General features: G+C 44.9%; 1 protein-coding gene across 1 annotated transcript; it reads left to right on the plus strand.

Annotated features, from left to right (window-relative positions):
• The first annotated feature begins 34,929 nt into the window (after positions 1 to 34,929).
• Positions 34,930 to 98,053, plus strand: KDR (kinase insert domain receptor). Its single transcript, XM_085642089.1, has 30 exons — positions 34,930 to 35,173; positions 47,957 to 48,032; positions 48,873 to 49,069; positions 53,602 to 53,723; positions 58,308 to 58,476; positions 60,380 to 60,519; positions 63,723 to 63,894; positions 65,102 to 65,216; positions 65,308 to 65,462; positions 66,870 to 67,026; positions 71,135 to 71,258; positions 72,550 to 72,658; positions 74,525 to 74,872; positions 75,592 to 75,738; positions 76,196 to 76,327; positions 78,390 to 78,496; positions 78,912 to 79,047; positions 81,198 to 81,302; positions 82,154 to 82,267; positions 82,855 to 82,943; positions 85,124 to 85,274; positions 86,470 to 86,558; positions 87,525 to 87,647; positions 87,783 to 87,894; positions 88,007 to 88,106; positions 89,980 to 90,085; positions 90,621 to 90,766; positions 92,196 to 92,292; positions 92,389 to 92,477; positions 95,785 to 98,053. The coding sequence occupies exons 1-30, from the start codon at positions 35,101 to 35,103 to the stop codon at positions 95,960 to 95,962; spliced, it is 3,978 nt and encodes a 1,325-aa protein (XP_085498215.1). The 5' UTR covers positions 34,930 to 35,100; the 3' UTR covers positions 95,963 to 98,053.
• The last annotated feature ends 46,126 nt before the right edge of the window (positions 98,054 to 144,179 follow it).

Consider the following 144,179-nt stretch of genomic DNA (forward strand, 5'->3'; position numbering starts at 1 on the left):
GGCGAGGTAGCAGCAGGAAATTAACACCTGCTCTGACCTGGTGTAGAGTCGGACGACAGCCTGCACCACAAAAGGGAGCCCAGCCCAGAGGCACACCTGAAGAACAACAGCTGCCATGGAGCCAACGATCATGCAGCTCGTGGCCCCAACAGGGCCACAACACCCTCCGCCACCAACCTCAGGACCCCTCCCCCGCTACCCCCCACCAACCCTCCCGGACCAACACTGAGGCAGCGCAGGCAAAGACAGTGACCTCCTGAAAATGCACCAACCTCACAGACCCAACTTCAGGGAATCTCATTGCCCACCACAGGCTCAAAAGGACAACCATCCTATGCATCCTGACCACCATTGCCCACAGGCTGACATGACCAACACAGTGGACAACCAACATCCCTCCGCAGACAAAGCTGCTGGCTGTGCTGCACGTGTTGGCCCTGGGACCTTCCAACAAACAAATGCCAGAGTTGGAGGAGTCTCACAGCCAGCACAATCCAAGTCCATGACAACTGTCCCGAATGCCACCATCAGCCTGGTACCCCAGTACCCATACTCCCCCCACCCTGCGCATGAACAGCTGGAGACCAAGCAAGGCATCTACACCATGGCTGCCTTCCCACACATATCAGGGGGCAATAGACTGCACACATGTCCCACTTGTGCCCCCTGGCAACACTGCACACAAGATCCGCTACCGAAAGCACACGCATTCCATCACACTTGCAGGCAATAGTGGACCACCGGGGAATCTCCACCAACGTCAACGCCAACCACGCATGCAGAGTGCACGAGTCCTACATCTTCCGACAGTCCATCATCAACCAGCACTTCCAGGCTGGCACCTACGGAAATGCGCTGCTCGTTGGAAATTGCCAAATGAACACACCACACACCTCAACTCCACAATCATGCAACTCACAACACTGGGAATGTGCACGTCTTAAACTCACATACGACATGCTAAACAACATGCCCACCCACCAGACACGACAGCATGACTTACTGTGGCAACCTGGGCCAGCCATGCCCATAAGCCATCAACGGCATGGCACCTCAGCCACTCGATAGCATGTTGTGGGAAGCGGTGGGGACCAGGCATGTGCGAAGGAGGCAAGTGACCGATGAATGAGAATGTACACAATGCCAAGTGTGGCATGGATGCGATGGACAGACTACAGTATGCAGACTACACACATATCCATGTCGACATACACCACTGGTGAATGGAGTGTAGTGTACAGTGGACGCAACCATGCCACCTCAGCCAGTGGGGAAGATCCCGGAAATGTAGCTTGTTACGTCCCTCCCCTGTAAGCGTGAGCGGAGTGGGCTGGCCCGGTGTACGCCAGGCCAGCGTAGGGGTGTGAATATAAAGCACATAGCCCTGGGCGTGGTTCTCTTCTGGAATGCCTAACATGTCTGCCAGGGTGGTGCCCCTTACCCCGCCATGAGGTCAACGCCGTCTCCGTGAGCGGTGTTGCCTGCGATCCTGTGTGCCTGCTGCACCCGGGCCACTGGTCCCCGTACCAGTCCTGCCAGGCCCTGCGCACCCAGGCCGCAATACACAGCGGCCTACACTGGCGTGTGTCGAAGAGGGCCCACCACGTGCCGGTGCAAGCTGCAAGCCCAAGTGCCGTGACCCTGGTAGCCTCCTCAGACCATCACGGCCTCCCCGACACGGGCCCGCAGTACTCCTTTCCCGTTGACGTACTCCACTGGCATACACAGCGGACTAGTAGGTCACACATTTGGAACTGAGTCTTGATTACACCATGGCAGAGAACATTAATTATGGCTGATTTTATGTCACTATACTCCCTTCGATGTGGTGACACCAAGTCTGTGTATAGCATTCCAACCACACGTGTCTGTGTGCCCACGTGGACTACTGCCCTCGGGCCACACTGTGCTGGAGTAGGTCACACATTTGGAACTGAGTCTTGATTTTTCAATGGCCGAGTACATATCATTGCACGCAAGGAAAGGTGTGAGGCGATGATGCGTTTCAGTCAGGAGGAAAAAAGGATCATCGTTATGGAGGTGAACGAACACTACCAACAACTGCATTGGTGTCACTAACTCTGTGCATCGCAAGCCAACTACACGTGGTTGTGGGCCCCTGCTTACCGCTGCTTCCAGCCAACACATTTGGGACTGAGTCTTGATCATATAATGTCCGAGTACACAAATGTATGCAGCGTTTACATCACTGTACTCCCTTCGATGTGGTGACACCGAGTCTGTGCATAGCATCCCAACCGCAAGTGTCTGTGGGCCCTTGATGACTACACCGTCGGCCTACGCTGCGGTCCAGCAGGCCTCACGCCAATCCAATCCAGTCCGTACCAGGCAGGACACGTCATCGTCGCTAACTGAACACCCGCTTCGCTCTGGTGCATTTACCTCCGTCATCCACGAGTCATCCCCAAATGCCATGTCAACATCGTGTGTTAGTGTTCCAGGAGGAGCATGCTGCACCGCGTCTGGCCCACACTGACCACTGCTTTAGGCCTACACTGCAGTCGAGTAGGTCACACATTTCAGACTCAGTCTTGATTTATTTATGGCTGACTTGATGTCATTGTACAGGCCTCATCGCAGACTGCATCCCCTTTCAGCTCCGGTGCCACTAAGTCTGTTCCCCGAGGTCCATGGACACTTTCTCGTTGAACCTTGGTGGAGACTGAGTCCATGGACTGGGGGTTGTCATCACCGTCATGCCGATGATACCGACTTTGTGGCAAAAACCAGGCAGTAGCATTCCACTCCTCCATTTACTGCTTCCGGACGGTTTACACCCTCTGCATCATGCCCTGGAGGACACCTTCCACTGTCCCCCGCAATCCTCTGCCACATTCACCTCAGACATCGATGAGGACCCGCTCAGCTCGCGTGGCCCATGTCACTGCACCAAAAGTCACCGTCCTGTGGCGGTGTGCCTGTGCCGGACGCAGTGCATCCGGGGCCACTAACTCTGTGCAGCTCCAGTCAGGGACCCTGGCTCCTGAGGTACTGGATGGCCTCTGAGACGATGGCCTTGGGGTCATCGACGCCATGTGTATGTGGCCCTGTGCTATCCACTGCCTCCGGACTCAACTGCGTTACACCAGGGCTCACACATTAAATCGAGTCCTGACCAGCCCGGACGCCGCATCACCGCAGGAGGCACACGCCACCACTGCCAGGCCCACCTCCAAACACCAACTGCAAGAGTCAAAACTGTCGTACGGGCAGACTGACTGAGTTGCTCACACCTGTGGTGGATGTCATCATCTGCCTGATACCCTGCTTGGCACTCCAGGTGCCCCAACCCGAGTGCACTGCAACTCATGGACACTTCTGCTTGCATTTTGGGTGATCTCTGTACTGGCTCCGGCTACCTCCATGATGCTCCGCAGTTGTCTCTGTTATGCTGGTGTTATCTGTTTCCGATTTACTGCTGTTCACTGTTCAAGATTTTGCCAGCACAAACTACTCCTTGCGGGCTGGCTTACACTCACGCCACACACATCCAGCACAGGCGTCACTGTACATGTGGCACTGCCAATAAAGGGGCCGGGTGCACGTGCCCGTGGCCAGTTCCACTAACTCTCTGCGTGTGTCCTTGTGGTCATTATGTATGCATGAGGGCCCCGGGCCCGACAACATTACATTGTTTTGTGTGCAGCGGACGCCAACATGTGACTGCAGGCAGCGTGTTAGACCTTGGACATGTAGCTTTATTGTCACCCACTCAATACATTAGAGGAGTGTACTGAGCCATCGTACGCAGGTCCAGTGTGGGTGTGTGAATGATAATTGCATGCCTCTAGGCGTGGTTCAGTACTGGAAATGTGCAAATGCATGTGTCTCTGTCACAGTGTGGTTCTCCTTTGTGTGGTGTAGGTGGTTCCTGAGGGGAATTAGACACCCACGCATGTGATACAGCTTGTATTCCATGGGTTTGGAGCCCACCCGCACCTGTTCTGCCACCTCTATTTGGCATCCTGACACCTGGCATTGGAATGCCATGTGTAGCTCGGTGAGGTGTTGGGGGCCAACCGTGCTTGCGGTTGCTTCCTGCTGTGTGGTCTGTGCAGGGGCTGGGTTCTCCTCTATGTAGCTTGGCTGCCCTGGTCCTGGTGGTGGGTTGCCTGGGATTTCCATGAGCTGTTGAGGGGCGGCGTGTCGAAGGTGTGGTGATCCTCTCCAGCATCACTGGTGTGTTGTCTGGTCTGCTCTGCTGGAGGTGTTGCTTGTCCCTCTGAAATGTGAAGGAGAGATGCATGTTGACATTGTGTTGACATGTATGTTGGCGCATTGTTCTTCTTTACAGGCAGACTGTATGACTATGTACATTGTGACTGATTGGGAGGTGCTGGATTTTGATGCGGGACAGTGGACATTTGGACTACATGACGGAAGTGAGGTTGTACGCATACATTTCCTTCTCACAGTTTCCTGCTCTGTTAGATGTGGCTGGCCTGTGTCAGCGCATGAGTGCAGCCAGTTGTGTCCTCTGTTCTGCAGCTTGGGTGTTGCACTTTGTGCCACATTGTCGTCAATGTGGAGGTGCTGTTATTGCTATGTGTGTGTGCTGCAGTGTGCCACGGGGATGAGGGACATGATCCAGGGTCATTGTGGGTGTGCAGTATGCTACACATCTTTGTGCATGTGTGCCATTGTGCCCATCTCCCCCGTCCCCCCAGTCCCTGGTTGTTAATCACCCTGTTGATGTTGTGTCAGGTCCTCTTGAGCTGTGTCCTGACTCCCATCTCCTTGCAGCGTCTCCACACTGATGACTGTGGCCCCAGTTTCCTCCTGCTCCTCCTGTGGCGCAGGACTCCCACCTCCTGTCGACGTTGCTTCCTTCCTGTTCGTAGCGGGTTTGTGCTTGGTTTGGCTTTTCACATCATGACAGTGCCTCGTGGCCTCCTCCATTGCCCTCCTCAACACTCCAACTGCATTTACGTTGGTCTAACTGTGTGTCAGTTGATGGTGGTGTTCTGTCATCTCCGTGATGTTGATCTGCTTTTCCTGCGGACTGCACCCCGTCTTCCTCTCACTCTTCTCCTTGACCTTCACCGACCCCGTTGTTCCTTACTGGTGGTCTGTGGGGCATGTAGGGTTCGCGTTGGCCTCTGCACTGGGTCCGGATGCATCCATGGCGCTCAGCAGTTGCCTTTTTTCTCCCTTTTTTTCCCGTTGCTTTTATAGTGCATTTTCCCGCATGACGCATGGGATTTGCAGGCCTGTGGCTGTTTTTTACTGGTTTTTGTATCGCGATTGGCCTCATCGCAACCTTTTTTGCGTTCGTGTTTTGCATTTTTGCTGCATCGAATTGACTGTATCGCGGACATTTGACGCGTTATCGTGGGCCTATTGCATGGTACCACTGGCTTGGGCATACCACGTGACCACAGTGTTATTTTCCCGTGATAGACTGGGATGTTAAGAGTTGCGTTAAGCAACTTTTGCGGTAGTTTTCACACGTTTTTGAGAATATCCCCCACAGTGTATTGGGGCAGGGTGGGTGCACTCTGAGAGTGCCTGAAAGTCTGCACTTGGGCCACATTTGGTGTCCCCATGGATAGTTCAGCTCAAACCAGTTCTGGGAGTCATTGGCTCCTGCTCTGGCGCGAAACTGGACCAAGGACATGGGTGTAGCCACCCCTCTGTCCTGCCCCTCCCCTAGGAGGGTCCCCTGAATCTGTCCAACCCTCTCCCGTGGGTATAAAATGGGTTACCTGGCTACAGGACATTAGATTTTACATGGACAAGATTCTACCAAAAGAAACCACTGACCTTCGACCGTCTGGACACCTTGGACTTCGCTGGACCTCGACTGGGCTCGACTTTGTCCCCCCTTCCATCCGAACCTTAGTTTGTGCCTTTACTCCATACAGGTTCCATGCAGGACATGTGGTGCACTTAAGAAGAATCTCCCTTGGAGTGAAGAAGTCACTCCCCTGCTTCACAAGCACCAAACTGCAACTGACCGGTCTGCTGCTCCTGAGCTCCTGTGGACTCCTAAGATTTCAGCAACACAGGAGGTGGGTTTCTGAAGGTCCCTGAGGTTGATCTGCCCTCTCACCGAGTTTGAGGCCAGTATTTCTCATGGGGGCTGCATAACCCGAACCCCTTTGCACCGCATCCATTTGCAAGTGCATATGCTTGTTGACGATTCCCGATCTTGTGCATTGGACTCTGTGTAGTCCTGACCCTGAGCAACAAAGAACTCTGGCCTCCTCGCACCGAGTGCTCAGTGGGCTGGTGCTTTGCAATCTTGCTCGAGGTCTCCTCGCGACTCCTGGTCCTGTGGCCTGTGGGTCCCCCTGAGGGCCATCTTCATTTCTTGTGGGCTTCCCTGGTTGCTCTAGATGTGCCCTGACTCCCCATTGCTTGGTGAGTCTCCTGGACTTTGCTGGTCCACACCGTAACCTGCTTGACCTTCCTCTATGGGTTGCTTTTGCAAAGGCTTGTTGGGGCTCCCGCATGGTCATCCTCGACATCTCCTGGTCCTCGTGGCTGCAGAGTCAAGCATCCCTTCTTTGCACCTGAAGCACCCAACATCGGTGGGCATTCGTCTCTCGAGCCCCTAGTCACTCTGAAGTGACCCAGACTCTGTCCCGTCTGCTTTCAGATTCCTTCCTTCCAGAATCCAGGCTTGGATTCCATCGGACCCTTTTCACCTTCAAGGCAGCAGTACTTCTTCACAGCCTTCCATTGAGAACAACAAGAGTTTCCGATGCTTCTTTAGACCTATGCACCCGGATTCCCTGGGATAGGTAATTCTGATACTATGGTATCCATAGGTGGGGTGGCTCTTCAAACTCTTAAGTTCCAAAGGGTTCGCTCGAAGTCGTCCTAGAAGGGTCCTTAAACTTTAAAACTGCAACCGCAACTTTCCCATAGAATTATATGGAGCAGGCGGTCATGTTCTCACACTGCACCCATCCTCCGTGGGATCTCTATCTACTCGCCTTGGGTGATTCCTTGGATTCCCAGCGATTCTATGTGTTCTAGACTATGTCTTAATCCACGTCGTGATTGTTATACCACTATTTTAGCACATGGTTTGGTCTCCCCCTGGAGCCCACTGTGGATTGTGCTACTTACGACTGTTCTATTGATTACATATTGTGTTCTGTCCTCGTGTAGAGGATAGTAGAGGGTGTTATATTAATAAATACATATTTTTATATAACTACTGTGTGGTTCTCCTTCATTTAGTCATTCAGGAGGTGATATTCTGGTAAAACAAGCTGCTTTACATTCCTTCAAGATTAAGCCTGAAGGCTGATCTCCACAGCTGCCACTAGGATAACTTTCTAAAGGTTATCTTTGACCTCATACATCATAAGGGTCGTATGGACTGGTACAGGGTGCCCACTTTAATTAGTGGACAGCATACACCAAGCCACCTTCTCACAAGGACCTCAGGGGGCTTGAATGTCATGTGGACATAGCCATCCATTTAAATGCATCCACCTACAAATCAGCTTAAAAAGAGAACACACACTTTCGATGCCCGCTGTTAAAGCTGGTAAATGAATCACTTGTCATTGGGCGTAGTCCATTCTTAATGTAAATTTTTGCGTTCATTATTTGGTTTTTGTAGCAGGTTTAGTTTCAGTGGTCTGGTTTAGTGTGTACATTTTAGGCTGCACACCTATAAGACGCAAGGAGGTATTCAAAATGTCCTTATATTTTTAATGCACGGTAAATGCTTCTGTCTTCACGTTTCTCTGTTCCATGTGTTTAGAATCAGGATAACGCTACTGATGCCGCTGTGAAATATCGTTTAAATGCCTGATAGTATACATTTATAGTAATGGGTATTAGATGCCAGGGAATGGAGTAGGTGATTGTGAGACCAATCTTCAGGTAAACAAGGACAGCATGCGTGGCTTTGTACAGAGAGTGATTTATCTCTCATAGCTTATTCAGCTCTGATATGGAGTCCCTTAGCTGACTTCATTAGGTCTCACCTAAGCCAGCGCGCATGTGCTGCTCTGTGAGGCATTAAGTAAGGGCTTTTGAGCTCTGAACACACTCTTGTTCCTGTGCTTTTTTTTCTGAGCCCACAATTGGCTTGTGCATGTGTTTTTTAAAAACACAGCACGCAATTGGTGCAAGGTGGGTGATTGTCCCGCCTTGTTTTTTGGATGGCCTAGGGTCCTCGGGCACGAGCTTCAACCTTATCTGTTTCCAATTATTACGTTGGCGGTAATTGGAAACAGATGGTGCTCGCTTTTGTTGTTGTTGTTGTTGTTTCCCATAAGAATGAACCCCGTGGTAGCTATAACCCCGCAATTGGCTATAAACACTGCCTCGGGCTAAGTTTTAGTGTTTGAGAATGGAGACTACACCAGGCGTCACAGATTTGGCTGGATTTAGTTATTTTACTTTGGTGTTTTGTGTTTTTACTCTGCCCATTATGTTTTGTTTCGGAATTAGTGAATTCGCAATGAGTATTCATCCCGTCCCGTCTTTAAGGAGCCCATCCCTCTCTTGGTAGGCAGGGTTGCTGTGTGCACACTTATGCCCCCCTCTTAGTGGCTTAACTGTTAGAGCTGCTTCTCTATACCGAAGTATGTACAGTCCTGAGCAGTGTTCTCCCTACCTAATTATGCACAAACCTGAGCAGGCTTCTTTCTCCCTAACAAATTGTGCAAAATTCTGAATAGTTTTCACCCATCTAATTGTGCGCAATCCAAAGCAATGTTCTCCTTACCTGTGTAGAATCCTGAGTAGTTGGCCCACTATGTTAGGTGCATAATCCTGAGCAGTGAGCCCTCTATGTTAGGTACACAATCCTGAGCAGTCAGTCTGCTATGTTAGGTGCACAATCCTGATACGTAAGTTTGCTGTTTCGTGCACACTCCTGACGAGTTCGCCCCTAGTGTTCCATGGCGAATTTTGAGCAGTTAGCTCTTGTGGGCAATCCAAGGGTTCCACCTATGTTCAATGCACCGTCCTGACCAGTGAAACCCCTTCCCTCCTCTGCCCGGCCCCTATGCACAGTCCCGAGCAACTGTTCAGTTTATTGCTGATTCCTTAAAATCCAATCCTCTCTCTCTATCTCTCTCTCTCTCTAAATCTCTCTCTCTCTCTAGATTTCTTTCTCTCTAAATCTCTCTCTCTCTCTAAATCTCTCTCTCTCTCTCTCTCTCTCTCTATCTCTCAAAATTTCTCTCTCTCTCTCTCTAAATCTCTCTCTCTCTAAATTTCTCTCTCTCAAAATCTCTCTCTCTCTCTAAATCTCTCTCTCTCTCTCTAACTCTCTATCTCTCAAAATCTCTCTCTCTCTCTCTCTCTCTCTCTCTCTCTCTCTCTCTCTCTATCGCTCTCTCTAAATCTCTTTCCCTCTAAATCTGTCTATCTCTCTCTTTAACTCTCTCTCTCTAAATCTCTCTCTCTCTCTAAATCTGTCTCTCTAAATCTCTCTCTCTCTAAATCTCTCTTTCTAAATCTCTCTCTCTCTCTCTCTCTCCTCTCTCTCTCTCTCTAAATCTCTCTCTCTCTCTCTCTCTCTAAATCTCTCTCTGAATCTATTTCTCTCTCTCTAAATCTCTCTCTCTCTCTGAATCTCTCTCTAAATCTCTCTCTCTCTAAATCTCTCTCTCTCTAAATCCCTCTCTCTAAATCTCTCTCTCTCTAAATCTCTCTTCTCTAACTCTCTCTCTCTCTCTAAATCTCTCTCTCTCTAAATCTCTCTCTCTAAATCTCTCTCTCTCTGAACCCCTTTCTCTAAATCTCTCTCTCTCTAAATCTCTCTTCTCTCTCTTTCTCTAAATCTCTCTCTCTCTAAATCTCTCTCCCTCTCTCACTAAATCTCTCTCGCTAAATCTCTTTCTCTCTCTCTTTTTCTCTCTCTCTCTCTTTTTCTCTCTCTCTCTCTCTCTCTCTCTAAATCCCTCTCTCTCTCTAAATCTCTCTCACAAAATCTGTTATGTTAAATACATTTATTACGCGCACAGTTACTCGGGAGTATCCCGGCGCAAGTCTAATGGGGTGCCATATTCGACTTCAGATAAAAAGATGAGTTTTCAGGATTTTTTTAAAAGCCACTGGGTCCTGAATAGTACGCAAGGTCAGCGGAAGAGCGATCCAAGCAGTAGTTGCCTTCACTGAGAAGGAGCCACCCCCAATCCTCTGCCGCTTAAAGTGTGGAACTTGGGCAAGGTACAGAGATGCGGAACGTAGGGCCCGCACAGGGGCATAGAAGGACACCCGCCTTTGTAGATAAAGAGGCCTGCTTCCATGAAGAGCCCGATGGGCCAGAATCAGTAACTTAAATCTCACTCTGGCGGCTACCGGTAACCAGTGGTATAAACGAAGCTGGTTCTGTACACTGTCCCTGTCAGACTGCCCCGACAGCAGTCTGGCAGCGGTGTTCTGGACCACCTGTAGTTTCTCCAATAGATAGCCCGGAATGCCAGAAAAGAGGGCATTAGCATAGTCTAGCCGAGACATAATTAGTGCACATGTGATTGTTTGTTTTGCTGCTGCTGGCAGAATGGGAAAGAAGCTTCTAAAAGATTTGAGCAGGCCGAAGCAGCCACCACCCAGCTTCTTAATGTGTACCTCAAAAGAAAGGCGTTCATCGAACCAGACCCCAAGGTCTTTGCCGATTTCCCGGAAGAGGTCGGACATGGGTAGTCAGGAGGCCAGAGCTGCTCTCGGAAGTTCGGAGGAAACATGCCAAATAGCAGAATCTCCGATTTCCCTTCGTTGCATTTGAGCTGTGCATCCGCCATCCAGTTAAAGACTGAGGCTAGGCAATGTCGGGCCTGAGATACAGAGTCCACCCCTTTCTTCCAGGTGAACAGCAACTGAGTGTCATCTGCATACACCATCACCTTAGCCCCCAGCTCCTCCGCTAAATAAATCAGCGGAGTCATATAGATGTTAAATAGAAGGGGGCTAAGGGCAGACCCCTGCGGGACACCCGTTGAGACCCCCTGAGGGAAGAGGAAAAGGGTGGCATCCAGATCTGCTCTGTCCGGGCTTCCAAAAAGGAACAGAGCCATTCCCACACAGCACCTGACATCCCAATCCTGGCCAGACGAGACAGAAGCAATGGATGGGGAGCCGTATCAAATGCGGCCGAGAGGTCAAGCAAAATGAGCGCCGCCCTCCCGCCCGCATCCAAACAGTCCCGTATGGCCCCTGCCTCCTCGACCAGCACTGTTTCAGTGCTATGTGCAGGCCGGAACCCAGACTGTGTCTCTCTAAATCTCTCTCTCTAAATCTCTCTCTCTCTCTCTAAATCTCTCTCTCTCTCTCTCTCTCCCTCTCTAAATCTCTTTCTCTCTAAATCAGTCTCTCTCTCTCTAAATCTGTCTCTCTCTCTCTAAATCTCTCTCTCGCTCTCTTTAAATATCTCTCTCTTTCTCTCTCTCGCTCTCTAAATCTCCCGCTCTCTAAATCTCTCTCTCTAAATCTCTCTCTCTCTGAATCTCTATCTCTCTCTAAATCTCTCTCTCTAAATCTCTCTCTCTCTAAATCGCTCTCTAAATCTCTAAATCTCTCTAAATATCTAAATCTCTCTCTCTAAATCTCCGTCTAAATGTCTAAATCTCTCGAAATATCTAAATCTCTCTCTCTCAATCTCTCTTTAAATATCTAAATCTCTCTCTTACCCCCTCCCCTCTTCTCAATTTTTCCTCCCCCTTTCGGCAGTGTCTCACTTTCAAACTCATCCAGAATCTTTTATTATTTTCCAACTAGCGCTTTGAAACCCGCCGGGTGGAGTTCACGCTCACCCACAAGTCCTCTGCCCCTACCCCATTTCCCTCATTCGTTCTCTGTGGTAAACGTTCGGAATAACCCGCAGAGCTACAAGGCGCTATATAAATGCAATTAAGATCCAGTCAATGAAAGATGGTTCACTCGGGGTGAGCATTACTCAGCAGCAAAGCAGGCTGTAGCTCTCTTTCTCTGGCTGTCTCTTCAAATTCTCAGAGTCGCAGGAACTACAATCTCAGAAGTGCAGAGTAAGACCCCATAGACACAGACAAGTAAGCACTGGAGAACGCATCATCGCCTTAAGGTGACGACAGCCTGACAGGAGCCGGACGTAAGGGTCGTTCCTTCGCAGCCACTTTGGGACTCTACTGATGCATTGGTACGTAGGTCTGCGCACCAGTAATGGAAGAAGGAACAATCACCTGCAATGCAATAGGACTAAATACACTCCACATAATACCAGACAGTGCCACATAATTATATGCTACATAATTACATTGCACTCAATGCAACATACACTCCTACTACCACTCAGTGCCACATAATTACACTCCACATAATTACACTCTACTGAATGCAGCATACACCCCACACAAAACCACCCAGTGCCACATAATTATTTGCTACATAATTACACTGCACTCAATGCAACATACACTCCAAATAATACAACTCAGTGCCACATAATTACACGCCACATAATTACACTCTACTGAATACAACATACACTCCCCATAATACCACTCAGTGCCACATAATTACAGGCCACATAATTACACTCTACTCAATGCAACATAAATACACTCCACATAATACCACTCAGTGCCATATAATGACATGCCACATATTTACACTCTACTCAATGTAACATAAATACACTCCACATAATACCACACAGTACCACATAATTATAAGCTACATAATTATATTGGACTCAATGCAACATACACTCCAAATACCACTCAGTGTCACATAATTACACTCCACATAATTACACTCTACTGAATGCAACATACACTCCACACAATACCACTCAGTGCAGGAAAAAGTTGCCAGCAGTGCAAGTACAAAAAAAGTAGACGACATTTTTTATGTTAAAAAAATTTTTAATCAGGTTTTTGAGTTGTATAATGTTGTCTTCGTTTGTATAAAGGTAACAAAAATGCTTCACACTTTTTAATATAACTTTTCAACATAATGCACAGCAGCCACAATGCTCTACAACATAGCCAAAAGTTCTGGCTAAACATATAAGATCCCAAAGGCGAGAACTATTGGCTATGCCAATGCTTGTTTTTTGTTGTTGCAGTTTTTATAGTGCGCCAACTCGACCACAGGTATTGGAGTGCTTTTTGGTAGGCACGGGGAGCTAAAGTGATATGCCCAGAATCACAGGATGGTGAGCCGGTGCCGAGACTCGCACCCTGCTCCCCAAGCCCTTAGCGCTCGCTGTTACGCCACATCCACTTGATGCATTCACTCGCTTCTTCCTGCAGCCGGCTGAGGCTGGATGTAGGGAACGACCAACGGGAAGCGGGTATAAAAGAAATAAGAACATTAATTTCAGAATGCATAGTGCCCAGGGAAGACCCACAAACTCAGCTTTATTGAAACTGGCTTTTGTTACTCTCATCGATCTTTGTGCACACACATAACACGTCTTCAAAGTGTGTGTGTGCGTGGGGGGGTGGGGGGTTGGAAGGAGCCATGTGCTGTCCCCACTGCAGACACAGACAGTCCCTGGCACCCGTCCGATGTGACTACCAATGGTGCAGCGGCCTAACGAAACTTGCGCCCCCCCTTGCAAGCTGCATGAAGAGCCCCGGAGCACTTGTTGACAGCGCAGCCCCCCTTATCTCCGAACATGGTCTGCGGTGGGTGAGGGCGAGGGGGGCTTCTCTTTAATCATATCGGTGCCGTCTGAAGCCCTGCGATGTGAGGACCTTCGGCGATAAATGCATCTTAATGGCAGGGCGTGCTTGTATGTTACAGACGCTGATGTCTAGACTTCACTGGGGCTCGTGCACGTTTATGGCACACGTGACCTGTGTTCCCTCTCAGTTACAGTACGGGTCCCTGCCAGCAATAGCGCTTTGAGAGGAAATGCAGTGAAGTGATTGGCGCCACTCTTGCGGTTTGAATGTTATTATCATCCATTGCAGAAGTGTCGCTAAAGACTTCCTGCGTCACTTCTGTAGCGTGCCAGTGATTTTTGTTGCACCAGCATTTGCGGCATTATTGGTTAGCATTTCCAGTGCAGCTCGGCATGAACAATGTGTGCGAAGGTGTTTTATGTGAACCTGTGCTAGAGATGGCAGGTGAAGATGGGGAACTTGTGTATGCGGAATCTCGCTCTCATGCATACCCAGACAGATGTCAGCGGAGAGCTCTGTAGGGTCAAAGGCAACAATATCTATGTGCTTTCTAGAGGGGGTAGAGGGCATAAAGTCTCCTCAAAAAGTGTATTTCTTTAACATGTGGCAGCTGTGACATTAATGCGTCGCATTATAGCACCGTACTGACCAGTACTTATTAAAGATGATAGTTGAAATCATGATCGATTAGTGAAATAAAAGGCAAGACAGTTGTCCATCACCAATTTCATTGTCCCACTAGCCATTGAGTCCAAGCACTACTTCTTTCTTGGCGACCTCAACTTCGCCCTTGGTGACCCCACAGACACCGCAACATCGGCCTTACCCAGCTGGTCACCGACCCTGCCTACAGCGCGGGACACACGGTTAACCTGATCTTCACACCAGTGACAGAATCGAATACAGTCATACCACAGAACTCACCTGGACAGACCACACCATCATTCATTTCACCATCGCAGGATCACCACCACCAGGACTCCTAACTCTTTCTTCCGTAGCTGGAGCTACAGACCCAATGGACGTACACCCTCAACACCACTAAGCCCAACCCCACAACCAATTTTCAACAGGTCATCCAGAACTTCACCACCTGGATCACCAACTGTGCTGACAGAATCGTCCTCCTCAAACTAGCCAAGATGTGCAGATCCACCAAACAAGCCAGATGGTGCACACCAGAGCTCAGGACAATGAAACACAGCTGAAAACCACTAGAGAGAAAATGGCGCACCAGCAGAGCTACCACAGACCTAGCCACTTTCAGGTCCGTCCGCAACAAATACTACCAATGCTTCAAAAAAAAGTGCCCTAGCAAACCGCATCAAGCAAGTGCCAACCACACCAAGGAACTCTTCAGCATCGTCAGAGTTTTCCTGACCGACAGCCACTGAGAACACAATTCCCCTGTCACAGGATCTCTGCGACCCTCTAGCAAGCCATTTCACCATAAACAGGAATTGCAAACCCCAACCCACTGACCTCTGCAGCCTTACCACCCTGACCATCCGCTCATCGAATGAGAACAGTTCACCACACACAACACCACTGCCACAATGAATTCCATCCACTGAGGAGCCCCCACAGACCCCTGCCCCCAATGCCTCTTCAACCTTGGATGCAAGGTGCTCAGCCGCCAACTTACCACCATCCTCAACACATCCATCTCCCCAGTCAGCTTCCCCGATGCATGGAAACACGCAGAAGTCAGACCTCTCCTCAAGAAACTTTCCGCCGACCCCAGCAAACTCCAGAACTAGAGCCCCATCTCATTGCTCCCATTTCCCGCAAGGGTCTTTGAGAGGACCATCAACCGTCAACTCACCGAATACCTGGAGAGAAACAACCTGTTCAACACCTCTCGATCTGTTTTCCATGACAACCACAGCACTGAAATCACCTTGATCACCACCATGGATGACATCCGCACCCTCTCGACAGTGGAGAATCAGCGGCCCTGATCCTCCTCGACCTCTCCACAGCATTCAACACCGTATCCCATCACACTCATCAAGAGATTGCACCACATTAGGATCCAGGGTGACGCCTTCAGATGTGTAGCATTTTCTTCACGCGACAAATGCAGAAAATCCCCACACCCCCTTCACCTCAGTACCAAATAGCACCTTCTGCAGAGTTCCCCCAAAGTTATCCCTCAGCCCCATCCTCTTCAACACCTACATGACACCTCTAACCGACATCATTAAAGCAATGATCCCAACATCATCTCCTACGCCTGACAACACCCAGCTCATCCTTTCACTCTCAGCAGACCCCTCCAACACATAGACCATCTTCCACAACTGTATGAAGAATGTCACCGAACGGTTAAAGACCAACTGTCTGAAGCTCAAAACTGGCAAGACCGAAGTGCTTATCTTTGGGAACAACACCTTTCCATGGAAGGACGCCTGGTGGCCTGCTGAACTTGGACCTACTCCCACAATGATAGACAAAGCTCAGAACCTCTGCATCATCCTGGACAGCAAACTCACCATGAAATGACAGATCAACACAGTCTCCTCCACTTGCTTTCACACTCTCCGCTTGCTCCAAAGAATTTTCAAATGGCCCCAATTGACACAAGGTGAACGGTGACTCAAGTCCTAGTCACCAGCCTACTGGACTATAACAACGTACTATACGCAGGAACCACCCCACAACTCATGACGAGACTGCAAACATAAAGAACTCAGAAGCCAGACTCGCCCTCAAACTACCCAAAATGGACCCACATCACCCCCCTGTTGGAAAACGAGGCAGCATCTGTGAGGCCTGCACAAATAACATGACCACATTTGACCTTCACTGGGAACCAAACACCCAATTGTAGCGCCAGACTCTCAGAGGGTAGCGTTGCAGAGCAGTCAGAGGCTTACTCCAGGGAGGTGGTGTGGGCTAGTAATCGCCATTTGCAGGTGCGCAAAAATAACACTCAATAATTGATTGTCCAGTCTGTACTTTGCTTTATAAAAGTAAGAGTATATTTATTAAACACACACACTACTCAATACTATGCACCAATTTACAAATATACATAAGCTGTTAGAATTACCTTGTGACATTGCATAACATCTCCACCCCTCCCGCAGGGGGGGTGGGGTCTAGTACCACCACTCCCATGTATGTACATCAACTTGCCCCCAATGCAGTTAGTTGAACATAACCTGGAGCTAGGGCCCTGTGCACTGGCACCATCCCAGTGGCGACCCACCCCATTACCTCAACAAGCATTAAAAAGGGGTAAACCTGCCTTGGTGACACATGAGCCTGACTGAGCATCTCCTACTGACCATAAAGTATGCACCTCTATATCTTAACCTCTTCAGTGCCCATGACGAGATAGTCTCGTCATGGAGCACGGTTGCGCTGTGCCCATGACGAGACTATCTCGTCATGAACCCCACCCACTAGTGCAGCGCCCGGCACAGGAGGGGGAAAGGGCGTGGCACTGAAGGGGTTAAGGGCTAGCAGTCTGGGGTCTTCACCTAAGCGCAGCAGCAAGAATCCATGTTTACGCACACTTTAGAATGACAGTACTCATCACCTTGGTTGATCATTTGAATGCATTGCAATTACAGCCCCTAAGGGCATCACAGATGAAATCACAGGATTGCGCATATACAGCCAGACACCCTAGCAGGACTGTCTGGCAACATAGCCCCACTTGGCTTATGACATCTCCTTACACATGTGACTTACAGTCCCTTCAAAAGAAGTACTCCTGGTAACTACACTTCTCCTGCAGTGAGCCTCTTCACTTTAAAATGAATCACAGGTAAAAGCATGGGATTACGTAAATACAGCCAGACCCCTAGCAGGAAGTTCCAGCAACATAAGTCCATTTAGCTTAACATCACCTTACACAGGTACTTCACTTTACACATGTGACTTTCAGTCCACCTAAAAAGAAATAACCACTATTAAATGCATTTTGGTGCAATTACACCACTTCACCTCCAGGGGATGCACTTCTCCACACATCCCCAACTCAGCCCTTCACTCCATGATGCACTTCTCCACACACCCTCAGCTGTAGACCAAAAGCTCCAGCCTAGAAGGTGTTTAAATGCTAGCTGAGCCATTGAGGGGTAGTTTCCTTTAGGTCCCCATGACACTGAGGGTGGGACTTTTCTTCGTGCTGGGTGGGGAGACTACGCTTCTCCAGCAGCTCCCCCAGCACATTTTCACAAGTGAGGGTGACCCCCCTCCTCTGGGGGCCACAAAGCACCAAAACGGCAGATTTCCAAATGCCTGGCAAGGCATTATGGGGCGCTTCATGCTCCTCTTTACCAGCCCCAGCCACTGGGAACACTTTCCTCCGCCCTCGGGGTCTCTAAGAGGGTGGATTCAGCAGGGAGCTGTCTTCACTGGCTCCCTGCGCCAGCCTTTCACATGGCTCTCCTCCTTGGCCTCTCCTCTCCCTGCACAGAGGCCATTGCTCCTGCGCACCAGTCCTGGGCTCTTCTTCTGGTGCTGTTAGGGTACTGGGGGCAGTCAGGGGGTCTCTCCTCCTCCGCCCTCGGGGTCTCTGAAAGGATGGATTCAGCAGGGAGCTGTCTTCACTGGCTCCCTGCGCCAGCCTTTCACCTGGCTCTCCTCCTTGGCCTCTCTTCTCCCTGCGCAGAGGCCACTGCTCCTGCGCACCGGTCCTGGGCTCTTCTTCTGGTGCTGTTAGGGTTCTGGGGGCAGTCAGGGGGTCTCTCCTTCCAAATGCCCATTGCGTCAGGCTCCAGCACCTTCAGCCTCAGCAGACCACACCCCAGAGAGAGCTTCTCTTCCTGTGCAAGCACTTTTTAAAAGTTGAGTAGGGGGCTGGCAGGAAGTCTCTGTTGGTCCTATCAAACAGCGACACATCACGTCCCTGCCCCTGCTCCCTCCTTCTTGTCCAGCCGCTGGGCTTGTTCAAAATGGTGTCGTCCAGGGTCTCTGGCCACATGTCTCTGATGCCTCTTCCCCCACGCTGCCTTCCCTCCTTGGTGCAGCCTGGTGCCTGGCACCCAGTGACAGCTGTTAATGGATGAGCCTGTAGCCCCACCTATCTTCTCTCCATGGAGAGGAGGCCCTCGCTTGTGGAAGAAAGGTTATCAATCCATCCAGCTGAGGTCAGCCCTTAGCCTGGGTCTGATCATGGCTGGCTCAAAGAAATAGGACAGTTCTGGATGACCCAAAAGCAGTACAAATATGACTTTGGACTCTGCAGAATACTTATTTTCACACCCTCTACCGTGGACTTAAGCGCATGTCTGGAATCTGTAGGCCTAATGGAAGTTAATCTAGCCCATGGCTCCACATTACCATAGGGGAATAATGAAGTAAAAAATAGTAAGACACACTGACTTTCCCTGGCATGTTTCTTTCCAGTGTATAAAGCCTATTCCATGTCACCACCCAATACTGCATAAGTCCTGCCACACCATTCACTTTGTAGCTGTTCCTGGACTGCGAACGCTAAGAATCTCCCCTGCACAGCCCGTACACATGTGCACACACATGTACACATGTGTCTGCATGTAACCAGCCCGGTGTCCCTTACTCCAGCTGCTGCGCAGTGGCCTGGTCAAGCCAGGGGAACACCAGTAAAACCCCATGCAGTCTCTTACATCCTGAGTTCACTGTGGGTGAGTCCCAACTTATGAGGCTCCCCCACAGTAAAAGCTCAACAATTAGGTGCTCAAAAAGCGAAAAATCCGGGCGGCACATAGTGTCAGAACCACCTTCTAACACATGCCACGCCCAGCTGATTCCTACAGGGAAGAAGTAGCCACTCTACATGGGTACACTTCCCGTAGTCAGCGATAACTAGTTATAAGGGGTTCTGACGAGACCCCCCTTACTGATCAGTTATCCGCTCAGACCACCTACTCCTCCCATCCATGAAATCTCCACCCATGACAGGGATCCCAGACTACCCTAAGAACCCTCCGGGCTCTAGGTTAGATACCTCTAGGTCACTCATGGTCTACATGGCCTCAGCCTAACTAGGCTCACCTTTGCCCTTGGGCATGCAGCACTATGCCTACCACTTCTCTGGACAAGGGTCAAGTGCCTCAGCACCGATGCGGTCTTCTGGGATCGGTCTAAATCCCATCCCCTGGGTCACTAGCTGGTCTCCCTTCCAGAGTTTGTTCCAACCAGTACCCTCTCTCCGTTTGGTCCTTGCACCCCAAAGATGCAACCTCTCTGGACCCTCACCCTCAGCCTGCCGCTGAGGTCATTTTGCTGCCACCACCCTTTCGGGATGACTGTCTTCCCTGAAGAAAGCACAGCCACTCATGCATTTCCTTCACAGAAAAGCACCCTTTGGCCACTGGCCTGGCTCCCTGATAGGAGCTCAGACCGGCCTCACCACCACACTGGCAGTTCCAGGGAGGAACACTGAGGGTGCCTCATCAGACATCCTACAGCTCATTCACCCCGTCAGTAGCTCCACATGGAAACTACCCCGGGAACCTAGACCCCTTCCTTGTTCCCCCCTGCGAGAACAGGGCCTATGTACCCTTCCCTCCGAGAGGCGCGCTCTCCTCCTGGAGTACCCTTAGAGAGCCTGTGGGTCCCGAGTTAGCTAGACCCAGGCCCACCTCTCATGGCTCTCCCCGGTCTCCCTGCAGCGCCTTGGGAGACCGCCCAGGGACCTACATCGTCCCTGGATGGCCTGCACCACCCCTTCTGAAGAGCAGGGTCCCTTCAGTTAAGATAGGCCCCACCTGTCTTCAGGGTAGTACTACCACTCTCAGCCAGGGACCCTAAAGATCCCGGCTAGGCCTGCACCACCCCTTCACGAAACACAGGGTACCTTCACTTAAGATAGGCCCCACCTGTGTTCAGGGTGGTACTACCTGGCAGAAGTCCACCTCCTGCCTCGAGCTAGGGAAACACCCCTATGCTCCTGGTCCTTGGGTCCAAGTCCCACAGGACCTACTTGACTGGTCAACGGCTAGGCATCGCCCCAGCCACCACTTCAGGTTCCCTCCACCAGCTCCTGGTCTTGGGGTTCAAGTCCCACCGGACCTACCGGACTGGTCACCGGCCACCCGACCCCGACACCTCAGGGTCCACCACTAACCCTTCCCCTGGAAACTAGGGAGCACATCGCCCCCACTCAGATCTCCACTGGGTCAGTTACCTAGCCCACCTAGGGTACCTAGGGGCTACCACTACACACCATCACTCAAGAACTACCCTCCTTGGGGGCCACCCACTACCAGGGGCCACCCCTGGGTGGCTCACCTCCCCACCAGTTAACCTGGGGGACATGCCGGACACTTAACTCTACCACACCCTCCTCCCACCGTGGGAAAAGTTTCTTGGGGTCCCCCACCATGGGAACCCCTGGCGCGCTACTACCCGGGGTAAAGAAACCTCCTGCCCCACCCTTCCAGTGGTTTTGGCCTGCGCCATTAGCAAGAAACTTCCAGTTGGGGAAAGATATCTGGGGCCCCTCCTGTGGAAACTCTCCCTGCCCTTAAAAAGCACAGGAACCTCCCAGGACCCCTACTTCTCCTGTCCCCCTTGAAGGTCAATCCACCCCTACACCCCCACCTGTGATGTAGGTATCAGTTGCTGTCCCTATCTCTTGAGACACCCTCCTCATGCAGGTGTAGTGTATGTAGTGTTAGGGTTCAAAGGTGTACAATATGGCTTAGAACATTTGTATGCAATCATTTCCTGGAAAGAACCATCCCGCTAGCACATTATAATCAACATAGCGCGGTTATATCAATACAGCTTACATTTAAACCATAATAACTTCACATGACACATATGGGCGCGGGGCTTTCCTTTCCCATACCTTTAGTTCACATAACCAAAACTTTGAACCTTTCTCAGAGCCTTGCGCTCTTCCATTTGCTCATTACTGCATAGGTAATGTGTGGCAAAACTGGACTTATCAAATGCTATAAATGCGCACCAGAATGGGATACTACGTATCCCACCGCTGCCACCAATGTTGGAAAACGAGGCAGCATCTGTGAGGCCTGCACAAATAACATGACCACATTTGTCCGTCACTGGGAACCAAACACCCAATTGTAGCGCCTGACTCTCAGAGGGTAGCGTTGCAGAGCAGTCTGAGGCTCACTCCAGGGAGGTGGTGTGGGCTAGTAATCGCCATTTGCAGGTGCACAAAAATAACACTCAATAATTGATTGTCCAGTCTGTACTTTGCTTTATAAAAGTAAGAGTACATTTATTAAACACACACACTACTCAACACTATGCACCAATTTACAAATATACATATGTTGGAATTACTTTGAAACATTGCATAACAACTCCACCCCTCCCGCAGGGGGGGTGGGGTCTAGTACCACCACTCCCATGTATGCACATCAACTTGCCCCCAATGTAGTTAGTTGAACATAACCTGGAGCAAGGGCCCTGCACACTGGCCCCATCCCAGTGGTGACCCACCCCATTACCTCGACAAGCATTAAAAAGGGGTAAACCTGCCTTGGTGACACATGACCCTGACTGAGCATCTCCTACTGACCATAAAGTATGCACCTCTATATCTTAAGGGCTAGCAGTCTGGGGTCTTCACCTAAGCGCAGCAGCAAGAATCCATGTTTACGCACACTTTAGAATGACAGTACTCATCACATTGGTTGATCATTTCAATGCATTGCAATTACAGCTCCTAAAGGCATCACAGCTGAAATCACAGGATTGCGCATATACAGCCAGACACCCTAGCAGGACTGTCTGGCAATATTACCCCACTTGGCTTATGACATCTCCTTACACATGTGACTTACAGTCCCTTCAAAAGAAGTACTCCTGGCAACTGCACTTCTCCTGCAGTGCGCCTCTTCACTTTAAAAGGAATCACAGGTAAAAGCATGGGATTACATAAATACAGCCAGACCCCCTAGCAGGAAGGTCCAGCAACATAAGTCCATTTAGCTTAACATAACCTTACACAGGTACTTCACTTTATACATGTGATTTTCAGTCCACCTAAAAAGAAATAACCACTAGTAAATGCATTTTGGTGCAATTACACCACTTTAACTCCAGGGGATGCACTTCTCCACACATCCCCAACTCAGCCCTTCACTCCATGATGCACTTCTCCACACACCCTCAGCTGTAGAACAAAAGCTCCAGCCTAGAAGGTGTTTAAATGCTAGCTGAGCCCTTGAGGGGTAGTTTCCTTTAGGTCCCCATGACACTGAGGGTGGGACTTTTCTTCGTGCGGGGGGGGGGGAAGACTACGCTTCTCCAGCAGCTCCCCCCAGCACCTTTTCACAAGTGAGGGTGACCCCCCTCCTCTGGGGGCCACAAAGCACCAAAACGGCAGATTTCCAAATGCCTGGCAAGGCATTATGGGGCGCATCATGCTCCTCTTTACCAGCCCCAGCCACTGGGAACACTTTCCTCCGCCCTCGGGGTCTCTGAGAGGGTGGATTCAGCAGGGAGCTGTCTTCACTGGCTCCCTGCGCCAGCCTTTCGCCTGGCTCTCCTCCTTGGCCTCTCTTCTCCCTGCGCAGAGGCCACTGCTCCTGCGCACCAGTCCTGGGCTCTTCTTCTGGTGCTGTTAGGGTCCTGGGGGCAGTCAGGGGGTCTCTCCTTCCAACTGCCCATTCCGCCAGGCTCCAGCACCTTCAGCCTCAGCAGACCACACCCCAGAGAGAGCTTCTCTTCCTGTGCAAGCACTTTTTAAAAGTTGAGTAGGGGGCTGTCAGGAAGTCTCTGTTGGTCCTATCAAACAGCGACACATCACGTCCCTGCCCCTGATCCCTTCTTCTTGTCCAGCCTCTGTGCTTGTTCAAAATGGCGTCGTCCAGGCTCTCTGGCCACATGTCTCTGAAGCCTCTTCCCCCACGCTGCCTTCCCTCCTTGGTGCAGCCTGGTGCCTGGCACCCAGTGACAGCTGCTAATGGATGAGCCTGTAGCCCCACCCATCTTCTCTCCATGGAGAGGAGGCCCTCGCTTGTGGAAGAAAGGTTATCAATCCATCCAGCTGAGGTCAGCCCTCAGCCTGGGTCTGATCATGGCTGGCTCAGAGAAATATGACAGTTCTGGATGACCCAAAAGCAGTACAGATATGACTTTGGACTCTGCAGAATACTTATTTTCACATCCTCTACCGTGGACTTAAGCGCCTGTCTGGAATCTGTAGGCCTAATGGAAGTCAATCAAGCCCATGGCTCCACATTACCATAGGGGAATAATGAAGTATTTCACAGTAAGACACACTGACTTTCCCTGGCATGTTTCTTTCCAGTGTATAAAGCCTATTCCAAGTCACCACCCAATACTGCATAAGTCCTGCCACACCATTCACTTTGTAGCTGCTCCTGGACTGCGCACGCTAGGAATCTCCCCTGCGCAGCCCGTACACGTGTGCACACGCATGTACACATGTGTCTGCATGTAACCAGCCCGGTGTCCCTTACTCCAGCTGCTACGCAGTGGCCTGGTCAAGCCAGGGGAACACCAGTTAAATCCCCATGCAGTCTCTGACATCCTGAGTTCACTGTGGGTGAGTCCTAACTTATGAGGCTCCTCCACAGTAAAAGCTCAACAATTAGGAGCTCAAAAAGTGAAAAATCCGGGCGGCCCATAGTGTCAGAACCACCTTCTAACACCCCCCACCTGAGGAACCTCCACTGGCTCATCATCCACAAAAGATGCCAATTGAAGATGTTGACTCATGCCTGCAGAGCCCTCCACAACCAAGAACCAGAATACATCAAACATCGCCTGAACTTCCGCCAACCCTGTGGACACTTTTGCTCCTCCTCCCTCGCCTTCACATGGACATCACGCATCTGCCGAAGCCACAGTGTAGGCCATTCCTTCTCCTGCCTCACCACCAAGTCCTGGAACGGCCTTCACTTCCACCTTCAGACATATCTCTCCCTGGCAGATTTCAGCAAGTGTCATACACACTCTCACCAGGGCAATACCCGATACCATAACCACAGATAGAATGGCGTTTCCCACCCCCCAGACAATACTCACCAACTACAAAGAGGTGTTTCGGCAGCTAGAGGGGTTGTGGAAGAGGAAAGGTAGCCGCACAAAAGAATCGAACATTCCTTCTTCCGATGCAGTCGGTGTACGATGATCGGAGAAGGAGAATCATGCTGTGCAAACTACATTTCCCATGGGGCAAAGCAGAAGTGACCTGTATGGCCAGGAAAGGACGTACTCACCTGGTAGAACTTCTCTGTACTTAAGTTCCTGGGTATGGCAGGATGCTGCTGATTATTCGCTTAAGCAGCTATCATCGTATTCCGCATTTTCCATTTTTAAGGATTGGTAAGGGTGCACTTGCACCAAAACTCTTGTTTGATAGATTCCTGTTGATGCAAGTAGTGCTGCAGACTCGATTTGTTTGCGGAGTTCGGCTCAGCAGGGGATCTCTGTGGAACCTTTCTGCCCGACTTTCTCGGAGATGTGATCTCTGCATGTGGGAATTTTTGTTGACTTATTTATTCAGCGTTTGTACTGCGTTGAAGGTACATACTACTCTGGTGACTCTAAAACCGGGAATAGTTATTCTATGGCATAAAACAGTACTTCTGGATTTAGCATCCTTGAAAATTGATGCAACAGTGGATAAATACCCTAACCTGTTTTCAACTGATAAAAAATGATAAGCAATTAAGCATTATTGTCTGATGATTGTTTATTTGATTCTTCTTAGCAGGGGGTTCAAGAGGCATCAGACTGCTCTTCCCCTGTAAAGTGGGCCACTTCTCTTCTATTGGTAGGTATTAAATTATACCATTTGCTAGAGAGGGGCTTCTTTCTGTGTATGGTATGGAATAGGTACATTCTTGTATACTGTATCACCGAGACTGTATCTTTTGGCCATTCTTTCAGAACTTCTAAAAGATGGAGAATTACAGAGGATGTTTATTTATTCCTCCATGTAGGACGGTGGAGTTGTTAATTTCATTTACAGGTACAAAAGCTAGTATGTAATTTAAGGTGGTTGAAGGTAATAGGGAACTAACTCTTATCTGTACCATTTGTATTGCAGGTCTCCCTCCCAGCTGATCCCTACCCTTTCCTTCCCCCGCTTGATCATCCCAAATTCCTGTGCTATTACAGTTATTCAGGATTAGGATTATCGAGGGGTGGATCCATTTTAAGCCTCGAACCATTCCTGAGGAATGGTTCGAGTGACATCAATATTTTTTACCCGATATGTTTGTACTTACCTGTTTAAGTATAGGGAGTTGATATTTTTGCATTCTATATTTTTTCATCTATTTTTTTTACTTTTGTATTTTTTACATCGATATTCTGTCAGTTGACCGTCCAAGAACAAGTACAGAAGTCAGTACTAGGCCTTGGCGAAATTTAAATTAAGCTGGTGTAATTCAGACAAATATGGGAATTTCACATTACTTCTGTTACTCAATCTTCGCAAAATTACACATCAAACCACTGCTCCTAATTATACACCATTCACAGTAAAAAAAAAAATTAAAACACACCATTTGTGTTGAAAGTTACCACAAATGCACAGGAAGAACAAAAGGCAAGCTGCTTTGAATTTTTTTGTGTGTGTTTTTTAGTACAAAATGATTGTTCGTGACAAAGATTTGTGCAAGGATCGCAGTTTGCGCTAAAATAAAGTGTGAAATTATGAATTTGCATTTTGAGTAATTATGCGTAATTTCACTTAATTTTGCCAAAACTTCACAAAATTACGCAAAAACAAATTATGTGAATTTCACACACTTCTAGTTAGTACAAGGAAGCGGTAGCAGGGAGGCAATGGAAACTAACAAGGGGAAAAACAAAAAAGGTATGGGAAAGGAATCACAGGTGTAAATTGAAATGTTAAGTGAGGGAATTAAAGCAATCGATGTTGGCAGACAGGGTCTTGTGCATCTGCTAGCACTTTATAGGGCTCTGCTGTCTCTGGCCTGGAAGTTAACTACCTGTCTTCTGGTGGCTAGGGCAGCATGTTTCAGAACCTGCTCTGGAAGCTGTTGTCTTCAAAGACTATAGTCTTTATTTTCCTGATCTCCATATCCTCCATGTGGTATATTTCCTAACTCTTGTGTGGAATGTCTTACCCCAAACCCTGACAATATGTCCATCTCTTAAGTAAGTATTCCTTCTTGCTGTAACAGTTGGACCTTCTGTTGAATTTCTTTCAACAGCTCATAAAATCAGAAATTAACGACAGGCTGGTATAGGGCCCGTATTTACCAGCTCTCATAGTTATATAAACTCCTACATAATCTTTATTTAATGCTGAGTCTGTCTTCTTATGTGTGGGGTCTTTAAGCATGTTCTTTTCAGCCATGTATGTTATTCTAATAAGACTCACCATCAAAAGAATCCACCATTTCTGATTCAGGATTCTTTTTATCCATTTCCTCTAATGGATAAAGGTTGACAATAAATTGGGAAATTATAGTCTTGTCAGTATCTCTTCATTCACACACAATTACATCAAGAACATGTTGATGTAGTGCAAACTAGGAGTCTTCATACATTGTCTCATTACTTGCTCTGAGGACATAGTGGGCATCTCCAGTGTAGGCAGCCCCATATCCCCATGGATTCTTGCAAGGATTTCAGAAAGTTATTTCTCTGGGGTCGCCAGTCCCATCTCCTCAGGCCCAGAAGAACTATGAGAAAGTCTCTTACTGTCAGCCTTTTCAGTGTCCTTATGATGCATATAATAATTTTCCAAAGTACCCATCTCTTTGACTTTTTCCTAGGAGGAGATGGAGATCTGGATCTAGATAACGAAAAGCCAGAACTGGGCTCACCTACATGCCTGGTCTTCCTAGAGTGCCTACCCATGCTGCTGCCTTGGAAAGGGGACCTAACAAGCCGCACATTTCTCCACACAAACAACCACTACTTGCCACACTGAGTGCGCTTCTTAAATGATGATAAAAAGAGCCGGGAGAATGATGTGTAAGCAAAAGTATGTACATGCGCTTAGGTGAACTGAGTCACTTTCATCATGCATGCGCATGAAATTCATTAATGGTGGTTGCGTCTCCTCAACATGCTTACGATTGGAATTGAAACAGAAGAACAATTTATGTACTTTCGGCACTCGTGGCCGTTCAAGGGCAGCCAGAATATCGGCCAACACATGAAAGGAGCGCCCACCGGCACGAGCCCTCCTCAGCCTGGGGACAGTCACAAGATTCTGTCCCATGGAACAAAGTTGGCCGGAGGGAATATAGAAGGTATGAAGATTAGTCAGGATACATGGAGGTGAAAAATTAAGGATTTTAAAAGTAATGTGGAGGGCCTTGAACTCTAAACACTTGGCCACGGGCAGCCAATTGAGGCAGCGGATGGCATTAGAAGTAGAACACCTCCTCGGCAGGCCAAGGAGAGCTCTAGCCGCTGCATTCTGAACCCTTTGTAGTCTGACAATCTCGGACTGGTTATCCCCCAGATAAAGGGAACTGGCATAGTCCAGTCTTGACAGGATCAAGGCCTGGACAATAACCTGCCTAACAGGGGGATAAAAAAAACAACAGAGGTTTGAGCCCCCGCAGTAACCCAAAACAAGTCCCTGCCACCTTCTTGGTTTGGGTTCGAAAGCAAAGGGCAGTGTCTAACCAGAGGTTTTTTACCACCTGTTTGGGGACAGGTGCTGGCCCCATTGTGGCAGGCCACCAGTGCTCACTCTACAGCTCCGCATCTCTCCCCACCAGCAGTACCTCAGACTTGCTGGCGTTGAGCTGGAGACAGTTGGCAGTCATCCACTCCGAAATGGCCTCAAGATCGCTACAAAACTTACAAGCGTCCCGGGTAATGTCATTGGAGAGTGTGACTACCAACTGAGTGTCGTCTGCATACCGTAAGCCCTCTGTTCTTGGCTACTCTCGCCAGCAGTTGAACGTACAAATTGAAAAGGGTAGGGCTCAGAGCCCTGCGGTACACCCTGCTTGGTGGCATAAACTCTGGAGATAAAGGGAGGAGCGGCAACATGAAAGGTCCTTCTGGAAAGAAAGGAGGCAAACCAATCAAGGCCAAAACCCGTTATACCCACCTCCTCCAAACGCCTTAACAGGATCTGATGGGAGACCGTGTTGAACGCGGCACTGAGATCAAGCAGAATCAGTGCCGACGTACGACCCTCATTTAAGGCCCATCTCAGATGTTCGGCAACAGCAAGAAGGGCAGATTTTGTGCTGTGGCCCGCACGGAAACCATTCTGAGAGGGGTCCAGTATGTTATTTTCATCCAGATACCCCATCAAGATGGTATTGACATAGACCTCAGAGAGTTTAGAGACCCAGGGCAGGAGGGAGATGGGGCGGAAGCTCTCTGGTTTGGTCCTGCTTATTATTTTTTGCCAGTCATAAGGATGTGTAACCTCAGGAGTAATGACTGGGACGAGGACGTAGGAAGTAGGGATGATGCATAAGAGGGAGAGCCATGATGGTCATTCCTGTGTTTTGAAAGTCAATTAGTTCAAAATAAACTAAATCAAAAATGGAAACTATTTTTAAACTATTGATCGGAGTTCATAAATACACATGCACCCTGTTTCTTCTGTCTTCTTCATTACTTATCATGGCTTTAATTAAAACTTCATTTTTCATTCTCTTCACTAAGACAATTATTCAGTTAGTGGAATTGTATTTTTAAATTACCAGCAACAGCCATCAAATGTTTCATGGTAAAACCTCTTTTTCAATGCTGTGAAATAACATCAAGAGATTCAAATTACCAATTCTTTTAATAACCAAAATTTTAAATACAAACATTTTTTGACCAAAAATGTAAATAATTATCAATTAAAATTGTTTTCACCCAAAAAATCTAGAGGACATTATTGTATTTAACATAAAACCATCATCAACCATATAATTCACAACATAATGTTCTTCCTACCTGACAGTTTAATCATTAGGTATCAGTTCATCACTCATCTCTAACTGAAGCACAAATGAAAATGAACTTTACTACCATAAAAAAAGTCAGAACCTCTATGAATATAATTAAGTTGTGTGTAAAAATTAAGTGGGGGCTGTAGTTTACTAAATAGTTAAGAGTCGGGGTATGGTAAGCTAATTTGTTCAATATCTGTGTTATTTGTAGGCACACTTTGAGTTGCAACATAAGTGTACTTGCTTTATATAAATGTTCATCAAGGCATTCACGTTACCCACTACCAAATTCTAACCCCTTGTATATTTACTATGCACATTGCATACATTATTAAGATAATAGGAAAACTTCCCTTACTTCTTTTAAAAAATAAACACTGACTCACACCTCCAAAAAATACTCAAGATTAGGCTTATAAATATAAGGTATAAGCATTACTTGAAAATTGGTATCTCTATATAGTTAACCAATTAGCAGTTTGTAGGAAAGTGGAATATTATGTGGTATGGCTGGGTAGCCTTATCTTGTAATATTTTCTCAATACCCCAAAGATGATCCTTGGATTCACACTAATAAATCCTTAGCTCGGTGCTGGTAGAGTGGCAAAGAGAAGTCAGGCTTTACTAGAGGAACTTGTGTTAAGCATTTCAGAGTACCAACATGGACGATAAGTAATTGACATTGACTCGAGAGAAATCCTATACCAATTTATAAAAATAATGTGTATTTTTAACTTAATTTAGACACCAAAATGAATGGAACAGCATATATATACTCAGAGTTATAGATTTTTAAGCAATATTAAATCAGTGCAGAAAAAAAACATAGACAAAATAATCCACTAGTGATAATCGGTCACTTGCAGGTCAAGTTCCTTGGAACCCTTATAGGGGTACGGTAATATGGGCCCTGGGGCCGGGCCACAACAGTTAGATCAATTTTACACCAGCACATGGAGACCGGGTGCAGCGTTGTTCTAGCTGTCCTTGAGGCTGAACGAGAGCCGCCGGTGGTGCTGTTTTTACCGCTTACACAGTGCTGCAAGAAACATAATGCAAAAACACAGCAGGTACACAGCTGCTGATGTTGGATGATGGTTGCATTGTGTTCTCTGCAGATGCAGCGTCGAGTGTGGTGGCCAGTTCCTGTATTGTTGACCAACCATCTTTGGCAGTGGTAAGCACAGCAAAAAGCTTCTGGAACTTCACTCTGTCCAGGAAAGTAATGTAGGGGCCTGAAACTACAGGGCAGGAGAGCTTACAACTCCCACAATCACTAGACCACCTGGATTTGGGCGATACTTTAAATGGCTGGATGGCCAGTGATTCTTTGGATCCGGTGTGTGATTTTACGTGCAGTTTGCAGGGGACTTGTGCCACAAGTCTAGGGGAGACTGAGAGTGTTTGTGGCTACCACAAGGGTACCTCCCTTCAGGAATGTCGAGTTTTAGCCTAGGATGAGGGCCATTCACTCAGTTACAAGAGCATTGCCTAAGGGTTAAAGTATCACTCTTTTCTTTGTGCAGTGGGCAAAGTCCTGTTGTCGGTGACAAGAGTCTGCTCTTGGTCCTTCTTTGAAGTTAATTGTTCATATTTTAGGTTCTGGTGTCGGGGTCCCTTAAATTCTAGATTTAGGGGAGTTCGGGGTGTGGGAGCTAGTTGCTAATGGGCAGTTAGTCCCTGCAGCTAGTCCGTCCCTGAGGTAACCACATCTGGTAGTGTAGGTCACCTTTTCTACCCTGAAACCAACTATTTCTACCCTCCTCAAGATGGAAGAATTCAATTTTAGGTGTACAGGCCAGATTGGTCACCCTAGAGGTGTGGTCAGCCTTCCTGGAGGTGTACACCTTCTCCTAATTTCCCACATTGCTCAGGTGCGAGCACTACTGTTGCAGGGGGAGGTCTGTTTCCTCTTCAGTGGGACAGCCCAGGTGCATATCAGAGGTAGGATCTCCTTTAAAGCTCACCACTCTGATGTGCCAATTCACTAGCCTGCTGTGGAGGAAGGAGGTGTGACCTCCTTCCTGCCCATCCTTTGTTTCTGACTCCTGTGAGTGATCACACTGCCTGGCAGGAGGTCAGAATCCTGTTTTGGCAGCAGCAGGTGTGGTAAATTGCAGGCTGGTCAGCCAGAGCACAGTGACGCTGGGGCAACCAGGTGGGCAACCTCTAAGGTGCCACCTGGGTGCATGCCACCTTACCCATGGCATGAAAAACATGTCAGGGGTGAGATGGCACGTTCACTGATACCAAACATGACATATTTTCATAGTACCATAATGTATCTGCCAATCTTGAAAGTGCCTGGTTGGTAGCTTGTGTTATCCTATGGACCGCTCACACTTATAATAGTTTCCAAAGGGGAACACCACTATAAGGACATATAGGGTTGCACTTATATGTATTCACCTTTAATATACTGCACCTGCCTCCTGTGCTGAGGAGGCCTACCTTAAGGGGTGCCTTACATATATAAAGGGCAGTGTAGGTGACTGTGCCACACATGGTGAGGGCATAGGCGAGTTCGAGCAGTTAGCAGTGCTCCTGTTGTCTGCAAAGGCAGGCCTGCTGTCAGTAGTTTGCTTGGGTCATCCAGGGAAGCACAAATGTGTTCTGCAGCCCTGGGGACCCTTTTACTACCAATGCCCTGGGTATCCCTGGGCCAATGTGCTAGGGTGTAAAGTATTTGCAAATTTGGGATAACTAAGTGGAGCATAACAGTTTTAGGAGAGCACAGACTTATATTCATCAGCATTTGGAGCAAAAAGTGGGAGGTTACCATACAAATAAGCATTTGCAATGCAATAGGTCTTGCATTAGATACATGTAGAGCAATTGGCTTTGCAAATGGAAAAGAAATGTGGCATCTGCCTGTCTATGTTTTTTTATTTATTGACTTTTGAAACAAGGGTGGCACGCCATGCTTTAGCTTTAGATGCTTAAAGATAAGTGCAGTATGCCACCATTGCTAACCAAAGTCAATAAATAGAAAAAAAGTTGTGTGGCCTCTGTATTTTTTTCTGATTATTTACTATCGTAACAAATGTGGCATGTCGCACTTTAGCTTAATATGTTTAAAAGTCAAGTATGGCGTGCCGCAATTGCTGTTAAAGTAAATGAATGGAAAAGAAATCCAGCGTCCATCCGCCTTTGCTTTTTTATTAATTGACTTTTGTTGCAATGGCGGCACACCACATTTTAGCTTTAGATGTTTAAAGCTAAAGTGCTGCGTGCCGCCATTACCACCAAACTCAATAAATAGAAAAAAAAGTTGTGTGGGCTACATATTTTTTTATTTCCTTGTTTACTTATGTAGCAATTGTTGCACTCCGTGCTTTAGCTAAATATGTTTAAAAGTGAAACATGGCATGCCGCGATTGCTATGAATCTAAATAAATAGAAAACAAAATGCAGCGTCACCCCCCTTCGTTTTTTGTATTTATAGACTTATGTAGCAATGGCAGCACGCCGCGCTATAGATTTAGATGTTGAAAGCTAAAGGGCTGCATGCCTCCATTGCCACAAAAGCCAATAAATTGAAAAAAGAATTTGTGCAGCGAAAACCAGGAAGGATGCAGCAATAATGGGAGGGAGGAGGTGTGTCTGCGAGCGAGGAGGCAAAAGATAGCCAGCCAACAGAAACAACTGATGATGTCCCTGTGGGAGGAAACCTAGCACCCAAAGTTGGGACAGATGGACACCATTGACCAACGACAGTAAAAGAATTTCCAAAAGGTAGCTCAACCAACCAACCAGAAGCACAGGGTAGATCCTAAATGTTAAAGCCCATATTCTGAATACGACATGTCTGGAAGAGACAGCGCAAACGCTGCCCAGGCGAGACCTAAAAAGGGCACTATCCTACACAGTGAAATTAATATAATGCATTACATCTTTCCCAGACTTCCTGCATGTCTTTTACTGCACAACACATGTATTATGTGCTGCATTACATGGTAATCTCACTAATTTTGGTTAATTTTTGGATTCCTGCTATTTGTAACCTGTGTACATTCTTCAGTGTCTAGTACTTTTAACTTCCTGTTTACCGTTTTCAACTGGGGCACTTAATGGGCACTTAATTGCAAACATTTGTTTTGCTTCAATGTTACTAGAGTTGAAATAAAGTTCAAAAAATCAGGATAACATTTAATGGCAAAGAAGCGGTGAGCATGGGATCAGCAATCACTCTATGGTGCGAAAAGGAATTACCTTTGATTGTAATAGTCTGACATATAATGTGCACACGTTATTCTACTGTATATTGCGCGCAATGCCAATACGCAGCAGAATGTTGGTGACAATTACAATGCACAACACTTGGAACCTCTAAGGCGGTGATACTCAAAGTAGGGCCCGGGGGCCACATGCGGCCCTCCTGACCTTTCCATGCGGCACTGGGCTGCTGTTTTTCTCGACTCAGCACTAACATAATAAAAAAAGTTAAATATACAGCAAGCACTTATTTAAAGGTTAATTGAAGTTAGGGAAAGGAAGTACCTAGGCCCTTAACTTTAGGAACACCTTCATTTTAAAGACGGCCACTAGATGTACATGCTTTGCTTCCCCTACACCCACGTTCCACCCCCCACTAGCACCAGTGCGGCTCTCGGTCACACCATAGACCAAATGTTGCAGCCCCCAGGACATTGTTTGTGAGTACCCATACTCTAAGGCTTAGAGGAGTAAAACGAGTGCTAAACACGGAGGTAACAAGGACGGTGAGCGTTTGAAGCGGTAGATGTGCAATGAAGGAAAGATGGAGCCAAGCTGATGAGCAGGAGCGGTAAGGTAGAACTGGTCAACTCTGGGGTGGGGCACCGTTTGGAATGGTCATGTAAGCATACCAATGTGCACGAGCTGCTCTGCTGTAGTGTTTGTGCTTGTAGTGTCTGCGTCTATATGTGTGTGTGTGTGTGTATATATATATAGTTATATTTATATTTAGAGATCCAACATATTCTATTTCCCTTCCGCTGGTTCATGGACACGTATTTGAAATGAGAGGCGAAAGTAACATTTGGGACATTGTGAGATCAAAGAGGCGTCCCAGCAGGGCATCGCAGTCATTAATTAAGAGTGTGCCCCCCTGTTGCGCATCAGAAGGGGGTCTCAGGCCTGTCACGCAGCCTTCCCCACTCTGTGCGTTCTTTGTTCAACTGCGCCTTTACATACGCAGTTAAACGTAACTAAAGATAAATGATTTATGAAAATAACATTGCTTCTCTAGAAAGCCTGGAAGAACAACACGCTTAGGAAGCGCATAGACACCCCCTGCGTGGCGAGCACTAGGAGTTCCGTCAGTGCTTCCACTTCTGGGCCACAAGGGTTCAGTGTGAGGAAACCCCGACTCGCCGTTTGGTGCGAGCAGGGGGAGTGGCCAGGCTCTGGGGGCGTGGCCTGTCGGCGGGTGGGAGGAGTGGACGGAGCCCCTTTTGCTGCTGGAGCAGCACTCCTCACATAGGACAGGCTGTCCAGAGCCCGCACTGTCAATGCTTGTATCCCTCATCCGGACAGAAGATCCCCGGGCTCAGTGAGCGGCGCAGGAGGCTAACCGCGAGGAGAAACCCCGTTCTGCACCCACTGCCCCCAAAGGATAACCTAAGAATCCAGCTAATCAACCCCCAGGCGCTGCCCTGGGTACCGCAGGGATGGACATGGCAGCCCCGCTGGCCCTGGCATTCAGCATCCTCTGCTGCGGGGTGGCATCGCATGAGACTTCTGGTAAGACCCATGTACTTTTATATTCAGGGCTAGAATTGCAGAAAGTGTTGGGGGGGAGGGGGGGAATGGACATTAGAATTAAAGTAACTCAGAAGCAAGTTAATGCAACGTAAAGTTTATGGGGGGAGGGGGGGTAGCTGTCACTGTGTCCAGCTAAACTGGACTGATTATTGGTGGAAAGTCTCCTGCTGTCGATTTTGGAACCGGATTACCGGGTTTGAACCTCGGCGTCGGCCAAACATCTTGTGATTCTGGGCAAACCACTGAACCTCCCTGTCCCCACAAAAAATGAATGTGTCCTTGTGTCATATAACTGGCGTTCTTGTAAAGCGCTTCAATGCCTTCGTGTCGAATTCGCGCGATACAAAACTGCAACATGACAAAGACAAAAAATTGTGATGCATATTTCGAGTGAGGATCCCTTATTTCGAAGCCCCCCCCCCCCCCCCCCCCCCTGGTTCTTCCAAAACACGCGCTGGGTTCTTCTGAGACGCCAAATACATCGAGTTTCATAAGAGCTGTATGGGGTACCATTTCGTGCCAGGTGTGATGTCCCTTTCGGTGCACAAGTTTGAAGCTGTACCGGCACCGGTATGTCATTGGGAGCGTCAGGCAGCTACCGGGCCAGTGTGCTGCGTAGGGATGTTGTTTTCGTTGTTTTCATGCCAGTGACGTAGAGGGCCCCCCACACGCAGTCCTTCCGTGGCTGCCGGGCTGTTTTAGGCCCGGTAAGGAAGTGCCCAAGCAGGGCACGTGCTACGCAGGAGAAAGCACTATAAGATGCGGGCTTGGAGAAGTGCGGATCCGGTAACGAATTTAGGGGGCTCCTGGGTCTGTCGCCTCCCACCCCTGGACAGGCAATGACTTCTCTACTCCAAGGGAGGTACAAGAGGTGATCCTCCGAAACTAGCATCACCATTACATGACATCTCAGCCGGAGGACACACTGCCGATTGACGTGCAGCCCGCAGGCACTTCACGCACACAGGCGCTTTACTTGACACAGTAAAGTGCTCGGATAGCCTCGATCCAACTGTAGGTTGCCTGGGGATAACCTACGCAATTGTACTATCTTTTTGACTTAAGGGGTGGGTTGGGAGTCAGTTGTATGAATTTTTTTTACACTGCATGCGCTTTGCTTCACCACGGGCAGTTTTCAGTCACTTGTCAATGACGGTCGTCAGGATTCGACGGGAAGAGATGTGGTCTAGTTGTATAATGTCTAAAACCAGGGTCTAGTCCCGACGCCGGCAGTAACTTGTGTGATTGGGGCAAATCGCAGTATATCTTTGTCACGCGGAGTGCATGCATTTGGAATACAGCAGGGTGCAGCTGTCGCAGCTACCTGTTGCGTGTTTCAAGGGGGCCCACCCCGTATTGGTCTGTGTACGCCACCTTGTCCTTAACTGTATACTAGAAATACCAACTCTGAAGCAAATACCGCTCTTAATCGGCAGTTGTTCAGCAGATTAAACTCTTTCCCTTCTGAGTGCTAAGCAACACTGCACCTTTCACCACCCGAAAAACTGTTCGTATGTGGAGTCGTCGAAATGTACTTTTTCAGTCTCTGCAAATGATTTTGCTCTGGGCGACCAGTGAACATTCCAGCTCAACAATACCCGGTCTCCAGTGCAAAATGATCCAGTCACCTGTGCAGTGCGTGTGTTGTGCAGTCTGCAGCCAGCATTGTGTCCCAGGCCCCTCGTCCGCCCAGAGAGGTGCTGGTCGAGGGCATTTAATGCACTTAGTGCTTTAAATAACGGTATTGGACTGGTCAGAGGGATGGGATTGTTCGTGCATATAACGCTAAGTGTGGCTGGCCGGGCTGTACCAAAGTACCCTCCAGCCTCGTCCGATAGTTTATGCTGAATCTGTCCCAAACCCACTTTACCAGCGCATGTGCACTGCGAATGGTTCTCCAGGTGATGTGGGACAGCCCCCTCCCATCATAGGCCTGTTTCACAACGCCGCTCGAGCACTTACATTGAACTCAGGTGCACAAGTGTTTTGACTGAGTTCATGGTTGGCATTCACAAGTGATGTGTTTATATGTGTGTGTGATGAACAAATCTATTTACAAGGGCGAGTTGTGGGTGTTTCTGTGCGAAAACCCGTGCAAAAGTAGGTAAGCATCACCAACTTCTAGGTTTGCAGATGTTTATTCACTCTGTAAACAATTTAGATACTGAATATGTTCCTGAGCTACCTCGTGTCATAGGCAGGAGTACATATGTATTTGTGGACCACACTCAGAATTATTTCTTGGGTAAGAGCGGAGGGGATTCTACACCGTGGAGAAACCAAAAAACGTTTGAAAGTGCGAATGTCATTGTACACGTGCTTCAATGTTCATCACATATAATTGCTCATGCGTAACTGGTAACTTATGTCAGTAACCTGGAATTCATAGCAAGGCCCACAAAGTATTCCCGGGAATCTGCCCCGTTACACATTCACGTAAGGAGTTGTGAGGACCTCTGTGAATCCAATGGTAGTCTAACATTTGTTCCAGACATAAGATACACTACTCTTTGTGAATTAGACCCCAAGAGTGTAGTTCTCCGTGGCCTTAATGGGTAAGGGCATGATGCTGAAGGTCTGTGTGGCCTGCCAGGCCTGGATGGGCCAGGGTGCGATGCTGAAGGTCTACGTGGCATGCCAGGCATGGATGGGCCAGGGTGCGATGCTGAAGGTTTGTGTGGCATGCCAGGCCTGGATGGGCCAGGGTGCGATGCTGAAGGTCTACGTGGCATGCCAGGCCTGGATGGCCAGGGTGCGATCATGAAGGTCTGCGTGGCCTGGATGGGTCAGGACGTGATGCTCAAAGTCTGCGTGGCCTGGATGTTGTCAGGGCATGATGCTGAAGGTCTGCGTGGCCTGGATGGGCCAGGGTGCGATGCTGAAGGTCTGCATGGCCTGGATGGGCCAGGGTGCGATGCTGAAGGTCTGCACGGCCTGGATGGGCCAAGGTGCGATGCTGAAGGTCTGCACGGCCTGGATTGGCCACGGTGCGATGCTGAAGGTCTACGTGGCCTGCCAGGCCTGGATGGGCCAGGGTGCAATGCTGAAGGTCTACGTGGCCTAGTTGGTCCAGGGTGCGATGCTGAAGGTCTGCGTGGCCTGGATGGGTCAGGGTGTGATGCTTAAGGTCTGCATGGCCTGCATGGGCCAGGGTGCGCTGCTGAAGGTCTGCATGGCCTGGATGGGCCAGGGGGCGATGCTGAAGGTCTATGTGGCCTAGTTGGTCCAGGGTGCGATGCTGAAGGTCTGTGTGGCCTGGATAGACCAGGGTGTGAGGTTGAAGGTCTGCACGGCCTGGATGGGCCATGGTGTGACACTGAAGGTCTGCGTGGCCTGGATGGGGCAGAGTGTGATGCTGAAGGTCTGCGTTGCCTGGAGGGGGCAGGGCGTGAGGCTAAAGGTCTGCGTTGGCTGGAGGGGGCAGGGCGTGAGGCTGAAGGTCTGCGTGGCCTGGATGGGTCAGGGCGTGGGCTGAAGGTCTGCGTGGCCTGGATGGGTCAGGACGTGATGCTGATGGTCTGCATGGTTTGAATGGGCCAGGGTGCGATGCTGAAGGTCTTGATGGCCTGGATGGGCCAGGGTGCTATGCTGAAGGTCTACGTGGCATGCCAGGCCTGGATGGGCCAGGGTGTGATGCTGAAGGTCTACGTGGCCTAGTTGGTCCAGGGTGCGATGCTGAAGGTCTGCGTGGCCTGGATGGGCCAGGGTGTGATGCTTAAGGTCTGCATGGCCTGGATGGGCCAGGGAGTGATGTTGAAGGTCTGTGTGATCTGGATGGGACGGCGGTGATGCTAAAGGTCTGCGTGACCAGGATGTGGCAGGACGTGATGCTGAAGGTCTGCATGGCCTGGATGGGCCAAGAAGTGATGCTGAAGGTCTGCGTGGCCTGGATGGGCCAGGGCGTGATGCTGAAGGGTTGCGTGGGCAGTGCGGGGCAAGGTGTGAGGCTGAAGGTCTGCATGGTGTGGATGGGTCATGTAATGATGCTGAAGTTCTGCGTGGCCCCGATGGGCCACGGCATGATGCTGAAGGGCTGCGTGGCCTGGATGGGTCAGGGAGTGATGTTGAAGGTCCTTGTGATCTGGATGGGACTGCGGTGATGCTGAAGGTCTGCGTGACCAGGATCTGGCAGGGCATGATGCTGAAGGTCTACATGGCCTGGATGGGCCAGGGCGTGATGCTGAAGGTCTGCATGGCCAGTGTGGGGCAAGGTGTGAGGCTGAAGGTCTGCGTGGTGTGGATGGTTCATGTAGTGATGCTGAAGGTCTGCGTGGCCCTGATGGGCCACGGCATGATGCTCAAGGTCTGCGTGGCCTGGATGGGCCAGGAAGTGATGCTCAAGGTCTGCATAGCCTGGATGGGCCAGGCGTGATGCTGAAGGTCTGCGTGGCCAGTGTGGGGCAAGGTGTGAGGCTGAAGGTCTGCGTGGTGTGGATGGGTCATGTAGTGATGCTGAAGGTCTGCGTGGCCCTAATGGGCCACGGCATGATGCTGAAGGTCTGCGTGGCCTGGATGGGTCAGGGAGTGATGTTGAAGGTCTGTGTGATCTGGATGGGACGGCGGAGATGCTAAAGGTCTGCGTGACCAGGATGTGGCAGGGCGTGATGCTGAAGTTAGCGGCTCATGATGCATGTTAAACATGCATCATGAAACTTCAGGAAGATTATTACACACATCCTGTCTGGGACCTGCTAATGCAACTTCATTACACTAGGCTTCAAAACAGGATGCAGAGGAAATCCTTGTTTTGTGTACCCTGATGGTAGTGAAAATAGAGATTGTATCCCTCATGTCAATTGAGTTCTTTTTCCAGAGGAACCATAAGACAGCTGCACCTTCTTAACACTCACCGCCTCCTGGCCGTACTCGGCTTCGGAGACATAGACTGTCCGTGTTTCTACGACACTCCATCACCACACACGGGATCCGCTATTTGTGATATTGTTCCGCATCCGGACCTTTGAACATCATACGGCTAGGATTGAGATGATTTTAATCCCCCGTGGGATGGAATTAAAAACACCATCTATAAGCCTTTATTAAAAAGACAGAGCCTTGAAAAAGTCACGGGATATCACCCTGGTGTGACGAAACACGTGTCGGCTGCCACTGTCTTAAGAGATCTTTCAGCCTAGAGACACACTGGAAATAAAGAACAAGAAACATTACTTATGTTCAAAGATACTCTGTGCTCATTTCTGTACTTTTTCTGATCTAAAAGTTATTGTTCGGACGAGTGCTGGGGATCTGTAAAAAAACGCCTCCTGGCGGATGTTCCTTTATTCAGAAATGGATGTATCTGCTCCTCAGTATGCTAGTCCCACACAGAGCATTGTAGTGTAATGGAGGGCAAGGCACATATTTTGAATTCTATATGTTGATGCTATTTATTAGGGCCTAGATTTACTACGGTTTGCATTGGCATGCTTGCTATGCCATGTCATAGTAAATCTGGAGTAACACAAGGCTGTACAAGTTGCTGCCCTGCGTTACTCTGCCCTGGAAGGCATTCCATGGGTGGAGCAGGGGTGTTCCCATTTTTTTTTTCGCATTCCCAGATTTACTTACAATAGCATACCAGGGAATGTGTCAAAATGCTATGCCTTCCCAGGGGAGGCGTAACAAGGAGAAATATTTTTATTTCTCCTAGTTTTATCCTCTTTCAATGTGTGCTGCAAAATGCAGCGCACACAGAAAGAGAAAAAACCCTCAGAGGGTTGTTTTTGTGCAGGAAGGTGTCCCTTCTACACAAAAACAATTCTTCCTGCGATGCTGACGCTCTTGTATCATGGTGCAAGAGTGCCTGCATTAGGGACCAGTAGTTTGCCAGCACAGAGAGAGAGCAGGAATGCACCATTCCTTAGTAGATATGGCGCATTCCTGCCTTCTCCATTTGACGCAGTGCCGCAAGTGGTCTTGCTGCGTTAAATGTTATTAAATCTGCCCCTAGATGTCTACTCTATTGAGGGTATGTGAGGGTCTCATGGAACGGTCCACAGGCGAATTTGTTGAAGCTGTGTGAATGGCTGGCTTGGGGTACGTGAGTGGCCTTGTGGGTCATGTGTGGGTATGTTAGTGTTGTGTGACGGATTTAATGTGGGCTATGTCGGCGTCTCGTAGGGTTGTTTAAGTGTTGGTAAAGGTTACTTTGGTATCTGTGGCTTGTTCCGAGAGTTTCTGTTTTTGGTTAAATGACGGTAGTTGGGGCTATGTGAAGAGTGTTTAGGGATGTATAATGGTCTGTTGGTGGTGTGAGAGAATCTACTGGTGCCTATATGATGGTCTGTTGATGGCATGCAAGGATCTATTTAGGAGTGAATGAGTGCTTGCTGATGGTATGTAAGAGTCTATTGGCACTCTGGGGAGATACTGGTCTTTTGATGGTATGCTAGGGTTATAGAGCATTTTAGGCGGTCTCTTCTGATGGTTTGTGAGAGTGCGATTGGAGACAATATGAAGGCCTGAAGAGGGTATGTTAGTACCTATTTAGCACTACTTGAGTGCTTCTGGATGGCATGTAATGGGCTGTTGGCGCCATGTGGGGAGGCTGCTTGGGACTGTGTGTGGGCCTACTGATGGAATGCGAGGGTGTACTGGGCACTACTGGAGGGCATCCTGATGGTGTGTGAGTGTATGATGGGACATACAAACTGCTTTCTTATGTGATCACATAAATACTGCTACATGGTTGGCAGTTCCTTGGTTGGCCCTAGGTCATTGGACGGCTGCTGTGCCCCCTGTCAGACTAGGGCGCGTGAGCCCCTTCCTCAGGTCTAAGAGTATTTCTCCAGCCCCAGGTCATCTGTCTGCAGCGAGACACATTGCCACCAAATCCAGCAGTTATGGAACGTAAAGTGCACCCTGCTCTCAGTCTTGGGGAGAACACAGGTTGTGCATACTCCCTTTGTGTTGTTAGCCAAGAAGAAGGTGCTCACGTGCACTTGAACATGTCTGCATAGGTCACACACGTGTCCATTACTAGGATCGGCGGTCCAGGCTTTGTTGTGTGCACTGTATTCCTGTAGCACAGCGTGAAAAGCTGAAATTCGTAATTACATATGGACATAATGTCATTGTAGCTTTTTGGACATTTAAGCGAGATACAGTCAGTCGCCCTGAAACTCACGCTTGCAGGGACAGCTGCCTCTCCCCGGATTTGGGTTTGTCTTGATTTTTGGCACTGCTTCTAAAGGCAGAAACATTTTCTTATCGTTATTTTCTATTAGCTAGTTATTGCTGCCATGAAGCCTTGTACACAAGAATAAAGGCCCAACAGGCTGCAGAAATGAAGGAAATGCCCACGCATTTTGCGTATTATTCGAGCTTGTGTAGGGCCTAGTAATGTTCCGCGTTCAAGTCAATGTGCTGTTTTGCCGAACGTGCTATCCAGGGCTTCAAAAACAGTTAACTGCGCGCACTCTAGGCGCTAGCTTTCGAGGCACTCCTGGAAATATCGGTGATGTCGCTGGCCTCTGCGTCAGAACCCTCCTGTGGAGAATGTTTCCACACCCGCCAGTCTTTCGCAATATGCACACGTCTCTCACTCTAGGGGACCAGACAAGCACAGCGTGTACCGCGGTTTAGTTTATTCAGGAGTTTTCGAGTCACGTGGGAAACACACGGAAAAACAGGAAAAAAATGACCGGACAGGGTGTGGTGCCTATATACTGTTGTGTGCCTCGGTAACGTGAAGTCATTGTTTACGAAAATCAATTGATCATTAGGCCTGGCAAAAAAAGTGAAACCTGTCGTTTTATAGAACCAGCAAATGCGTTGTCGTTTTCTAAGGACGTGAGATCGGGCCTCGGCTCGTGGTATTTCTTTGCCCCTCGTGCTTTAGCAGCACCTCGAGCTGGCAGAGCGCACCGACAGGAGCCGCACCCGGCCGGCCCTGTGAAACGAGGCGCTGGTTTCTAGCGCTACGGCTACGCCGTCTGTCCTGCTTTCCTGTTATCCAAACGCGGACAATGTCCTGCATTGAATCGCAGAATTTCTATTTCATAGTACAACAGGGAAAAATAGCAATAAAACCTCTCTGAAGCCCACGTGCGATTAGCAGATTTGTCTCTGTTGATGAATGAAAAGTTGTCTTGCTTGTTGAGGGCTTTCTGTCCTTGACAATGCTTAATTTGTAAAAAAATAAAATAATAATAAGTGTCAAGGCCTCGTCAGGAGGCCGTTGCAGCTTGCACCACCCATTGCCCCTACCTGCGCTGCCAGTGTCAGAAACAAAAACACTACCCATAACACCCTACAGGGTTGACAAATCACCCTATTCCAGGCCCTCGAAGCTATAACAATGGCCTGGGCAGCAGATATTGGTCATTTTAATGTATTTCGATTTTTCTTTTTTACGGAGTTTTATATAGCGCAAACTTGACTCTAATCGGGTATCAGAGCGCTTTACATAGCACCAGTTGAGTTACATGAAGACACATTCATTTTTTGTTAGGCACGGGGAGATTAAATGATTTGCCCAGAATCACAGGATGTTCAGAACCTCGTTCCCCAGATTCGCGGTCCACCGCCCTAACCTTTAGGCCAACTCGTCTCCCCTAATAAACAATAGTTGTGGTGTTCACCTCTAGTTAAGAAAAACAGTGTCACCATGTGGCAGACTGTCATAAGTGCTGGAGCTGAGCCCCGGAAACCACTGGCTCAAATAAAGAGCTGGTTGAATATCTCTGAAAATAATGATAGGCGCCTTGAGTATACATGAGAGCAAGTGAAGATCACAGTACTTGTGGAAGGCCTTGTCCCACGATGGAGACCTCAGCTTATGCTGCATCCATTCCACCACAAACTGCACAGGCCAAAAGCACCGAGTGCGAGAACGGCATGAACTTCACTCACTTCCAAGATGCCCTGGGTCCCGGTAACATTCGCTATGGCATCCGGTGACAGCATACCATGCCACATAGTCCCCTGAAGTGGAAGCTGCTCCTCCGCAGCAGCCTTTAGATGACTTCCAGGCCTGCCTTTCTTTTGGGAGCAGCGGGCTCCCTGGGAGTGAAGTAGAATGTCCCGGGGATAGCAAGCCGGAAGGAGCTCCATTGAGGAGCATCTACTCCTCAGTTATCGTGAGACGTCCATCTATCCATCCGTCCCTCCCTATCTCCATCCCTCCATCCATCCATCCATCCATCCATCCATCCATCTATCCATCCATCCGTCCATCCATCCATCCATCCATCCATCCATCCATCCATCCATCCATCCATCCATCCATCCATCCCTCCCTCCCTATCCATCCATCCATCCATCCATCCATCCATCCAGCCAGCCAGCCATCCATCCATCCATCCATCCATCCATCCATCCATCCATCCATCCATCCATCCATCCACAGGTTCTTATATGAACTTGTTTACTTGAGCTTACCTCTGGTGGAACCTTGACATTGGATTGCATTAGAGTTTTCAGTGCTATTGTAAAATGTTTCCTTCTCATGCAAATGTATTGAATGATGAAGGTGCATAAAGTTATCATCAACATCTATTAGAACTTTCATATCCCCAATGATTAATTCATGCTTTGCTTTTCTGGCCACATTGTCATTGGTGCTGATATCTTCTCGTTTATTGCTTATTCCGGTCATAGGAAATATAGAATGATGGAAGGCATCTGGGGAAGAGGAAAAGTCGGCAGGTAACCAAAGAATAGACTAGGTTGGATAACACCCAGGAAGTAGACAATGAGGGTGGGCTTCTGGAAATAGACAAAGTGGGCACTCATATTGGGGATCGATAAAGAGGGCAGACACCTAGGTCTTGCATCTGTGCCAGGGACCTACTTGAGGCAGTGGGCGCTTGGAAGACGACAGCTTATCCCTGTGTTCAGTGAGCTTGCGCGTCTCTGGCTCTGTGTTTGGTGCAGAGGTAGGCATTTTTTCCGCACAGTCCAAATCGTCACTTCTGCAGTTGTGGTCACGCAGAGGGGTGTTTGGGGATGCATGGAGTGCCCCCATTGAAGGACGATGGATAGCACTTGGAAGATCAGAAGGAAAGGGAGATGTCAATCTTGGGTCTCTTCTTATGCTGATCCGTGCCATGCTCCTGAAGAGCAAGGCATGGATAGCCTTATATTTGGCCTATTCCAAGATTTTGACTTTTTCACAGATTATTGCCAAACCAAGATGGAGCTAACCTTTTCCCTGTGAAGATATTTCCTGTGTAAGGCGGCATTGATATGATATGGATGCATTGCAACATATTACATACCTTATATTTGTCACGATCCACACAACATTTTATGTCCTTGATTTCCCCCACTTTTTCTACCTCTAGATCCCAATTGTATTCTTTATTTCAGAAGAAGGCTGCTTTTCTACCCTGTTTTAGGGAGTGTTTGGTGCCTCGGTTCACTACATCTGTCTTAATCTTCATCTTTCATCATGTTCCATCATGATTACCGAGGAGTTCATTTCTGCCTTTTTGCTTCTTCTGGAGCCCTCTCAAGGAGACAGACACTTGGCACCTTTCACATATACATTAAAGGGCACCGTAGCTACTGGGTGCAGTCACCCTCTCCAGAGTGAATCCCAAAGGGAAACCTCATAATGTCCAGTCCATGACATTAGGTGATGGACACAGTGGGAGAACTCCTAGGGAACAGATAAAATGGGCAGGCGTAAAAAGAATAGATAGAATGGAAAACAGCTAGAGAGAAGACAACGCGAGCAACTGCTCAGGAGATCTCCAAGTTTCTTTGCCAGATTCTAATGATTTTGTCCCAGTTGGCTCCCAAACACCACAAGAAGTAACATTCACATTTTAAGAAATTTGTTTGCATTCTGCAAAGTTGTGAAACCTCCTTACTTTAAAAAAATGAAGCATAAAAATAGTACAGGAAGGAAAGTCCGGTGGGCCAAGCCAAACAGGAAGGGCCCGAAGAATTCATCGCACTTAAGAAAGCGTGCATGCTGTTATGCACACTACCCCTTCCATCACGGCGAGCATGGACAGACACTCCAATGGAAAATATCTAGAGGATGTTAAACTAGAGGATGTGGCCTAACGGCCAGAGCTGCTGACTTTGAAGTTGGGGATCCTGGTTCCAGCCTCAGCGTCGGCTCAACACATCCTGTGATTCTGGGCATATTACTCAATCTCCCCGTGCCTACCAAAAAACGAATGTGTTGTTGTGCAACGTAACTGGTGCTCATTCAAAGTGCTCATATACTTTCTGGTCGAGTTCCCACTATATAAAACTGAATAAAAAAAAATTCCGAGACATGCAGGAGCACAGCTCAAGAACACCCGAGAGATGCACTCACCCAGAGGTCGTCAGGTCCCTTCTCGGGTCATGTGATTGAAGCTTGTTTGGTCTGTAGATCAAGTAACAGCCATGACACCTAAGCTTTATCAAATACAACTAATACAGCAGAAGAAAATGCAATTATGGAAGAAAGAGCTGATGCGAGTGAATGTGTGCAACATCAGAGGTATGCTATTCAAATGCCTGCTTGTGGAGGAGGGAGGCATCGGTGAGCAAGATGTCAGTGAAATACGTGCTAGAACCGCACAGCCATAAGAAACTGAATATGAATGAATTCATGAGATGCTGAGTGAGGTGTGAGGGTGGGCCTCAGAGTCCGTCTCAGTCTTTCCTCCTCACACATAGACCGTAGAACATAGACTGACTCTACCTGCCATGCATGCAAGCAGGGCGTGCTTTCAGGGCTGGTGTTTGAAGTTTGTTCAACCCCTCTAATAAATGTATTTTCTGGTAAATAGTTGGGTACAGGTGCTTTCAGTCGGAAGTGTCTTTCGGATGTCGCCAGGCATTTTTACATACACTCAGTCAAAAACACACATGCTCTTTCGCTTTCTCTCTTTTGAAACTCTTCAAAAATACTGTGGTTTCCCTCACTTGGTACCCCAACTAATCTGCATTTCTCTCCCCTTACACTGCCCCTCAAGCCCCTCTCATGCATCCTGCCCTCCTATAATGTACTTTAACCTTCTATGTTAGTGTGATTGTCGGAACCTCTGAAGCTCACTCCTCCCCAGTCTTACTGACCGAGCTACGCCCCTGCATGCACCTCAAGCATGGAACAAACCATGCAAAGTCTAGCGCTACAACACCACACTGCTGGCAGCAGAGCGCCATACAGCGGCTAAATAACAATAGTAATATAACGCATTGCAACAAGGCTTGGCCTTGAGACAGTTCTAGCTGTCTCGCCAGCTTCATGTTTTGCAAAAAATCAATAACAAACATGTATGCATACATCAACGGTTCGGCCATTACATACATTGGTCTGTTCAGGTGTCATTCACATTTTGATTCTTCTCAGCAAAGCCCACAGCATGGGGCAGTGGGGCAGTCCACCTCATCCAATGGCTGTCTTGCACTGTGAGGGGTGGCATTGTACTAGACTACATTTGCACAGCCCTCCAAAATGGAGTACATGTCATTGCCAGGGCTGGTGTGCCTGGGTGCTGGGCCACTTTTTTATTGGTATACTTTTGTTATGTTTTGGATATTTCGTATGTTTGCAAAAATAAAGGCATAAAACAATGTGCACACCTGCTACAGCCAGATGTATTGCCTTTGGCAATGCTTTTTTAAAGAAAGGAAACCTTCATAGTGTATTCTAAATGCAATTGCAATGTAGAGCATTGAAAGCAATTTGAGGACAGTCCTGCTCACTGGCTTGATTGAGAGAGCTTCAGATTATGAAATACTTTTTTGACCTCTCAATAATAATTTAATATATAAGTAAGTCGTGCTATGTTAATTTGCAGTTTCTTTTCTTAGGAAATGGACCAAGCCTCAGCCTTCAGAATGGCACACTGAGAATGCCCACTAATGCTACCCTTTCAGTTTCATGCTGGTAAGTTACTTCAGCAGCACACGTTAATGAGGTTTGATGGTGCACGTTGATTGGGAAGAGCTGCTTAGAAATACTGAACAGAACTTAAAAGGAACAAACATTAAAAAGTACCTCCTTTGCAACGTAAAACATATTGCGCATTCTCTCGCATGTTGTCAAATCAAACCAAGCTACTTTTGGGCACTTCCTGCACACTTACTCATGCGGGTAATATTAGCCCAGGGCATAGCTAGCATCAGTACATCATGTGTTTTGGGTCCTCGGTCTGGGGTACGAGGGGTCGAGTGCACTCCCATTAGAGCTGCTTTTGGAGGCTTATTCCCCCTGCTTTCATTGTGGCCCATGGCAGCCTTATTGCACCGCGGGGTTGAACAATACTGACCTGCACTTTATTTCAGTGCTGTGGAGCTGGAAACATGAATCTGACAACATCTCTTGATGAGTCGACATTTTGGGGGTGATTTACAAAAGGGCCCCGGCACTCATGGTGGAGGCCCCGCAGTCGTGGTGGGAGGGAGACAACACTTGTGGTGGAGTCCCTGGACTCGTGGTGGGACCTCCTCAATGGGTATCTTCACTATTTGAATTCTGTTGTCCAGTAGAAGGATAACAAAAGAAATGGTGGTGGAAACATGTTCAACTGTTTTGATTTCGTGTAGTCCACGATCAATGTAATTCAGTTATTTTGATACTAAACTTTATTTTAATTGACAATATTATTTCAAAGCCTTATGCCAACATTTAGAAATGCGACCTTTGAATGATGTGCATTGTGTGATGGGCAGCAGCTCTCTTTTATCGTTCAGATCCATAATGCTCTGACTAACTATGTATTTTCAGGGGACAGCGATCTGTCGAGTGGGTGTGGCCCAAAATTAAGAGCAGTGGCGAAAACCGTCTAAACGTGCTTGACTGTAGCGATGGCCCATTCTGCAAAACACTGACTGTGAAAAAACTGACAAGTAATGACACTGGAACGTACAAGTGCTACTACAGAGAAAGCCAAGCCTTTACAAGTGTTTACGTCGATGTTCAAGGTAGGTTTGATGAAAGACATATGTCTTTTCCTATCGCTTACTGTCATTGCAAGAAATGGTACTTTGAAAAGAATAATACCATTGTTGAAATAGCAAGTAAGGCTACTTCAGATATGTTTAGATATTTATTTATTTGAAAGGTTTTATAAAGTGCAAACATGACCCCAAAAGGTAGCAGAGCGCGGTACAAACAGTATGTAAGATGAACAAGTAAAGGTAAAACATTAATACATGTAGGTAGTAAGGGTAACAGTAACATGAGGAAGAGCCAATCAGGCAGGATTAAGTAACAAAACATTACAAGAGCATCATTGAGCGTTAGAAAAAGAAATAAATTATACACTCAGAAAATATTATTGCGCAATCATGTAGATTAATGAACTTTCGCGATGATACCTTCTCAGAGCCATGATGTAGGTTTCACGAGACGCCTAGGTGTCCTTTCTGAACATGTCTCCCACTGGACAAACGTGACTATCCAAGGAAGGATGTGAGGTGTTACCCACCCAGACGTGTAACCATAGTGTCCTGTGCTATATTTAGTTATATTTAGACAACTCTGATTGGGTCTCATCCCTTCGTCTAACTTTGAAAGAATTCATGTGGTGCTTCATGAACATTGTTTTTTTGCTGCTACACAGTATGTGTATGTGCAAATTATAGACATTTGATTGCCAATCCGAAATAGTTTGTACTTAGTGGAAACATTGTAATCACGGATGGAACTGGACAACTGAAGGAAAAGTGCCTACCTAAAAATGGTGCAGCAGAGGAAATATTGGCCCTTAAAAAATAATGCTGTTGGCATAAGAGAAATCTTATCTTGTCTAATGTACTCCACTACCCATCTCAATGCCATGTACATGAGAGCTCCATTAGTATGCCAACCAAGGACTAAACTAGGTGGGTGCAGGGGCTACCAGGTGTCAGATTTTAATAGGGTCTGTATTAGCTGGAGAGGACGCAGTCATAAATGCGCTACTGAGGTCATAGCAGCCATTGTGGCCCATAGAATCGTACACAGGGGAGGGCAATGTAGAGATCAAAAAGAGAAAGAAAAGGTGTTGCAATGATGAGCTTTAAATACGATTCCTAATTGTCATACATTTTAAATACTTAACTAAGCACAGTTGTGCAAAATACACAATATGCTAATCTTGACGTTTCATATTCTTATCAATGTTTTTGTAGCTTTTAGTTTGAATGGATTTTAATACATTTTCAAAGTATCTTTACTGCTGTGGCATCGTGGATTTCAAAAGCTAGATTAGCCAATAATCCTCACCGGCTGTTTAATCTGAGTCACATTGCTCCCCGAGAGCCCTTTCATGGTCTCCAGCCTTTGCCACCAGAAGGGGGAGGGTGTATTTGCTAGGTATGTGCTGCAGACCAGCAAGCACTCACAGCTTCCCACCCCAGAGTGCCCATGTGAATGCTCCCAAGTGCCAGTACCTCCCTGTAAACCTCCTTCCATACCAGCCGCCTCTGCTGAAGGAAAACCCACCCCTGAGACCCAGCTCGTTTGTCCTAGACTGTACGTCCACATAAATCAAAGACATTGTTAGTAGCAACCTCTCTGTTATCTCTTAGAGAAACCTTGCCTTGCTTCCTGAAATCCCATTGCTGCAGCAAAATACCCAGCAGTGTTTACATGTGCGCACATCCTACTGCTGCTCTGTGATGGCGGATGTCAGCCTCTCTTTTGATTTCATTGACGTCAGCTCTGCAGTCAGGGAATGCTGAATGCTGAGTGAGGAATGAAAACAAGTTAACACCTTTTCTGGCTCGTTGGACAAAGGCAATGGATTGTAAAAGTACCAAAGTCAGAGAAGTCTCTCTATTCCGACTTCATTGTATTTTCCTTCAGTTCAAGACGTTTGATTGGATGCTTGATAGGCTACAACAATCGTTGCACTGGAACAGGCAGTTGCAATGCCTTGTCTAAGTTTTAACTAGTGTTGTCACTCATTAGGTCAGTTGCAACTCTTCAATCTAAAAGTCTTTGTTGCTCACATGGGTGGGAGATTTTTGGTAAATTACAGGAAGATCTTTGGCCTTACAGGATTGGATGAAAGCTCAGATTGACACTGACAATAGAATAATGTTTGGATGTTGATTCCCAAGTACAGTACATTTCTCAAAAGTAGATGGAATACATGCATGTATTTATTCATGTTTCTGGTGAGCCTGGTCCAGACCATGATTGGCATCTAGGAGTTGTGAGTATGTAAGCTAAGCTTTTAACAGTGACAGTGATACTTATGGATGTAAGTAGTGAGTGTAGGAGTTGTAACTGAGTGTACTTATAAGACTTGTTCTTGTAACACTTCATGGGACTTTCCCAATAGAGGCCCTAATTCATAAAGTATGAACATATCACAATAGAACATAGATTTTCTGAACATTATACCAGATTTTATAGCTGAATACCTGCTTCAGGAGAGCGAAAAAGCAGTACTTGAATGCTTCTTTTTTTAATTATTGAAATTATTATCATTTTAAAGACAAGAATGATAAAACATAGCCTGCATTTATATTTTAGCTAATTAAAATGAAATATTTGCTCTTGCCCCAAAATCCTTTGATAGCTCCTCTGGCTAGAGTTTCTTTTCAGCCTGCAGAGTGGTGCCTCAAACTGATAACAATGCAAATATTTGGTCCACCATTGTCAAATGTTGGGGGGGTTTGAGTTTAACAATACATAGTCTGGCAGCAATGTTTGTGAGAACATTTAAATGTGCAACACCATTTGAGAGAGATTGATAACATCTCAATAGGATTAGTTCATCTGATGGACATTATTGTTAATGGGTGATAAGACTTGGGCCATATTTGTGCTATCATCCATGTAACAAGGGACAAGAGGCAAGCATATGAATTAGGTCTGCTCTTTGATTTTGACACCCAGGATGAAAAGAATTGTGACAGCATCCCAATTTACATAATCTTGCAGGGTTGTAATACTAAGAAAATAGTATTTTATAGTGTATAATTTTATAATTGGTGAACATTGATAATCGATGGTCCCTCTCTAATGATGGTTGATTCATGTATAAATTACAGGTACCTATTAATTTCCTCCTCCAGTAAGAGGTTTGGGCTTCTAAATATCAACCCTAAATCCATTAAAGATTGTAAATCGTCAAGATACTTATATTATCATTGCTATTGACAAAGACTTTCAGTATTGGACAAGATTACATTTTGTCACTCCCACTTTTACTAAAACAGTCCCTGATCTGTTAGTATTAAAACCATTGTCTGGCAAAGGTAATTTCTACTGGCACCGTTGGATTGTCAAAAATGTCTCTCCCTGAAAAATCTGTGCTATTGAAAAAATTTGCTGCATTTTTACAAAGGTGACAATTAACATCTCAACCGATTGGGGTAACAAGCTAATTTTTCCAGAGCATTGTTTAGAGGTTATGTTCATTCATTTTCAAATAGCACCACCGACATTGCCGGATGCTGTTTAAGGCCACATCAATCTTGAACCATACTTTCTTGTAGTAACTAAGTTCAATGAACCGAAAAAAGAGCGAGCCGCGTCTTCTCCATAACTTAGTTAAAGTATCGAAGGCAGATGTTATCAATCTAAAAAGCAAATGCATTGATATACTGAAAGTAGTGACAGTCTTTTGGCCTTTTCCACCCAAGAAATGTAACTTAAAATTTGGTACAGCCCATCCTCCTCTCACCATTGGCAGATTCAGAAAAGATAATGCCTATCATGATCTTTGACACCCCCATATAAAACTACTTACCGTTGAGTCTATACAATTAATGATTAAACGTAAATAAATAGAGGAATAGCATGAAAAGGATACATCATCTTAGGGAGAACTGTCATTGTTAAGATATTAGATCTACCCGTCATACAGTGCCAGTTTGTAGGATTTATTTTAACCTTCTGAAGTAGAAGGTCATAATTAATCACAACTATTGCATTGACGTCAGCTGTTTTGTTCACCCCAGCATAAGTGGCAGATGACGTAACCCACTGATCAGATATATGAATATGAATGGTTTTACAGAACATCTGAGGTAGAGCTTTCACATTTGTGGATAAAGTACTTATGATCCTTCCTCGCACCAAGTCTCAATTTTTCATAGATAAATTTGAGTTAACAATTGTGGATTACTGAAAAAGGCTTTCTTAAAATAGTAACTCTTCTACATTAAAAAAAAAACACTTTTGTGAGCGCATGGAAAATATTTTACTTTTTTTACACTTTGCACATGAATAGGTACAAGTTTCCTAGACAGAACACGCAGCAGGGGCCGTGGCCAAAATAAATGCTCTTTGTGTTACTTAAGCAATGTAGTTCCATGGGCAATTTATAGCCCACATAATTCACACATGAAATTGCAAATAAATGCAAACTACATTTGCACATAAAGTAAGTTAACCAAATATCATCAAAACTTTGTGAGCCAACTACAGATCTAGGACAAGATCAAAAATATTTGTTATTTGAGTTCATGTGGTGTACATTCAATTTGTCTTTTAAAATTTGACATTTGTTTTCTAGATAGTTGCTCTCCGTTTGTGCCTTCTACCAATGAAAATCCCAACTTTTTTTACATCACTGACGTAACTGTAACCATTCCATGCCTCAGTACTGTGCCTGACCTGAATGTGACACTCTGCACGGTAAGCTATTAACCTACCTGCTTTATTTATCAACTCTGTGTTTAGATGGAATTTTTTTCATGGAAATCACAGTGTACCTTACAGACACTCTTACTGCACACAATTAAATCCAGATCCCCGCTGAATCCCTGCCTCCACATTGTAACACATAAAGCCACAGATATAATTAGTTGTGTTTTATCTTATTGATAAGAACCAATTGGCAGACGCTTCTATTCTTTCCTTCCATAGACCTTAGTCCTTTCCCAGCTAAATATCTACAGAAGCACTTTAATACACACTTGTCTAAACATATAAACTCCGTTCTTGGTCAGTCCAATCTGGGTTTTGCCTTCTTCACAATACGGCTTATGTATTGCTTGCTTTTTGTGCATGACTGTAGGTTGGTAGTGAATCAATGAGGATGTGCAGCCCTGATCCTACTCGACCTGTCCACAGCATTTGACAGTGTGTTACATCTGATTTTGTTTGTTCATCTTGCAGCTGATGTTATATAGGGTAAAAGCATAGCTTGACTTGCATCTCTCATTGACCAATGTATACAGACCTTGATTATTTGCACTTTCCATTCTGAATCTCATTCCGTATTATGTGCAGAACCCTACCCTTTTTTCACATATAGATTACCCTTTTCATTCAACTCATCTGTTCACTTGGCTTTACCCTGCTTTCATATGTGGACAATACTCAGCTTGATGACTCCACACAGGTTTAGAAAAATTGATTATTATATCCTGAATATAACAAGACCAAAATGACAAAATATAATAAGTAGAAGTCAAAATAGCGCTTAGAAGCAAATAGTGCTTAAGGGGTTAAACAGGGTCTAACTGTCCCAGGACAACGTCAAGGGGTCAGGCAGCCCGCAGTGGAGAACAGGCAGGGTACAGGACCCAAGTAAGGCCCGCTGAACAAAGTCACTCCCTTCTAGGACAAGTAGGGTATCCCTCTCCTCAGTAGGGTTATGTTTCCCCAGACTGGCTCCCTAATCTCTCTCAGGGATCTTGTGCATCTGCAAAGCAATCTCATATGCCTCAACCCAGCAGTCTACAGTCTATGTCATCCTCAACTCCATGATCAGGCACTAGACCTCAGTCTATGTCATCTCCCACTCCATAATCAGGCACTAGACCCGTGGGTATGTGTACTCTCTTCTCAGAGGATACTGAAGGTATGCTGCCAGCAGCTTGGCTTGACTCAGCCCTCCTGGCCTTTATGTCCAGCTCCCTCAGGCTCTCCTCTTGAGTCAGTTTATTTTCCTCCAATTTGAGCTTAGACAGCTCCAATTTTAATTTCCTTTCCGTGTTCCTGTCCTCCAGCTCTTCAGGGGACAGGCCTTTGGTTGACACGCTACTCCCTGGAGAGAACCCTCACTCCTGTCAGACTGTTGGCCCTCTGTCCCTCAGGCAGTTCCAGATTCTCCAATGAATCCTGGTATATCTCTCATTATCCTCCAGTATCTCATTCTCCTCCTCTGGGGTCACAGATGCTGCATCATCTTCTATCCAGGCCATCAGTGCCTTTTGCAGCTCCACCTTCCTGGTGAAACATTTAGTAGAAAGCTCAAACCCCTTGCAGAAATTCTTGAGCTGGGCTACTGTATAACTTCCAAGTTTGGCCAGCTCAAAATCCAGTCTTGCAGGTGCAAAAGCTACCTCTCCAGACAAAGACATGATTTTTGAGAAAAATTAGAAATGCCAATTAGGGAAAATTCAAACGGTTTGAATTGGTCTAAGATATGGATAGTAATGCACACCAATTACTGTATGGCACTGCACAAATGCAAGTCCTATCCTGACCGCTGATAACCAATGTTAGAAATTGGGTTTCTGGTTGGCAGAGTGTGCACCCTGTCCAAGCAGGAACTACAATCCCAGTCAGAAACACAGAAGAAATTAACCTGTGCTTACCCTCTGGTAGTTTGGCACAGAGCAGGCAGGCATAACTTAAGAGGCAAATTGTAACATATTTGTCCAACACTTCAAATAGTAACACAGTGAAAACACCACAAAAAGACTCTACACCAGTTCAGAAAAATAGATTATTATATAGAAGTTAATATATGAATTTTTAAAGAATAAGTGTCAAAATAGCGCTTTGATGCAAATAGAGCTTAAAGGGTTATACAGGGCCACGCTGGACCACGACAAAGTCATGATGGAGCGCAGGTCGGCTATAGGACCCACGCAAGGCCCGCTAAGCAAAGTAGCTAAAACCCTTGTTGCAGAACGAAATGCAGGTGAGTTGCATCGATGCTCCCCATGCAGTTGAGTTTACTTCAGATTTCTTGACACAGTAATGGCAATGCGTTGGTGGCGTCGACGAAGTGCCATTCTGGAGTGTGGTGATTCGGAAGGCAATATGCCGGGTCAATCCACGCTGGTGGCCATGCGGCGATATTCTCCATGCTGTGGTGGCGATACGTTGGTTCCAAATATGGATTAGGAACCAGCGCATCACAACCGAAGGTGATGCAGCAGTGCCGACTGCGATGCGATGGTCCCAGATCTCGCAAGCTGCGATTTAGTATCTATCCTGATCTTGCGGCTGGCAATGAGTTGGTTCCAATTGGTGCAAAGATGTTGATGACCAGGTTCTTGTCAGATGCAGCACTTTAACCTCACTTCCACGAACCCTGGACTGGATTGGCACTACTTGGCAGAGCAAGACTTACAGCTAGTAAAGTCCAGGTGCTGTGTTGAAGATGACAGGTGAAGTCTTGGATATCCCTGAGACTTCAGCAACGGTAGGGAAGCCAACAAGCTCTTGGAGAAACTTAGGTTCAAAGATGTAGAGAGCATGTCGAGTCCTTCTCACTTCTAGACAAGAGGAAGAAGGCAGCAGGCCAACACAGCAAAGTAATTTAGCAAGGTGGCATTCCCTTTTACAGCACAGTAATTAGCAGGCAGCAGGCCAACACATCAAAGATAATTAGCAGAGTGGCAGTCCCCACTACAGCACAGCAGCTCTTCTTCCTGGCAGAATGTCCTTAGTTGCAGCAGTGTTCTGTCCTGGTGGCGTCAGAGTCCCAGTACTTATACCCCATTTGGCCTTTGAAGTAGGGAGACTTCAAAGAGATGCTTTGAAGTGCACAAGCTCCTGCCTTTTATACCCTGGCTCAAGACTCACTCCAGGAGGGCATGCAATCATTTGTGTGGGGACAGGACCAGGTCCTTTCAGGTGAAGTGTCAGCTTCTCCCTCCCCTCCCGCTCAGGATGATGCATCAACATGCAGATGACTAGACAGTCACACCTACCCTTCCTTTGTGTGTGGCTGCCTAGAGGGAATGCAGGAAGCCAGCTTTCACCCACCCCAGACGTGTATTCCAGAGACAGGCAGAAAAGTATCAAATCCTTTAAGTAAGAAAATGCCAGCTTTCTAAAGGTGGCATTTTCAGAACTACAATTTAAAAACCAACTTCACTATCAGTTGTATTTGTAAACTGTGATTCCAGAGACACAACATTTGGTTTCCCTATCTTTTCTCGATTTCAAACTGCACTTATAAAATGTAATAAGTGAGTTCCAATGTTATTCTAAAAGAGAGATAGGCCTTGCAGTAGTGAAACACAAATTTAAGAGTATCTCACTACAAGGACATGTAAAACTTAAAAGTACATCTCTCACTTTTTAAATACAGTGCACCCTGCCTAGGACCTTCCTTAGGGGTGTTCTATATATGTAATAAAAAGGAAGGTCTGGACCTGAAAAGTAGGTTAACTTGCCAAGTCGATACAGCAGTTTAATCTGCACACACGGGCTCTGCAGTGGCAGGGCTGAGACATGTTTAAAGTGCTACTTAAGTGGGTGTCTCAATCAGTGCTGCAGGTCCTCTAGTAGCATTTAATTAACAGGGCCCAGGCACAGGCAGTACACTTAACAAGTGACTTATAAGTAAAGAAAATATGCCAAATATGGATAAGCCAATGTTACCACATTGTAGATAAAGAGCACATGCACTGTAGCACTGGTTAGCAGTGGTAACATTCTCAGAGTAATAAAACCAGCAAAAAGGAGATCATAAAAAGAGGAGGAGAAAGTCAAAAAGTTTGGGTCAACCCTGCAAAAAAGGCAATTTCCAACACATTTGAACTAACAAACCATTTATTGAATAGTGTCAATTATTACTCTTGCTTTAAGTGGCATTCTACATTTTAATGGAAGTAAATGTTCCACATTTCTATGAAGTGGTTGGACTGCACCAAAGAAGCTTCACTATTTCTTGTAAATTGTATTGAATATGCCCATATACTGTGAAGATTAGCCCCATTGAATTTTATTTCAATGACATCTATTCAGTTTTAAGGAGTGAAAAACGGGAAATGTTTTTATTGTAAATATTGAAAAGATTGTGGTCTGTTATAAATAATATTTGAATTTTAAATGTTTTTTGATCTAACTAGTTGTCTTTATAGAAGATGATTATGACAATTTGTAAGTTTATTAATTTAAGCTCATAATACATTTGTTCAAATTACTTGAGGAACAAACAATATTATTAACAAAAGCGTATGTCTGAAATAGTATTTTTCTTGACACATTTCTTTTTTGCGCTAACTTTGTTTTATACTATTGTATTTTTAGAAGTATCCTGAGCAGGAATTTGTTCCAGACGGAGAAACAAAATCTTGGAACAGTCAAAAAGGTTTTACAATTTTGAGTGATTCAATTAGGTCTGCAAGCAGCGTCTTTTGTAAAGCTATAAGAAACGAAGAAACCTTTTCCTCTCCAATGTATTACCCTTGGGTTGTAGGTATGTCAGCAAATATTTGCTTTTCTACAAACATTTATCTTTAGTGAACATTTGCAAAGAACTCAGGCAAAAGTTCATAGGAACATTGATCTAAGGTTCTTATCATAATGCTATCAACTGATGAGTTGTGAAATCACCTGTGATATAGCAAAATAGAAAATAATGCAACATTAATTTGCAATGCATACAACGTATTGGAAAGCACAATGCCCTAACTAATACAGAGTTGTGTGTGCATTGTTATGAAAAATGTGGATTGCAGAAAATATTTTAATTCACTTGTAGATCCTAAAGGAAGCATTTTGTTTTGACATGAATGATGCATAGTATATAAAAACTATGATCAAGTTTAATGGGATCATATTTTTGGAGTCAGTATATTTCATTATTATGGTGCAAGTGTTGGTTGCTACATTCAAGTGGGGACCATAGTACTAAAAGACTGGTAAAAAATGATTTGCTGGATGTGCGGGAGATTGGGAGAGTGTGTGGCATAGTTTGAAATGTTGTAGGATTTATGGATTTTGTTATACAAAACTTGTATAACACAAAGCGGAATAGAAAAGTGGAAGCCTCAGTAAGGAAACATAAACATTGATCCTCAAGCATAATCTCAAGATAAGTAGAGAATCTGTCAGTAATACCTGCAGAATTTTCAAATCAATTTGAGCGATTACTCTGCTAGACATATCTGCCCCTGAATTGGCCATCAACACTGTTCAGGAATGATTTAATGTTGGTACACAATACTATGGTATAGCAACTCATGTTGAAAGTATTTGTAACAATAGTTCCTCAGAAGATCCTCTCTTAATATACCACACATATTGCACCTCAGTGGTAGTAAATTCTGACTGGTCATTCGATATCAAACAGAACTACATCTACATCAACAAAATCTCTTAATTATGATATAAAAAGTTAAAATAATAGAGGTAGAATATGCATGATCTTCGTCATGGTAGTCTGAGTAAAGAGTGCTATGATGTTTTACTTTCAGAGATGTATATAGCTCACAAAACTTGTGGAGACTGTTTCTAAGTGTTACAATTTTATATCCAGCTTGAAATAAGTTCTTGGCTGAAAATATTCTCAATAGGCGACAGAGCATTTATCTAGTGGTTGATCAAAACAGTGCATCAATTATTTTACAGCTTGTAATATTTAAGAACTAATAATTTAATTAAAGTTCCAACAAAATAACATGTACTTAGGGTACTTACAAGCTAAGACAATTGCATAGAAGAACATGCATGTTCATAAGATAGTCCTAAGACAGTGTGCAAATAAACCTGGAAGGGAAATTAAACAAAGAAGCACTAATGTGTTCATGAATACAGTTTAGTCTTAAGGATTTTGGGGTCGTTGGGAAAGAACTATTATGGGGACCTCTGTTTGGGATAATTTTGAATTTTATTACCCATATTCTGCTAATTCAATTCCCACGATGCCAAAAAATATTGAATTCTATGTTAAAAGTTGAAAATGAAAAATAGACCGACATTTGATAGAAAGTTCACTTTCCCAGGATCTATTTGGAAGGTCCAGGCCCTGGACTATTGCCCACTTTGCCCATGCCTTAAAACGTCTCTGCATATCTGCCATCAATGTCAGATGATAACTTCAGATTTGAAAGTGTCTGTGGAACAATAGATATTTTAATTCCTTTTAGAATGTTTAAAATGAGGGATTTATGTGGATCGAAAGCCATTTATCTGCTTCTATGCTCTTTGTTTAAACCTGTTTAATACACTGTATTGACATTTTCCAAATGCTAACAAGATTTCAAACTGCTGTTCGTGTTTTGCTGTTCGCTTCTGGCTCTGAAATAGCTTTGTCGAATTCAAACACACAAGGGTTTGTTTTAATACCTAATTCATCTTCTTTGATTTGTTGCCAATAGATTTCCAAATCCACGAAGTTTTCATAAAACCCTATCCGCTGGTGGAACGGACCGCAGGAGAACGGCTGGTCATTACCTGCACGGCCCGCACTGCTTTCAACGTTAGGGTTGACTTTACTCTGGATTATCCATTAAGCAAGGTGAGGGTTAGCAGGATATTTTTTCAAACACTATCTTCCTGTCTGCTTGTTGTGTTTCAGTATGTCATGTGAATTTTGTTTTGCCCAAAAACGTTTTTTGACAGAGAATTCTCCTACTAAAAATGTTTTTGTTTTCATATTTCTACCCATAAAATGTATTGTTACGGGAATTGACTCTTGCAATTTAAACTTTGCAACCTTCGCAAAGTTTGCAAAGCTTGGAAAGTACTGCAAAAGCTGGAAACATTATAATCTTACACTTGTTTGGGCAATTTGTTGCCTCTCATACAGGATATGTTTTTTAACACTGGGAATTGAGGATTTAGACTCAAACTTCATGATTCATAAAATAAAGCTGCACCTTTTCAGTGGCAAAATGCTTCTTGTAAATATGTAGCTTCATTTGTTTTAACCCAGCAGCTTATTTGCGCTAGTGATAATCTAGTAGGGTGGCCAGGCAAATGGGACAGAATTGCACTTCCTTCTTTACTTTGAATGGTCTCCCATGTACCTGGGCATGATCATGGGAATCAGCTGATGTTAGCAGACCCTGGTCCGTATGCCCACATCACTTGTGGGGACACACTGACGTATCAGGCCTAGATAACTCATACATCTCGCAGCATATATTTATATTTCCACCACTGAGTAATGAGTAGCAAAATAAATATGACCTCCTCTGCTCATGTAGTTTGGTTCAGTACAGGATCTACAACTCAGAAATGGGACTTTCGATCCCATACCTACACTGTGACCTCTACTAACGCAGCACTTTGCATGTTCAGTACTGCCAAAGGAAGGAGTACCGAGGCATAGATATTAGTCCATTTAATTTTACCTGAGGCATGTATTTTAATTTGCATTTCACACAAAAAAGGGGATCAAAGCATTGGTGTGTGCACTAGTCCTAACGTCCTACTTAATAGTATATAGAAATTTTAGGTGCAAAAAGGCTTAGGACACAATCCCCTAGGTCCAAACTTTAGAGAGACAAAAAGATTTCTTGTACACTCTACAACAATATTGACAAAGTAGCCCCGCACTCGTGAAACCTTGCCGAACCAGACGATTAAACGAGGACGGGCGCCACTTTCGCCGATTACACTTGTTCTGCTTGCGTGACCTATTGAATTGACCCAAATCTTAAAATCGAAAACATAAATTTCAAATCGATTGTGTTCTCTTTAGTGATGACAACCTGAATGAATTAATATTCTTTACAATCTTAAGCCCTGAAGAAGTCCGATTGAGGACGAAACGCGTTGGCTGTGGCTGTTTTGAACTCTTTTAAAGAACATGAATAAAGAATAATTTTTAACACTGCAAGATTGGATTGACTGCTTTCATTTGGGAAAATGACCACCTACTGAAAATTGCTCATGTTATGTATTTTAATTTGCACCTTACACACCCTTTTATCATCCCAAGTGCAAGTTTTTGCAATGCCACATCAGTTCTGTGGATTTGCGAACCCACAAAATGTGCCTTTTTTCTGCACTTTATTAATGCAGGTTTGAGAATTTTCTTTATATGTCCTTTTGTGAAACTTTCTACAGTACACACAAAATGGACTCCTGCTAAGGGGTGTTTCACAGAGTTTGTGTTCAAGGAGTGATATACATAGGTACAAACATTTCTCGTTTTCCCCCATATCCTGACCTATGCTTTTACTTCAAACTCTTTCTTCGCTCTTCTGTTTGTCTGTTATTTTGTTTAAGTTATCTTTCACCAGCTAAGATGACAACGACCATAAGAAATACCATAAAGGGACGTGCAGAGCTGCTCAAAGCTACCAGTTTACTGAAAACCATAAACTGTGCGTCTCTCTCACACCTCTGTGGTCCTTATGCACATCATGGAAACACTTTCCACAAAGGATCCATACAAAGACAACACTCTTCCAACCACATACCCTACATGGTGTAAAATGCTGCCCATGTAGGCAGGCACTTCAATGGCCAAGCGCTATAAAAATGTTGCAATACATTTCCTCTTTCTGTTTCTAGCTTAACTGGCATCCTGTTTCTCTTCTTTTTAAAATTATTGGTTGAGTTACATATTTCAGGGGCTGCCTTGCCCCGTGTTTACTGAACCAGCTATGATTTTTATTCTCAATTTATCTCAGTATTCAAGACTGTTTTATTCTGCTCTCCCCCTTCAACATTCTGGGTTTTGGGGGCATATTATCAAGCCAGGTGATAAAATAATCGCCGCTTTAGCTGCAGAAAACTGCCGCTAAAACGGCGATAATGGGCTTGATAATATGCTCTATGGAATTCCAATTGAAGCCCACGTTAAATGTGAAGGACATCTAACATGGGCTTCAATTGGAATTCCATAGAGCATATTATCAAGCCCATTATCGCCGTTTTAGCCAGCCACGGTCGGTAGTAGGAGTAGCTGCAGGGCGGTGACGTGGGGAGGGGGAGGGGCAGGGTGGGGGTTAGTAAACTATGGATTACGGAGGTTTACAGGTAAATTAACATATAAATTAATAAAACGAATTTCGTTGCGTACACAGCATCCCCAAATGCGATGCAGTGCACGCAACGAAATTCGTTTTATTAATGTATATGTTAATTTACCTATAAACCTTCGTAATCCATAGTTTACTACCCCCCACCCTGCCCCTCCCCCTCCCCACGTCACCGCCCTGCAGCTACTCCTACTACCGACCGCGGCTGGTTTTAGCTGCAGTTTTCTGCTGCTAAAGCGGCGATTGTTTTTTCGCCTGGCTTGATAATATGCCCCTTAGTTCTTTGAAACTGCGATTTCCTCTCTTCTCACCCGTAATTTCGATAATTTTGATGTCAAGTTCTGTTTAGACTATTTTTAAAATATATGCCTTTTATCATTTTGTGTTTTCAAAACGGCTGCCCTCACTGAACAAGTTGTTCTTTGGCATCAGGCAATTACAAACCTTATTGGATTATTTTACTGTTAAGGGCCCATTGACGAAATTGACTGCCTTTTCAATGCGTGCAAGCTTTCTTTAAATGCGCCCTTGACCAGTGAAGCACTTTGCATCTCTGACCGTATTTGTCATGATTTCGTATCTCCACAACACCAAACCTAAATAAATGCACTTTTTTATGCTTAAACAAATTAGTCCCTCCTCAATCGAATAGGGTTAGATCCGTTTTAGCCTAAGACCCGAATTTGTGATCAATCGAAGCTGATCAAATGCTCTTGTTTTTGTATAGGAGAGAAAGTTAGAAGGCAGAGATAACACGAAGAAAGAAATTCAGAATGGTCTAGAGTTTTCAAGAACTTTTGACGTGGACAGTTTGACCCAGCGGCATTCAGGACTCTACACTTGCATAGTTTTCAATTCTGAAAAGACCAAGAGCATTAGCAGTAAAGTGATCATCTATGGTAAGAGCCCCTTCTCGTTTACCTACACAGGAAGTTGTTGTTCTGATGTTACCAGTACATTGCATTCAACCATTCATGCATTTATCTTGGCGTACACAGATTCATGTACTTATCATCTGTTGCAAAGTTGCATGGCACACGCATTGTCTTTGTGCTTCAATGGTTCATAGTAATAACATATCTCATTCTGTGGTCGGTTTGTGCCCCAATTGTGCCACTTTATATTTAATATCCTTTGTAATAAAAAATGTTCAGTAAGTAGCCTGAAAATCAGGCTTCATCTCATCATTAAATGACAAAGTAGTGTATAAAATTATATGTGCTGGTACGTTAATGTTTTGTAGCGTGGAGCCATGGTGCCCCAATGTGAAATTATGACTGGACGAAAAGGAATATTTTGTTAATGGTCTGAAAACCAAAGTGCACCTACCTGGTCACATTAGGTAACTTCCCTTCATTACAGACGCTGCATTGTAAGTAGTAGTACATCTGTTTGAACAGAAGACTCACAACTTTGTCAACCTCTCTTGTTCACTTAAATATCTTTTGTCAGGACTTCCAGAAAAAACAAGCTTTAAATCCCTAAATTAGACACTTTTTCCATTGTGCGGTCTTCCTTACAAAACAAGATCTGTTCATACAACCCTGAGTTTCTGGTGCTGTAAGCAGCTTCACCAGAAGCTCTTCTAATGAGTAAAGTTGGTCAGGGCTTGGCAGCTAATATTTGGTATTTCCCATCTTTGCTTTCTGTTAAAGCGCTATAGCATCCATAGGTCTCATAATTGATTCCTGGTATGTCACCACAGTTTATACATCCACCTCTGTTTCAAATCCAGGACGTATATTTGTACGACTTATCTCTTGGTACCTTGGGCAGCACATACTGAATCCCCTCCTCTGGGTCATGGCAGAGCACAGCATTGTCATTCTCCCAGTGCTTGGACCTAAACCCAGATAAAACCTGTTCTGATCCACAAACAGCTGCACAGCATGGTTGGTGAGACTGGTGTAGGGTTGTTTTTATTAAAGAGACCACTGACAGTGGTAGATGTATTGCAGTACGATGTCGCTTGTAGTTCTAAAGACCTGAATGAGCATGACTGTGTGGCAGCTGTAAGGATTTTACCAGTAATGCTGTCGATATGGGTTTTCAGCAAAAAGCATGATTTGAATTTTAAAAAAAAGTTTTGTACTCTTTCCTTTACAGAAAAACCGTTTGTGTCTTTGGATGAAAATATGGAATCCGTCATCGAGACAAGGATTGGGGATCGTGTACGGATCCAAGTGAACTACACGGGGTATCCTCGACCAGACATAAAATGGTAAAGTTTGAATCACAGATGTGTTTGTTTCCGTACAAAGCTGTAAAGGAACAATGGCTGAACTGTACTGTGCTCTTGACTCTCTCTGAAGGTGGAAGGATGGAAAGCAGCTCAGTTCTAGTCACCTAATGAAAGTCATGACTATCTTTTCCGCAAGTGAACTGGACGCTGGAAATTACACTGCCGTGCTCACCAATCCCTGGACAAAGGAGCAGCGAAGACACACAGTTCGCCTGATTGTGAATAGTGAGTATACCATCCAGAAAATGTCTTTGTTCATTTTCATTAACGCCCATGCTTGAGGTATTTCACCATGTTGTTATCGTTTCCATAAAGGAAGAGTTCTCCCGTTCACGTTTATGTACATTACATTGGGCAGGACTTTCTCGCTAAACTTGAGAGCATTGTTCGAGCTGCATTGCCAGTAACGGATGAACCAGTACAGGATGGCCAGATACACGCCTGGTTTTCAGGATATTCACAAAACTAGTGGCGGCTCCTCCATTGAGGTGGAGGAGCATCTCCACTGTTCAAAAGGAAAAATAAAATGATAACGTAACGTTATTATCATTGTATTTTTCTATGGAAGGAATAGCTCGCGGGGCGTGGCTGAGCCGCGCAGGGCGTGGAGTAGAATGCACGCCCTAAGTGTGCAGGACTGCTAGGCCGGGCATCTTGGGCTGGCCAAGCAGTCCTGCGCACTTTGCATGTTCCACGCCAGGCTGCATTACACAGCCTGGTGAGGAACATGCAAAGCCTCCCTGTCCCCGTCTGAGCACTGAACCATGGTGCTCAGACCAATCACAACACTGCATTGTAGCATTGTGATTGGCTCAGGAGAGCCTGTGTGCCTGGTGCTTCCTGCTGCTGGTCGGGACTGGACACCGGAAGATGAAGAGGACAGAGAAGAGGCGGCCGTCCGTCTTTTTCAGTCGCTTCTCCTGTCACATGTACTCTAGTAGCACAGGTGGAAGCAAAGAGTCCTTATTTGCCTGGGGGAAGCTGCTAGTTAACTAAAGGATTCTTAAATGCATAAGGGGTGGTCGGCGGCGACACTTCCGCCATGATTGAATGGCCATAATGGCCCCTTTAAAAAACCGACTGATGCAGGGGTCTAAACAGCACTCATGGACACATACATTGGCGTATGTCTCCATTTTGTAATATGAATGACCTCAGGATTTTTATTTTCCAGTGGTATTGTAGAAAGTAAGTCGATTTGTAAATCTCCGTCCTTTCTGTTTTAAAATGGTCTAATTTCCATGCTTGCTGGGACTAATTACTCACATATTTATCCTCCACTGATATTTACAATGCATCTTACCAAAGCTCTGGTGTAGTGCTGTGCCCACAATTTTATGTCCTGTACACAATGCATAGCCCTGAAACATGTGGTCGCCTTGCCGTCCCTGCCATCACATTAGATGTCAGAGAGTTGGTTGAAAATGCTCAAAGGAGAAAATGTCTGAGGAAAGACTTTCTATGGCTATTTATTGACTATGACCCCTGTTACTTGAGCCAGACAGTTGTATGTGTTTACTTGCAAACTATGTCTTCATTTGAATATGGGCCATGTCTTTCAAATGGTTGTCCCCTAATGCGACCAATCCATGCTGTGCCTAACTTCTGACCTTGTTTGTTTTCTCCTGCCAGTTCCACCTCAGATATGGGAAAAGGCCCTGTCGCCCGCCTTGGATTCTTTCAAGTATGGCAGCACACAGGTCTTGACGTGCACTGTCTCTGGAGTGCCCACCCCAGTCAATATTCAGTGGTATTGGCAGCTGGAGGAAGACTGTGATTTCACTTCTCAGTAAGGGCACTTTTTGTACCTCTTTCTTTGTACTGTGCTTCCTTTAAGAAAATTTGAAGTAGATCCCAATGAGTTGTTTCATTGGATGTTATCTTATAGCCTTAGAGTCCGCCATAGCTGGCTCTACTGACCAATAAAAGCCTGCTCGAGCGTTAAAGACCGGAGCTGAAGGTGAGGACCTTTAATAAGGGAGCGGGCCTTTAATGGCCAGTAGAGTTCGCTACGGAGCCCTCTAAGACTTTAAGAGCATTCCGCCCTTAGAGTGGAAAATATTCTAATTTGTAAAACAAAGGCCTCACGGAGTCCAAGGGGGTTGAAATCCCCTTGGGCTCCATCAGGCCTTTGTTAAACATTGGAATGTTGATGCTCTGGCATTCTACGGACGATTAGAAGCCTGGAGCACTCCATTGTTTTCAGTGGAGCGCTCAACATTCCAAAGTTATATAATATACATCAGTTCACCAGAGTGCCTCAAGGATATGATTGATATCCCACATTTCACAGATCTTCATTTGCCTTCATCTGGTTGGGGTCCCCTGATGGGTTGCCCCCGTGCTGTCGGGGCTGCAGGGACCTGCTTTACACTCCTGCTCATCTTCTAAGAAGGACAAAGCTCAATCCTTTGATGTCAGATAGAGTGAATCATCTAGAAGCCGAATTGCACAGTGTAAAACTGGAATATCTGGGAATAATCCTAACTTCCCTAATTGACCCAATTGTGTGCTCCTGGGCAAATACTTTATTTCAACAAGTCTCCTTTTTGCTCATTTTCACAAATGAGAGCCCCTTCAAGCTTGTGAGTTCAAGCTGTGCGCTGTGCAAAAATCTCTCTTGTGTTTGATTTAATTGCCTATATTATTGCCCCACGTCTAGTTGAGTCTACATATAGGGTACACAAGGCAACAAAGTTGCCTACTCGCTCACAAATAGCTGTGTGATAAGGGTGGGGGCAGGAATGTTTCTCAGTGCGTGCTTAAAATTTCCCACTTTTAATAAATGCCTCTCAAAATCAGTGATATTAAGTGATGCACTTAGGCGAAACACTTCCACCTTTTAAATAAATACATCTTTTTTTCAATTGTGAAGACGCATCATCATATTCTAACATGATATTTGTTGCAATTTACACGACAAATATTTTCGGTGCACATGCTCTGAGAGCCACCGCCGAGGCTCTGGCTTGGCTCAGCTCGGTTATTTTGTTGACTCGCTCACCTATGCATGTCTTTGGTTGACGGGTCCATATTGGGATTAATACTGCTTTTAGACTCCATCCTTATTCTCATGGGATTTTGTATGGACTCTGTGAAAGAGTAGACGTTGACCAAATGAAAAGTTAAATATTTAATAATACTGCTTTTCCCGTGATTCTGGTGCTAATTATATGGAATTCCGGGCTGTATGTCGTTGGTGAATTCATATATTTTCCACTTCATGCACCACAATCTATTGTGTTCCATACCATATACTGTGTTGGTGCCACCTTCAGGCCAAAGAGGAGGACTGCATGGCTGAATGCTCCTCTTGGTAGCTGTCTTTCTCGTATCTGAGTGGAAGGCGACCCAGAGGAAGCGAGCCGGTTGATGTCAGCAGTGATAGCCACTGGTGCGTCTGCCCTATCAGCACACGGCTGGGCTTATCTGGGTCAAACAGCAGGGCACACTTCCGTGACACAGGCTCCACCCATTCCATCTTCCTGTTGTTGTTTTTCACGGGGCTTCCGCTGGCTTCCTCCGGTGCCCGCGCGCTTCCAACACAATAACAGCCAGTGGCCTCAGGACAGTCCTGAAGGAGCCGGTCATTCCTCTGTTCCCTCCTCGAGTTCCCGTGCAGCCAATTAACTTAACTGCTGAAGACTTTATGAATGGGCGTCTGTGCCAAGAATAGCTCCTTTTCCCGGTCCACAGCTTTGATGAGCTATGGGAAAACTCCGTCAATGAGAATAACAAGCTGTGTTTATATTATTTTGGTGAAACCAGGTGCAAAAAAGCAACACACAAATGAAAAACATTAGTATTTGGCCAGTTTTCGCGTCATGAGGATGGATGCTCGGATTATTTCCTGCTTCATGTGTGATTTATGCCTAAAAATGCATATGATTCACAAAGCTGGAAAGTAGTTGAGCAAGTGTGTCACGTGTATGTTCAGTATGCAACAGAGGCCTACGTTATGGACACTTAATCCCCAGAAAAGTGTGAAATAGTGGCTGGGCCAGGCAAAAAAGAAGCAAATGTATATAGAGGTGGGCAGGCCAACAAATTAACATTGAGGGCCGAAAGAAACCAATAGCAGGGTCTAACTTAGCTCTACCGGCCCATGCACTAGCCGAGCCATGAAAATGTTTGTCATGTAAATCGTACAACAACAATCACGCAAAAATGTGATAGTCCCTTCAAAATTCAAACAAGTGCATTTCTGTAACATATGGAAGCGTTTCACCTTAGCACAACAGATTATTTCACTGCATTGATAGGCATTTCGTAAAAGGGACAGTTGTTGAACATAAACTTATAACCGTTCATACCTCCCACCCTGATAACAATGCTGCTAGCGAACTAAGAGGCAAGCCAGTTGTCACGTGCAACCTATATTTGGTCTCGATTCTTATTTTACATGGAGCAACACCATAATCTATTTAAAACAAGAGAGGTGTTTGTACAGCGCACAATGTAAACTCATGAATTTCAAGGTGTGCTTATATGTAATAATAAAGGAAAAAGAGGCACAGTGTAATAAGTTATTATTTGCCGGGGATCACACACTTTTGGCCAAGCAGTTGAGCTGGGATTGATGTCAGGTGTCTGATCATTCAATTCAGCCTCTGGATGGTTATCTATTTCTCTCTCCTGTTTTGCATCAACTGTTAATGCTTTGTTTTAATTCTTGACACATGAAGTGTGAGTGCGGGTGGTTTGCTGAAGACGTTTTGGGCTCGAGGGATCAAGACAACCTTGAGCTGGCCAGATTCAGGCATCTGAGCCTGGCTCTAGCCTGTAGCTAAAACTTCCCACACTGCACTTTATTTTCTTTCTTTATATATGTCTTGCTAAACCTACTTTATAGTGTCAACTACAAGAGAAAAGCACATTTTAGGATGCGTTTTTAATTTCCTTACAATACATTTTGCATTTAAAATGCAATTGATAATAATACACATTGTTGCATAAAACATATTTTGAATATTAGCATATTAACATTGAAAATGCATTTGTTTATCTTTCTAAAGAATACTAAAATCAATGAATAAATCATGCAATATAAAAAATACATAATAAGTAATGTGTAATATGGTTTTATATTGCCATCTCGGGGTTTAGGTGCCATTTATAAACCACTCTGCTTTTGGCCTTGTTATTTGTAAACGCCACTAGAATCCCTCATAGGTATTGTAGCCCATATTATACAGTAACACATGTTATGTATGTATACATAATGACAACAATCACACATTATGTAGAACATGAACTTATAAACACAGATTCATACATTTATTACTACAGTACAAACATGTTATTACCATTACTACCACAGTACAGTGCAAAAAACTTTAGAAAACACTGATTAATGATACCTCACAGATTACATTCTAGATTCACTTTATAGAAGAAAATACATTTGTGAACATAATCACAAAGCTAGTTATAGTGGTTTTATCTCACTGCCACACAAGAAAAACTGCATGTCATAAACTAGACATACAGATGCTTAGAGTTCAAAATGGTATTTATTACCAATGTTGAAGGAGGATAGGGGCATCATGACCCACTTGAGGCTTTGCGTCTTCAAAATTATAACCTCTCCCCACACTCAACAATGAAAATAATTACACTCTTTGAAGCTCTTTGTGTACTGCGCTCACACACACATCCCCCCCCCACACACACACATATTCTACAACATTGCAACACCCATATTTTATGCATGAGTTGCAAGGGATTGGAAGTGAATGACTGAATACTGATTGAACTAACTCTCAGTTTCATGGGTAGTTTCAGGCTGTCAGAAAGCCACACGTTTTTAATTCTCCAGTTTGCTCATACTTTTTTGATCTTTTACTTTCTCGAATAATTCTAACTGCATCCCACCTTCTCTTGATCATGTACTATAGCCATCAATCATCAAGCAGCAGTTCCTACACCTGCAAAAGCTGGAAGAACATTACTGATCAAAATGGTGGAAATTTGATTGAAAGAAATGAGACCCATGTTGGTGTCATTGAAGGAAAACTAAAGGTATGTTTATGTTCAAGATACCCTAAATGCCTACTCTAGATAGTGTTCACGCTTGAGCCAGAATTATCAGTTGCCATTATATTCTGCTTAATATATCAAAATGGTTTCCTTAATATAAATATTATATTAGTAATATCAGTTCAATTAGTACCTCCTGGCATACATTTAGGTTATCAGCCATTTGAAGTGAAGGCACATGAGAACCTTCAGGCTGTACAGAGCCATTGAGGGACATTACTCCCATCCAGCTTTGAGAGGGAACATCCTTAGCAACTCTTAAAGAAATGGCGTGAGACTTCATCTGCTCAGTCTGACCACAGGCAGCCCATGCACATTATATCTAGATACAGTTTTTATGTCAACTCCTCGTTCTTATTCATGCACTCACCACGACTAAAGTGCATGCTGTCTGCAATTTGCTGATTAACATAACCCTGTATCCCACTGTGCATGTGTGTGTGCGCGTTTAGTGTACTTGCCAGCATACTTTGTGTTTACAGATTTATACATATCTGTATCAACCATATTACATTTCTAGCTAAGGATACATAGCTAATACTTTATTTGTATCTACGTTACACTTATACAGTACGTCATTTGGTGGTTAGAACTTTTATCAAAACACATTTTAATATATTATTTGGGTAATTTAAATGTTTGTTAATGTTTTTCCCACATGTCGACATATGTGTTAAAATTGCAACAGTGACTATACATTTTGCTTAAAGTTTGAAAATGTAAAATTTTTAAATTTGTTAAAACTGTTTCGTTTAAACTTGTGCAATTGCACAATTCTACACGGGCTGTAGGATTGCTCTAAATGTTAAATTAACCTACAGAGGTATTAGGAGGTGTAATACGTTTAAATTGCTGAAAACAATTTCTGCAATATTTTAGAATATTCATGTACGAAAATTGGAACTTCTTGTCAAATAACTCACAAAAACTACAACTAGTAGATGAAGCATGTTATGGATTTCTCAAATAATGTGATTTAATTAAAATGTGTTCATAATATATTTGAAGAGTTGGAATCCATAGATAAAAAGCAGTAAAACTGTTTTACATGTTGTATTAATTTGGGGGGTCAGGTAATAACTATGCATGATTCAATAAGTGAAAAAAATTATGAGGGTGTTTAACAAAAATTTTACACTTTTTTTTAAAAAAAGCTAACAATGTTAAAAAACTATTAAGCATTAAGCATGAAAGTCTTTATTTAAAAATTCTAAATCAGAACATGTATTGTTGCTACTGTGATAAAGTACGCATTTTCTTATTTCTTTTGCAGATTGTAAGCATGCTTACTATTTCCTCTGCCAATGTATCAGCTGTATACAAATGTTTAGCCACAAACAAAGCAGGCCAAGATGAGAGGGTGATGTCCTTCCATGTCACAAGTAAGTCACGTTTGAGGCGACGGGGTGTCTCTGACGTTCAAGAGAGCTCACTGGTCCATGAGGCATGGTGATAAAAGACACATTAAGAGGAATTACAATTTCATTTCCAGCCTGTTTGCTTTGTAACAAGATGTCCAAAGTCACAAGCAAAAGTAGTTGGACCCCAATTAATTGGTGATGAGCTATCAAAGGCACACAAGTGTAAAGATAATGATTGTCTACTTTTAAATGCTTTTGCTTCACCAGCCAGCATAAGTTGTCATGTAGAGAAGGCAGGCATTCTGTGGGAGCCACAAACCATATGCTGATAATAATTTAGAAGAGTGAGGGGGCGAGCGGTCTTTACGCACCAAAGCCCCTGCCCTGTGAAATGCCCTCCCACTTCCTTTATGGCTCACTTAGAACCACTTGTCCTTTAGGAAATCGCTGAAGACCTGGTTGTTTACCATCTAAATGTCCTGCTAGTCATCTTCTTTTCCGCCAGGTCTGTCTTTCACAGTTGTGGCTTTCGATGAAACTAGCGCTGGTACACCCAGTTGATGAGGCAGCCCCTCGCTTTACAAATCACATAACATAACTTGGGCATTGATTTAATGGAATAGCATATCAAGGGTAGTGGGACCTCACACCACCTTTGAAACCAGATAACATCTGAGGTTGGTCCCTGTGCCCACACTCAGTCCTCTATAGTTGTCAGTTTGTTGCTGATGGGTTAGGGTATTGTCGCAATTTGTAAACTAAAGAAAGAAAAGTGGGTTATTTCAGCTCTTATGACTTATTTTAACTTTCTGTTACTGCCTTCGTAACCCATGAGACCCGTTGCAGCATAGACAGAGTCAAAGGTACCAAATATCAAGCCAGCTGCTACATATTCGATATTAGTGGTGGGCCATCTGAAACAAAGAATGTTCCTCTTAATGATCACATCTCTTCCTTTCCTACCCCTTCGATGTGTGTGGGAAACCACTCACACATTCTCACTCTTGCACTTTAGTCACTTATGTTCCAAGATGAGCTGATAACTAGAAATGTAAGTTGACAATGCTCTTGCCAGTGTAGACCATGGTTCGTTATCTCTCCTGTTATGTCGCACTACAAACAAAATGTTGCCACATAATTTACTAAACTTCTGAAAATATGATGAATTAATAACAGTACTACTATGGCTTCTACTGCTACTTCTACTACTACTAATAATAATCATAATAAACATAATCATAACAATAACTTCAAAAGAACAACACGAACCACAAAAATAGTAATAGAGGTAGTAATACTATTACTACTACTGGGAGTGGTACTTCTACTACTACCACTAATAAGAATAGTAGTAGAAGTAAATATGCAGTTTGTATCCCTACCAAGAGAACTGTGAATTTTCTCTTGGAAACTTTGATGCTGTCCCTACCTGTGTCAGATGCTCATATTATTGATATCTCCGAACAATTTACTCAGTTATACGAAATTCGTATGTATTCCCATAACTGCTTATGCCACAGTATGACCACATCCTTTATGAGTAACAGCGCATTGTAAGTTTCGTTGGAATAAACAGCAGATGGAATACATCTCTGTGTCGATGTTTAGGCTAGTATCTACAAATTATTTTGTAAAGACATATATCTTCCTAATATTGGTAAAGGGGGACATGTGGACTGTAAACTTTTCCAGCTCACTTGCCATATGAAATTCCTTAAACAGGACTACATGATAATGAGACATTAATATTTGTAACTGATTTAATTCAATAGTCGGTGCAATAAAGTAACCAAAGCTCTCGTGTACAATGATATGTTAATCTTATAGTGAGAAATTGCTTGTTGCTACTTACACTTGTAACAGGCCATGGATGTACTCCTGTTTTAGGGGGTCTTGAGATACAGCTCAATCCAGGCAACAGAGTCATTGAAGAGGATCCCTTTTCACTGAGATGCATTGCAGATCGACTAACATTTGAGACGGTGACTTGGTTCAATCTGAGCTCAGAAGCACCCCGAAGGTATAACAGAAGCTGGCTGGTATCCACGGTGTGCAAGAATCTGGACATGAAATTGAAAATGAAAACCACAAGCGTGTATACCAATGGTGTTAATGTGACGTCAGCGGTTGACATCAGTAGCGCATCTCTGCACCACAGTGGAGAATACATTTGCACTGCTGTGGACCGAAAGACTCAGAAAAGACACTGTCTGGTGAAACATGTGACTGTTCTAGGTAAGTGAGTGCTTAAAGATGACCTCATTTAGGTAACTTATTTGTATTATGCTGGGAGAAGGGCAAGGAACCCAAAGCTGTACTCTGCTCTCCGGCCTTTTTCATTGATCAAGTACATGCCATACCTTTGATACAGGGACAATGACAATTTTACAAGTCTGACTTGGTTTTGAGAAGGGCTGTATCTTATATTTGAAATGGGGGAGGCGATACATTTGGAGAAAATACCCACCTGATTATTCCTGTTAGCAGACTTGATTACTACACGTGGTTTCATTTCTGCTAGCCGTGCCTTATCTGTTGATGGGGCTGGAAGTTATTCCCACACCTTCACGAATCTCCTATGGCAGTGTTAGACTGTACTTCCCTGCCTCTCTGCCACACCCGTAGCTATGTAGTCGTTAAGTGATTACCTTTGACCCCTAACCCTTTAGTGTTCATAATTGGGTCTCTGAGAACACACTTTATAACTTTTCTAGTTTTAAGATTACATGCCCAATGTGTTTTCCCTTGAAGACAGCCCATAACAAAAATGTACAAATAAATGAGAGCTTAAGACACTCGTTCAAAAATCAATGTATTTTTTTAATTTAAAACAACAGCATTGTCACACATTATGGCCAACATATGGTTGTATGGAATTGTAGCTGGGCTTTTATTTGACGTCAATAATGGGTAACAATAATAAGAACACATGTCTCCTTTATTCCCACAAACAGCACAACGAGGGCCTACAATTGAAAAGGAATTACAGAACCAAGTGGCAAATATCAGTGAGACTATAGAAGTAACCTGCCGCCCAGATGGCACTCCGATTCCGCACATCACCTGGCTCAAAAACAACGAACTGCTTATCGAAGGCTCTGGTACGTAAACACCTTCTTCCATCATTACAACCTGGCAACAGATTTTGCACACACTTGGTGGTTTTTCTTTGGACATACTTCACTAGCTAAAACATGGCAATATTTTTGATAAACGCAACCACTGATTTGCAGTGTCCTGTTGTCCTCAAGCTATATATGTGCCAGTTAAAACCAACTCATATGTACATTAAATTACATAGGGTTGCTCCAGGTCATGGTCAGATGTGTTTCTCAAATTAAAGCACAATAATTGCCACACCAGTCTTCTGTCATCCACACATCAAACCATATGTAAAAGTTTGCTCTGAGGTAATGGCAGCAAATTGTCTATCATAGTGTAATATGTTCATTATTGTTTTGTATTGTATTAACACGCCGTGCAGCTTTAACCAATGAGGAGAGTGGAGCACACAACTACAGAAAACATCCACAAGTGACAACTTCATTTAATTTACAGGCATTATTTTCAAGAATGGGAACCAAACTCTAACTATACAGAGAATTAGAAAAGAAGATGCTGGGGTTTACACCTGTGAAGCATGCAACGACGTCGGCTGCGCGAAAACAGAAGCAACCTTCACCGTGGAGGGTCAGTGTGCTTTTAATCGAAATCTACTATTTCAATTTGGTCAGCAATGCTTAAAAGAACAAGAGAAGTAGACCACATGATTGACACTGCCATTGCCCCTCTTTCTAGGACTGTGGTAGTCCACCTTTCAAACCTTCATGGACTAAAGCTAGGTTATAGTCCAAGTTAGGAGGATTTCCCTATCTGAGGGTATTTGGATCTGCAGAGAGAAATCTCTTGTATTCTGCTGCTTTCCTAATGAGGATAACGTGAGTCTGGGGGGAAGAGGAAGGTCCCAGGACCCCAAAAGAAGTTGACCCCGCCTGATCCACTTCCAGCCACGACACATGACACTCTGCGACTGGGCCTGAGATTGCATCACGAGCTTTTACAATGACATTTCGTTAAATCAAAATATCTTTCATGAATCACAAGCTTTCTACACTTTGAATGCTTAGAGTACAGGTTGGCAGCTCTGCCCTCCTGGACTTTAAGGGGGATATTTACAAGAAAAAGCCGGAGCGCGGCGGTACGCCACATTTGGAAACGCCACAATCTGACATTTTTAAAACTCAGGGATGCACCGTAGTCACAAGAATATGGCACACCCCTGTGTTTGCCTTAGCTCTGGCGCTAAAAAAGCTGCCAAGCACCAGCGCAGGCACTCTTGCACCATGTTGCAAGGGTGCCTGTGCTGCAGGGGTCATTGTTTAGGTGCAGGAATGATTCCTGCACATAAACCATCAATAATGGTGATTTGCTCATTCTGTGTGCGCTGCAGAATGCAGCACACATGGAAAGAGCAAATAACGAGGAGAAATTGATCATTTCTCCTCGTATCGCCATTCTAAGACCAGGTATTACCTGGCCTGAGGTTTTGTCGTTGCCCCACCCTTGCAAATCTGGGGCAGCGTCAAAAAGCAATGAGTGTTGCTGTGGAACGTACACAGAAACACCCACCGCCCTCCCCTTTGCCACAGCAGACTGTAGTTGTAAGGGGCATATTTACACGGTGGCATTAAGCCATGTGAAGTGGCTTAGCGCCACTTTGTAAATATGGGGAATGGCACAACACCACCGGAGCTTCAAAAAAATGATGCTCTGGTGGTGTTAGGGGCTTGAAAATTTGCCCCTTGGTCTCACAACCACACACCTTTATAATCATTTCACCCTCAGTCTTTATATTTTCTGCTGACCTACTGTTGCCTAACGGCTCCAAAATACACCCAAGCATTCCACTGTCACAGGCTACTCTAAGGCTCAGCCTCATACCTACCAGCCAGGTCCAAATCCCCGCTCATCTAAAGTGTGCTTATTTTCAGAACACAGAGTTCCAACTCCTGCTTTGCCAAAAGACAGACAGACAGAAACGTCTCCCACTCTTTCCGACTGGATGAAGGGTCCATCCTTTCAGAAATCCATCACCAAGAAACGAACCATTCCATTCCAGGCGCAGTCACTGCAGCGGGTTGGGGGCATTCTGCAGGGGGGCTCCATTCAGCCTAGGGCCTAATAAATCTGGAAGATACGGGGGTGTCAGGGGCTCCTCGCCACATGCTGCGAGGGGGGGTCCATACTTTTATGTTACGCCGCTGTTTCACCCTTTGTCCTTCTGCTGCCTGTACTCCCCATATAACCTCCCTATTCTGTTGTCAGGAAGTAAAATTATATTTGAATGCTCCCGTTTTTGTTTTTGTTCATTTGCTGATTCTTCGGTCACCCATCAGATACTTTCTCCATTGTTAAGTTACTTCTTAAGTTTCCTAAGAGCCCACATGCAAAGAAAATTGTGCTCAGACATTGTAATACAGGTACATTTCCCTTTGCAGCAATAAAACCCAAAGGGCACCTCACATGCTCTTTCATAATGCCATCTCGCACTTCTTATGCATACTTCTTGTTTTGTTCAAGAGTAAACCCAAAGATGAAATAAAATATCTGGCTAGCATAAAATGCTGTTGATCAGTGGGAAAGATGTCTTTGCTAGAGAGTTTCCCAGACTTGCATTGAAAATATGAACTGATAACTCGAATTATGATTCCGTTTTTGAGTGGCACTGACATGCTGAATGCTTCCTTTGTAGGCAATGAAGAGAAAACAAACCTGGAGCTCATTATTCTGGTTGGCACCGGGGTGATTGCCATGTTCTTCTGGCTGCTTCTTGTCATCATCCTCCGGAGCGTAAAGCGGGTAATGAAACCGTCGGCCCTGCCGTCCTATGGGCATCTCTCTTGCATGACAAATTAGGACTGACTGCACTTCTTTTGTGTTGATTGCCTCCATTGTTCTTGAATCAACAGGCGCATTTTTCCTTCAATGCCGTCACATTCTTGCATGGTTTTCGGAGGGTCACTTAATTTGGTTTTAATTGAGCGAGATCTCAGAAAAAAAGTGGCACAAACTTTTCCCTTGTGAAAGCCTGATGAACTGTTTACAGTCGAAAACATGTTCTATGATGATCCTGGGGCTGCGCGGGGGAGCCTTAGGCCTGCGCTGCTGGGATTCTTTTGCACCAAAGGAATGATCCCTTGTTTATGGACTTATCTGCTTTTCATCCTGGATGAGTAGTGTTTTGTGTGTGAGCTGGATTGTTATTGTTTTTCAGCCCAAAGATGACGATTTGAACGGTGGGTACTTGTCCATCATCATGGATCCCGGCGAAGTCCCGCTCGGTGAGCAGTATGAGCGTCTCTCCTACGATGCCTGCAAGTGGGAGTTTCCCAGAGACCGGCTGAAACTTGGTACGCCAAAATATTTTATCTTGGCTATGATTTTACTTTGCATACCTTAACTCAGTTGAAACAAGTGTCTCACCACTTTTTACACTAAAGCAAAAGATGTGCTTTCAAGTGACCAATCATACTGTCCTTGCACAGCCGGAATAGCTGAATTTATGCGCCTTGTACTGTGTTAAAACCAAATACTTCTGCAGGCTCCATTATCTGTCTACAGGGTTCTCCTTCCACCTCAATAGCCACTGTATGGCATCATGCAACATATATTTCCAGAAGTGCAGCAGAGAACCGTCATTAAAAGAGGTCTATTATGGTCTAGTCAAGCCAAGAAACATTGCATCTGGGACTTGCTGAAGGATAAGGGCGTGTAGGCATTTCTGATTGTTTTCTGCTGCTAACATAGAAAACCTGGGTCCTCACACAACCTAGATAAATACCTGGACAATACTGTCCACTATGTCTGGAACATGATATGTCACTGACATTATCACGACTTAGGGCCTGATCACGAGTTTGGCGGACGGGATACTCCGTCACAAATGTGATGGATATCCCGCCCGCCAAACTACAAGTTCTATAGGATATAATGGAATTGTAATATGGTGGACGGGATATCCGTCACATTTGTGATGGAGTATCCCATCAGTCAAACTCGTAATCAGGCTCACAGGGCCCGATTCACAGAACTAACTTAAGACAAAATCCTAAACTTACTACCATTTTCGTATTCACAGAAGGCACTTACTCATTTTGGTATTCACAGAAGACACTTACTCACTTCGGTATTCACAGAAGTTAGGAGTCCTAACTTTAGGACTCCTAAATGCCTTCTGTGAATACCGAAAGTCTTAAAATTAGGATTTTTCTCAGTTTAGGAGTCCTAAAGTTAGGAGTCCTAACTTTACTACTACTAAATTGAGAAAAATCCTAATTTTAAGGCTTTCGGTATTCACAGAAGGCATTTAGAAGTCCTAAAGTTAGGAGTCCTAACTTTACTACTACTAAATTGAGAAAAATCCTAATTTTAAGACTTTCGGTATTCACAGAAGGCATTTAGGAGTCCTAAAGTTAGGAGTCCTAATTATACTACTACTAAACTGAGAAAAATCCTAATTTTAAGACTTTCGGTATTCACAGAAGGCATTTAGGAGTCCTAAAGTTAGGAGTCCTAACTTTACTACTACTAAATTGAGAAAAATCCTAATTTTAAGACTTTCGGTATTCACAGAAGGCATTTAGGAGTCCGAAAGTTAGGAGTCCTAACTATACTACTACTAAACTGAGAAAAATCCTAATTTTAAGACTTTCGGTATTCACAGAAGGCATTTAGGAGTCCTAAAGTTAGGACTCCTAACTTCTGTGAATACCAAAATGAGTAAGTGCCTTCTGTGAATACCAAAATGGTAGTAAGTTTAGGATTTTGTCTTAAGTTAGTTCTGTAAATCGGGTCCTTAATCTTCAAAAGTGGGGCAATTTTAGAAATTTTACAGCTGATGATGCATTTCCTTCCCGAATTGCAGGGCGATATCTCACCTCTGTGATAGAATTTTGTTTTTTCAGTACCTGAATGATACGTGGTTATTGACATACAGAGCTTTCTCATAACAGTATTAGCAAGACTCACAAATAAAAACCGCAAATGTACTTCCATATATTCACTCCAACTTTTGGGAGAAAATTTTAATTTTGGTTGGAAATTCACAAAAATCCAGGAAAACTGAAACATTTCTCAGTACTCACATGTGTAAGCATCTACTCACACCATACTGGTGCAATATTGCATGCGAGTAAATCTCGTTATGAGTGTAAATCCACGCTTTCCTATTATATATATACAATGTGAATTACTCTTGTAAAAACAAGCTGTTTAGGAAGCGTAGGTGCAGAAGCAACTTTGTGAAACAAACCTTATATGTTTAATCAAAGCATCCAGGTAAGCTCATAAAAAGTAATCTAGTGGGTAGACAGAAGAACCGTGTATGTGATTGAATGTCTATGATGAGCCAATTGGGGGAGTTATAAGCCCACAAAGCCATATTGAATAAAAACAATTTAAGTGAAGGTCGTGTGGAACAGCTAAAGAACCAGTAATGTCAGATGTCAGATGTCAGGACTACCCTGTAACTACATCTATAATTTTCCACCACTTTCCTTAGGTAAACCACTTGGCCGTGGAGCGTTTGGACAAGTCTTGGAAGCAGATGCATTTGGAATCAACAAAATTGACACTTGCACAACAGTGGCTGTCAAAATGTTAAAAGGTATTCTTAAACATTACATTATATTAAACTAGTTTTAGTTGTAAACATGCAGATATTAACTATAGATTGTTGAGAACAAACAGACAGTTTTCAGACTAATTTCTTTACATTCAACATTCGTTAGTGACACACCATCGAGAAGTATTGATTCAGTTCCATATTTACTTTTACTAGATCGTTAAGCCTATCCCCTACTGAAATACAGATTGTACACTGAACATACTTAAATGTCTGTATCACTGGATTAGTGGTTCTTACTATTCATTGTAACATAGTTTTTTTAATCTATTTATTTTAGCTGATAAGTGCGTTTAAACAAAAATTATTTTGTGTTTTCAGATTTGTACTTCTGATTCCATGTCAAATTTCTGACAGTAGTATTGTCTCAGTACATGTTGCTGGCATAGACCAAATTAATGGACGTTATGCTAGATCCAAAGAATGTACATTTTCAGTGGTTCATCCACAATTATATTTTGTGGAAAGGTTTGATTCTTCAATCACCAATCCTAAATTCTTACTGCTGAACGATTGTATTTATTGGGAGATACGTCATGACTTATATTTATGGTCAAACCCAGACACATTTTTAGCAGTTGGCTTTTAGGCTACATACAGTAGCAATGCTATTTAAAACATTCTAATCTTGGGGTGGTAAATTAATTCAGATAAGGCGAACATATCCTCTCTATTCATGGAACATACTCTGGAACGGCTTATAGAGGGTAGGAGTTTTTGGAAATTATATGCCATATTTTGGTAAATGTACAAAGTTAGAGGGTTCTTCCATGGTTTTGACATTTTCTTCCTGACGATATGGCGTGAACGAGGTGCCATTATTTGTTTTACAGAGGGTGCCACGTCCAGTGAACACAGAGCCTTGATGTCGGAGCTTAAAATTCTCATTCACATCGGTCATCACCTCAATGTCGTCAACTTGCTGGGCGCATGTACCAAGCCTGGAGGTAAGGGAGTGATGTTCATCGGCAGTTTGGCGCCTTCAGGATTTAGAGTCTGAAGTTTTTGGAGCTGTAAATATTGATACTCTAGGGCCTGGGTTGTGAGTTTTGTGCTAGGAATCATCCAGAGCAGCTCATACATGAAATACCTTATGCTAGTCAAGTGCTCACCTACCCATGCATTTTTATTCACCGCATGCAGAACAGTCGTTCCATAGCTTCTTCCTCTGATGCTTAACATTGCCTGGCTTAAAGTACTCAGAAGCTTTCTAGATGGACTAGCCTGGATCATACCATTTGTCCAAGCAAATTGAGTCAGGAACTTTTGGCCACTACAGCAAATGTCATTTACTCCACCGAAGAACACATTAAATGGGACATTTCAGGAGAAACATTTAAATCATAATCGTTTTACAGGTGCACGTTTCTTTAAATTGAACTTATTAAAAATATTTTACTTATGCATACCGTGATACACGAGAGAACAACATAGGGCTGTAACACTTAAGGTGAAACAAAGATCTCACGTAACATGGCAAAATAAGTTATGGATATAATGGATATAATACGTGGTGAATGTTTTCTTTATACAGGTCCCCTAATGGTGATTGTGGAGTACTGCAGATTTGGGAACTTATCAAGCTACTTGAGAAGCAAGAGGAATGAATTTGCGTCATATAAGGTGAGACTATTTCATCTTTTATGTAATGAATGTACAGCAGAATAGCCTGCACTCATAGTAAAAAAAGGTGTTTATTTAAGGGACGTCTTTTAGAAATCCATTGTGGTAATTTTTACTGCAATTACATTTCCACAGAGCGGGTAAATCCTTATACAAAACTTGCTGGCCACTTAATTGTCATGTAACCTCTGGAATGAATTGTGACATGGCACCCCTAACCCTCCAGGGAGCTATGTTGTCAACCAGCAGAAACACAGAATTAGTGTTGTACCATATGAACAACACATGCTAATATTATTTTGTTTCAAATTGGGCTAAATGCGAGTTATTAGTTGGGCTTCATATTTTCATAACGGGCGCCTCCGTGTCATGGTCCTCTTCATCTTGTCGTAAACGTATCAATGTACACTGGAAGCACAGTGCTGGTGATTTGAAATGTGCTTCACTTTGCACTTGCCCATCAGTGAAATGTCTCTATTTCCTAGTACGGGTTGTATGAGACTTTAAATATAATAAATATATAATTATAGATGGGTAGCAGTGAAGCAAGTGAATGTTTTTAACCTAGTTTTCTGAGTGACATCAAATAGAGAACAAGAGCCAAGCTCGAGTTGTCTATGATGTCACTCAGAACCCCAAGGGGAGAAACATCCCCGTAATTCACATTTTACTCATCTATAATTTTGCGTTATGTATGGCACCCAAAATCATCAGCTCCTACTTTCAACTACTTCGCAGAGGCCAAAGAGAAAAGGGTTAGCCACATAAATCATTGCCTCCCTTCTGAGTTCAAAATGTAAACAAGCATTGGCATAGCCAATATGGGACCTTATAAGTGTTTAGCCATGCAACAGTTGCATAACTAAATACTTCTAAGGTCCCAAAAGCGAGACCTATTGGCTATGCAAAGCGGCCGTGAAAGTGAAAGTAATCGCGGTAAAGCGCAGCGCGCGCACGCCCGCGCACATGCACTGTAGCTCTAGGCTGGCCTGGTAGCACTTTTTGGAGCCCTCTCAATAAGTCTCGCCAGACCAGCGCAGGCGCTGGGTCAGGCGAGACCTAAGAAAGAACCTGGTCTCTTGCCTCCCACCCCCACCACTCTCTGTGCCCTCTCCTCCAGAAGCTGTGTACCATTTCCAGCACTGCTCTGACAGGCTCTGAGACAGGGCCGGACTGGCCGTAGTGGGCATTTCCCCGGGAAGCTGGACGGTTGGGGGCCTGTTTTGTTATTTGGGGCCGGTTTTGCAGCAGTTGTGCAATATCGGCCCCCAGTAACAAAATCAGCAATGCTTCACACTTGCACCCCCAACAACACCCCAAACACCCCGGAGGACAAAATCACCAGGGCTTCTTTGGGTTCCAAGTCCAGCCCTGCTCTGAGAGTGTCCAGCCAGAACAGACTGGAATGCTTTAATGACGTAGCAACAGTGGGCAACTGTTGCTACGTCATAGCAGTGAGTTACTGGAGTTGAATCGCTAGTGGCTCCCTACTAGAGCCATACATAACAATGACAATTGATGATGTTTGCATCCTTAACATAACATAACATATATTTTGCACGTTCACCCCGAGATCTCTTGACACTTTTGACAGATAACAGTACTGCCATCACGGTACCTCCATAAGTGAAAGGGAGGGGCTTTGTGCTAGGCAATCTTCATGTTACTGAAAGCCAAGTAATGGAAAAAACTAAACAGAAAGTGGAAGTGTTTCACATTGTAGATGACCTGGCTGACTGGGAACTCATTATAATGCTAGTTCCCCATGGCACCCCCAACTGGGTGCACTCTTTATATATCACGCCCTATCACTTTAAGGGACAGCAGCCTCCAAAGTGCCATTGTGCACTATTATCTGCTCATCAGATTGCAGGGTGGGGGTTGCTGTCACTGCTGTCACCGTGAGATGGGCAAGCGCAAACAATGCAACAAAGTTTGCTCAGGAGTGTTTACCATTCTAAACCCTCCCCCAGGACCAAATGTGTTCATTTCTGAGCATCAATGCATCTTTTACCCTGCTTTTGATCCACAGTTCTTTAGAGGGCAGCTGTGACTGCATCTCTTACTTTATCACGCACACTTAGATGTTTCCTTCTTATTCTGGGGGGGGGTAATGCAAGGTGATGTACTCTGTACAATTCTTGCCATTTTAATGTGTGAAAAATGCTGTTTCATCGTAGAACAAAGCAGGACGAATTCGAACCGGGAAAGAACCCTATGTTGCTGATCTCCCGGCTGAAGTTAAGCGTCGTTTGGACAGTATCACGAGCAGTCAGAGTTCAGCCAGCTCCGGCTTTGCAGAGGAGAAATCCCTCAGCGACGAAGAGGAAGGTGGGGCATTCGCTGAAGGCTTGTGTTATGAACTCAGCATTGAGTGTTTGCATGAGTCAGTAAAGGAATTACTCGCACTGAGTCCTCTGCGGCCTCGCGGATATCCTGCTACGATAAATTCATAGCACGTTAAGCTGATCGATTCATAACCTCGAGCCTCTTCCATTTCACCACTTCATGCCCCCCTGCCTGGATCTCGTTCTGCTTGTATAAGAGTACGGGTGGGTCGATACTGTCTGAAACTGAACTAATCACCTTTATTAGCTTCTTGTGCCCTCAACCCCTGAGCCCCTCATAGTTAGCACGCTCATGCAGTTCCCTAAACCACCATTGTTTCTGTACTCCTGTTTCTGCTCTTTCCTAGAGCATCACAGCCAAAAACACAATCAACTTTGCTTTCAGTTTCACCCACAGCAGAGACCTGCCCATGTGAACTGACCCTCCCTTTCTCAAGCTTCATTAACCCCACCATACCAGTGGTGTAGTTTAATGTATATTACAAATCCATGCCTTAAATGTGTGTAACTCGCTGCTCCACCTTAATGTAATGCCCTATTTTTTCATCTGGCTTCTTTGAATCCATGTCATTCATTTTGCCTTCTTACCAGCTTCTTCTCCTCTTGTTTATGTTGCCCTGCATTTATGTTTCTTGTGTTACGTCCTTTAGTTTCCTCCATATTCGTTTTTGCTGAGCTAAGTAATAACTTGTTTGTACATAAGTGTCACCTCTAACATAGCACTTGTGTCAAAATGTGCCTCTTGTCAGTATCATGAGACCCATGTCAGCCCTGTGTTGCCAGTCTGCCCAGGTAAAGCTTTGTATAGAGAGTCCATCATCCAGCTGCGGCCCGTTCTGGTACGAGTGGTGGGGCCGGGTGGGGGGGATTTTGACAGACGATGTCGAGGGAAAATTAAATAAATAATTTTCCCTCGTCATCGTCTGTCAAAATCCCCCCTCCCCCGGCCCCACCGCTCTTACCTGCATGGGACGCGGCTGCCATCATTGCCTGCACTAAAGTTACACACCAAGTGTACCCATTTTGGGCACTTGTCTCTGTATGGTCTGTTTCACACTATGTTAAATTCAAAACTCATTCCCTTGTTTCCCATAGACATGTTTACAGTATGCAGGGCTATGCAAAGAAGCTGTCATGTATGTTACTCTCAAGTGACTTTATTTCTGTCTCTTCCAAAGAAATTGGCAAAAATCCACTGACTATGGAGGACCTTATCTGCTACAGCTTCCAGGTGGCCAGGGGAATGGAGTTTCTGGCATCTCGCAAGGTACGGTGTTGTCAAAATCAACATTCAAAATATTCTGCTCAAAGCAAATTGATATTCCAAAATAAATCCACATTTAAATATTATTTACATGAACCTTCACATATTATTATAATGACAAAACGATGTGCCTCGGAAAGCAAGCAAGGAGAAAGGGTGGATTGTGATTTTGGTAAAAAAAAAACAAATGAATGAAAGGGAATGGAGTGGAATACCTGTGGTGTTTAAAACACTTTAAAGGCTGTGCGCCAAGGAATGCATGAAGAATCGGACATCATTGGTTCTGACTGCTAGGACAGTGGATGGAATGCAGAGGAATGAGGGAGGGAGAATGTGAAACAGAAAACAAATAGAGCGGAATATTAAAGTGGAAGGGAGGTTGAGAAGGCTGAAAGCAATAGTAGTCACGAAACTGGTGGAACCACCACAGATGTATTAGACAAAGTACTGTTCAAGCCTATTCTGCATGTAGGTCTCAATTAAGCGAATAGGCAGAGCCTACATTTCTTTTTTTGCTTGTATGATACTAAAGTGTTGACAAAGTGTGTGTCATATCTGCTTTTTCACTTCTTTAAATTCACATATTCAGCTTAGGTGATAATTACACAAGATGGTGATCCATTCACTGATTACAGGAGTTTGCTGTAGTTGTGCATAATCTATAATATGATATCAAAAATAAATATAAATTCCTAATTTGAGAATTCTTGGAGTAACCGAACTGGGAAGTAAAGCCAAAGACGATTTTCAAAAGATTTTTTGTTTACTGTGAACATTTAATGTCTCAATATCACTTTGAGTTAGTAGGTTGGATGATGTTTTTGCTCTGAAGCTCTTTTCTACGGCAGTTGTTTTTGCGTACATCAATAATCAGTTGAAACTGAGGGAATTAAATATATGAAAAGGGTTAGCTGTTGATCAGAAAAGTCATAAACATTTGACAACCTTTATTTTCTCTTCTCTTTGCAGTGCATCCACAGAGACCTGGCAGCTCGCAACATACTCTTGGCAGAAAACAATGTGGTCAAGATCTGTGACTTTGGTCTAGCGCGAGACATCTACAAAGACCCAGATTATGTCAGGAAAGGAGATGTAAGTTGTCGCATAAACTTGGCAAGGAGAGGTGGATTTTTGCGTTGATTCATACTCAAGCTAACCTTCTAGCTATTCTTCTGAGACCTGCATGGATCCTTGCCTTTATCTGATCAGTCTTTTTTCTGTTTTCAGGCTAGACTTCCTCTGAAATGGATGGCACCAGAAACCATCTTCGACAGGGTGTACACAACTCAGAGCGATGTATGGTCCTTTGGGATTTTGCTATGGGAAATATTTTCTTTGGGTGAGTACCATTAAGCTTGGATTGAAATGTGGTCAGACGCTTGACCTAAATACCTCCACTGTTTGCACTTTTGAGGACTGTGTTTAACATAACATTATTTTAACTCTTTCAGGTGCCTCTCCTTACCCAGGTATACATATTGATGAGGATTTCTGCAGAAGATTAAAAGACGGGACCAGAATGAGAGCCCCTGAGTATGCAACTCCTGAGATGTGAGTAACTGAAATTCACATGGAGCAATATAGGGAATTGTTCCCTGAAAGTGTCAACACACTGGTTATACCCTTCCCCTCATACAACATATTATCGCACATTACTGCAACATAGCTTCCCTCACATGTATTTTTAGCACAATGATATCCCCAGGTGATGGTTATCACCACAACACAGGGAAGACCCAACGACTTCCGGTGATTATTATATATATATATATTTTTAAATCACAGAAGCACAAGTAAAAGCAGTAAAGTAATTAATAATGGCATCAGCCACTAAACTGGATTGCACTTTGATAAAATACTTGGGATAATCATGGTTCTGAAATAAGGGAGGTGGGAAGCGATTACTGGGTAAGATGGCTCAGCAAGTTACACAAATATAGACCTAGCCAATAAGCGCCGCAACTGATACATTCATTCGTTTTTGCTGCTTAACCTCATAGCGATCAGAGTCCCAGTCAACAGTGCGAATAAGAAAGATATAAGCACTTTATCACTCAAAACAAGGTAGAAGCAACCAAGACGTTTGAGCCAAAAGGCTGGACACGCACATGCTAAACAGTTTTAAAATTTAATGAGATGTCTTGCAGTTATTTACATGATTAATAAAAATATATTGCACCAAGCTAGTATTTGCTGCACGAGTTTAAGGCATATTCCCAATGCATTTTTTATAAAGTATTTCACAAGATGCCCAATGAGAAGGATCGCTTGCATCAAGCATTTATTTATAGCCTAACATTTGAAAATTAATTAACCTGCACTTACTGGCGAACTACAAAAACGTCACTGCTTGGAGCATTATATCGAACAAAATAAGCATCAATTAAAGATTATCATAAAAACTAATGTTACACACATTATGTGTTCCTTTCTATAACAGTCAGCATACTTAATGAACATTTTGAACAGACGAAGCAAACCCAAATGGTGGTGCAATTGTAGTTTATTACATGCCCAACACCAACGCCGCCATAACGCGCTTCAGCCCGCGTGGGTTCTTGATCACATGACACTGCTGAGGAAGCGGTTACAGTTATATATATGTATCTATTTATTTTGTTGCACTCGCTAACTAAAAGGCTTTTTAGACCAACACAGAGTCTAGCATAGCATGTTGCAATTCTTGAAGAGGAAAAGTTCACTGCTTATAGTTCCAGAATATAAAATATTTTTCGGAGGTGAGAAAACCTTTTAGGATGAGCACACGTTTTATAAAGTGTTACAAATGTATAACAAACTTCCCATAGGAACCTTCTTCTAAAAATGAGTCGGTGTGGTGCTGAAAGCTAATCTATATTTGTTCTGTTGATAAATTACTTTCAATAGCCCACTGAAACAAACATTAATTTCCATAGAACCAGAAATGTTACAGAAATGCAAAATTCTGTTAGCAAACCTTGCTAATATTTGGCTTGACTGTATCGTCCCTAAATGTTCCCCAAACTACTTTTAATATTCTTCTATCCTAAAGCTGCCTCTTGTTGTTTAATACTTAAAATTACAACCACTACAAATCTCTCGTCAATCTCAAATGAAATTTAGCTCTAGTTCCAACATCTTGATCCGAGCGACATGTGTGGATACATGGGAGTAAATTGCTGTTTACCTGAACAGGATCTAACCCACAGCAGAAAGGATAAAGAAATATCAGACCGTGGTAGAACATTTGCTGACCTTCCAGGAGAGAAAAAAGAATGTCATTCCATGAAAACAGATTTTACCGTATTATGGAAACACACACCTGTATAACTTTCAAAACTATTTTAAAACAGTCTTTGGACTGTCTAATGAAAGGAAGCATTTCTTCGTATGTAGCCAAGTCGTGTCCTTAGTTAATTAACAATGTGGATTTGTTTTTTCTCAGCTATCAGACAATGCTCGACTGCTGGTACGGAGAGCCAAAATTAAGGCCAGTGTTTTCGGAGCTGGTGGAACATCTGGGAAACTTACTGCAGGCAAGTGCTCAGCAGGTATGTGAATGTTGACAATTTGATACAGCCGCAAATTGTGGCAGAGCATATTTGTGCCTTGTTGTAAGATGTCTGTGAACAAAGCTAAAACTTTTGTTTGCATTAGGCCATGCAAACTTTTGATATCCATAAGAGCTAATCCATGGCACATTAGAGGAGTCTTAAAGAAAATGGCTTTATCTCAGTTCAAAGGGGCAAACCGTACCAGCAAATGTACCATGGATAGGATATAAACTGAAACACCTTCTGAGTGGTCTCCTTCTGAATCTGCGTTCCTCAAATGTCTGATTTTCTAGCTGAGTTTTTAAGCATAGGATTAGCGCAATGCCATCCACGCCAAGGTAGAAAGGGACAAAACGTTTTGCAATTTTTACAGTAAATTCAAATTCACTCAGTCGTTTAAGCTTTTAATTCATTTTTGTTTGTGAACATCATACATGGAAAATATTTGTGTGCCTACTTTATGAGCTCTGTTGAGTTTTTTCTGTTGAGGGCTGGAGTATGTATTCTCATGGCTGTTGATTTCCTATTGTAGGACGGTAAAGACTACATCCCAATGGGAGTATGTTTAAACATAGACGAAGACTCCGGGCTCTCCTTGCCAACGTCACCTGTTTCCTGTATGGAGGAAGAGGAAATGTGTGATCCTAAATTCCATTATGACAATGCAGCCGGAATAAGGTACTGCTCTATATTTGGGAAACATCCTATCAAGTATTGCAGTATTGAAGGGGGAGGTCAGAATTAGGAAGGAAGGACACTTCACCTGTTTTGTTTCTCCTTGAGTCTTTGTTTTGGATGTTAAGAACACAAAGGAGGCTTCCTTAACATTTCTTAAAGACTTTTTCTACTTTGTCAACCATTGTGATAATCCTGATATTACTGTTGAGTATCAGTTTGAAAGGCATTCAAAAATGTCTTTAAAAACAAAGAAATTGACCAGCTTCTAATAAAAGCAAGAGCTCGCGGGTTGGGAAGCTGAGGTAATTCTGAAACATACATCCAGAACGTTGGCTCACTTTTGCATGTCAGGATCAGGTCTAAATCAGAAAACGATGAGATATGTTTTAGAGCAGAGCTGAACTGTACCTTTAGTTGGACTTTGCCATCACATCTCAGCAGGACAGCCGTACTCTTAACTTTTAATGGGACAAGCAGCCCATATCACAACAGGATTGCCACTTTTTAAAATGTGATGTAACAGCACGCTTTTAGAGGAACCACATACTTAGGCTCAAAGTATTATATATGTCCTGCACCTTGCACTACTGCGCTTGCAGGTGATCAAACATGCACAGATATTACAAATCTTTAATTTTACCATATCATATTTCAATGAGCAGAAGAGCCCTCTCTTATTTCACATTTACTCCAGATACTTTTCTCAAATCTACTTTCAAAAGATGATCCTGCTAACGGCTGTAAGCCCCAGCCACAGTTGCCGTACTCTAAAACGTTTCCTGCAGAGCCAACTCAAGAACATCGCATTCTAAGGTTTACCTTTCGACTGTCATCTGTGAATGGAAACAATAAGTATATGCTCCATGACAATGATTCAGGGTGATTGACTGGTTGACATTGCCTGATGTCACTCAGCCCTCAGTGTATGGGATCAGGTCTCCAATCAGGAAGACCCAGAAGAAACACTGCTGCGGAGGGCCCGCCATCCCTTTCCAGACAATGCTTCAAGCCTGCATTCTCTATTTCCATTCTTGTGACTGCAGATGCTGCATTACATAGCTCTAACCACACAGAGCATGGCAGCAACAGAGATTGCTTCAATGACATGTTCCTAGTGGAAGATTGCTGCTATAATGGCATGTTAGTGCGTTACACCACAATGATAATACTGATATAAGGAAAATTCAGCTGTGTTGAAGAGATCCTCCAAGTGTTGAAAGCTCCAATGATGGGTGGCAGAGGTCCTCTTAAAATGTTGTGCAACTATGGCTGACCTTGGGGACGTCAGGGCAGATCAGTCATTAAAGAAACACTTTAGTCTCCATTCTGCAGAATGCTTCATCGATTCACCAAAGAATGCTTGTTTGAAAATAATTATGTCCACATGCAAAGACATAGTTATTTAGCTGTACTTTTCTTTCATTTGCAGTCGTTACCTACAGAGTTGTAAACGGAAAAGCCGGCCTGCAAGTGTGAAGACTTTTGATGATGTCCCGCTGGAACCGATTGTCAAAGTTGTTTTGGAGGTAAGATCATATATATATAAGCTTTGACTCTTCGTCTGTTTCTTTTATGAACACATTCCATTCCCTCATACTCTGATATGTATATCACTTTAATAGGACAATCAAACAGACAGCGGGATGGTCCTTGCTTCAGAAGAACTGAAGACCCTGGGGAACACAGCAGGCAGCCCATCAAACTCCTTTAGGTGAGTCTTAGCTGACAAGCAGATGTGCTCAGTAGAGGTCCACATGTGGATCTCAATAGGGATGGGACAGATATTGCCTGGTTCTGAGATCAAATATCTTGGCAACAAAATAGTCTAGTTTTTAGCTAGCAGCAGCCAACTTCTAACTAAAGTGCCAGAATTTGTCTCTCTGTTCAAAAGTAAATGAAAGATCTTGACTTGTAATAGTACACGCTGGTCCATAAGTTTGCCAAAGCTGTAGAAACGGGAAGCTAGTAGGTCACAGGTTTGAACTGTAGTAGATGTGACGCAAACTCTCATTCTTATGAGGCCTATGAGTACGACTTGGTTGCTTGATGGTAACACTAGTTAGATGAATTGCAGAAGACCTCAAGGAAGGATCGGGGACCCTGAGAAGGTGGCTTGAAAGAAACCCAGTACTGGAGAAAGCTCCATTGGCTCTCACTCTTTAGTGAGAAAACTCAGAATCCTACTTGTGGGAGAATGGAACTTTCTCCCCTACCTTTTATTTAACAAGAGTCAATTGGGGTGTCCACTAGCTGCCACAGAAGCTAGTCAGCGAAGTCACCCATAACACTTTCTGCGTCTTGCTTCCCTTGCTGCCAGCCTCCTGCAAGATCTCACTGGTTCACATGGTGCCCAGTTTCCAGTTAGACCACTGTAATTTCATCTGCAGTCCCAAAAGAAGCCGAGAACCGTGCACCTGGACTCAATTTCAGCTTTTATCGTTGCAAGTGTATCTCCTCTACCTTTAAAACACTTCCCTTGACTCCCTGTCTAAGAGAGCCCAAACTTCACAATCCTGGCCTCGGTGTGCACTATAATAGCATTAAGTAACTCTCTAAGTCCTGCCAGCAATATCAACCCCCCAGAAGCCTGAGGTCAGCATCCCAAACGCTACTTGCCACCCAACCATTCTGTTAATAAATTGCTATAGTGAAAATCTCTCTCCCCACTTGTGGTATGAGAGTCTGCTTGACGTTTCAAGGAGGCCTGAGAACCACTTCTTTCACTAAAATATGGACACGAGTATGCAGTAGTTCTATGCCTTTTGATTGACCTTTTAGACACTACATCCGATTCAGTCAGATGCCCAAGATTGGCCCCTCCACTCAGCCATGCAGCACCTGACGCCTGTCCATCAGGAATCATCATTTAATGCTTTCTGGTGTACAATCTGCACTGCAGTTGCTTTGGAGGAAGACAATGTTCTGATACATGACAATCGTCTCGTCTCCCCTCGTGACAATCTCCGGCTTTCACTGGACACCTCTGTACTGTTTAGAGCGCTTTGGAGCAGCTTCCAGCAGCATACCGTGCACATCTCTACCGAGTGACTGCTCTTGGGGTCCGAGTCTGTCAGCTTGCCATTCAGTCTGTCCCTCTCCCTACTAACAACAACAACGGCACTTGTCTGCTCATATTCGTGGCAGGAAGGGGGCCCGTCCCGCCATTGTCTTGTCTTGAATAGCGGCTCCTTGACCTCAGAGGTCAGATGCCACCGCAGGCTGGTCACAGAGCCGCGGGTGCAACGCTCCAGCCAGTGCGCCCAGGGGGCAGTCACACAGAACTCCTGTGAGCGCGCTCAGGGCACTCGAGCGTGGAAAGCGGAAATGGGAAACTGGAGAGGCCCGCCAGGCGGAAAACAAGGCGGCCAGTGTCCATCGCCGCGCTATCGTTTCAGAGCGGCTTGGGTCAAGCCTGCAGGCATTTCTGTGCATCACTGCGAATGGTCCCCAATCCCTGCTGCAAAGCCTATTGCCCTGACCTGCTTTTTTGTTTGTAAGTTTGGATTGTTGTTATTTTCCTCCTATTTTCTGGATACTTGCATATATTACACTGTTGCGCGTCACGCAATCACCTGTTTAAATGGCTGGTTCGGATTCTCTCTCCTCACACACAGTCACTCTTATAAACAAACACACTCAGGTTTTACCCTGCACGGTACGACCAGTCCCCCCTCCTCTGCACATCTTTACACTGACTCTAAAGGAACTGTGCGAGTTTGTATTTACTTTACTTCATTAATGTACGGAATTATTTGATTTGACAGCAGAATGCGCTCTCACAGTGAGAAAGCACAGGTGGTTTATGCACCTGCTGTGTAGTCTTCTGACCCACACGAGTACAGCTTCGCATTCCATCTAGATTGACTCAGCCTTTCACCTCTCTCCTGTTGATCCGATTATTGCCAAAGCTACGTAGTTATATATTGATAGTTCTATACCTAATAGAAACTGATCTGCAGTACACTAAAAATAAAATGAAACCTAATGTTGACTGAAAAGAATACTTTCGTCAAGGTATTTGCAAACGTAAGTCACACTTAGGTGCAAGACTTTCTTAATTTACGAATGCAAATACAATTTAATGATTCAGAGAATGTTAGTTTGTCCTCGTAAATACAGAGCATGATGCTAGTTCGGTGAAAGTGCCATGTGATCAAAGCTTTTCAGAGGAATAGGTTTGTGGGTGTACCATGGTGAGGACACGTGCCAAAGTAGGTAAACACTAGGTTTGTGAGTAGTGACAAACTTTTGTCAGAGATTTCCTGCTCCGCAGTTAGTGATTTGCTGGTTGTCAAGGGTAGAGTAAATCTGGTTTCAACAAATAGAAGAAAAGGAAACACCTCTAAAATGGGTGGAATGGAGAAACAAAAGCGTCTTTTGCACTGCAAATGTAATTTACATGCCATTTCTGCATGCAGGGATGCACTGTACAAATGTACCTTTCTATGTGCAAAATATTTCATGTGTAGAAGTACTCTACGAATTCTGACAGTTTCAGGATCACAGGAAACACCTCAGCTTCTTCGACAATTCCAAACAATTCAGGAATTGACTTTAGAATATACACATAGGACTATAGCCGTACATTTCTGACTTTTTGAGAATCATACCTTTATATTTAGTCAGTGTAGTATACATAATTCAGCAAACCTTTAGTCTACAAAAGTGAATCTATGAAGCAAGTCTATCTACAAGGTTGTACAACGTTTTTATTACATAATCAAAGTACAATGTAGTTTCTAATATTGGCACATTCATAGTTCGGCGAGCTTCCTACTTTTACTATGTTTATGGCCTTCTGCCATTTTACCCAACAAGCTGGAAATATTTCCTTGCGTGTGCTAGTAGTCGCTGAAAATGAGCGTTAATAGTATTGACGAGAATTATGACAAATTCAGGAGCTTTTTATTTTCACACAATCATAATATTGTTTCCACACAATTTGGAGAGGGGCACTGGGCCACCTTAGGGACGTAAGCCTATATAATTCTGACATATTTCAACTTTTTTTATTGCAGTGGGTTGGTGTCCAGCAAAAGCAAGGAATCTGTCATGTCTTTAACGTCCCACCAAACAAGTGGCTACCAGTCGGGATATCACTCTGACGACATGGACACAACAGCGTTCTCTAGTGAAGAAACAGAACTATTGCATCAGGAGAACAAGTTTCAGAACTGCTGCACGCTGTCGGTGTAGCGTGACTTTGTGATCCAGTGGAACTTAGTTTCCGCTGACAAATCTGGAAATCACTGGAAATTTGTCTTGTCTTGAATGTGTGCCTTTTTGGATGTGCATGCGTTTGACAATCAGCCGGCCTTCAGTGAAGGAGCGCAAAGCGAAGGGGACCTTTCACTGTGGACCATACAGATAAATGAAGGACTTGTCAAGGAGCAGTGCACGCCCCGGGGCTGTAGAGTATTTGTCATTGACGTAAGAAGTTATATATGTATATTTTTATATATTTGAAATAGGTATTATGTTTATTGACACTGAGTGTCTACCATTTGTCAATGATTGCAGATAATAGCATTGTTAACGTAAAAACAAATGAAGGAGTAGCTCTGAGCTATTTAGAGAAAATGTATATATATATAATAGTTTTTGTCATTTAGAAGCTTTAGTAAAAGAAACCACTGTGACATTTATTATTCGAACATTTGCATCAGAAGCTGCAGGTTTCTCATGATGGATGGAGAAGAGAATACGTACATTCCACAGGGCGTCTCTCTAATGATGTTTTGCTCAACAGTAGGTTGTACAAAATTCTTACTACTGATAGTCGTCTCTCATTCTCCTGCTGACATTTTCTTGCACTGAAGATATTTTACTACTGTGCTTTTAACTCCACTTCTTTCTCCCAAAACATTAGGCAAAATAATTTGAAGTGCCCTTCTGAGAGTTGTATCAGAAGTTAGAACAAAGACATTCACAGAAGTGGTTCATCAAGTCTATTTAGTCCTTCTGTTTCTCTGCCTGATGTGGTAACCTATAGACAAAGCGTGGTTCCCAGCTCTATCTCCATTTCATATGAACTGCCCAATCAAACAAGCCCGCCGTCACGATTTTATCAGCATCTTTAATTAGCAGTCAGTTATAATTAGTGTGATGCGAGAGTCGTCCGTAGGAGGGCGCTGTGTTGCTTGGGTGAAGGAAGGAGGATCGGAGGACGCTGGGAATCATTTTATCAGCATTAAGAGAATTTGGGAAAACTACCAGAGAAGCTATTAGTAAAAAAAGGATGTTAGTCAAAAGCACAGCTTCCCAGCATGTACCATCTGCTCACTTTATTGCTTACATCACATAAGAGACCACATGCACTGCACTCTTTAAACTGTCTTAATTGGAACACGGGGACCTGGGTTCATTTTTTCCAAGTTGTGATCTTTGGACAAAACTTAGTTGCCACCATTTCTTTTCCTGCCAAAAGTGGGCGTGCTTAGAAAAGACTTCTCTCGCTGTCTAGCGCTTCACTTTTTTGTATTTCACCATCTTTTCTGTGGTCGTTTTAGGTGCTCTGCTGCAGTAATATACAGTAATGTTCTTTTAAAAGTCACATTGCCCGTGTACTCATAGTTTACGGGTTTCCATACATTAATTTGTCAATAGAAGCAGTTCACTGTGGTAGCCCACCGTATAAATGTGTTGAACTTAATTTTATGTATGCAATGAAGCACTGGTCAAATAAACAAGCCGGGCCTGGTCACTTCTATAGACATGGACTGCACAGTCGAAGTCTGCTGGGACTTGGAAGAAAATCTTCTCGACTTTGTCGTGTTCCCGATTCTGATCCAAGAGGAGTCCATGGTGACACTAATGGGTAATTGTTCTTGGTGCACACACACGTACAAATGAGTGCAAGTGAGTAAATACAAATATACACAATCTACATAAACCTTTTACAGGTGCTCTTCACTTTATGGCTGCGTATTTGTTTATTTATTTCCTTCTTTAGTTATCCCTGTCACTGCAACCACATAACATATAACATGACAGTGAAACGTGCACGCAAACATCGTGTCTTGCAGCAGGTTAACTTGTAGTCTAAAGTAGTTGTTTTTTAATAACTAATGTATTTTTTTATGGAACTCAGGAGTTGGGAGCCAACTATGCCATGTCAATTATTTATAACATGTTCACGTAGAGTAAATGTAATATATGACAGTGCATCTTTATAAATATATTGTATATAGATAAAATGTATATATATATCATGACAACGTTATGGTTTTCATTTTATATCAGTATTAGTTATCAGTATTGCGAAAGATAATAAAACATTTTTGTCAATATGGAGTGTCTGCCCTTTTGCTTTAAAAAAAAAAGTGAACAATCTGTGGCTTTTGGCTTTATAGATTGAGTCATATATGTTTTAATATGGCCACTTCAAATTGTTGACCTTGTCAGGGTACTTTGATGTACCTCCTGGAACACAGACTCCCAGAATGCCACCAGTTTACCCTTTCTTAAACTCGCAAAACTACACAGGGTCAAAGCATACTCAGCTAACAGTTTACGATGCTTGTAGAAGGCCATTTGATGTGTGGTAAGGATCTTGGTCAGGGTTCTCCAAAGTTGGTCCTGGAGGGCCGGATCCCTGCCAGATTTTTAGTATATCCCCGTTTAGATAAATGTAGTTATCTTAAAAAGCTGGCATAGATCCGGCCCTCCAGGACCGACTGTGGAGAATCCTGATCTTGGTCATCTGTATCCCGGTGTGAAAGTTCTGCAAACTGCATGTACTCTTTAGTCGCAATAACAGCCAGACTCATGATCAATTTTTAGGAATTTTGATTCCTTTGTGAGGTGCGGCTACGTCTGGCGTTTCAAGAGCATGAGTCCTTGATGTTGTACTGTACAGCCAGTCTACAGTAACAATCTATCTCCAGAGCTATCATTTGGGCTGGTGAAGGTAATTCAGTTCTCCCACGTTGACAGTCCATTTCTTATCTTGTATCTATTGGCTTTCAGTGACTTTACAAGCACTGTTCAGACTTCCCATGTTGGACTGTAAACAGTGCATGGCTATGTGTATTGCTGGTGAGGAAAATTAGGTCATCAAAATGTTGATGATGTGACATGAGATCATCCGAGCAGTCTTGAATATCCACTCTAGGGTGAGCGGGACCACTCATCTGTAGGTTGGTATTCCTTTATTCTAGCTACAGTTGTCTTCTACGTTTTTTCTACAAGGCTTTCAACTTTGTGTATTTACTTCTATTCATGGCATGTGAACATTTTCGAAACAGTATTATGGGCAAAATGTGGTTGTTTTTATTTTATTAAACAATCTAAAGTGGGATAAAGATTTCCAGAATTTCTGTTACGAGTCATTACCTACCGGTGGTGGTGGTGCAGAACCACACAACACCCTATGGAGAGAACTAGTAGCAGGGGTACTGCCTGAGAAGGTAGTCCAGCATGGTGCCCAAGAGCAATGGGCATGTTCATCTGAGGGTACATCCTCCATTTTGCAAACATCAGGGCCCGTATTAAGGAGTGGGTAGTTTCGCTGCTGACCATAATGATGAGCAGCACTACGGGTGTAAGTTCAACCCTTCACGGAGGGGGGAAATGCCACCTGTCGATAAACCCATTCTACCAAGTTACCACCAGTGGTTATTCTTTACTATAGGTCAGTCAAAATTGGTAAGGGATCAGTGCTTATGCCGGTTTGTTGGAGCTTGTGGTCAAAACATGCATGAAACCACACTGTTCAAAACACAAGTCAATGAACCAGCTGTTCGCTGCTCGTTTAACAGGCTAGGATGACATATTGGAAACGATTAAGAAGCCCTTAGGATTGCTCCTGAGCCTGAGGAATTGAGGACTGTCCCCATGCATGTGTTTCCAGGTAGCTTTAACATTGCTGTCTACTAAACAGATTATTGAAGGATTTGAATAATCATTGTGTTTATAAATCGAGCATGTGCTGTATTTCAAAGATACTGTGATCTTCTTTGTATCTGAGGTTATTCATAGAGAGACTAGGCATACTGAATCTTATTTTCAGCTCCAGTCAAGGAACTAAGTAAGTCAAAAACCAAGAAATAGAAGGATTTTTTTCCTTCAAATTATTTTAATGAGATATTCCTTAGTTGACCATAACAGGTTATTAATAGTCAGCAACGTGATTAGCGAACATTTGAAACTGCCACTAGCTAGTGCAGCCAATTGACTCATTAACCAACATTTAAGTAGAAAACAAACTAAACGTGAAAGGGAGGGGCATGGGGAGATAAAGAAGCAAATTTAGTTACTCAGTTGCACAATTTCCACTATAAAATCCTAGCCAAAGGATGCCTAACCAAACAATGTACAAACTTAGAGCATACCCAGACAATGTACAAACTTGGAACACGAGCACATCTCAATCCAGAAGAGGCCAGGCCCAACCATCTCTCAGTTTTGACCAGAAATAAATTCCGGCCCAACCTAGACAACAATGGTTTCCCAAAAAGAAGCGAAATGGACTTTGACAATTACATTTTACCTTACTCCTGTACGGAGTATTTACCAGTTTCGTCCAGTGTAAAGAGATGCATTATGCCCCTGCATAATGCTTTGCATTTGGCAGGGATGGAGTGCCATTGCCCCTCAAGGGGTCCCACTCTGAAAAATGCTCTGTTCTAGCCTGCTGAGGCACCTTAGATCTGACAGACAGGCTCTCTAATTATGTTCCATAAGCTTTGACATTAAGGGCCTTATTACAAGTTTGGTGGTCTGTGGACTGCCATATCGGCAGTGGCAGTGCGAGCTCGGTAAGCTCTGTAGTCTGACCACCATATTACAAGTTGTCTGGATTGGCTTTGAGGATGCTGAAACGCTGACACCGCCACCCAGCTCTGACCGCGGCAGTTGCAAAGTGGGCCAATTAAGCCGTGGGAGGCTCGGACCACCAGTGAAAACGCCCAACAATTACGAGTTGCCTCACAGCCAGCGTGACCATGGCGGTCCAACCACCACATCTGAGATGGCGGAAAGGGAGGGATATAAGGCCGAACCTCACCTTTACTCACCTCTACTCCCATCGTTCACGTCCTGCCGCTGCTCTACCTCCTCGACCACCTTCAAAACCAAGTCCGTCACAGACGGAATCGGCAGTAAGTCATACAATTACCTGTTGCCATACACTCATCAGCAAAATGATGCATCGCCATGGATCGGGCAAGAGAGGTGGGGTCGCAAAGTTATTTACATGTATACAGGGACCCTGTCTGGGATTGTGCCTCATCAATCATCCAAAATATATCTGTTGGATGGCCTCCTGGGCCAAAACTCTGGTACTGCACAGGCACACTGTATACAAATGGACACGTGTCAGCAAGTTATATGTGTACATTTATTTGTGTTCCACAGCACCACCTCCTCGCCAAGATTACACCTATTAATCTCTTGACACACATAACTTTAGCCTTTTCTCATTTATCTCCCATGTCACCACAGATCTCCCCTTAAAATGCAGGATATCATTTGTCAAGTGTTGCTAAATTGACATTGAACTGACTACAACTACCATGAGGCCATGTGAATGTAACTCTAATCAAGATGAGACACTCCGTTTGCCCATTCTCAGTTGTCTTCCATGTCTCCACTGATTTACACTTATAATCTAGGTTAACATTTGTCAAGTGTTGCTAAATTGACATTGAACTGACTACAACTACCATTAGGCCTTGTGAATGTAACTATAACCAAGATGCTACACTCCTGTGGTCCGTTCTCACTTGTCTACCATGTCACTACTGATGTTACCTGTTCATGCAGCTTACCATTGCTCAAGTGTTGCTAAAGTGAGACTGAAGTGATTACCACTACCATGAAGCCTCGTCACTCCTTTTCTAACCAAGATGCTACACTCCTGTTGCCCCTTCTCACTTGCTTCCCATGCCACTACTGATGTTAACTGTTCATGCGGCTTACCATTACTCAAGTGTTGCTAAAGTGACATTGAACTGACTACAACTATCATGAGGCCTGGTGAATGTAATTCTAACCAAGATGCTATAGTGAATGCGACACATTCACATGATTGCACACATCCCAGGGTCTGTTTTGATGTTAAAGAAACATCTGTATGGATGTGTCAGTAAAGTAACACACACCTTCTCTGATACAACTCTGTAGTAGACACTCACACATTGCCCACATGAAAAAGCAATGTCAGTTAATGCGAGTACATAGAATCATTGTGAGATCCATTTGAGTGGCCCAATGGAAGCACTCTCTGCAGAATAGCTATGCCTCTATCAGGGGAATCTTCAAAGGCTGGAGTCCTGGGGCACACTACAGGTTGTACATGCCTGACAAACTCCATGTGCACTGGACCTAAGAACCGAAGTTCATCAGGGACAACCAATTGCATACTCAAGTTCCATGCATGTGTAGGCAATGAGTAAGTTCGTCTTAGGAAAGCAAACACAGCACTTACCACATGTGGCACAAATCTAGATAAAGTAGCTGTAAGCTACACACTGCAAAATGGACACATGTCCATGCAGAACTACACAAAGGGATAACAAGTTGACACCCTCCATTTGTGGATACAGAAATATCTAACAAAAATACACCTAAAACATACCCAACCTATATCATAGGAAGAAGGGCAAGCAAAATGACAGTGACAGTGGCCAGGCCAAGATGAAATACGTGCCACTTAACATGTCAGCCAATGCAGTGTCTGCCTGATCTGGATTTCAACCCACATAGATTTCCATCCACAATATACCCTTGTCCTGTCTGACTCAAGCACTGGCTCCAAGAGCACATTATACAAACCCCTTCAGCTGGATCAGCAGTCAGGGATCAAACACACACAACTGTACTTACACATCCCTAACTATACAACAACATCAAATAGTCAGGAAAGTCATGTCAGGATCATTGTCTACAAAACTATGAAAGTTTTCATAAATGCATGATTTTTTAAATCAAATCAAACATAGGCCAATGGCATGTCCATAATGGATGAAATGTGCCACAGCACAATGCTGTGCCAAAACACTTGTGCTATCTGACACTGCCAGGGAAGCTCCTCACAAAGGGGCATCCATTGGGCACAGTAGCTACCTCTAAGATGGTACATAGGAAGGGGGTGGGGTAGAGGTTAAGAGAGGGGTTAGGTTTATCCTTGGGAGGGGGCTTCATGGACTTGGGATTTTTGGGGCTGGGTTTTGGTTGACAAGTTTTATGTCTTTTTTCTTTTTTGGGATGGGTTAGGGGGTGGGGTGGCTGTTTTTGAGAAGTGGAGTGGGAAGTGGAAGGGATGGGTTTGGGTGTGGAAGAGGTTTAAGGGACTTTGGGAGGGGGTCAGGTGTCACAGGGGTAAGGGCAAGGGCAAGCAAGGGAGACTCATGGGGAAAACAGGTAAGGTGCTTGGGATGGAGTTCAGATTGGGAGGAAGAGGGAGTGGAAGAGTGTGGGGGTCTTCTGTTTACAGTGTGTAGTTTGATGGTGGTTGTTTTGTGGGTGAATGTGAGCGTATCTGTTTTTTGGGGGGAGTGTTTAGGATGTGCTAGGTGTTGTGGAGGGGTCTGTGGCTGTTGCTGTGATGTTTGTGAATGGTTTTGTCTGTGGAGGGGTATGTGGCTGTTGCTGTGATGTCTGTGGGTATGGGTGTGTCTTTGGAGGGGTATGTGGCTGTTGCTTTGATGTTTGTGGGTATGGGTGTGTCTGTGGAGGGGGTTAGTGTGTGATGCTGTGGTGCCTGTGGGTATACCGGGGTGGTGGTGGTGGTGAAGGAGGTGAGTGTCTGCTATGCATATGTGCATGTGTGAGGTTCTTGGGTTTGTGTGTGGTGCTTTGGTCTGTTGAAGTGTGTGCATGTTTAGGTGTGCTTGTGCTTTGGGTAGGATTGGGAAGAGGGAATGTGGATGTGGAAGGGGCAGGAGGGGGGTTGTAAAGTTGGGATGGGTAGAGTGCTGTCGTGAGGGAGGAAGCCAGAGCCTGAAAAGATTTCTTTCAGACATAAATGCCAGTGTGAATGTCTTTCAGGAAGGCAACCATCTGAGTCATTTGGGTGCTAAGCCCCTGGATGGTCTTTCGCACTGAAGTCTGACCCACACAGATGCTCCTCAGGAGGTCAATAGCCTCCTTACGCAGGTCAGTGGGGCTAACAGGGGTAGGAACTTGTGGGGGAACAACAGGGAGGGTGTCGATGGAACTGGTAGTGGCAGACAAGGATAAAGGTGGAACTGATCATGTTGGGTCTGCCACCACTTTGTAATGACTACCAGAGGATGACTCAGATAATAATAAGATGTCAATGGTCTCCTCAGGGGGACTTCTCACACCCTCCTGGTCACTGGGTACACCCGTGTCTGATGTAGCATGTCCGCAACCGCCATGACCAGCTGTGTCCCCACTGACGTTGGCCCAGTCTCCTCCACTTGCCCTGGATGTTTCTGAAATGACAAGTACTGCAATTTTCTTTCCATACCACACCATCACAAATCACCAGAAAACAATAAAGAATTCCACATATCACACCACCTTCCTGTTTCACTTCATAGGCTTCCAAGGTAGCGTGAGTACATGCATGCATGCCACATAACCTGGAATCAGTTGGCTTCACTCATGTCAGAACTCCAGACTGGGACAAATGCATGGATGGAATTCTCTACACTCCATCCTTATGTCCATACTCGCATAGTTGATACACTTGAATACTTTGGCACGTGTTGTGTACCATTGTAAAGAGATGCAACCAAATAGAGTGGATATAATTTTGAGATTTACACAATGCTCACACAAGGTCCAGAGTCCAACAGATCTACCTATCCCTCATAACACATAATGATGTCATGAAGGTCGAGTCCAACACCAATGTACCATCAATTATTGTTGTGGTAGACATCATGTCAAATGCAAGTGCTCATTGCACACTGATGACACTTTAGACTCAAAATTACATCATGTGACCGTAACCTGATAAGAAAAGTGAATTTCTACATGTGTAGTTTGCCTGTGTATCTCATTTAACAAGTAAAGCTCCCAGCAAACAATGAGGTCCTAACATTTGAGGGATAGATACTGCGAACTCACACAGCACAACACTCCTTATAGCCATGTGAACATGCCCAATCCCTCTTGGTACAGCTGATGATGCCAATCAGAGATTGAATATCCACAAGCCAACACACCTTTGAAGGTTTTGGGTGTCCCTGAATATCTAGGACATGAAGATGTGAGAACACTAGCGTCACCAAGGGCAGGCACATCACACCACTCTTTGGCATTACATACTCAGATTGTCTTTTGAGGATCAGTGTAGACACTCAGTGAACAGATGTTTGGTAACTCTATTGCAGATGAATCATCATCTGCCAACTACACACTGGCCAACATGTAGGCACTAAGGTGATGTCACCAGTGATGTTTGCACACTCATTCACTGTATGACCAGAACGTACCAATAGGAACTGATGTACAGTCACTGTGTGTACTCAGGACACTGTCATATTACACGCAAAAGGGCCACCATCAAATGAGGGACAGCAGTGAGAGTACATCACACTTCAAACAAGCAAAACAAGTTGTCTGTGTGGTACAATTGTCATTCAGATCGACAGAGAACATGAGATGGTTACTCACTACACTCAGCCAGGTGTCTGCTCAAAAGGAGAGGATTGGATGTGTACAGGTCTCTGCTGTCTTCCAGGTCAGAAAGACAATAGCCACAGCACAGCAGCATGCACGTACTACCACACTTACACTAACAATTACTCAACTTGTATGGCACATGGGCCACCACTAATCTTGGTAGTTGTAGTCATTTCAATGTCATTTTAGCAACACTTGAGCAATGGAAAGCTACATGAACAGTTAACATCAGTAGTGACATGGGAGACAAGTGAGAAGGGGCAAGAGAAGTGAAGTATCTTGGTTACAGTAGGAGTGACAAGGCCTCACGGTAGTTGCTGTCACTTCAATGTCACTTTACAAACACTTGACCAACAATCAGTATAACATAGCTGTTGGCAACATGCATTTGGGATGGTCCATACATGACCGTTTCCACACATATCATGGGTCCTGGATAGATATTGTAATGGAAATTCACTTACAGTTAGCATTGCAACATGTGGCATGTCCTGGAGTTGGATACATGTGGTCTTATATGCAACAATACACATTGTCAGTGACAAACCAACATCTCAGATACTCTGAGTATTGTACATTAGGAAAGTAGATAGAGAACAGATTAGGAAAAGCAGAGTTGAGAGCAAACAGGACATTGTGATATTGTGGCAGTTGTTGAAGTGTAACTTACCAGAGTTTACTCCCCCCTCTATTCCTAACGAGCCCTCAGTATGCAGGGTGGCCAATGCCTTCTCCTCTTAGGGTAAGAGTTGCAATGGTGCGCTGGGAGGGCCACCGCCAGTCCTCTGTGCCTCCAGCTGGTGGCTGTTGTATTTGGTATGGAATTTCAGCCAGAGGTCATTCCACCTCTTCCTAATGTCTCCCTGTGTGTGCAGGATGTTGCTAACAGCATTCACTCTGTTGGCTATCCTGTCCCACATTTCTATTTTCCTACTGAGAGGATTCTGCTGGACTTGGGAGCCAAAAATGTTTGGCTCTACTCTAATGATTTCATCCACCATGACTATCAACTCTTGCTCAGTGAAGCTAGGTTTTTTCTGCAGGCATGGTGGAAAAGACAAAAATGTGAGTGAGTATGTGGACGAAGAACAAACAAGTGATAGTGCTAAAAAGGTGCAAAAACGTTAGAAACATTGCAGGTGGTGGAGAGTGCTAAATGAGAAGCTGAAAAAAGGGGTAGTGCAGTAAATGGCTGTCTGTTTTGCTGTGCTGCAGTTTGGAAGAAAAGGATGCTGGTCAGGGATGGGGTGTGTTTTATAGTGTGATTTGCAGGTGTGCCCACTTGCCAAAGCACATCAGGTGTGTAGTTTTTAAATCTATCTAATGGCCGTTATGTTGTTTTTTTAGGGCATACCACAGCGGTCGACTGCCATTGGGTAACCGCCATTTGTTGAGCACCGATGTGAGACCGCAAGTATGACTGTGTAGTTGTAATACGCTCAGCGGCTGTACAGTGAACCTGGCGGCATCATTGGACGTACCGCTGACATTTCAGACTGCCATGGTCCCGCCAAGTAGACCGATGTGGCAGCCATCAGCATTTCACACAGCACAACTTGTAATATGGAGGCTGGTAGACCGCCGACGCGGCGGTGGCACTGATGACACGACTTTCGGGCAGTTGCACTGCCAAACTCGTAATAAGGCCCAAAGTGCTATGCCCTTTTGCTTGCATTGGCTTCATCAGTTAATCCTCATGCCTGGTAAAATCTTGCTACTAAAATGCAAAATCTCAGCACCAATCACAATTTGATTTGCTCTCATCATGTCACCTCTCCAGGGGCAGCACTTCACTCTCCATACATAGAGGAAAACCTAAAGGCTGTAATCTCATAATCCAGTGTGGGTTGATCACTGTGTGTCTCCTCTGGCTGCATCCGTCCCCACCACTAAATCTTTACAGCACATCTCACCCTGTCGGCTCATCCACTGTTTCTGTGTCACGCTGGCAATCTTAGTAAGGATATAGTTTCTAACCCACGTTACTTCAACCTAAGGAGTAATCTATAAAATAGGACAAAAGATACTCATCTGTAATAATACTGGCAGTCCTTCCACAATTACTGAACCATTCTCAGAGAAGAGCTGCCTAGCCATAGAAAACACAGAGGGCACAAAGAGCTTGAAGTCAACATATTTAGGTAAGCCATTTCTGAATCAAGCCTGGACCATGCTAGCCCTCTCTCCCTCGCTCTGTTGTCTACTGGTGGGATGGCCCCATTAGTTTTAGAGCACTGGTTATGCTTTAACGTGGGAAAACAGCCTCCACCTACTTTCATCAATCTGCATTCTAAAAATAAACGTCAGAGTGAACTTTCAATGTTTCTGCTGCCAGCATTCACACTTACACCAAAATCATGTTTCTTTGCTGCTGCCACTGAATGTCTAAATATTCAGTAATAAGCATTGTTGCATGCAGGCCTGCCCCACTGAATTGGGGATGCCTCCAATCAAACAGAGCTTGAGAGCGAGAGTGAGGCATGAAGAGGCTTGCGCTTAAGACATATATCTCAAGATTCTCTAAATAAGGACGGTTTACATCATCTTTCAAGCAGATAGGGTGCAGGAGATATTATCAAATCTCACAAATCAGCCTAAGGAAAACTGGGAACATTTCCCAATACTTGTGGGCGTTTCTTTCAAGGACTTTTCACAAGAGATTTGTTTTCTAATGAAATATTGTAACATGTTACTCTTGGTGATGGAAATGATAGGAAGTTAACCTAATGAATACCATGTAATCTGTAGCGTGTTTAACTCTTTAGCATCATGTGAATGTGTCAGCTTTTTGAAGTATTTATCATCTCACCTAGTGTGCAAGTATGTATGTATGTGGTATTTCTATAGGGTGACCCTAGTCAAAAGTCAGCAGAGTGCTGTACACGGTCAAAGATAAGCATGAAGTCAATGAGTAATAGAGGGAAAGGTGACTTGTGGGCTGTTAATGAAATGTGGTGTATCACAAATCTGGATAGCTCTTGAATCGTTGAAACTGATATGTGGAACCTGTCATTCTTTATGCAGAACCACCTGAACAAGTTATTGTTATAGGTGCCACGTGAAGGCACAGTGCCGTTACACAAGTGTGTGGAGCATCACACCTAAGGCCTAGATTTAAAATCTTTAGGTCAGATAAATTGTACGAACTATTTAACTTGCAAGCCAGCCTGTAAAGAGTTGGAATCCTGGCAAACAAATAGCAGACTTGTGAGTTTTTCTTTAAAAGTAGTTGCTCTTGAGTTGATGAAATATTGTAACATGTCACACTTGGTGTTGGTACAAACAGGGAGGAATTTAACTCAATAATTGCTGACAATCATGTAATTTCTATCTTGCTCCCTTGTCCCACACCTTGTTAATGTCTCTGACCCTTACATTATTCATTCATTTCACCTTGGGACCCCCTGCAAAGAGTTTTTTGACATCGCCTTCTAGCAGCTTAAATGATTTCTTATAGGGAATAGTGCTGTTGTGTTCAAGCATCTTCTTGCAGAAGTGGCAGAGGACAGTGAACATTTCAGAAGCAACAGCACTTCCTACTCCCCACCGAAACACTGCACAGCACCCACAACAGCATTGTAGTACCTCCGTCCAGCAACCAGAAGCCTCCACTAGATATACCTAGGTCTGAACCTGCCTGGATTTGCTGGCATCAATTTCTTCTACTTAAAACGTCATGTTGATTAACTCACGGAAATGATGCCTCTACCTGTAACTCTGCGCTAATGTAGGTGGAATTTATGAGAGGGAAATCAGAATTTCCACGATTTTCAACAAAATGGAAACTTTGCATTCTTCCTCTTCAGCACCTATGTGGAAAATCCCACAGACTTCTTCCAAGTGGAAGCCCGGGCGCTGACGTGTATCTGTACTGAAACTGATGTAGATAGAGAAGGGGTGACAGGTCCATAAAGGGCTCACGTTATTACCTGTACATTTTTTAACGTGTAAACAGCAATCCTGGTTTATTATTCCATCCTTCTGTGCATTCTTAGGCAATACTCTGGATCTGGTCTGCATTAAAGGGTACACCCCTCTTCTGTCTCATCCAATGGTTATTCCCTCACAGAATAAAGCTGTATTTATTTTACCCTGAAATCGTCTCATTAAATCATTGGATGTCACTTCCCTTCCAACAGCTTGACAACAGGAAAGCACACAGGCTGTCAACAAAGCAATCCCTATATTTAACAACATTAGCAATCTTGAGATGTGAGAACATCTGATCACAGCACGTGTCTTTTTATTTGTGCTTTGTACGGATCCGTCTCCTTTTTAAAGGGAAATCGAACAGGGGTCGCAATCACCGCGGGCAGCGAGGCAGGGTTGCCTCATAAGCACCTCGCCTTTGGAGCTGACACGCGCTGCTAGCTGCAAATAAGGGCCTAAGAGTGGAGGAAGTTCAGTTGATAAGAATAATGACTTCCCTAATGTGTGATTTGCGGGTTCAGCGGTTAATGATTTCCCCTTTTCAACCTGACCAGCCTTGAAGGCGAGAAAGCAGGTCTCTGAGAGCCCCACGGCCCCGTCACTCACCCCAAAATATTCTCATTCAGTGGTGGAGTTTGAAGGAACATACATGGGCACCTCGCCTTGCACACACGTGTAGCGGGAGCTCTAGGCAGTGGGACAGAGTGCAGAAAATCCAAACTCCATTCAAAACTAGCTCTTCACTGAGGAGGGGGCTGGTTCTGAAAGGCTAGAAAAAAGCAGTGATATTCTGCCCACTGAGGTGATTAATAGTATTATCACCGTCGCTGCTGTATTATTATTGTCATCATCATCATCAGTATCGTTATTGTTGTTGTTATTATTATCACTATAATAATGCGATTGTTGTTTTAATGGTCCTCTCAGAAAGGGTTCTCTTTCTCCCAACCACCTTCTGTTCTCCATGTTCCCTCTGTCTAAGAGAAAAAGGTGGACAGACATAGTGTCTCCTGTCAGACAGCGTATCATCACCTGCGCGCTGCATAACAATGCAAAGGTAGTGGAAAGACAACTCCAGCATCATTTCAAACACATCATTCTTGGCAGACTCCTGCCATCTGGGTTTGAGCCCAAATACAGGACGGGGAAGCCTCTGTTCGAGACACAGGGCACCATTCTCACAGCGGTAGACATTGGCCATTGGCTATTCTGGTTGTGCTAGGTTTGTCTGCACCAACAGTTGAATGTGAGTCTTAACTCGGTTGAAGGAGTCAGAGAGGCCCTCCACTCTTTACTAGTTTCATTCCTTCTTCGTGTCTGCATCAGGCACTGTGCCTTCACCCACTACCATTTTGCAGCGTGATCCAATGGTTCTCACTTTTTTCATTTGTTTGAATATTGAACACCACTTCACACTTTGATGTAGCTAAATGCATCATATTGTATCCGACGAAATCACACAGTATTATTTCATACAACATATCATTCCATACAAAACATTGTATAGAATAGGATATAACTCCATATTATAGCACATCATCTAATGCCACAACATAGTAAAATGTGCCATACCATAAAATAATGGCACTCACCACTTGTGCCAGGGACATACATGTTTCCTGTAATCTTTTCAGAAAGACAATGAAATAGCGGTGTCCAGAAAGCTAAAGTAATAGTATGTGAACTAAGATGTCTGGGGATATTCCCTTTGTAGGACAAAAACCCTCACCCACCAATGGTGGCATGCTTCATCATAGGGGTCCTACTCAAACCACAAAAAATTGTGGTGTGTGCTCTTTGGATGTTCAGATAAGGCCCTATGTGAGACAATGGTGTGGGTGAATAAAGCATGTGTAAAAGTGCAGGTATTGTTTTTCATTACTTCATGCACTTCTATAGGAGTGCATGTGTCTGCAACCTGTTTCTCCCTCACCTCTGTCCTTGTCCTGTGTTGTGTTGCTTGCCCTCACCCTCCTCCTGTTGTTCGTCCTCTTTTTAAAAAAAAGAATTGCCATTTTATATAGCGCCAACTCAACCCGAAGGAATTGGAGCACTTTTACAGGATCCACAGTTACATTTCAACAAGCATTAGCATAGCCAATAGGTCTCGCTTTTGGGACCTTATAAGTATTTTGTTATGCAGCACAATATCCTTGGTGCAACAACATTAACTGTTGCATGGTTAAACACTTATAAGGTCCCAAAGGCGAGACCTATTGGCTATGCCAATGCTTGTTTGTTTTTAAAGGACAAGCAGTGCTATCAGGCTCCGGTTGCCACTTAGAGGTAGAGAGAGAGAGGTGTGTATAGAGAGAGAGAGAGGTGTGTAGAGAGAGAGAGAGATAGAGAGGTGTGTAGCGAGAGAGAGAGAGGTGTGTAGAGAGAGAGAGAGAGGTGTGTAGAGAGAGAGAATGAGGTGTGTAGAGAGAGGGGTAGAGAAAGGGTGGTAGAGAGAGTGGTGTAGAGAGAGGGGTGTAGAGAGGTAGCGAGAGGTAGAGAGAGGTAGAGAGGTAGAGAGAGGTAGAGAGAGAGGTAGAGACAGAGCGGTAGAGAGAGGTAGAGAGAGAGGTAGAGAGAGAGGTAGAGATAGAGGTAGAGAGCCAATAGGTCTTGCCTTTGGGACCTTATAAGTATTTAGTTAAGCAGCACAATATCCTTGGTGCAACAACATTAACTGTTGCATGGCTAAACACTTATAAGGTCCCAAAGGCGAGACCTATTGGCTATGCCAATGCTTGTTTATTTTTAAAGGACAAGCAGTGCTATCAGGCTCCGGTTGCCACTTAGCGGTAGAGAGAGAGAGGTGTGTATAGAGAGAGAGAGAGAGAGAGGTGTGTAGAGAGAGAGAGAGAGAGAGAGATAGAGAGGTGTGTAGAGAGAGAGAGAGAGGTGTGTAGAGAGAGAGAGAGAGGTGTGTTGAGAGAGAGAATGAAGTGTGTAGAGAGAGAGAATGAGGTGTGTAGAGAGAGGGGTAGAGAAAGGGGGGTAGAGAGAGTGGTGTAGAGAGAGTGGTGTAGAGAGGTAGAGAGAGGTAGAGAGAGAGGTAGAGAGGTAGAGAGGTAGAGAGAGAGGTAGAGAGGTAGAGAGAGGTAGAGAGGTAGAGAGAGAGGTAGAGAGAGAGCGGTAGAGATTGAGGTAGAGAGCCAATAGGTCTTGCCTTTGGGACCTTATAAGTATTTAGTTAAGCAGCACAATATCCTTACTGCAACAACATTAACTGTTGCATGGCTAAACACTTATAAGGTCCCAAAGGCGAGACCTATTGGCTATGCCAATGCTTGTTTATAATGTGGTGGCACCTTGTAAGCGAGATCCAATAAGAGTGGTTGTTCAATGCAATGCCTCCGACACGAACTCCGGTCAATTCTGTGATGACTGTCGGAAGATGAGCCACAGCAACAACCAATCAAGCCACACGCAGCACCCAGAGCTCGACATGGACGTCATTTAGGGGCCACTAGGGGTTGCTACTGCACCCTTACCATTCCCCTTATGACCCCTTGCACTGTCTTTGTGACCCCGAGCGTCAGCAGTGGCAAAATCAGTAGCAGGATCAGAAGCAGCTCGGCCTAATGGATGTGAGTGGGGGTTTCACTCACCTCGTTTATATTGTCAATTTCTTATTATATTAGTAGTGAATAACATTACATTATTTGCATATAGCGGGAATATGACTTTCCCTGGCAGCTGAGGTAAGTAAAAAAAAAAGCTTTTAAATGTATGTTGTGTGCGTGCTTGCCGTTTGAGTGTGTTTATGTAAGACAGAGTGTGTGTATGTGTGTGCATGTGTAGGCAGAGTGTGTGTGTATGTGTGAATGTGAGTGTATGTACAAGCATATGTATGTGTGAGTGAAAGTGAAGGTCAAGGGGCATGTGAAGCACCTTCCGCTACCTCTGGCATTTTGGTGAATTGACGTCCAACGTGGTGGATACCTGCTGATGACAGGGAGAGCATCATGGTACCCCACATTTTGGGGGTCACATCCCTTTGGATTGACGGCAGCTTGTAATCTTTACACACCCCTGGCTGATTCCTTCACTCTGGAGCTCCAACAGATTGCAAAACAATTTACCACTGTAGTAGGAGAATCCTCTTTGAGCACTGGAGTGTGCCCAAAATTCTAACACGGGCTTCCCTTTTCAGATTGTCAATGGATTTAGTTTGCTGTTCTATCTTAACCATGCCCACAACTGCACAGGGCAAACAGGGTTTTATCTGACAAGACAAACTTCTCTCAGAGATGTTCAGGGTTCAGCCATGTTTGCTATGTGACCCATTTGGAGGTTGTTAGTGCGATAGATTGCAAGCTGCGATGATGTCATAGCTGGTGAGCTGGTACAATCTAAACCAGGCTACTCGATGGCAAAATACAGAGCTTCCTGCCAGTGTATCTTTAAAATGTTCAATGGAAATGTGTTATTGCCCACTTCTGGACAATCTTTGAATTCAAGAATTTTCCCAGTGCCTCCACAACCTGGCCACGTGTTTGAGCCCAACTAGACAGCAGAAACATGCAGGCAGAAACATTAACTCTATCAATGCCCCACTAATGGAGCAACCTGGCAGCAACTTTAGCCCTGAAACCCTCCTTTTCAACAAGGGTGGCAGAACATGAACATGCCACGCAGATCTTGGGACCAAACCCCTCAAATAACAAGTGTCATCCTAAAAAACACCGCATTGGCAACATGCACCTCAATAGAAGGCTTCTATCTAATGCGGACCAAGCAGATAGACCACCCTCCACAGTGCCCCTGCAACTGCCAACACTGAGACGTGCTCCGACCAAACATTGGTGAAGACACTATTTCCACCTGCACTCAGTCCGATGACCTAAGTAGTGCTGTGAAGTGGCATTTTCTGGCACCAGGCTACAATTGAATAAATACTGATAAAGCACCAATGCACCAAATCAGTGATGCAGAGATCTTAAGAAAATGTACTCAGTAACCCGAAGTGTACTGCTGGAGGTCAAAAAATCAGGTTTGGCTAAATTACTCTAGGTGACAATGTGCCCAAAAAGGCGAACAACTGTGTACCCACCTTCTATCCATGTCACCGTCGGCCTCCATGACAAAACAACGTCTTCAACAAAGAGGAGAAAAACTCGCCCAACTGGATAAAGTGAGTGGGCTCAGACAGTAAATCAGAGTGAAAATTGTGTGGTGGGCGCCTTTTATCATTGCACTTGTAAATACATTTTTACCCAAAGTGCTCTCCGTCCATTAATGGAATCTTTCACACCTAAATTGCATGCATGAAAGAGGCGCAGACGAGTGGCTGTTTACAAGGAGTGGGCGGGCAGATCATGAGAGGCCGCAGTGGCATTTTAAGAGGAGTTATGACATGAGAAAATATGAAAGACTGATGTGGAGAGGAAGACTAAAGAGTTTCTGAAGGCAGGAGGAGGGAAAGGAAAATATTTACAAGCAGCACAGGCAAGAGTTGGCAGGAGAAGTGGTGACAGAAGTTCAGGAGATGAGTGGGTTGTTGAAGACAGAAAGTAATATTTTTATAGAGCACCTTGGACTGCAACACACACAAAAAATACGGGGGTGGAGTAGAGGGAAAGGCGGAGAACCAGAAGTGGGGGGAGAAAAAGGAGACAACAGGGAGAGACAAACAGAAGGGGGGGGGCAGAAACAGCAAGCGGGAGAGCAACGGAAAGGAGAGAGAACAAGCATTTACAATGCAATGGTCTCGGCATTGGTAAAGTTAGAGCTATTGGCATTGCTCATGACATTATTTTTGTTTATGTTTTTGTTTTTAAAACATTTAAAGAAACGGCACTGTCATGAGCAATGCCAATAGCTCTAACTTTAACAATGCAGAGACCGTTGCATTGTAAATGCTTGTTTTCAGAACTGCACCGGCAGGACCCAGGCCACTTAAAACACTGGGTAGATGGATCTGGTGAGCCATCTTGGGTTCATCAGAGCCCACCCCACGTAAACTTCTTGTAACGCCACAGAGCTCCTTGAGCCTTTCTTTAGCATTGAGATGTACTTTATAAGATCTTTGTGATTGCAAATAAAGTTTTATGATGGTGATGGCTACTCTCTGAATTCTTCATCACGTCTAGGCTTGATTCTTCATGTAGACCAGTGGTTCCCAAAGTGAGTCGCGGCACCCCGGTGCGCCAGTAAAAAAAAATGGTGGGGAGCCACGGCCAACTGCCAATTAGGTCAAGGGAGCCACGGGTTTAAAAAAGTTTGGGAACCACTGGCCGGGGGGGGGGGGGGGGGTCGGGGTAGTGCAAGTAAAGGGGAAGTGTTTTAGGTCTTAAGGTTGTGAGATGGGAATGATTAGTCAAAGTAGTTAGGTCTGGGTGGGGGGGGGTCAGCTAGGTTTCAGGGCAGTGGAAGGGGTAGTTTAAGGGACAGCACGGGGGAGGGGGTAGTGTAATTAAAGGTGTACGGTTTTAGGTCTTGGGGAGGGGAATGGGTAGAGTCGGGGTGGGGGGGTCAGGTTGTGTAAGTAAAGGGGCAGGGTTTTAGGTCTTAGGGCAGTGGGAGGGGAATGGGTAGTCGGGCTAGTTTTTAGGGCAGGGGTGTCGGGTAGGTTTCAGGGCAGTGGAAGGGGTTGGGGTAGTTCAAGGGACAGTGCGAGGTGGGGGGGCATCTGGGTAGTGTAAGTAAAGGAGAAGGGTTTTAGGCCTTGGGGAGGGGGAATGGGCAGAGTCAGCATGTGGGGGGGGGGTGGGGGGGTCAGGTAGTGTTAGTAAAGGGGCAGGATTTTAGGAACAGTCAGGGTGTGGGGGAGTGTTGGGGTAGTGGCGATCTTAGCCACACGCACCCCTTTACCATTCATGCTTAAAGCATGAAATTGCATGGTACAGGAATGTGTGGTAAAGACGCACTCGTGGTAAAGACGCACTCGTGGTTCGTGCTGCGTGGTAGAGGCACGCGTGGTTTTACCATGCGTGCTTCTATCATACAACCCCACCAGATGCCAGATTCCACCCGACTGCTGGCGAGGTGCAGCTCAGAGGACCCAGGAGGCTGCGGACCAAAAGAGAGTCACGCTCAGGAGGCTGAAGTGACCCACCCTGCTCGTAAAAAAAAAAAAAAAACTGGCAACGCTAAGTGGTATCCCCTATTTATTCTGCCAGTGGTCGTAGTCATGTCGTACAGCACCCCGGATGATGCAGGTGCCTACAAAAGGATGCAAGATACAAGGGCCTCAAGTTCCGTGAAATGAGGCCTCACGAGATAAACATGCAAAGTGCCAGTGTTTCTGCAGCGCAGCTTCCTGTAAGGAGCAGCAACGGGCCAGAAGGCCCGAGTGAAACACTCTGGAATGTGCAGGAACAAGGTGCACCTTTCAGTGCAGGAGTGTGCACACCCAGGCTCTCCGCACACACGGTCTATTCACACACTCTGGAATGTGCAGGAACAAATGTGCGCCTTTCACTGCAGGAGTGTGCACACCCAGGCTCTCAGCACACACGGTCTATTCACACACTCTGGAATGTGCAGGAACAAATGTGCGCCTTTCAGTGCAGGAATGTGCACACCCAGGCTCTCCGCACACACGGTCTATTCACACACTCTGGAATGTGCAGGAACAAATGTGCACCTTTCAGTGCAGGAGTGTGCACACCCAGGCTCTCCGCACACACGGTCTATTCACACACTCTGGAATGTGGGGGAACAAAGGTACAGGGGTGTGCACACCCAGGCTCTCAGCACGCACGGTCTATTCACACACTCTGGAATGTGGGGGGACAAAGGTACAGGGGTGTGCACACCCAGGCTCTCAGCACACGCGGTCTATTCACACACTCTGGAATGTTGGGGTGGATAGGGGGGGGAATCAAAGGTACAGGGGTGTGAACATCCAGGCTCTCAGCACACGCGGTTTAGTCACACTCTGGAATGTGCAGGAACAAATGTGCACCTTTCAGTGCAGGAGTGTGCACACCCACGCTCATTACACCATCTATTCACACACTCTTGGATTTGGGGGAACAAAGGTGCACCTTTCACTGCAGGAGTGTGCACACCCAGGCTCACAGCACACACAGTCTAATCACACACCCGGTGGGGGGTGGGGGGGGATGGCGACAAAGGTGTATCCTTCACTGCAGGGGTGTGAACACTCAGGCTCTCAGCACACACCGTCTATTCACACACCCTGGGAGGGTGGGGAACAAAAGGTGCACCTTTCACTGGAGGAGTGTGCCCACCCAGGCTCACAGCACACAGTCTATCCACACACTCTGGCCTGTAAGGGGGGGGGGGGGGGGACAAAGGTGCACGTTTCACTACAGGGGTGTGAACACCCAGGCTCTTACCTGGCCGTCTATTTACACGCGCTGGATTACTCTGACAAAAGGCTTTCAGAAAAGCATGTTCCGGCGCTTGCACAGAAGATAGAATAATATTTTGAACAGCATCTGCAGATTCTATAAAGTGTTCTTTCCTGAGAACCCCCGCCCCCCCTTCTGCAGGCTTTTAACCAACTCTGTATGTGTGAAATATCAAAGGCAGCAGAGATACCAGCCCTCATCCCGGATCATTTAAAAAAAATAAAATAAAAAAAAAGCGCGAATCAGTCCCGAGTTTGGACAGGTGCAGGGTGAGACACAAGCGTGTGAACTCACACCTGGAGTGCACGACACCCGCGGCCTCACTTGTAGGGCACCCTCCCTGCACCAGGATGGCCGAGGCTGTCCAGGGTGCGAGGTGCCACCTTGGACACACACGGGCGCCACTTCTAACCAGGGAAGAAGATCGGGCCTCCTAGCGCTCAGAAGCACAGGCGCTACATCGGAAGTAAAGCCAGTTACCGGTCAAAAGGGAGGGAAACCATCCCGGGCTCTGCCCCCGGGCTCTGCAGCCCTGCGCACAAGAGGGCGGCGCAAAGTTAGGCAGCGGTGAACTTTACAAAAGCTGCAATAAAAGAAACCGCCAGGTTCATTGGTGCTATAAACCAGGGCAGCAACTCACAGACAAGCACTAGGACATCCGACGTCAGCCAGAAGAAGTTATGTGGCACTATATGCTGCTGGGTCCTAGGAGCTTTACCAGGCACAGCAGCAGGGGCATTTATTTTATTTTTTTAGTGCATTTTTATAAAGCGCGGACATTACCCGAAGGTGTCAGAGCGCTGTAGAATAGAGCTAGTTACGTTACAATAGAAAAGTGTTACAAAATCGAACATTACAAAGAACAAGCAGGGCAACTGCTGCAATCACATTCTGCCTAACCGTCTCTAAAACGGGCAGGTCAGCAAGGCTCGACGCGCGTTCATTCACACGGAAAGTGCCGAAGAAATCCAGCTCTTGTTTACAGATGAGAATATTTTTTAAAAAGGGTCAGGCGTTTTACCTTGAAATGCTGCAATTGTGTTTCCCATTTAAGGAAAGTGCGATATCCGTCCCCCTGTACCGCGCCGCTTGCCTCGTGCACTCTATTTACAGACTGTGTAAGACACGAGCCCTAATGCAAAGTGAAATCCATCAAGCCAAACTGCTGCAGCAGCATTGCAAGTCGAACATCACCGAGGGAGCCCTCGTCCTGATTACAGCACTGCTAAGGAGAGAAACAAGAAGACCCTTGGAGAGGTGAGGAGACCAGAGCAGCAACCGGACGAAGGGGGAGCGGACGAGCACACGACCGCCTTTCTCCGAGGCAGAGCAGAAATGCCTCGGAGAAAGGCAGCGTCCTTTTCAGATTCGGGGGCGTGTTTTGCTGTTGTCTCCTCCCTGAGACTTTTCGCAAAAAACACGCCCCCCGATCCGAAAAAGACGGGGCTTCAACGGAGTGACTGACCTGTTCTCCAGTGGCTGGCCAGCATTCAAGAGGCCAGCCAATGGAGAACAGAGGAGAAGAGGGGCGGGTGCAAGCCCCTCTTCTCCAAGACATTAAATCTCCGGACTTCCGGTCTGCCGACCGGATGGTCCCGAGACCTAAAAACGAGATGCACAGATGCACCTATTACCTTAGTAAGGTAATAGCAGGGAAGAGCAACAGTATAGGACGAGAGAAACCAGCAGTGAAAGGGATGCAAGGTGAGAGGGAGAAGCAGTAGGTGAAGAGAAGTACGGGGAATGGTAGGAAAGAGAAAACAAGAGCTGACGCTGAAGCCGGAATTAATGGAAGAACAGTGGGGGAAGAAACGCAAGAGAAGCCCAGGAGTTGTGTGCGAAAGTGAAAGTGATCGCGATGCACTTAATGAGGACAGCAGAGTGATGAGATCTGTGGTGGGGGAGGGGGAGGGAATTGAAGCGCGGAGAGAGGCACGCAAAGTGCGCGCCAGCGCACATGCACTCAAGCTCTAGGCCGGACATGGCGGCATCTGGTAGCACTTTTTTTTACCCCTTTACTAAAAGTAGAGCAATCAGCGCATGCACTGCTCTAGGCTCGACCTAAAAAGTCAGATTCATTCATTTATTAGGTATGGGAAGAGTCGAAGCTGATTCCCCAGTTGTAGCCAGCTCTGGCCCTAAGGCCACATTCTCTTGCTCCATCCCCCCTCTCTCATGTTGCTTACCCCTCCTGCCGCCTGTTATGTTGCAGCCCCCAAACCCACCCCTCCTGTCCGGCACAACAACATTACCAGAGCCAAATAGCTCTTGAATATGCGCTGCTGCTGTGCAACATGTCTAAATGCATTGACCTGTAATGTCGAGCTGTAGACAAGGTGCAGTGATCACAGTGTTGCAGGTCCATTGTAGCTAAAGACACACAAAGCTGATTGTACTCACTCAACAGGGATGATTCGTGCCCTAATTCTCTGCCTGTTTGGAAATCTAGTTTTTGAGGCCAATGTATACACTAACATACGAGGGAGCCAGTATGCCCCAGGATTGCCTGCCTCCATTGCTCCATACCTTTGTGACTGGAAGCTTGAAGTGCTTAGAGGCTACAACACTCTAGGACTAGGGACAGTATGTAGCTGGCATCCTTTCATTGAAACAACAACCATTGGCAAAGCCAATAAGTTTTGCCAATGTGAGATCTTTTGGCTTTGTCAATGCTTTGTTAGACATGTTGCACAGCTGGTGTGCAACATGGCTTAAAGTCAGTGATAAAAAAGAGCTATGACACAGACAGCATTGACTGCGTTCTATAGCGTTTCCCCCCCCTTTAATTTAAGCCAAGTTACACAGCAGCACAAGCTGCTGTGCAACATGATTTCCCATAAACAAAAAAAGGCACTATTACGCAGCCATTGTTGACCACATCATAACTTTGTTTTCTTAACTTTGAGCTATGTTGCAAACATAGATAAAGCTGATAGATCTTGCATAGGTGATACCTATTGGTATTGCCAATGCTTGTTTTAACATGAAGCATGATGTTTTCTTACTTTGACTGCAAAGTTAAATCATTTTGTTATGTGACAATCTTGCTGGGGTAAAGGGATTGTGAAAGGAAAGGATGTAGGATGTCGTTTTTTTTCTAACAAGCAACAACATTTAAATACCTGTAATTTTATTTTAAAATATGTCAACAATTAGGAAAGCACAGATGAAGCACATTTTTTGCAAAGTTTTGAACAAAATCAAAACAAATCAAGGCACTTTACCTGGTGGTGTGCAATTGGTATACATTTGCTGAAACCTGTTTTCCACAAATGATCGCGAGTGCGCTATGTAGCTTTAGCTGTATAAGTGCATATCAGTGCAATTTTTGGAAACATTTAAAAGGAAAAGTGAGTGTCTGTAAATGACGGTATGCTACAACATCATGCTTTAGTAATGTATGTGCGACATTGTGCTCCAAAATGCACCACTAGCTACATGCCACACCCTTACTACTGTCCTGCTGCATATGCAGGACTCATTTGCTATACTTGTTCTTTGTGCAAAACTTGGGTTTTTCCACCATCCCTATGCCTTCAGTGATCTAACATTGATAGCAGCACCCCCACTCTGAAAAGTGTTCCAGCACCACTGTGGTAGTTTATTGCACAAAAGCATTCTATGCTGTAGCAAAGGTCTTGTGGTGATCCATGAGTTTCTGTCCTCCTGCACTTTTAACAGGCAGCAATTCTTATAATACTTTTTTTATTATGAGGCATTTTGCAATGAGGGAAAGCCCTAAACAGTAAAGAGCTACCACTGTTGTTAATAAGATGAATACATAGGGCCTTCATTCAAATACAGTGTCATCACAGTGAATCATGAGGATGCACAGCATACTTCTGTCAACAACTCTGGCCATTGTTTTCAAGTAAATCCATGTCCTTGATACCCTGTCAGGCTCAAACGCTTTCCTCTACACCCCTTTATCACTTCCATTCCCAAAACCTACATCTCCTGACTTCTCCTAAAACCGCTTCTCCAAAATCAAACCGCAGAGCACTGCCCACCACCTTGAACCCATGTACTGCAATGCTGTCACGATATATATATATATATATATATATATATATATATATATGTATATATTACCTACTGGCGATAGCCAGTAGGTAGTTATAGTTAGGACCACGTTTCCATAGGAAAACCTCAACATTCTATTTTGAATAACTTTGGCGCCGGTCGACGAATCCTCGCAAATTTTTCAAAATAGGTGGGGCGCTACGCTCCGCTCCTACCCTGAAAGTCTCGGGGGGATCCGTCAAGCGGGGGCTGAGATAAAAGGGGGGTCCCAAAACGCGTTTTTCCCATGCATTTTTCCATAGGACCTTTAGAACGAGCTACAGCCCGAACGGCTGAACAGAATTACTCAAAATTTGGCAGAGAGGTAGTCCCTAGGTCAAGGAAGTGCCTTTTGTAGGTTTGGTGTAAATCTGTTCAGTAGATTCTGAGAAAATAGCCTTTAAATCAATATATATATCTGAGCCAGCTTACGGTACGCTTACCGTACGCTTACGGTAAGCGTACGGTGGCGTGCGCGAGCGCGATTCTGATTGGCTCTTAGATCTTAGTAAACATTCGAATCGGCCGAAACCAGGAAGCGGCGGCCGCCATTTTGTCTCTCGCACTGAGAGTGATTTTTAAAATATCAAGCCCAAAAACATGTAAAGGGGCTGTTTTGACAACTCCCTCCCACATAGTCATGTTGAGGGAGTCCCCAAACATCCCCCAAGTGCAAAAACGGTTTTATTTTTTTTTCGGCAATTTCGCGGGGTACGCTTACCGTACGCTTACCGTAAGCGTACGGTAAAAAAATAAAAATAAAAAAAACACTATCCACACTTACCCCACCCCCTGTGCTTTTGGTGGCCGAAGGCCACCAAAAGCACAGGGCTTATGTTAAGGGCAAAAAACACTTTCCACACTTACCCCACCCCCTGTGCTTTTGGTGGCCGAAGGCCACCAAATGTACAGGGCTTATTATAAGGGAAAAAAACTTAGCATTTAAAAAACCGTACTAATTCACTGAAAAAACCATAGGTTTCACACACGTTATAGTTAGGAATTAGCATTTAAAAAACCTTGCAAATTCACTGAAAAAACCATAGGTTTCACACATGTTATAGTTAGCGGAAATTTTACTGATAAAAAACCAGTGAAATTCCCCCGTTATAGTTAGCGCAGGCAACTATAACTCACGCGACTGCAATCTTCTGCTGATGACATATGTGTCTTTATGAAAAAAAAATATTTGTAATATATGTATAGCTAAAATTTAATGGAAGAAGACATGGGCAAATAATTGTCTAAATACAGTATTAGCATCAGCAGAGGATTGCGGTCGCGTGAGTTATAGTTGCCTGCGCTAACTATAACGGGGGAATTTCACTGGTTTTTTATCAGTAAAATTTCCGCTAACTATAACATGTGTGAAACCTATGGTTTTTTCAGTGAATATATATATATATATATATATATATATATAGACAGACAGACAGACAGATATATAGATAGATAGATAGATTGATAGACAGATAGATAGATAGATAGATAGATAGATAGATAGATAGATAGATAGATAGATAGATAGATAGATAGATAGATAGATAGATAGATAGATAGATAGATAGATAGATAGATAGATAGATAGATAGATAGATAGAGTCCTAAGTAGAGACAGACAGTATGACTTACCTATATATATGGACGGAAAGGAAACAAAGATTAAAGTGATGTTATAGTTCAGCCTTGTAATAAAATAAAACCTATTTTTTGAAAACAAAAAAGCACGGAAATTGCACAATTATAGTTTACTGAGCTAACTATAACTTGCATCCCTGCAATGCACTGCATGCACAGTTAATGACCTCACATATTGTATCTGTTAGAAATGGGGTCTCTAGTTGGCATTGGTTTGCATCCTGTCCAAGTAGGGACCCACACTCTAGTTAGGGCAAGTGTAGTACACACTAAGTTTGCCTGTGTTCACCCTTGGGTAGCTTGGCACAGAGCAGTCAGGCTAAACTAATGCGGCAATGTGTAAAGCATTTGTGCACACACAGTAAAACAGTGGGGGGCACAACAAAGAGCTTACCTGGCTGGTGGACGCTCCGCTGCGCTCTCTGCATAGCCCGGGGGGTCCGGTGGTGTTCTGCTCCTCATTTTTGCCGCCACAGACCTTGCTGGACGACGCGTGGGGACTACAGCCCCCAGAAGCCCTAGCGGCACTTCCTGTTTCCGATCCCCTGCGCGCCCGGAGGCGCTTAAAGCTGCGAGGCTCCCTCGGTGGAGCGGGGGCACAACAAAGAGCTTACCTGGCTGGTGGACGCTCCGCTGCGCTCTCTGCATAGCCCGGGGGGTCCGGTGGTGTTCTGCTCCTCATTTTTGCCGCCACAGACCTTGCTGGACGACGCGTGGGGACTACAGCCCCCAGAAGCCCTAGCGGCACTTCCTGTTTCCGATCCCCTGCGCGCCCGGAGGCGCTTAAAGCTGCGAGGCTCCCTCGGTGGAGCGGGGGCACAACAAAGAGCTTACCTGGCTGGTGGACGCTCCGCTGCGCTCTCTGCATAGCCCGGGGGGTCCGGTGGTGTTCTGCTCCTCATTTTTGCCGCCACAGACCTTGCTGGACGACGCGTGGGGACTACAGCCCCCAGAAGCCCTAGCGGCACTTCCTGTTTCCGATCCCCTGCGCGCCCGGAGGCGCTTAAAGCTGCGAGGCTCCCTCGGTGGAGCGGGGGCACAACAAAGAGCTTACCTGGCTGGTGGACGCTCCGCTGCGCTCTCTGCATAGCCCGGGGGGTCCGGTGGTGTTCTGCTCCTCATTTTTGCCGCCACAGACCTTGCTGGACGACGCGTGGGGACTACAGCCCCCAGAAGCCCTAGCGGCACTTCCTGTTTCCGATCCCCTGCGCGCCCGGAGGCGCTTAAAGCTGCGAGGCTCCCTCGGTGGAGCGGGGGCACAACAAAGAGCTTACCTGGCTGGTGGACGCTCCGCTGCGCTCTCTGCATAGCCCGGGGGGTCCGGTGGTGTTCTGCTCCTCATTTTTGCCGCCACAGACCTTGCTGGACGACGCGTGGGGACTACAGCCCCCAGAAGCCCTAGCGGCACTTCCTGTTTCCGATCCCCTGCGCGCCCGGAGGCGCTTAAAGCTGCGAGGCTCCCTCGGTGGAGCGGGGGCACAACAAAGAGCTTACCTGGCTGGTGGACGCTCCGCTGCGCTCTCTGCATAGCCCGGGGGGTCCGGTGGTGTTCTGCTCCTCATTTTTGCCGCCACAGACCTTGCTGGACGACGCGTGGGGACTACAGCCCCCAGAAGCCCTAGCGGCACTTCCTGTTTCCGATCCCCTGCGCGCCCGGAGGCGCTTAAAGCTGCGAGGCTCCCTCGGTGGAGCGGGGGCACAACAAAGAGCTTACCTGGCTGGTGGACGCTCCGCTGCGCTCTCTGCATAGCCCGGGGGGTCCGGTGGTGTTCTGCTCCTCATTTTTGCCGCCACAGACCTTGCTGGACGACGCGTGGGGACTACAGCCCCCAGAAGCCCTAGCGGCACTTCCTGTTTCCGATCCCCTGCGCGCCCGGAGGCGCTTAAAGCTGCGAGGCTCCCTCCGCGTCGCGGGACGCGCGCGGGCGGCGCCGGGCTAAGCCCGGGCAAAGGGCGGGCCCTCTGTGGCCCTCAGAGGCCTGAGGAGACTGGACTGGGCCAGGGACGCTGGTCCTGGTCACAAGAACTGGATGAAGCAGCGGGGGGTGACATTGAGGATTTGCCAATCATTGCTAGTGTGTTTTAAAAATCGTCATTTTAATAATTACTAACAGACATAACGTACTATCAATTCAGGCTTGTAACGAGGGTGAGACTGTTCATAATATGTCTAGATCTAAAGCCTCTTCAGGGCCACGTACAATGGATAATTATTTGGTTCAGAAGGTTAATAAGATAAATTGTGAAAGACGACAGTCATTAGGGAAAGCTGGTACCCCTCCCGGAGCCAGTCCCTCACGAGGTTTATTAACCTCCAGTATGGAGGATGTAAACAATCTTTTTGATATTACCACCCCGGAGGTTGTTGAGTTAATGGAGCTGGGGCACCTTGATCCTGTACAAGATAGCCCCAATGAGTTAATAACAGATGACTGCCATGACAGGGTGGAACAATGTTCACCTCCCCTAAAAAAACGTTCAGTAAGAACATGCAGGAAAACCCAGTCTAAAAAGGGGACATCATATAATGGGAAGAAATCTGCAGATCAGTCATATAAAGATATTGAGAATTCCGCCTTGAGATCAGTGAATAAGACGGGAACAGAGGATAATATTGTTAGTAACATCAAGGAGATTATTAGTACAAAGATTAGGGACACAATAGATCCGCTGGTTTTCAAAATAAAGGAGCTAACGGAAGAAGTTGCCAGATTGAGCGGTCTGCTAAATCAGGCATTGGGCAAACTGGGAGAAGTGTCTGCTGCTACTCCGGTTATGGAGGTGGTAGCCGACACCACTACTAATACCCAAAGTAAGAATCAAGGACAGGGAGACCCTACTAAGGAAGCCACAGGGACCAAAGCGAATGGTAGTGCTACTCCGGTAGTACCACAAATAGGCACAAACCAATCAGGAAGTAATTTGCCTGTTTTAGATAATACAAACAGCTGGGAGGGAAATAAAATGAAGGGTGCTGTTAACCTACCACCTGAGTGTGCTCCCTATGTGGTGGTGCTTACAAATGTGCCACCGCTAGATAACAAGGCTCCCCAAGAGACTCACGATTCTTTAAAAAACAAATGTTTGTCGTGGTTAAATAGGCAATGTGGTTTCCCACTGAATCTTTCTGACTGTATTCTGACAACCAGAAGAGCCAATTGGATTGGGAGTGATAAGAAAAGGTTAAAAGGGGACTGTGTAATTATTAATTTTAAATATCCGCAGCACGTCTCTACCGTCCTCCTAAGAGCGGCATCTCTCCCAATCTTAGATGGCAATGTATGCGCAAGAGCGCTAGGATACTTTTATAATCACCTCAATGCTAATGGGAGGGTCAACAATAGAAATGTTACTTTCCCACCTGTTTGCAAACCCCATTCTGATATCCCAACCCAGAATAGATTTCTTGCACTTAGTACTCTGGACTCTAACGATTGACGTATAAAGGAGACGGAGATATGTGCGGGAAGGGAAAAGGAAGCGAACTTGGAGGATCACAGAGTTGACTGCATATCTGTAAGTTCTGGTATAACAACACTGACCCCCAGACTGACGCCTGAGCAGGATGAAGTTGAGACCACACCAGATGGTTGTATGAATTCTGGCGATTTGGGCCAAATTGCTGAGGTTGCCATTATGGAGGATGTTATACAAGGTGTCCCTAGAGGGAATATGGCCAGAGCAGGTATATGTTCCAGGTTGGTGTGCTGGAACGTAGCTGGTCTGAAATCCAAAAGTAGGGACCCGGGTTGGAACTCCTTTATTAACAGGTTTGATATCCTATGCTTTCAGGAAACCTGGTGCAAAGATAATATTGATTATGAGGGATTCATTTCATATAACCTGCCAGCATATGGAGATGGACCAGGTAGAGCCAAGGGAGGTCTACTCACCCTTGTATCGGTTCATCGACAGATGACGGTGATAAAATATGTGCCGGTAGGAAATTTAATACAGATGATTTGGATCCAAGAAGGTAAAAATCGTAATATCCTTCTGATCAATTATTATAATAACATTTTTGATAGTAGCAGGGGCAGAATTGTTACTGATCTGAATAATGATATTGAGAACTTAAGTTCGATTTCTCATGAAGTATTTGATATCATTTGGTGTGGGGATTTCAATGTCTCATTATGTGAATTACTATCCACTACAGCTTGTGGGGTTACAAATAATGCTGGATGGGAGGCTCCACATTTTGCCCATGATATGTATGGGGAAAAAGTGAATGCACTTATGGGGGGCCTTGACCTGGAAATTTTGGACTGTTGCAGGGATAGTAATGGTGCACCTATCCCCACATTTAGGAATTGGCGTGCAAATTCTGTAATTGATCATGTGTTGGTTTCGTCCAGTATTGCCGATTGTTTTGGCCCACTTGAAATTGAAATAATGGATACTAGTGATCACAACTGTATTATTGTCCCCATGACTTTGTGGGAGGAGAATGATGTAGAGGTAGGGGTTACAGTTGGAAACATTGAAGCACACAGGGTTAATGGGGTAAGGCTGAGGTGGATAGGTGCTAAAGCATCTGAATTAACTAAGTCTATTATCGTGAAGAATTTAGCAGACATTGTCTTTATTTTAGATAATAGATTAGATCATGAGCGGGTCTTGTCTAGTTTTAAAGATATCAACAACGCCATTAACGACAAGTTCACAAGTGGTAGTAGGGGCAGTAAGAAGCCTGGCTTCGTTTGGTTTGATAAAATTTGTTCGGATGCCCTGACCGACCTTAAGCAAGCCCTAGCAATAAGACCTAGGGATAAAAAATTAATAACTACTCTGAGGCTAGAATACAAAAAGGCTATTAAAGATAGGAAGAAGGATTTGCAGCTACAGGCGTGGGAATCTCTTAACCAGGCCGCAGAATTATCGAATTCTGTTTTATTTTGGTCAACAATTAATTCTCCGTTCCTCAAGGAAACAAATACCCCGGAGTTAACAGCAAATGTCTCCTGTGAAGGATGGATTACCCATTTTTCTAGTATCTTTGATTCAAATAAAAATAGTAATGTTGGGCCAGAAAGATGGCCTATCATACCACTTGATATTACTGTGGAAGAAGTGGAAAGTGGGATAAGAGCAAGTAAGGGAGGAAAGGCCCAAGGCCCGGATGGGGTCCCAAGTGATGTATATAAGGAGACTCCGGAAGTATGGGGCCCGTTGTTGGCTGTTGTTTTTAATGCCGCGGTATGTATAGGCCCTCCACAAACTTGGGAGGAGTCTATAATTGTACCTATATACAAGAAGGGATCTAGGTCCGATGCGAAAAATTATCGACCAGTCTCACCATTGGACGCCTCAGTAAAAGTAATGAGTAGGATTATGTTGGTTAGACTGGAAGAATGGGTAGAACAGGACCATATTCTGACAGATAGCCAATATGGCTTTAGGAAAGGTAGGGGTACACTCGATCAATGCATTAATTTAGAATTACTGATCGGGAAATACAGCGAAGCCAAACATGGCCATATTTACATGTGCTTTGCTGATTTAAGCAGCGCCTTCGACATGGTCGACCACTCTATTCTGTGGAGGACCCTGTTAGAATTAGGGGCGCCAAAAGCCATAATTTATTTTCTTGCCAGAATGTACGAGAGATTAAAAACATGTGTACCCCACCCCCTGTGCTTTTGGTGGCCGAAGGCCACCAAAAGCACAGGGCTTATGTTAAGGGCAAAAAACACTTTCCACACTTACCCCACCCCCTGTGCTTTTGGTGGCCGAAGGCCACCAAATGTACAGGGCTTATTATAAGGGAAAAAAACTTAGCATTTAAAAAACCGTACTAATTCACTGAAAAAACCATAGGTTTCACACACGTTATAGTTAGGAATTAGCATTTAAAAAACCTTGCAAATTCACTGAAAAAACCATAGGTTTCACACATGTTATAGTTAGCGGAAATTTTACTGATAAAAAACCAGTGAAATTCCCCCGTTATAGTTAGCGCAGGCAACTATAACTCACGCGACTGCAATCTTCTGCTGATGACATATGTGTCTTTATGAAAAAAAAATATTTGTAATATATGTATAGCTAAAATTTAATGGAAGAAGACATGGGCAAATAATTGTCTAAATACAGTATTAGCATCAGCAGAGGATTGCGGTCGCGTGAGTTATAGTTGCCTGCGCTAACTATAACGGGGGAATTTCACTGGTTTTTTATCAGTAAAATTTCCGCTAACTATAACATGTGTGAAACCTATGGTTTTTTCAGTGAATATATATATATATATATATATATATATATATATAGACAGACAGACAGACAGATATATAGATAGATAGATAGATTGATAGACAGATAGATAGATAGATAGATAGATAGATAGATAGATAGATAGATAGATAGATAGATAGATAGATAGATAGATAGATAGATAGATAGATAGATAGATAGATAGATAGATAGATAGATAGATAGATAGATAGATAGATAGATAGATAGAGTCCTAAGTAGAGACAGACAGTATGACTTACCTATATATATGGACGGAAAGGAAACAAAGATTAAAGTGATGTTATAGTTCAGCCTTGTAATAAAATAAAACCTATTTTTTGAAAACAAAAAAGCACGGAAATTGCACAATTATAGTTTACTGAGCTAACTATAACTTGCATCCCTGCAATGCACTGCATGCACAGTTAATGACCTCACATATTGTATCTGTTAGAAATGGGGTCTCTAGTTGGCATTGGTTTGCATCCTGTCCAAGTAGGGACCCACACTCTAGTTAGGGCAAGTGTAGTACACACTAAGTTTGCCTGTGTTCACCCTTGGGTAGCTTGGCACAGAGCAGTCAGGCTAAACTAATGCGGCAATGTGTAAAGCATTTGTGCACACACAGTAAAACAGTGAAAACACAATAAGAGTACTCCACACCAGTTTTAAAAAAAACCAATATTTATCTGAGTAAAAAAGACCAGGATGATGAAAATCTAACCTATACAAGTCAAGATATGAATCCTTCAATATTAAATGCAGTTATAGTGTTTAGATAAACAATAGCTCCAACTGGGGTAATTTAGCCACGCTAGAGCAAGAGAAATCCACAAGTTCATTCTGACCACAGTGCAGAGTAGGCCGGCTACAGGAGTTGCACGGATCCCAGTACAGTACCTTGGATGTGTCACAAAGTCAAAGACGGTGCGATGGGCAGAGGAGGTGAGGCATCGCAAAGGCAGGTGATGCATTTGTTCCTTTCAGCTATGCAGGTCGTTGGCACGTTGGAGCTTGGGGAGAATACGTTGCACAAAGGAGGTGAGGCGTCACTGTATCATCAGCATAAAATCATTATTTGGTTGATAAAACAGCCTGGGTGGCAAGGTCCCAGGGCCAGATGGCATTCCTGTGGACCTTTTTTAAATCTAACCTAGCACTATGGGGTCCGCTTTTAACTCAGGTTTTTAATGCATGTAATAAAAGCGGCTTTTTACCAACCTGGTACTAATCCATGATCGTGCCAATTTTTTAAAAGGGAGGTAAGATGAATCCGGCTGGCTGTCGCCCGATTTTGTTGTTGGATTCTACAGCTAAGATCATTGGGCGGGTTTTATTAGATAGAATACAGGCTTGGGCTGAAGAACAAGATGTTATTAGTGATCTACAATATGGGTTTCGCAAGGGTCTGGGTACAGTTGAGCAGGGTTTAAACCTGCATATTTTATTGGACAAGTATACAAGGGCAAAAAAGGGCAGACTATTTATGACTTTTGTGGATTTAACGGCAGCTTTCGACTGCGTCATCCACGATAAGCTATGGTTGATTTTAGAAGGACTAGGCGTGGATCTCTTAATAATTGCATTTTTAAGGGAGCTTTATTCTGGGGCTAAGGCTAAGGTCAGATATGGGAGAGGTGGAGAATGCACGAGTCACTTTAGAATTGGGAGAGGGGTGCGGCAAGGCTGTGTCCTTGCCCCATTTCTCTTCACATTATATATAAATAATTTAGAATCTATTTTAGTTAAAGAGTGCAGGGATTTACCGAAGGCTGCTAAGCGACATATCCCTGCACTCCTGTATGCATATGATGCTGTTTTAATGGTCCGTACACCACTCGGACTCCAAAGGGTTGTCGATTCATTCTCCAGCTTTATGTCCAATTTGGGACTTACAATAAATTGCTCCAAAACATATACAATGAATTGTGGGGTCGGGACGAACAAGAGGGTTAAAACTCTATACATTGATGGAAGACTGATAGAGAGCACTAAAATATTTTCATACTTAGGGATACTATTTGATAGGACAGGATCATGGTAGGAGGCGGTAAAAACCAGACGCCTGTTGTTTGTAAAGGCGCTAATGACCCTATCAAACTTTAGTCGTAAACTAGGAAAGCGCCCCCCGAAAGAACTGCTACACATTTATAAGGCCAAATGTGTGTCTATAGCTACTTATGGAGCTGGCATATGGGGCTATGCAGACATAAACACCCTGCAGATTGCGGAAAATATTTTTCTTAAGTTTCTCCTGGCCCTACCACAAAGTACTTCAAATTACACTTGCCACCTGGAACTAGGCATTCCATATTTGGAAGACACTATTAAGACCCAACCTGTCCTTCTTTGGCACAGAATTTGGTTGTCAGATGAAACTGGTTTTAACCGCTACATATTGGCAGATGCACTGAAGTCTAATGGTGTCAAATTTATAAGATGGTTGGAGTATGTGAAAATGTTCCTCACTAAAATAGGACACCCGGAATATTTCACAGAGCCTTCTTCAATGTGCAGTGTATCTAGGAAAGATCTTAAAGCCAGTTGTATGGGTCTTCTGGGCGAGATTAGAGCCGTCACTGAAATGAGAAAGCCCATGGCACAAGCCCACTACTTAACTCTGCTGACTCCAACAATTCAGCCGTGCATTTTTTTAATAGATCGAGACTTTGACCGTTTTTTGTTGACTCGTTTTAGATTGAATATTTTATTTAGATCCCTAAGTTTTCCAGTAGTGAACGATTGGTCTAGAGATCTGCGTAAGTTTCCGTGCGATGATGTCTCACCACAATCAACTATCCATATCATGTTTTTCTGTAATTATTACGATGCATTAAGAAAGAGATGGATTGTACCTGTTTTAAAGAATTTTGGCCTGAAACGCTGCCGACCAGCTTTTTTAGCATTGCAGTTTTTAGAAAATGAATTTGTTATTGCATCTGTTACTGTGTTTCTTAAAAATGTTTTTAGATGTCGGAAATCCATGATAATGTGATATGCAAATATGTATTTTGTTGGCCAAGAAATTATCGTTTTAACTTGTATTTTATTGTGCTTTTATGGTTATTGTTCACTATAACCGAATAAAGATATTTGAATTGAATTGATAAAACAGCCATAAAAGAATGCAAATGACATCATTATAAAACCACCATTAAAATGTTACATAATATAACAAATCTGTAAATGAGAGATGACCCACACAGCCAGAACAGTACATCAATTAACCAGGTCTCGACCTCCTAGACAATAAAGCAGCTCGTAAAAAGGATAAGACAGTAAAAATAACACATTCATTGGGGAGCATCTGAAGATAAATCAAGGCTGGCCTTACTTTGGAGAAATTCAAAGACTTCAACAGGGGAATTAAAAACTGCTTCCTGTGCCAGCTAAAATAGGAGCAAAACGTTACAAAATGCAAGGTGCCCTGTAGAGACTCACTGTCGCAGCCACATGCCAACCTGGAATTGGGCAACGCCCAGCCACATGGGGATGCCAAAAGATGATGAAGTGAATTAAACCTGAACCTGGCCAGGAGAAACCTATCTTGCTGAAGGCGAACCTGAGCTAGATACGGCTCCATACCCTGCAGTTTCAAGTAGCATGTGACCCCTCACTGATGGTTTCTGCAGCTCATGCAGCTGTCTCTTTCAAGGGCTCGATCCATAAACAACCCTTTAGCACACCCCAGCTCTCGCATGGACAAGGAAGTATGTTCATCTAAGATATCAGACCTCCCTAGGGAGGCAAAAGCTGCCTTCACGTAGGCTATCCACTGTATTTTGTACGCCTGTTCAAGGGCCAAGCAATCCGCAAGGATCAACTGATTTAACTTTAATCCTTCCCTGATCCAAACCTTGATCCAGCACAGTAGAGGGCTTAAGGACACCATATCTGTCACTTGACCAAGGCCAAGTTCCGACTGCACCAAAAATGCTGGGGTAGAAGTTGGTACCTGTACTATCTGACATAACAATGTATTCTCTACTGCTTTAATCTTATCCAAGTTTACATAACCTCAAACCTAACTACCATACCGGAGTAGGTAACCGCATTTAGCTTGATAGATTTTTAGGAGAGGCCTTGGCTCCCGTGAACGAAGGATAAATGCAAAGCTGGAGACCATCCACATGGTTCTAATAAGAGTAGATCTTTTGGCCTCAATTACCAGCTTCCAACTATTTTTGGCATCAAATGAGACTACCAAGTAAGGGAACGCCGTGACTTTGATCAGGGTAAAATGAACTACCTGAAATGTCTTATTGCTTGTGGATTTTGCATTCACTACCATGACACAGGACTTTGAAAAGTTAACCATCAAGTCCAGATTCCGGATGTATGACATTACAACGCGGGTTTTTACCACGCGTGCAGTTACATCGCATGCGTTACAACGCATGCGATGTTACAACGCTATGCCATTCCAACGCAAGTCTTTACATCGACTTGCGCTAGATGGCGTGCTAACATTAAAAAAGTGTAATTTACTATTCCAACTCCAGTCCACTTAACAGTAGGGAAGGTGTTGGGATAGTAAACTACACTATTTGTAATGTTAGCACGCCATCTAGCGCAAGTCGATGTACAGACTTGCGTTGTAATGGCATAGCGTTGTAACATTGCATGCGTTGTAACGCATGCGATGTAACTGCACTGCGTGGTAAAAACCGCGTTGTAATGGCTGTTCCCCCCAGATTCCCCATAAATGAGACAAACCTGGCCAAGAGTAGATCCAATCCTCGGCTGTGCTGGCCATAAGTATCTCATCATCTGCGTATAGTAAAACTGGTAGGGATCTAACTCCAACCCTAGGGCAATCTGCGGAGAGTAAAGCGGACTCCAGCCCATTCACATATAAACAAGAAAAGGGTGAGATGGGTGAGAAGTCACCCTTGTCGTACACCACTGCTAATGGGAAATGAGTGAGTGCTAATAGTGCCTTGAGACAAGCACACAGAGACAGATATATTTGAATGAAGATTGACTAAGAGGGCCACAATACTCGGATCAACACCCCCTCTCATAAACCAGGCCAGAAGTTTAGCTCGGTTGACCCTGTTGAATACAGATGGTAGGTCCATTAATGCTAAATGCAGAAATTCAAACCGGGCAACCGTGTACTTATTGGTAATGAGGTGGAGGTTCAAACAGTGATCAGAGGTGGACCTCCCTGACCTAAAACCATATTGGACACCACTTATGTTATTCTCCTCTGCCCATTCCTACAGCCTGTTTAGAATTACCCTCCCCAAGACCTTTATCACCGCATCTATTAAAGAAACGGGGTGGTAGCATTGGAGATTGTCCTTGTCGCCATCCTGGGCAGCGGCATTCAACACCTGGGTTGAGTGGACCCCAAAACCTCCACATCAGCCTCAAACAAATCTGGTAGAATTCCATTAGCCTCGGAGCCTTGTTGCGCAACAAGGCTATAATGCCCTGAGTAACCTCTTCAAGAGTAAAAAGCAGTCGGGCACAAGCTAAACCCTCTACAACCAGGTTAGTATCACCCACACATCCCTCTGGTTATAGAAACCTTCATAGTGGTCAACCTTTTGCTGTTCTGAGATATGGTGACGTATACCAGGGCCAGAGCAATCCGTGAAAGAGGGCCTCTTTCCTACTTTCCAAAAAAGGGAGCTATTCCCTGTCTCGCACGCCTTACACAGCTCCTCGTAAACTAACTCCAGCAGATTAAACTTATAGGCTGCTTGGGCTTGCTAATAGGCCTGCCTACATCCTGCGACCAAACCCGTGCACCTGGTTATCTTCTTCAAAGTAGCTTTCAGCTGTTGCAGTGTTCTTTACCAGTCCCAGTCAAACTATTTGGGATTTTGAGATCCCGGGCTACAAAGGGCAGATGTGGAAATTAATTTAAGAACGCCCGAGGCAATATCATCAAAGGCTTCCCAAATCTCCCTGCTCCCCGCATCCATGTCCAGACAAGTATTAAACTCTCACGCACAATTTAAAAAAGAGAGACTTTAAGGCACTGTGGGTCTACCTGGGACCATTTCAGCCTTCTCCCCTGGTCAACCATAAAAAGCTTCATAAGATCCCCCCTTCGCTCTAAACCGTGGGGCCATGGGAACATCCAAAGCTAGGGATAAGGGATTATGGTCACTAAAAGGACTATGGATAATAATAAAATGGGAAATAAGCAGGTACAGCAGGGCTGAAACAAATATAAAATCAATAAGGTCATATAGTCCCTCCTGTTAAAGGTCAGATAAATTATGGAGTTGGGAGAGTATACAATTTCTCCAAAGAAAATACCAAATTGTAAGATTCAGGATTGCACTGAGCTCCTGACCCCCCTTGGAGTGGACAAAATGCAACCCCTCCTTAAGCAAACATCTAGGATTTAAAGCATCAGGTCACTGGGGTGGGTCGCATAAATGACAATTGAAGTCCCCCACCAGCACAATTTGTTCTCTCCTGGATGTCTTTTCATAGAGCACCCTCTAAACTCGGTTGCGGCGAAAGACACATCAGTCCTTTTCGGCATGCCCCTTAGCATTATACAAATTAATCAGGACTAGCTGAAGGGAGACCTGCAGAGACAACCGCAGCCCCTGCATAGTCTGGGCTTGCCAGCAAAGGTCACGAATATAGCTATTTAATTCCACTACAATAAACATAATCAACCCCCCTGGTCCTTCTTCCCACAGAAGACACTGGTGGTACAAAATAGGAGGTATAGCCCTCCAAGAAGAAACTATTTTTTACTTTCCATGTTTGTTGGAAGCAGATTATCTGATAAGATTTTATTAATTGCAATCACCTTGAATCAGAAAATCTAGCAGAAATACCTCCAAGACAGGCGGGTTCCTTCTATGGGGGATTGAGGGGTGTCTACCACAGGAGCAGGGGGGCCACAGACAATGGCTGAGGATCACAGGGGCCCAGTCAGACACATGAATCCAAACCACTCAGAGGGAGAAATTTGTTTGAGGTGAGCCAGGAGAGAGGCGGCCTAGGAGCTAAGCACTCTCTGGGTGGCGAAACCGCCCTCGTGGGGACCTGAGAAGGTATAAAGCAAGCTACTCTTCCCAGCCTATAGAAAAAGCCCAAAGGGAGGGCAACTATTGTGGGCGGGTCACATATCCTAGGAGGGGGAAGAGCTGAAAGGAGTTCAGTCACAAACCGTGGATTGTTTAAGTTATCCACCATGCAGTCACCTGACCATAATTTCCTATCCGAGTCTACTCAGCTCATGCTACATTTCGAAGCTCATGGAATGGTTCAACAGGTGAATTAGTATGCGGGGAACCTTGGTTAACACAAAAAGGGGTTGCTTCGAGTGGCAACTTAAGCACAATTCCAGGTTTAGTGGGGCACAAGGTATGAGAACTTTCCCCCTTATCAGGTGTGGTACAGGGGAGACTAACTGCAACAAGAACCTCTGACACACTCCCTGGCCCTGAGATAGTCAACATCAGGGGCATCTTTAGGAACAGAGGCTATCACAGAATAGCGAAGGTCAGTAAGCCTCGGTGGACCATTCAAAGAGCCCGGCTCCTGAGGCACACCACTCCCCTTTTTAGATGGGATAGAATATCAGAAACCCTATCCTCTATAAGGGAGAGCCTCGCCAGGATTGGATCCAACTTTTTATTTAAGAGTGTCTTGAGCTACCTGAGGAAATCGCCACTGGAAGTAAGGCCCCACCTCATCGCAGGTTGAACAGACAAATTCATCTGCGAAGGAGGCTGGATTGTAGCTCAAGCTTTCCTCTTCTGCCTGTGCCTAGGACTAACCACCGGAGATGTAGATTAAGGGGAATTTCTGTTACCCAACATGGCCCCCTCCCAGTCTTCTCCCTGACAATCCTGAGCGCCAATAGAATGAGGTAAACCAACAACCCTCCTGGAGACAGACAGCTCCGGGAGAGATGGGAGGAGGCTGCCCCAATTCAGGGATAACCTTGTTTCAGCCAACTCAGTTTCTTCGGATACCACCCCCACCGCCTGATGAAGAAAACCCTCTATGATGGAAACTCAGGGGGCAGGAGGTGTGGTTGGAGCTTTGGAGGAAGATCCTTTCTTTTTCCCCATGCTTGTGAAACCCTTAAGTACCATCAAAGCCCTCCTACACACAAAAAAGGGTATTTACCCCACTCAGACACTGCTGTAACAATACAATACAACCTCCCCCTGTAACAATAACACAGTCCAACACATGCCCCACAAGAATGTATAAATGGTGAGAGTCTGGCAAAAAAGTAATGATGCAGGTGGCTGACTTGAACTAAAGATCATGTAATTCAGGTAACAAGTGGGACAAAGAAAAGCCCACCTTTACAGACACCAAGATTCAGGGCAGAAAGTAATTCACAGCAAACACCTCTCCTCCTCCTCCGCTGGAAATGTGAGCCAAGGGGGGTGGCCCCACCCGACATCTTCCTGTCGCTGACAGTTGAATGACAGGCCTGCTGCTGGGTGGTAACAAGTGCTTTATAGCGCTATGGCGGTGTTACTAGAAGCAGCTCCTCCTCCTTGCTGGAGTGCTATCGGAGGATTGGAGTCCCCTCAGTCCAGGGAAACAACCACCAAAGGCTCACTGCATCACACGGGGTGGTAACAAGGATTTATAGCGCTGTGGTGGCATTATGAAAGGTGGCCCCTTTTCCTTGTTGAAGTGCAATCTGGGGATTGGAGTCCCCCCAGTCCAGTGAAACAACCATCAAAAGATCACTGCGTTCCACGCCGCGAGGTGGTAACAAGCTCTTAATTCAGCTATGGCAGCGTTACAGGAAGCATCCCCTCCTCCTTGCTGTAGTGCAATCTGGGAATTGGAGTCACCCAGTCTAGGCAAACAACCACCAAAGGGTCACTGCATCACTGTAGCAAAGTGATGCATTAGTTCCTGGTGGCTGTGCAGAATCGTTGAGCCGCTAGCGTCTGGGCACGATGCGGGCACAGGGGAGGTGATGCGTTGGTTGCAGGTGCAAGACCTAGGGTCCTGAAGGCAATGTGGTGTCGATGATGCCTCAATGTCACGGCATGGTGCGTCGATTCCACAGCATCGATGTGGAACCACCAGTCCGCAGGCGCTGCATTGAAGTTGGAGTGGTAAGTCATGGACCTCGGTGAAGGGGTGCTCGAGACTCATGCAGCGGCTGTACTTCAGAGGAGTTATGGCAATGTCGTGGCTTGCGTTGTAAGTCGTGGTCATTGCATTGCGCATTCAGCGAGGTCCAGACTAGGACCTCTCAATTTGCACATGTTCTGTATTGTCTTTCTGCAAGCCCTGAAAAAGACCTTCAATGACAAAGGTGCCGCTCGAAGTGGAAGGACTTTTTTCCTGGATTGGCGCAAGGGACTGCGAGGACAAGCAGCCCGGATAATTTACTCACCTGGGTCCTCTTCCCTTTGCCTCCGCCCCTGCCTGCAGCTACAAAACTACTCGCGGACCTCGCTTCGCGGGTGCCGCTCGAAGTGGAAGGACTTTTTTCCTGGATTGGCGCAAGGGACTTCGAGGACCAGCAGCCCGGATAATTTACTCACCTGGGTCCTCTTCCCTTTGCCTCCGCCCCTGCCTGCAGCTACAAAACTACTCGCGGACCCCGCTTCGCGGGTGCCGCTCGAAGTGGAAGGACTTTTTTCCTGGATTGGCGCAAGGGACTGCGAGGACCAGCAGCCCGGATAATTTACTCACCTGGGTCCTCTTCCCTTTGTCTCCTCCCCTGCCTGCAGCTACAAAACTACTCGCGGACCCCGCTTCGCGGGTGCCGCTCGAAGTAGAAGGACTTTTTTCCTGGATTGGCGCAAGGGACTGCGAGGACCAGCAGCCCGGATAATTTACTCACCTGGGTCCTCTTCCCTTTGCCTCCGCCCCTGCCTGCAGCTACAAAACTACTCATGGACCACGCTTCGCGGGACGCGCGCGGGCGCGCGCCAGGCCAAGGGCGGGCCCGTCTGAGCCCGTCCGAGTACGGTTGAGAATGGAACAGGAAGCCCCCTCTAACATCTGGTACAAAAGGTCAGTTACTGGAAGATTAAATTACAGTTTCGGGGTTAAAGTATTAGCACCGAGCATACCTCATTTAAGGAAATAAGAAGGCTGATCGAGTCTGGGGTTACAAGTACAAGTATGCAAATGGAGAAGCCCACATACAGGGATGGGAGCGGTAGGCAATCTTCAGGAGGTGCTTTAATGGGGACTTTAGATAATTTTCTCGTGCGAGTACAAACAGCACTAGCTAAAGATATCGAATTAACGGAAAAAAGATTATCACTAGATGTACTCTGTGATAAGAGATCGTCCCTGGGAAGTGTGGCTAATGCTAGGTCACCACCGTGCCAGCAGTCTGCTACGCAGGATTTTCTGGTTTCAACATCTCTTTTGGTGGAGGCTGGGAGTGACCAAACAACACTGATATCACCATAGGTTGCAACTTTGGGCGAAACCCTTAAAACCTCGATCGCTTGTAACCCGGCTCCGAAGAAAATGCCCCTTTCAAAAATTTAAGACCCGATCTGCTAGCAATATTAAAGCGGGTTTTGCACAACAATATCAAGGCTTAACATCGAAAAAAAAGCGTCAGGGGACCCAATCGCACGCTGCAGGAAAAAAAGTGATGGCTGGACCTGCACTTGCTTTGAGTAAGGATCCAGTCCCTAGTCTTACTCAATCGATAGTAACTGAGGATAGGGCAAACTTACCATCATTTCCGGGGAGTGGAGCCATGGAAGATATGGGCCCGACGTTTTGGGGAAAATTGGAATGTACTTTAAAGAAACTGTGCGTCCCTATTTATGAAAGATTGGGCTCTATAGAAAGTAGACATGTGTGTTTGGAACTTTCACTTGCTTCAGCCCAGTCACGGGGGGGAAGTCGGGGAATTGGTTTACACAAGTGAACGACCTAATGTTATAGGACAATGTATTGATGTTAAAACTGCTATTAATGGTTCAGCAATTGGTATAGAGAGTTCTAAACAGATTGACTCCCTAGAGCTATGTGCCATATCCTCCCCTGCTAATCAGTCAAGAGTTGAACAATCCCTACAAAGGGACGGATCCCATAAGGCTGTTGTTAATAAACATAGAATGGAGAAACAACCTATGCCCATACAGCCTCCAGTGCAGGCCGTATCTGCATTAATAGATATACACCTTCCACCAGAGGCAGCCCCCTATGTGGTGGTTTTAACTGGGGTCCCGCCCTTGGCGATGGGGACAAGGGAATCGTATAGGGAACTTAAGAATAAGTGTACTTTCTGGCTTACTGTAAAGCGCTCATTGCCGGTCCATATATGTGCTGAATTTTTGTTTGCTAGGAGAGTAAACTGGGTGGGCAGGATGCCTAAGTCGACAAAGGGGGATTGTATTATTATTAACTTTAGGGATAGACGTTGTGTGGAACATATCTGTAACTGGCCTCAAGATGATCCTTCACCTTTAATCTGCACTATGCCTTTGTCTTATTTCTATGTTCCTGTTCTATCATCTCAAGGAGGGACAATACAAAGGGGAATTTCGACAAACGGTTGTTCTTTTGGGGATATAAGGTCTTTTAACCGATTCGATGTGTTATCCGGGCAAGTGGACTGCGGTTGACAGAAAGATAGAAATGGCTATCCTAGACCTGGAAAGGCATATGTAGCCACTGATATTGAGGATGATAAAAAACAAGGAGGGTTGTCTGGAATGGAAAGCACCATGGATAGAGCTGTAACCCTTGGTCTAACAAATATTAACAGAGTTGCTGAACAGGGATCTAGAGGGGTGCTACAGCTGGAATCACTTAATAACGATGGAAATCCAGCTCCCCCTCATGGCTTGGATATACCTCCTAGGCAAATCCCCTAACATTAGGTATAGGGAGCGCTGATGGGTCGGTAAAGGCTGTTGGCTATACAAGGATATTATCCTGGAATGTGGCCGGTGTGGGACCCAAACTATCCTCACCTCTCTGGACGGACTTTATTGGCGAGCATGATATTTGTCTTTTCCAAGAGACATGGTCAATAGAGCCCGTGCTCAGATTGGGTTATTTGAATTTCTTTGTCCCAGCAGAGAAAAGGCCAAAGGGTCGGCCAGTAGGAGGCCTGGTTATCTGGGTCAAACAAAACTTGAAATGTAATGTTCAAATTCTCCCAATTTTGAATTGTGACATCTTGGGAGTTAGGTTGATTTTCCCGTCAAACATAAAAATTTACATTTTCAATGTTTATGTAAGGGGCTTACTAGGTGGGAAAAAATCAGAGGTTATAACAGTATTAGATACTCTTGTTGAATCCAGACCAGCTGATGTGCTCCCATTGATAGTGGGAGATTTCAACACGACTTTTGAGCCACTAGGACTTCATGATTCAAATTTAATGGAGGAGGAGGACCTTAGATGGGGAGTTCCGCAGCTTGAGACAAAGCCCATCAGCAAATGGACGGAGGCGGCCCTGTATTTGAAAGGGTTTTGTTTGGGAAACCAACTGAGGGCTGCTAATGGCAGAACTTTGTCAGACAGGATGGGAAGCAAAACATATGACAATGGCATCAGGGCAAGTAATATAGATTATCTTCTAGTCCACCTAAGGATGTTGTACACCCTCGTTGATATGGTGGTAAAACCCCGAATAGAGAGTGACCACAACCCACTAGTTGCTTTTTTAAAATTGGACATAGGAGAAAGAGTGGATTTAGCAATTGATGCTATAAGCCCAGATGTTATTATATCAAATGATGAATGCCGCCTCAAGTGATGTAAAGTAGTAGAGCATCCTGACATTATAAACAGTATTAATTCCAATGTAGAAGGGGCAATGGCATTAATGATGACAGGAGGCATTGAAAGTCAGTCCTATGCTTCATTTAAGAAAATACATGATAATCTTTTTACTAAACTTAAAACCTATTTTTGCAGGCTTTTTTTAGCAAAACGAGATCTTAGAAGAAAACAGGAGAGCTGGTTCAATGCCTCCTGTAAGCAAGCCCGGGAAGGGCTGGGACTTGCATTAAAATTAAAAGATCAGAGCAAGATTAAGAAAGCCCATAACAACTATAGGATGGCCCAATGGAACGCTAAAAAGGAATGGGAAGAGTGTGAGTGGCAAGATCTTAAGGTAGCATGTGCAGCAAAAGATAAAAACATTTTGGGGGATATTTTCAAATGGAAAAGGGGTGAGATTACTGACAGCCCGCATAATCATGTTGGGTTGAGTATTTCAAGCCACAATATGCAAAAGGAGCCGAGGATGGTAGTGAGTTCTATCAGGATCAGATGTTTTACAATAAATCAGTTTTTAGCGTTGAGGAGGTTGATAGGGCGCTTGATTTGGTAACCCAGGGACGCTCCCCAGGCATGGACTGCATCCCAGCTGATTTATTTACGAATGATAGACAAAGATGGCGGGCATACATTGTCTATTTAGCTAATGCTATAGCCCAAGGGATGGCTGTCCCTCAATCCTGCTTTCGTCCCAAAACTAGTACTGTAGACCAGGTTTCAGGTTTATGGTCCTCTATTGGAGGACAGTGGCTTTGGAAAAAGGGGTTTTGTACGCAGTATTCGTCGACCTGCGGGTGGCTTTTGATTTGGTCCCGCGTGGCAAGTTGTGGCGGGTGCTGGAGGGGCTGGGGATAGCCCCAGAGTTGTTAACATTGATCGTCCGCTTACATGAGGACAACTTTGCCTGGGTGCGGTGGGGACGACAGGGGGAGGTTACGGATGCCTTCCCCGTTGAGCGGGGAGTGCGGCAGGGTTGTGTCTTGGCACCGACCCTGTTCTCGCTCTTCATGAACGGGGTGGCTGATTTCCTCTCCCGGGTCCCCACGGATGCCCCGGCCATGGCTGGTAATCGTGTTCCGGTCCTCATGTTCGCGGACGATACTCTGTTGATCTCAAAAACACCTAGTGGCCTCCAGCTCACCCTCCGGCGTTTTGAAGAATTCTGCTTGCTGCGTGGACTAGAAATAAATGTTGCCAAGACAAAGTTTATGGTCCTTAACGGACCCAAACCTTGTAAGTTCTATAAATCTTTTAAAGGAACCATCCTTATGAATGGCTCCCCATTAGAGCAGGTCGATGCATTTACTTATTTAGGGGTCACGCTACAGAAGAACATTTGCTGGAAAAGCCAAATAGATTTGGCAATATTGAAGTACCAGCAACAGGCAGGCTTCCTTCTAAAAAAGATTTAAAACTTCTCAGACTCAACCAATTAGACCATTCCTCGAGATCTATGGGATGAAGATCCTTAGCTCGGCCCTTTATGGCTCTGAGCTATGGGGGTTTGGAAAAAATTTAAAACGCCTGACAGTAGTGGAAAATGAGTTAATCCGGAAAGCCACTGGTGTCCCGCAAAGTACCCCCTTGATACCACTATTTAGGGACCTTGGTTTGAAATCGCTCCAAGATACAGCTTATTTACGCCCATTGCTGTATTGGCGTAGGGTATGGACTACCGAGGAGCTCAAGCATTATGCCTTGGGTTTGAAGGAAATCATGCAAAAGGATTCCTTTCATAAGATATACTGGTTGAGGTCAATAAGATCGCTCTTAGATAGATTGGGAATGGGGGACCTATGGGAAGATCCTCAAAATGCGGGTTTCCCTCCAAAAAAAAACATGAAGGCCAAATATTGGGAAATGATCTGTTCTGATTTAATTTCCAAAGGATGTTCATCCCATCTTAC

The sequence above is a fragment of the Triturus cristatus genome, chromosome 2_2, assembly GCF_964204655.1.
Source record: "Triturus cristatus chromosome 2_2, aTriCri1.1, whole genome shotgun sequence".
In the NCBI taxonomy this organism is placed as follows: domain Eukaryota; kingdom Metazoa; phylum Chordata; class Amphibia; order Caudata; family Salamandridae; genus Triturus; species Triturus cristatus.

What these genes read in the sequence shown, in the direction of transcription:
- KDR (XM_085642089.1), top strand. Translation starts at nt 35,101, where the DNA reads ATGGACATGGCAGCCCCGCTGGCCCTGGCATTCAGCATCCTCTGCTGC. An exon ending in TCATTGAAGGAAAACTAAAG is followed by an intron (nt 71,259 to 72,549) that starts GTATGTTTATGT and finishes TTTCTTTTGCAG; the next exon opens with ATTGTAAGCATGCTTACTAT. An exon ending in GACAATGCAGCCGGAATAAG is followed by an intron (nt 90,767 to 92,195) that starts GTACTGCTCTAT and finishes TTTCATTTGCAG; the next exon opens with TCGTTACCTACAGAGTTGTA.